This window comes from Somniosus microcephalus, chromosome 10 (genome assembly GCF_052327205.1).
Source record: "Somniosus microcephalus isolate GS21.2 chromosome 10, FLI_Smic_1.0, whole genome shotgun sequence".
NCBI classification, from domain to species: Eukaryota; Metazoa; Chordata; class Chondrichthyes; order Squaliformes; family Somniosidae; genus Somniosus; species Somniosus microcephalus.
This window is the reverse complement of record NC_140996.1, coordinates 215,067,733-215,211,911: the sequence shown is the minus strand read 5'-3', so window position 1 is coordinate 215,211,911 and position 144,179 is coordinate 215,067,733. Positions and strand designations below refer to the sequence as shown.

Here is a 144,179-nt window from a genome sequence, read left to right as displayed (position 1 = left end):
GCCGGGCCGCTTGCTCCATGTCACTGTTCGCCTGGGGGGCGTGCCGCTCCATCTAGTGAACGTGTACGCCCCTCAGACCAGTGCGCAGCAAGTGCGCTTCTTCGAAGAAGTGTCCGCTCTCTTGGGCTCCATCGACGTGGGCGAGTGCGTCATCCTCGGGGGGGATTTTAACTGCACCCTCGAGGCGAGGGACCGTTCGGGTCCCCCGCGAAGCCCGGCGGCGATGGAGAAGTTGAGGGACCTGGTTGGGTCCTTCGACTTGGTGGACGTCTGGCGAAATCTCCACCCCGACTCCAGCGCCTTCACTAGTGTGAGGTCTGGGGGAGGAAGGTCCAGAATCGACCGCCTCTACATTTCCCGGGCGTTCGTCTCCTGCGTTCCGGCAGCTTCCATGCGGCCGGTGCCGTGCACGGACCACCACCTGGTGTGGGCGGAGCTCGCTCCGCTGCGTGCGCGGGGGGGGGTCCGTGTACTGGCATTTTAACAACCTGCTGCTGGAGGACGCACGGTTCCGGGATTCGTTTCGTCGATTCTGGGCCGACTGGAGAAGGAAGCAGGGGGGCTTCCCCTCCTTGAGGCTATGGTGGGATGTGGGCAAGGCTCACATCCGTCTCTTCTGTCAGGAGTACGCGAAGGGGTCGACCAAGAGGCGGGAGGCCCGGGTCGGGCGGTTGGAGAAGGAGGTGCTCGACCTGGAGTCCCGTCTCGGTCAGGTCGTCGAGGACCCGGCCCTGCGGAAGGTGTACGAAGAGAAGAAGGGCGCGCTGAAGGACCTGCAGCTCGTCGGGTCCCGAGGCGCGTACGTGAGGTCGCGGATCCAGCTCCTGCGGGACCTGGACCGCGGCTCCCCCTTCTTCTACTCGCTGGAAAAAAGACGGGGGGTCCGTAAGCAGCTCTTGGGGCTGCTGGCCGACGACGGATCTCTGGTCTCGGATCCGGAGGGAATCAGCGTGGAGACCCGCGCCTATTACGGGGCTCTGTTCTCTCCGGATCCGTCCAGCGAGGATGCGCGCAGAGTTTTGTGGGAGGACCTGCCGAAGGTTGGCCCGGAGGGCGCCGAAAAATTGGACGCTCCGCTAAGTCTGGCGGAGCTGACCGGCGCCCTCCGCCAGCTCTCTAGGGGAAAGTCCCCGGGGCTGGACGGGCTGACCGTGGAGTTCCACAGGGCGTTCTGGGACGTCTTGGGGGGCGACTACGCGCGGGTCCTGGGGGAAAGTTTGGCGACCGGGGAGATGCCCCTCTCTTGGCGCAGGGCGGTCATTGTCCTGCTGCCTAAGAAGGGCGATCTCCGCCTCCTTAAGAACTGGCGCCCGGTCTCCCTCCTCAGCACGGACTATAAAATCTTTGCCAGGGCCATGTCTGCTCGCCTTGGCACCGTGCTGGCCCACATGATCCACCCCGACCAGTCCTACACGGTCCCGGGCCGGACCATCCACGATAACATCCATCTGGTCCGGGACCTGGTCCACCACTCCCAGAGGGCTGGTCTGTCGGTCGCCTTCCTTTCCCTGGATCAGGAGAAGGCGTTCGACAGGGTGGATCACGAGTATCTCTTCGGGACTCTGCGCGCAGTCGGGTTCGGGACGCATTTCGTCGCCCGGATCCGACTTCTGTACGCCGCCGCGGAGTGTCTGATTAAAGTTAACGGGTCCTTGACGGCGCCCCTTCGCTTCGGGAGGGGGGTGCGTCAGGGATGCCCCATGTCCGGCCAGTTATATGCCATTTGCGTGGAGCCTTTCCTGCGCCTCTTGCGGAAGAGGTTGACGGGACTGGCTCTGCAAGGGCCGGGCGTGGAGGTGGTCCTCTCGGCTTACGCCGATGACGTGCTCCTCACGGTCACGGATCCCGCTGACTTGCGGAGGATGCGGGAATGCCAGCAGATTTACTCGGACGCATCCTCCGCCAAGATCAACTGGGAGAAATGTTCCGGACTCCTGGTGGGTCAGTGGCGGGTGGACTCCCTGCCGGAGGAGTTCAGGCCTTTCGCCTGGAGCACCACGCACCTCCTCTATTTGGGAGTCTACCTTAGCCCTGCCGAGGACGCTTGGCCGGCGAACTGGCAAGAGCTGGAGGCCAAAGTCACCGCTCGCCTAGGACGCTGGACAGGACTGCTCCGAGTGTTGTCCTACAGGGGTCGAGCGCTGGTCATAAACCAGCTGGTGGCCGCCATGTTGTGGTACCGGTTGGTCACTTTGATCCCTCCCCCTGCGTTTGTCGCCAAGATTCAGAAGAAGCTCATCGACTTCTTCTGGGACAAAAGGAAGCACTGGGTCTCTGCCGCGGTTCTGTGTCTCCCGCTTAGGGAGGGCGGTCAGGCGCTGGTGTGCCTTCGCACCCAGGCTGCGACTTTCCGTCTTCAGACGCTGCAGAGATACCTGTACGTCGAGAATCCTCCGAGATGGTGTGCGCTGGCGACGTTTTTCTTCCGCCAGCTGCATGGCCTCAATTACGACACGCAGCTCCTGTTTGCGAAAGTGGGCAGCAGGCGTGCCGGCCTGCGGGAGCTGCCTGTCTTCTACCAGGAACTACTATGGGTTTGGAACTACGTCGCTTCCAGGCGGAGCTCTCCCCCGTCAGGAGCGGCGGCTCTCCTTCGGGAGCCGCTGCTCAGGAATCCGCACCTCCACGAACACGGGTTCGGGCGGCTGGCGGAGGGTAGGGCTGTGGCTGGCAAGGTGACCAGAGTCGGGGACCTGCTCGATGGCAGAGGAGCGGGCTGGATGGCGCCGGAGGAGCTGGCGCGGCGCCTGTCCTGGGCCAACGTCCGGCTCGCGGTCGAAACCATCGAATCGGTAAAAGCGGCACTGGGCCCCGACTCCACTAGGTGTATCGAGGCGGCTCAAGCACGTGGGGCGATCCCGTCCGAGCTTACCCCCGTTCGGACGGAATTCCTCATCGGCGCCCGGCCCCGAAACTCCCCTCGGGAACCGGCGCCTCACAACTTGAGCCGTCTCGAGGAAATACCCTCCGTGCCTTTTCATTCCGCGCGGAGGGGTTTCCTGTACGGGCTGCTCCTGCACACTCTCCACTTTGCCATCTTCGTCTACCGTCCGGACACGCCTTGGCGTGGCGTTTTGCCGACCGGCGGTAGCGGAGGTCCCCAATGGAGGGCTCTCTATGCGGGAGTCCTCCCTTGTTCCATCGGGGACTTGGCCTGGAGGGTGTTGCACGGAGCGGTCCCGTGCAATAAGGTTTTAAGTAGGTTCACGGACTCCCAGGCCGCCTGCATTTTTTGCGGCCTGGAGGAGTCCGTGTTTCACGTTTATATGGATTGTGAGAGGTTGCAGCCCCTCTTTCACTACTTGAAGGGGCTGCTCCTCGATTTTTGGTTGCACTTCAGTCCCACGCTCTTGATCTACGGTCACCCGGTGCGGAGGGGAGCGGACAGGTTGGAGGACCTCCTTGTGGGCCTGCTCCTGGGCCTGGCTAAAAGAGCCATCAATTGGTCCAGGCAGCGGGCGGTCGAGGGGGTCGTCCAGCCGGATTGCCTGCATCTCTTCCGCGGCCATGTTCGCGCCCGGGTGGCCCTGGAGATGGAGCACGCGGTGTCCGCCGGTGCGCTTGAGTATTTCCGCGACCAGTGGGCGCCGCGGGGACTGGAGTGCATCATCAACACGGATAACCAAATTTTAATTTGATTTGTTAAGCTTTAGTTGAACTTTTGTTTATTTACAGTCGAATTGGTTTTTTTTGGGTCCAAATAAAAGAGTACCCTCTGTTCAGTTTGCACAGCATTGTTGGCTGTGCAGCTGCAAGCACGAGCAGAGGGAGCAGCCAGACTTTGGAGAGTGGATTAAAGTGGTGATCTCCTGACCAGGAAGAGGAGGAGAACGTTGGACCACCACCACCACCAACTCCACCATCATTACATCAACTGAGGTGCCTGGAGAGAGAGGACAGAGGAGGAGAAGGAGAAAGGAGGCCTACATCAACATCAACCAGGGGAGAAGCCTTTTCTATCACTGCCTCCCCAAATTGGCCTCCACTTCAGGAAAGGGAGAGAGGGGAGAGAAACCAACTGCTTGAAAGGAGGGAAGAAAACTTCATCCGGAACATCTACAGGTGGGTGTTATTTGGGGCACTCTCCCAAGACTTTGTATTTTAGGTGGGGGGAGAAAAGAAGAAGCAAGGCCGGATCATCAAGGGGTGTAGTGTGTGTGTGTGTGGCTCTTGTTAAAAGCTAGGCCACACACACCACTAATTAGCATCCCTTCTATTGCCTGCCCTGGGAGAGCTTGGAGCTGCCCAAGGTGAAGTCCTTAATTTAATTTAATTACATCGTTAAGACCTGTTGCAGGACTGAGCCTGGGCTTCTCCAGCTTTTCCAGGTGAAGACGTCTTCTCCCCCTGCCAGAAGACCACCACCACCAAAGACTTTTTCCATCGGAGAGTGCAACCCTGCCAACACCCACCCACCATCCTGAGTGGCAACACTGCCCTTTGCGGCCTCCCTCCTTCCCACCACCCACCTCTCTCTCTCTCTTTGTCTCTCTCTGCCTGTCTTTCTAAGGCACCTTAGTTTCATCTATTTTATTAATTGCCAATTGAGCAGAGGGGAGAGGGCCCCTCTCCCAATTTAAATCAATAAGGAGAGAGGTGTGTCCTCATTTTAATCAGCTCCCTCTGCTCAATAGAGGACAAAAAATATATATATACACCGAGGCCATTAACACCTTCAGGCCTGTGACTTGGGGTGAGTGTAGCCCTTAAAAAAAGCACCCCAGAATGGCGACTGCGTCTTCGCCGGTGGCGGGGCCAGCCGGGACCTATGCGAGAGTGGTAGCCACAGCCACAGCTGCTCCCGCTGTTCCTGCTGCCCCGTCACCTTTTCGATTAATAACAAAAAAGCTTGGGGTGAAGAGCTACACTCACCCCACTATGACCATCGAGGCCTGCGTCAAGGCCATGGCTGGGGTTGTCGGCCCCTCAGCCATCGTCGCGGCCTCGAAAATGTATGGGAAGGCTGTGTTCTTCCTGGGGTCGGAGCGGGCGGTGTCCCTGGCTGTCGCCAAGGGGCTCACCGTGGGCGGGACCTTCCTGCCGGTGGATCCTCTCGAGGCCACCGCGCAGAGGATCATTATTTCCAACGTCCCGCCCTATGTTCCTGGTGAGCTCCTCCTTCCCCATTTGCGACAACTTGGGGAGGTGAGGTCGGGGATCACACCCATCCCGCTCGGCTTCCGGGAGGCCAGCCTTCGTCACGTCTTCTCCTTCCGGCGCCAGCTGTTTATCCAGCTGGCGCGGGAGGAGGACACTGACGGGGCATTCGTCGTCCTCCACGAGGGGACCGCCTACCGCGCCTTTTGGACGTCGGACGGTGTGAGGTGCCATGCCTGCAAGGAGGTGGGGCACATCAGAAGGAACTGCCCTGCCTCCAAGGCCGCCGGATCATCTCGTGCGGCCGAGGCTGGCGCCACCGCCGCCGCCCTTCCCCCCGGATCTGCCCGCGCGTCAAGTACGTCTGATGCGCAGTTGACGTCGGGGGCCGATGCCACCAAGGCCTCCGGCGGGGGGGAGGGAGCGTGTCCGGCCGGAAAGAAGGCGCGGGGAAAAAAGAAGCACCTTAGGGCGGGTCCCCCCGTGGATGGCGAGCCCTTGCCCCTTGAGCCCCTTACACCCGCGCTCCTCGCGGAGTTGATCAGGGCAGATGTGAGCGCGAGGGGCCTCGTGCCCGAGCCTGTGGCCGCAACCGCCGCAGCGGTAATGCCAATACGTGCGGCCGGGCTCGGGCCCGAGGAACCCGACTAACCTGCTCCGCCGGAGGGAGTCGAGGAAGAGGCCTTTGCAGACATGGAGGTCTCCCTCGCTCCCTCCGTGCTAAAAAGAAGGCGTGACCCCCTGGATGAGGAGGAGGACCGGGAGGAGGAAGGTCCCTCCGAGCAGGGGGAGTCGTCGCCCGCCGCGGGTACTGCGCCCCCCCCCCCCAGCGCTGTCGTCATCACCAGCGATCGGCAGGTGTCGCCTGTCCCTCGGGAGGCTGAGGCAGATGTGTCTGTCCAGCACGTGCCTCCTGGGGATGGGGATGAGACCCTGCCCGTGGGGGGGGTTGCGGAACAACCCGCGGCAGTAATTGAAATTGACCTTTTATCGGTGCCGTTACCCCTCGCCGGGTCGGGCAGCCTGGGGGCTGGGTCGGGCGAGCTCGAGGATAATGAGCTCACCCAATGCGACCCGGACGTCTCCCAGGGGATGCTCGTCCTGGTAGAGCTTTTTAATTCAAAACCCCCCGTCCGCTGGGTCGGAGGTTGGTGGCGGGGAGGAGGATGGCCCCCTGGCTGCGTCTCTGGTGCCGGACGTACTGGAGGAGCTGGAAATTGTTCTCTCCCCGGTTTCTCCGGTCGTTCCGGCGTCTGAGGCGGAGGGGAGCTCTGAACCGCCGCCGTCTTCTGGCCCGGCACCCCTAGAGGAGCCCAGGGAGAAATCCTCTGCCGCCGATCCTGGGGGTGGGATCTGGGCGGAGGCGGGGCTGACTGGCGCGGCCGAGTCATTCGCTTCGCACTGCGCGGCGGACGGGTCGGCCGCTGGTGACGACCCCCTGGAGGAGGATGGGGACTCGGTGATGGGCACGGAGGACGATTCGGACTCCAGCGCCGACGTGGCGATGGATGACCTCGTGCCCCTTGCCGAGTCTCCCCTCATTTCCGTAAGGGAACTCCGGGATTTTATGGCCACGTGCCTGGGTCAGCGCAATAAGGTCCGGCTGGCCCTCGACAGGTGGTCGGAGCTGGCGCTGCTCATCGATTCCGTCCGCGCCGCCGTTAAGATCATGGGCGCGGACGAGGGTGTGAACCCGCTCGAGCTGCGTCGGCTCACAACGTTTCTCACTGGGCTGCTGAGGAAGTGGCGGCTGACCAGCGGCTGCGCTTCCTCCCCCCGTTAGGTGTAGGTAGAGGTTGCACTATGCTTCTGACATGAAGATAACCATAGCCAGCCTCAACATCAACGGCAGCAGGGAGGCGCGCCGTAGATTCAATAACTTCTCGGTCCTTCGGGACGGGAAGTATGCGGTGTGCTTCCTGCAAGAAACCCACACCGTTCCGGGAGACGAAGCCACGTGGCTCCTGGAGTGGCAAGGAGGGGTCAGCATGAGTCACCTCTCCAACAATTCCAGCGGGGTGGCTATCTTGCTGGCCCCGCATTTTCAGCCGGAGATCTTGGGGGTCAAGGAGCACGTGCCGGGCCGCTTGCTCCAGGTCACTGTTCGCCTGGGGGGCGTGCCGCTCCATCTAGTGAATGTGTACGCCCCTCAGACCAGTGCGCAGCAAGTGCGCTTCTTCGAAGAAGTGTCCGCTCTCTTGGGCTCCATCGACGTGGGCGAGTGCGTCATCCTCGGGGGGGATTTTAACTGCACCCTCGAGGCGAGGGACCGTTCGGGTCCCCCGCGAAGCCCGGCGGTGATGGAGAAGTTGAGGGACCTGGTTGGGTCCTTCGACTTGGTGGACGTCTGGCGAAATCTCCACCCCGACTCCAGCGCCTTCACTAGCATGAGGTCTGGTGGAGGAAGGTCCAGAATCGACCGCCTCTACATTTCCCGGGCGTACGTCTCCTGCGTTCCGGCAGCTTCCATGCGGCCGGTGCCGTGCACGGACCACCACCTGGTGTGGGCGGAGCTCGCTCCGCTGCACGCGCGGGGGGGGTCCGTGTACTGGCATTTTAACAACCTGCTGCTGGAGGACGCACGGTTCCGGGATTCGTTTCGTCGATTCTGGGCCGACTGGAGAAGGAAGCAGGGGGGCTTCCCCTCCTTGAGGCTATGGTGGGATGTGGGCAAGGCTCACATCCATCTCTTCTGTCAGGAGTACGCGAAGGGGTCGACCAAGAGGCGGGAGGCCCGGGTCGGGCGGTTGGAGAAGGAGGTGCTCGACCTGGAGTCCCGTCTCGGTCAGGTCGTCGAGGACCCGGCCCTGCGGAAGGTGTACGAAGAGAAGAAGGGCGCGCTGAAGGACCTGCAGCTCATCGGGTCCCGAGGCGCATACGTGAGGTCGCGGATCCAGCTCCTGCGGGACCTGGACCACGGCTCCCCCTTCTTCTACTCGCTGGAAAAAAGACGGGGGGTCCGTAAGCAGCTCTTGGGGCTGCTGGCCGACGACGGATCTCTGGTCTCGGATCCGGAGGGAATCAGCGCGGAGACCCGTGCCTATTACGGGGCTCTGTTCTCTCCGGATCCGTCCAGCGAGGATGCGCGCAGAGTTTTGTGGGAGGACCTGACGAAGGTTGGCCCGGAGGGCGCCGAAAAATTGGACGCTCCGCTAAGTCTGGCGGAGCTGACCGGCGCCCTCCGCCAGCTCTCTAGGGGAAAGTCCCCGGGGCTGGACGGGCTGACCGTGGAGTTCCACAGGGCATTCTGGGACGTCTTGGGGGGCGACTACGCGCGGGTCCTGGGGGAAAGTTTGGCGACCGGGGAGATGCCCCTCTCTTGGCGCAGGGCGGTCATTGTCCTGCTGCCTAAGAGGGGCGATCTCCACCTCCTTAAGAACTGGTGCCCGGTCTCCCTCCTCAGCACGGACTATAAAATCTTTGCCAGGGCCATGTCTGCTCGCCTTGGCACCGTGCTGGCCCACATGATCCACCCCGACCAGTCCTACACGGTCCCGGGCCGGACCATCCACGATAACATCCATCTGGTCCGGGACCTGGTCCACCACTCCCAGAGGGCTGGTCTGTCGGTCACCTTCCTTTCCCTGGATCAGGAGAAGGCGTTCGACAGGGTGGATCACGAGTATCTCTTCGGGACTCTGCGCGCATTCGGGTTCGGGACGCATTTCGTCGCCCGGATCCGACTTCTGTACGCCGCCGCGGAGTGTCTGATTAAAGTTAACGGGTCCTTGACGGCGCCCCTTCGCTTCGGGAGGGGGGTGCATCAGGGATGCCCCATGTCCGGTCAGTTATATGCCATTTGCGTGGAGCCTTTCCTGCGCCTCTTGCGGAAGAGGTTGACGAGACTGGCTCTGCAAGGGCCGGGCGTGGAGGTGGTCCTCTCGGCTTACGCCGATGACGTGCTCCTCATGGTCACGGATCCTGCTGACTTGCGGAGGATGCGGGAATGCCAGCAGATTTACTCGGACGCATCCTCCGCCAAGATCAACTGGGAGAAATGTTCCGGACTCCTGGTGGGTCAGTGGCGGGTGGACTCCCTGCCGGAGGAGTTCAGGCCTTTCACCTGGAGCACCACGCACCTCCTCTATTTGGGAGTCTACCTTAGCCCTGCCGAGGACGCTTGGCCGGCGAACTGGCAAGAGCTGGAGGCCAAAGTCACCGCTCGCCTAGGACGCTGGACAGGACTGCTCCGAGTGTTGTCCTACAGGGGTCGAGCGCTGGTCATAAACCAGCTGGTGGCCGCCATGTTGTGGTACCGGTTGGTCACTTTGATCCCTCCCCCTGCGTTTGTCGCCAAGATTCAGAAGAAGCTCATCGACTTCTTCTGGGACAAAAGGAAGCACTGGGTCTCTGCCGCGGTTCTGTGTCTCCCGCTTAGGGAGGGCGGTCAGGCGCTGGTGTGCCTTCGCACCCAGGCTGCGACTTCCCGTCTTCAGACGCTGCAGAGATACCTGTACGTCAAGAATCCTCCGAGATGGTGTGCGCTGGCGACGTTTTTCTTCCGCCAGCTGCATGGCCTCAATTACGACACGCAGCTCCTGTTTGCGAAAGTGGGCAGCAGGCGTGCCGGCCTGCGGGAGCTGCCTGTCTTCTACCAGGAACTACTATGGGTTTGGAACTACGTCGCTTCCAGGCGGAGCTCTCCCCCGTCAGGAGCGGCGGCTCTCCTTCGGGAGCCGCTGCTCAGGAATCCGCACCTCCACGAACACGGGTTCGGGCGGCTGGCGGAGGGTAGGGCTGTGGCTGGCAAGGTGACCAGAGTCGGGGACCTGCTCGATGGCGGAGGAGCGGGCTGGATGGCGCCGGAGGAGCTGGCGCGGCGCCTGTCCTGGGCCAACGTCCGGCTCGCGGTCGAAACCATCGAATCGGTAAAAGCGGCACTGGGCCCCGACTCCACTAGGTGTATCGAGGCGGCTCAAGCACGTGGGGCGATCCCGTCCGAGCTTACCCCCGTTCGGATGGAATTCCTCATCGGCGCCCGGCCCCGAAACTCCCCTCGGGAACCGGCGCCTCACAACTTGAGCCGTCTTGAGGAAATACCCTCCGTGCCTTTTCATTCCGCGCGGAGGGGTTTCCTGTACGGGCTGCTCCTGCACACTCTCCACTTTGCCATCTTCGTCTACCGTCCGGACACGCCTTGGCGTGGCGTTTTGCCGACCGGCGGCAGCGGAGGTCCCCAATGGAGGGCTCTCTATGCGGGAGTCCTCCCTTGTTCCATCGGGGACTTGGCCTGGAGGGTGTTGCACGGAGCGGTCCCGTGCAATAAGGTTTTAAGTAGGTTCACGGACTCCCAGGCCGCCTGCATTTTTTGCGGCCTGGAGGAGTCCGTGTTTCACGTTTATATGGATTGTGAGAGGTTGCAGCCCCTCTTTCACTACTTGAAGGGGCTGCTCCTCGATTTTTGGTTGCACTTCAGTCCCACGCTCTTGATCTACGGTCACCCGGTGCGGAGGGGAGCGGACAGGTTGGAGGACCTCCTTGTGGGCCTGCTCCTGGGCCTGGCTAAAAGAGCCATCAATTGGTCCAGGCAGCGGGCGGTCGAGGGGGTCGTCCAGCCGGATTGCCTGCATCTCTTCCGCGGCCATGTTCGCGCCCGGGTGGCCCTGGAGATGGAGCACGCGGTGTCCGCCGGTGCGCTTGAGTATTTCCATGACCGATGGGCGCCGCGGGGACTGGAGTGCATCATCAACACAGAAAACCAAATTTTAATTTGATTTGTTAAGCTTTAGTTGAACTTTTGTTTATTTACAGTTGAATTGGGTTTTTTTTTGGGTCCAAATAAAAGAGTACCCTCTGTTCAGTAAATACCTGTTATTATTGTTCTCCTGCAGTCCGTGTATTATTGATACGCGGACACTACACTGGCGACGAGCAGGTTCGAACTCACCTGCAGTACTGCATCACCTCACGGGGATCTTTCCCTGAGAAGAAGCTTCTTGGAGGTCGAAGTCAGAGCAACGGGCATCGACCGCGGGCAACCGCCCAAGGATCCATCGGAGTTCGGAGAATTGCAGGGGAGGCTGTGGAGAGCTGGGCTTGGCTCCCCAGTCAAGGTGTTCCAGAAAATCGTGCTGGTAGCAGGAAGTGCGCTGACCCTTCCGGACTGCGGCGGGCTCGAGCTCGATCGAGCGGCTCTGCAAAAGGGGCCGTGCAGCGTCGTCGGGAGGAAAAGAGAGAGAGAGAGGGTGGAGCACACAGGGCGCGGTCGGTGCTCAAGAACCGGGCAACGTAGAGAAAATAAAATGAGGGGAAGGAAAAGTGAGACGCGCCGAAGCCGCGGATCACCGCTATTACCCTGTAGAAAGCTAGGAGCAGCATGGCAGCAAGGGGAAGAAGGAATAGCGCGGGAGGCGCCATTTTATTCCATTGGGGAAGAAGGAAAAGCGCAGGAGGCGCCATTTTAATCCATTGGGGAAGAAGAAAAAGCGCGGGAGGCGCCATTTTAAATCACCCAAGATGCCGAAGAGTGGCAGTATCACTGCTTTCGGCAACGAGGTAGAAGACTGGACCACGTATGTGAAAAGAATTGAAGTGTACTGCAAGGCAAATGAGGTGGTCGATGGAAAGAAGGCGTCGGTATTATTAAATTTGATGGGCGCGAGAACGTACGGCCTATTGCGGAATTTAATTACCCCAGCTAAACCAATAGAGAAAAGTTTTGAAGAGATTGTTAATATCTTACAGGAACACCTAAACCCTACACCGCTGCTGATAGCAGAAAGATTCAAGTTCCATAAAAGAAACCAGCACAAAGATGAGAGCAATGCTGACTATCTTATGGAACTACGCAAGTTATCGAAGCACTGCCAGTTCGGAGCAGGACTGGCAGACACCTTACAGGATAACTTTGTCTGCGGGCTCCAGAGTGAAGGAACCCAGAAACGATTACTTTCGGAAAAGGACCTGAAGCTAGAACAGGCTTTCAGCGTGGCAGTATCCTATGAAGCAGCAGCACGGGGAGCTGCGGAAATACAACAGAATCCACAAGGATACAGCGCTAACGAAATGGCGTATGGAGCAGAAAAGTGCTATCGCTGCGGCAGAACAACCCATGATCAGAAGGACTGCTGGTTTAAGGACAAAGTATGCAGGCAATGTGGGAAAATGGGACACATAGCAAGAGTCTGCAGGTCGGGAAAGAAAACCAACAATACAAGAACTACTAAGGAAAAGTACAAGAAAGTAAAAAAAATGACAGACAGTAGTTCGGAAGATCAGGAGAGTGATAATGACTCCGGGAGCAGGAGACTAAGTTGTCTAAAGTTACACAACGTGATCGCAAAGGAGGATCACTGAACCATTTGGGTCACCCTCATGATAGCAGGGTCCCAAGTAAAGATGGAATTGGACACAGGATCAGCCCTAACTGTCATGAATCGATGAGACTATGAGCGGCTATTCTCACACATACCCTTGAAGGACACGTCCATTGTATTAAAGACATACACGGGGCAAAAAGTCTACCCCAGAGGAAAAATAAGGGTGCCAGTTAAATACAACAGCAAGGAAACACAGAAACTGTATCTATATATACTACAAGATGGAGGACCACCATTATTGGGATGTGAATGGATCCGAAAAATACAATTGGATTGGCATTCCATTCAGGCGCTAACTGTGACTGACAAAAAGGATGATGACGTCACACCTGGACGACTGTCAAAAATTCTAACTGACGTGAAAGAGGTGTTCTAACAAGGACTTGGGACTCTAAAAGGAGTAGCGGCAATGATAAAAATCGAAGATAACACAAACCCAAAATTTTTTAAGGCCAGACCGGTACCGTACGCGATCCGCCCAGCCATTGAAGCAGAGCTGGAGAGTCTGGAGCATTCAGGTGTGCTGTCCAAGGTGGACTGGAGCGAGTGGGCCACACCCATCGTTCCTGTATGGAAGAAATCATTGAGCAGCACGCCTGGAGAGCCGAAGAAGGTTCGCATCTGTGGGGATTTCAAGGTAACTGTGAACCCAGTCCTGCACACAGTACAATATCCACTTCCACGGATAGAAGATATTTTCACCTCACTATCTGGAGGGAAACGCTTTACGAAGATTGATCTGGCCCAAGCGTATCTACAAATGGAGGTGGAAGAAGCATCTAGGAAATACCTCACGATAAACACTCACAAAGGCCTTTACCAGTACAATCGACTGGTATTTGGGGTAGCATCAGCCCCGGCTATTTGGCAGAGGGCGATGGAACAAGTCCTGCAAGGGATCCCGGGGACCCAGTGTTATTTGTACGACATCCAGGTTACGGGCGAAAATGACAGTGAACACCTTGCCAACCTGGAGCAGGTGCTCACTAGATTACAAGAATATGGGCTACGAGCCAACCGCCCCAAATGCGAGTGCTTCAGGAGACAAATCTCGTATTATGGCCACATGATTGATGAGGAAGGGTTGCATAAGTCGCCAGACAAGATTGAGGCTGTAGTCAAGGCTCCAGCACCGGAAAATGTGTCACAACTGAGGTCGTTTCTCGGGTTGGTGAACTACTACCATAAGTTCTTGCCGAATTTATCTACAATTCTGCACCCACTGAACGCCCTGCTGCAAACTGGAGTAACATGGAAATGGAGTGATGAGTGTAAGCGTGCCTTTCAGAAACGTAAATGCCTAATCGCTTCAAAAGAAGTATTGGCCCACTACAATCCAACACTACCGATTCGGTTGGCATGTGATGCGTCTCCCTACGGCATTGGAGCGGTGCTGTCACACAAATTCCTTGACGGTTCAGAGAGGCCAATAGCCTTTGCGTCGCGCTCGATAACCTCAGCCGAGCGTAACTACGCCCAGATTGACAGGGAGGCCCTCAGCCTGGTGTGGGGGGTGAAGAAGTTCAATCACTATCTGCACGGGCAGAAATTCACCCTACTGACTGATCATCAGCCCCTGGTCTCCATTTTTAACCCAAAGAAGGGCGTTCCGGTGATGACGGCGCAACGACTGCAAAGATGGTCACTTTTTCTAGGGGCACATCAGTACAACATAGAGTACAAGGGTACGAAACAGCATGGAAACGCTGATGGGCTGTCGCGCCTACCGTTGCCTACGGTAGAGGAAGAACCTGCAGTGGACCCTGTTGAGATATTCCATGCGACCATAGTCGAATGTCTACCTGTTACAAACTCAAGCAAAGAGAAGGAAACCCGAAATGACCCGACACTCTCTCGGGTCTATGATTTGACATTGAAGGGATGGCCAGCACAAGGCGACTCATTGTTGCCAGCATTCTCGCCAAGGAGAGAACAGCTGTCAGTGTGCCGGGGGACCTTGATGTGTGGATTCCGAGTGGTAATTCCACCCAAGTTGAGAGATAGAGTGCTCAATGAGCTTCATGAGGGTCATCTGGGAGGGGTAAAAATGAAGAGCCTAGCCAGGGCGTTTGTGTGGTGGCCGGGAATCAATAAAGAAATCGAGGATATGACCAAGAGATGCACAGGATGTCAGAAGGTCCAAAACGCTCCACCACAGGCCCCGCTACACTCATGGGAGTGGCCCTCATCTCCCTGGCAACGGGTACACATTGATTTTGCTGGTCCATTTATGGACTCAATGTTTCTAATTGCCGTGGATGCCCATTCGAAATGGCCAGAGGTAATCAAAATGTCCTCCACCACCACGGAGAAAACTATTGCAGTCCTACGGACCATCTTCGCCAGGAATGGCTTGCCAGAACAGATTTGCTCCGACAATGGGCCACAGTTTGTGTCCGAGGATTTCCGGAGGTTTCTGAGGAATAATGGGGTGAAACATTACACATCTGCCCCATATCATCCAGCAACAAATGGATTGGCTGAGAGGTTTGTTCAGACCTTTAAAAAGGCAATAAAGACAATGGCCTAGAAATTCAGTTGGCTGCGCCAGGCGTTAGCGCCTTAGGAGGAGCAGATCTCGAGCGCTAGGCGCTTAGCGCCCGGGCGCTGCGCGATCTGCGCCTCGCCCCAACTTCAGTAGACATTTAGCGCTGGCGCAAAGTCTTTGCACGCGCTCAGCTGCGCGCGCAGATCATGACGTCATTTCGTCGTGCAACGCCCTTTGTGCGCCCGGAACCGGAACTTCACTCGCGCCGCCCCATTGTGCGCCGGGCGGCCCTAACGACTGTGAAGTGGAACGGTACACAGCCAAGGCGGGCCGCGGGGAGCGCAAATTAAAGGGCACTTACCCTGCACTATAAATGGCAGCCATTTTGCAGCATTCACTCTTGTGCAACGGATTTTTGGAGAGAGACCAAGGAAGAGAGCTTACTGCTTTGGCCCAACACTAGGACAGGTCTTTTTGGCTTCAGGCCAGAGCTGTGCAATTCTCTTTGCCTTCATTGAGATCTCACTGTTTGCCAGCATATTATGGGGGCTGCATTGGGTGCCAACGCTGAGTTTCAGCCTTATGTCGGAAGGGCTTACAGACACCGTGAGAGAGTGGCAGCCCTGGCTAGACGCAGAGGGGGCAACAGGCGTCGCCAAGTGAGGCCTTACCCACCCAGGGTATACCGCCAGCAGTTCTCCTATCTCAACATGTCTGCCGCGCAGTGTGTTAGGAGGCTGCGATTCAGAAGGGAGGTGGTTGCAGACATCTGCCAGCTGCTTCACAGAGATCTGCATCCACAGCTGATGCGCAGGACGTCTCTGTCGGTGGCAGTGAAGGTGACGGTGGCTCTCAACTTCTATGCCACCGGCTCCTTCCAATCCGCTGCTGGGGACATCGCGAACATCTCCCAGTTCGCCGTGCATTGCTGCATCCGCCAGGTAACCAATGCCCTTTTCAGAAGGAGACGTCAATTCATCTCCTTCCCCATGACCCTGGACAAGCAGCAGCAGCGTGCAGTGGGATTTGCAAGAATAGCGGGCTTCCCCATGGTGCAGGGCGCCATTGACTGCACGCATGTGGCTTTGCGGGCACCTCTGGAGCATGCCGAGGATTACCGCAACCGGAAGGGCTACCATTCCCTCAACGTACAGCTGGTGTGTGACCACAGGCAGCGCATCCTAGCTGTCAATGCCCGCTTTCCAGGCAGCAGCCACGATGCCTTTATCCTACGACAGACAACTGTGGCTGACATGTTCCAGGCACAGCCTCACCCAACAGGATGGCTTATCGGGGACAAAGGCTATCCTTTGTGTACCTGGCTCATGACCCCGCTCCGCGCGCCCACGACCCCTGCTGAAGAGGCATACAACGAGAGCCATCAAGCGACCAGGAACCTCATCGAACAAACAATCGGTGTCCTGAAGCAACGGTTCCACTGTCTGGATCGCTCCGGGGGAGCCCTCCAGTATTCGCAGGAGCGAGTCTCCCAATTCGTCGTCGTTTGCTGCATGCTGTACAACCTGGCTATCCGCAGGACTCAGGCACTGCCACCTCACGTTGGACCACCACCTCAGGAGGAGGAGCAGGAGGAGCATGAGGAGGAGGACGAGAAGTACCAGCCCAGGAGGGAGGCAGAAGGTCCAAGGGCCGCCCGTCGGCGGCTTATTGAACGTCACTTCTAGGCCCCCTGTCAGGGAATGGCTTGTGCCAATGAAAAAACATGATTGCAGCCACTCCGCAAGCCCTCAGCCGGTTAAGGCAACAAACACTTCAAAGATCAAACATGGACAATGTGAATAAATAAAATGGTTTATTGTACAAACTCAGGGCCCTTCCCACATGAAAACCAAGAACACACGAAACCCCCAAAAAACACTCACACACATGAGTCACTCCCACAACCTGGGGAGGATTAACCAAAGATGTAAATAAAAATGGCCTCATCCTCGGCCTTCAAAAAACAACCATTCCACAAAACACAACATTTGGACACACCCTCGACTTTGTGTCCCGTGAGGGCGATGCCCTCTGCAAACTTTGCCGGCCCCTGGACGCCCTGCTGCTCCTCCTCAAAGTGAGGCCAGTGGCTGCTGCAAGGCTGGGGGAAGGCTCCTGAGGGGCACATGTCATGATGGCAGATGCCCTTGGGAGTCGGCCTAGACGAGGTCTGGCCCTCGAGGGGCCGGCTGGTGAATGCTGCAGCTGTGGCTGGCCAGCATCAGTCGCTGCAGCAGCTCGTGGCAGCTCCACTGGGGGAGTGGCAGTGGCGGCTGGAGCAATGGGGACAAGCTGGCGGATGGCAGGCGCTCGCTGGTCGCCTGAGACACTGGCACTCGGCCGGGCCAGCACTGCAGCATGCGCAGCAATCTGCCGAGGGACAGACCGCTGTGCTGCTGCAGCGCGCCGGGTGCCCTGGCGATGCCGGGCTGACACAGCGAGTGTGGCAGCAGTGAGTGCCCGTGTTGCCCTGTTCTGTGACCGCATCAGAGCAGCCAGTGACTGCACGGCACCACTGATCACCTGGCCAGTCGCTGCCACAGAGCACAGAGGCCCCGAATTCGGTGACACTCCGAGACAGGGACTGCATGGCCTCAGGCATCCATCCCACTACCCCCATGAGCTCCGTGTGCCGGCGCTCCGAGTCCGCGGACATGTCCTCGAGGCGGCGCATCTCCTCGGCGTTGACCGTCCCCGGACTGGAGGCCAGACTCTCCCTCTGGGGAGAAGGCCACCGAACTGGCCGACCCTTCCTGCGTTGCTGGACGCCGCTGGGCCCAGCAATTGGACTCCCCTCCAACCCTTCCCCCACGCTCACCTCCAGGGAAGACGTCTCCCCTACAGTGGCATGGCTTGCCGCGGCTGAGGGTTCCCCTGATGGGCCGCCTTCCTCTTGCTCCTCCTCCTCCTCCTCTTCTGAGGGGCTGTCACTGGCAACTTCAGGGACCTCCTCCTCACCATCTGAAAGCAGGAAGGCACAAGAGTAGCTTTAGAGTGAGGAGAGGGCATCAGCGAGGGATGCATGAGTGGTGGCATTCAGCGCATTGGTCGGACAGTGGCAAAGGATGTAGATCTGATGCGCAAGTGGGACGAGAGAGGTCCAAAAAATGATGTCCTTACCATTGGTGCCCAGAACAGGGTCGGCATCTCCAGATGCAACAGGGCCAATCACCCGGGCACCCATGATGCGCTCCACGCGCTGTTGCAGCTCGGTGAGCGGCTGGATCTGGGGTCCGCCTCCCCCAGTCACAGTCCGGCTCCTCTTATTATTGGCCAGCTTGGCCTGCAAGAGAAAGGACGGCCTCTAAGTACAGTGTGTAGCCCTGATCTTGTGTGCACTGCCTCCCATGGTCGAATAGCCTGGCCAGTCTGTAGCCCTGATCTTGTGTGCACTGCCTCCCATGGTCGAATAGCCTGGCCAGTGTGTTAAGTGTACAATGTGCAATTGATGTTCACGACTGACCCATAGCTGCTGCATGAGGGCTGGCCATTAGGGCTTTCAGGTCCCTTTGCCCATAATGTGAGGTGCACATGCAAGGATGAGGAGGACACTGGAAAGGGTACTCACCCTGACAAACCTGGCGAGGTCATTTAGTTTCTTGCGGCATTGTACCGCGCTCCTGGGGACCTCACTGTTCGATGTCACCCTGGTGGCAACATGCCTCCAGGCTCTCCGGTAGACACGGGTTGGCGGCTTCCTCCCATTGTCTGGGAACAAAATATGGCATCTCTTCTCCACAGCGCTAACCAGCACCCTCAGATCAAGCTCTGAGAAGCGCTGCGCTCATTCACGGGCCTTCTCCATACTTTGAGGCGCTATATGGGTCCAGCAGCAGTGTTCAGGCCTAGCTGGAGGGCTCCAGTGTGCAGGGCGTGGCAGCAGACCAAGTCGACCCTTCCCCCTTAAGAGCTGGCCGGCGCCAGGGTGTCTGCTGTCAATCAAGAAATGGCCGCACCTGCGCTGCGCCCGGCCTCGGCGGTATCGCTCAGCACCTCCGGCTTAGCGCCTAAAGAGAGCCGTGCAATGCCAGTTTTAGCGCTCGAGCAAACTCTTAAGGCGAAGCTAATGAATATCGACGAAGTGGCCTCGAATTTGCGCCGGGCGCAAACTTTAGCGGCCGCCCGACTTTACCGCCCCAAAAGTGGCTATAATGAATTTCTAGGCCAATGTATAACGACGACATACCTCTACAACACAAGGTGGATAATTTCTTGTTTGCTTACCGGAATGCGACACATGCAGTCACCAACCAAGCTCCAGCCATAATGTTCTTCAACCGAAGGCTAAGATGTCGCCTGGATTTGCTCAAACCAAACATAAGACGAGATGTTGAGGATAAGCAATTCCAGCACATCAATGAGAAGCCAACCAGGAGCTTCAAGATAGGGCAACCAGTCTTGGCCCGCGACTACCGAACAGAAAAATGGCAGCTAGGAACGATATGCACACAGCAGGGACCACTAATGTACACAGTGGACGTTGGAGAGAGCATCGTGAGACGCCATGCTGACCAGATTCTCGAGTCACAGGAACAAGCCAAACCCATACCACGAGCATGTGCACCTGGTAATGAACCCGAAGTACAGATTGCGTCTACCTCAGAAGCAGTGGTATTGGAAGCTGACGAACCAACCAATGACAATGAGCCAGAATCAACTCCGCCACAAGAACAGGATACTCGAGAAAGGCGCTATCCAATCAGGATCAGGAAGCCTCCTCAAAGACTGAACTTATAAATGATTATTTCAGTTGATGTATATAGTACAGAGAAAATTGTAATTGTAATTAGTTATTATTTAGTTGTTAAATGAATGTTATGTACTGTTTATCTAAAAGGGGAGGAATTGTTCTGTATGTACCTTTAAGAGAAGAACTGATTTTATACTGCAGTACCGGCAGTGGCCACACCTGTATATAAAGCCATAGCAGGCTTCTGTACTTCAGTCTTAAGTTACCCTCTGTTCAGTAAATACCTGTTATTATTGTTCTCCTGCAGTCCATGTATTATTGATACTCGGACACTACAAAAGGAGTGGAAAAATTACAAGAAAAAATGAAATAGGGGCCGAGGTTATGATCTGAAATTGTTGAACTCGATATTGAGTCCGGAAGGCTGCAGAGTGCCTAATCGGAAGATGAGGTGCTGTTCCTCGAGTTTACGTTGAGCTTCCGTGGAACAATACAAGAGGCCAAGGACGGTGAGGTCCGAGTGGGAATGGAGCGGTGAATTAAAATGACAGGCGACCGGAAGCTAGGGGTCATCCTTACGGACTGAACGGAGTCGGATGCTTAAGGAAGTTGGGTGCTGCTTACTTTAGAAAAAAGGAGATTTCGTGGAGAATAATTGAAGTTTTCTGAATTTGATGGAGAAAGCTGACCCAAGCAAATTATTCAGTATGTTGAAAGTCAGCAGAATGCTTTTTGACAGAGCATATAATAATAATAATCAACTTTATTGTCATTGTTGGTGCACAAGTGGGGGAGACCATTAAAGTGGACAATATAACTGGACTGAAGATGTAACTAGTCACACTTTGAGAGAGAAAGCAGATTGAAGAATCCTTCCATAGTCTCGCCTCTCCCTATCTCTGTAACCTCTTCCAGCCCTACAACCAAAGTTCCCTCTAATTTTTTTTTCGTGTGCTGTCCCTTTAACTGGCCCATTTAAATTTTCTCGCATGCGCAGTTTCTCCCATGTGAAAGCCGACAAACGGCCTGCGCAGAACCTCCAGGCCATTGTGGGCCGCGCGACTTAGCGGAAACGTTGCCTACAACCCGCCACGATCTCTGAGCTCCTCCAATTCTAACCTCTTGAGCATCCCCAATTTCCATCGCTCCACCGTTGGCGGCAATGCCTTCAGCTGTCTCGGCCCTTAGCTCTGCAATTCCCTCCTTAAGAAAAAAGAAAGACTTGCATTTATATAGCGCCTTTCACGACCACCGGACGTCTCAAAGCGCTTTTCGGCCAATGAAGTACTTTTGAAGTGGAGTCGCTGTTGTAATGTGGGAAACACGGCAGCCAATTTGGGCACAGCAAGGTCCCACAAACAGCAATGTGATAATGACCAGGTAATCTGTTTTTTTAGTGATGTTGGTTGAGGGATAAATATTGGCCAGGACACTGGGGATAACTCCCCTGCTCTTCTTCAAAATAGTGCCATGGGATCTTTTACATCCACCTGAGAGGGCAGACGGGGCCTCAGTTTAACGTCTCATCTGAAAGACGGCACCTCCAATAGGGCAGCACTCCACTGGGAGTGTCAGCTTAGCTTTTTCATGTGCTCAAGTCCCTGGAGTGGGACTGTGAACCCACAACCTTCTGACTCAGAGGCAAGTGTGCTACCAACTGAGCCACAGCTGACACTGAGACAGGTTTGTAGGGCTTAAAAGGCTTTTCCTTGTTCCTAAAATAAATCTACGGGTACATTTCTCAGATAGCAGAAAATCTACCCTTTTAGATTTGCTCAGATCTAAGGCATATTTTTGACAACTTAAAGAGCTGGGGGTTCAAATGTGAACCAAAATAACAAGCATGCTCTGTTCAGTCAAATATTCTCCCGACGACACTATAAGTGTATCAGTGATCTGTACACACATATCTAGGATGTACTCTCCGGCGGAGCTGACACATCAGCCCTGATTTCTCAAGGCTCAGTTGGAAGTTCTGGGCCTCGAGTTAGGCGAGCATAGATCATAAAATTGGGTGCACAGGCCTGCACGCTTGGCTTGCTGTACACCGCGGTGAAGAAAATGGCCAGATATAAGTAGGCAGTGCTGGAGTAAGTTGGTCCTGTGCCGAATTTGATGCTGTTCTGCCTGGTTCCAGTTCTGGCTTGTATTTTGTCCATATAAAATGGATATGTGACTACTCCGCTGGCCCGGTTGCTTTCTTAAAGATAATTATCACTTCCAAAAGTTGGTAGACAATTTGATCTGGTTTCTCATATCCATTTAGCTTTGGCTGCATTGTGTTCATTTATTTGTGTTCCTGTGGAAGGCTGGAATTTTGCATTGTAAGAGCTTTATTTTGCGGTAATTTTCCGACAATGTTCTTGCTTGCAATTGCTGTTTAACTCGTAGCAAAAATGCTTGACGCTGGAAACTCTGTGGCCCTTCCTATTGAGCTCCATGACTGAGATGGGCAAGTTGAGTTCCCTAGAATGATAGCAGGGGAGATTTTACTGGGTCTGAACCCAGGAGCCGTCCATTGAATTAGACAGGTTCCTTACAAGGCGTGCATTCTGGCCCATTCCATTTTCTGCTGATCGACGTACCCAGGCAAGCCGGATCCAGAAAAATCATCCCTGAAATTTGCAGCACGGACGAAAGCCATTTAGTCCACCGTGTCAGTGTTCTTCAACTGAGGCACAATACCTAACAATCATTTCTGCCATTTCCAAGTACAAGATGGCCTGCTTTTTCTCGAAATGGTCCCACCCCTTCTTTGACTTTCCTTTGAATTCTAAGGTGCTTATAAATACATTTGCTATTTCCTTTCATGTTGACTGCCAGTCCTCTTTCCTACACCCTCTTATCCTTTCTAATCTTTATTTCCTTCTTTCCTTTCTGTTTCTTTCGCAATTTTCTTCCATTTAATCCCACCTATATTTATGGTAGCCGCTTTCTTAAATCTGACGTTTGCTCTTTCCTTTCTGTTTATTCATGGAGCGTTTGCAGTTGATGCACCTCCTTTTACTCAGCAAGGGTGGCTGGCTGCGGGCTCGAGCTGCTGGCCAGCGTGGGCAGGCAGCCAGAAGAGATGTGCCTCAAGTGGCGCTTGCCTGTCCCATTCAAGTTAGGCGCCCACCCGCTGACCTCCTCAAACTCTGGCAGGGTCGACGCCAGAGGGCACTGGCGAGAGTGATCCTGGCGTAACTGCTGGGTTTGCATCCTGAAGTATCTTGGGCCTGCAGCCTTGGCACTTTCATACCCCTCAGTACCCCTTCCCCTTCTATTTTGTTTTACCATTCTTTCCTTCATCCCTTAACCACTCTGCTGTCGCTCCTAAGGTATATCTCTCCAGGCCACCCGCAGCTTAGTTTTTATAGATGGCTTTGCCCGTCACTACTCTTATTCTGACCCCTTCCCACATATGCTCAGATTTGCCATCCTCCTGCCTTACTTTTTTAAACTCCCTCCCACTGTTCTATTTACGATCTCAGCATGGACAGTTTGGTTTAGGTGGAGTGTATATGATACGTCGAACTTACATGGCCCCAGACCTCATCGCGATTCATTAGAAGTCATGAAGCCCCCGCCACCCCTCCCTTCCCACCCCACCCTTCTACACCATCTGTCAAGCCATGAGTTGACATTTCTGTCCAACTGGCTTAGTGTGCGGCACCAGGAGCAAACCTGAGACCTTTACCCTGGAGTTCCTGTTCTGTTTGCCCGGCCTTGATCCCATGTTCTTCCCTATGTCATTGGTTCATTGAAACTTATAAAATTCTAACAGGACTAGACAGATTAGATGCAGGAAGGCTCTTCCCGGTGGCGGGGGAGTCCAGGACCAGGGGTCACAGTCTAAGGACAAGGGGTAAGCCATTTAGGACTGAGATGAGGAGGAATTTCTTCACCCAGAGAGTGGTGAACCTGTGGAATTCTCTACCGCAGAAGGCAGTAGAGGCCAATTCATTAAATATATTCAAGAAGGAGTTAGATATATTTCTTAAGGCTAAAGGGATCAAGGGATATGGGGAGAAAGCAGGGACAGGGTACTGAATTTGGATGATCAGCCATGATCGCATTGAATGGCGGAGCAGGCTCGAGGGGCCAAATGGCCTACTCCTGCTCCTATCTTCTATGTTTCTATGTTCCAATGTGAACCATAACTGCAGGCAGCTCAGTTATCTTTTCTAGATTTTATTCCACTTACTCCATTATATCCGTTACTCTGGCATCTGCGAGACAACAGGCTGTTTGGGACTCAGCTGTAGCTGCAGAAAAGGCGATATAGATCCCCCTAGTGGTATAATTACCGATATATATCACTTACCTTTTCTCAATATTACCAGCTCTTCTATTTAGGTAGTCAGTTGTTCCATGGTGCGTGTGGTTTCCCTTCCCTGAATCACCATTTGCTATACCTATCAGACAACTTCAGATCCCCAGGAGGAAACAGCAAGGACCGTTATGACTACATCGGTGACATTATGACTCAGAGGAGGGAATGCTACCAACTGATATTTGAATCAGCATGCAGCAAGACAAAGAGGCCCATGGTGCACTATTAGCAGAGGGGGAACGGAAGAAAGAGAAGGAAGAAATGGAGGAGCAGTCAGGAAGATTGGTGCAACAAGCACTAATAGGTAGCTACTTCCAATGATTTTCCAGTCTGGCCTTTGCAAAAAATATTCTGGCTGCTTTGTCACCGTGCATTTTCCTCATAATTGCCATGTTATGATTTCCCATCAACAGTATTGCTACTTATTTTGGGTCTTTTTTAAGTCTCACGGGTGACTCCCAACTCCCCATACATTCGAAACTTTCTATGTATACGCAAAGCAGGTACCTACGGGTCCAATATGGCAGGAGGCGCATGCACCCGTCCCATGCCACCCATTGGACTGGGCTCCTCCAATTGTAATGGGAAATCAGGAAATAGCAGACTTACAAAATAGTTACTTTCTATCGGACTTCACCATAGAGGATGAGGATAAAATACCAGAGATACAAGGGAAACTACAAATAAATCATGAGGAGGAACTAACTAGATTCAATATAAGTAAAAACATGGTGATAGAGAAACTAAAGTCATTAAAGATAAACAAATCTCCGGGACCCAATGGTTTCCAGCCCAGGGTATTGAAAGAAGTAGGTGAGGAAATTCTTGATGTGTTAGTCATGATCTTCCAAAACTCGCTCAATTCAGGAATTGTCCCCTTGGATTAGAAAATTGCCAATGTCACTCCATTATTTAAGAAGGGTAGAGAGATAAACAAGGAAATTATAGGCCTATTAGTCTAACGTCAGTTGTGGGCACATTACTAGAATCTGTTATTAGGGACAGAGTGACTGAACATTTGGACAAATATAAACTGATCAGAGAGAGCCAGTATGGATTTGTAAAGGATAATCATGTCTAATGAAAATAATTGATTTTTTTGAGGAGGTAACTAACATGGTAGATAAGGGAGTGTCTATTGATGTTATTTATAAGGACTTCCAGAAGGCATTCGATAAGGTTCCACAAAAGAGACGGTTAACAAAAATGAGAGCACACGGAATTGGAGGCAACCTATTGGCTTGGATAGGGAATTGGTTAGGAGGTCGGAGACAGAGAGTAGGGATAATGGGTACGTAGTCAAATTGGCAGGATGTGACTGGTGGGGTCACCCAAGGATCTGTACTGGGGCCTCAGCTTTTCACCATATTTAGAAATGATTTGGATGACGGATTAGAGAGCCCTATATCTAGGTTTGCTGACAACACTATGTTAGGTGGCGCAGTAAATAGTGTAGATGGGAGCAGAAAGTTGCAAAGCGACATTGACTGATTAAGTGAGTGAAAGAATGAAAGAAAGACTTGCATTTCTATAGCGCCTTCCACGACCTCAGGACATTCCAAAGCACTTTACAGCCAATGAAGTACTTTTAAAGTGTAGTCACTGATGTAATGTAGGAAACGCGGCACCCAATTTGCGCAGAGCAAGCTCCCACAAACAGCAATGTGATAATTGTTGAGTCTGTGTGTCCCAGTTATGTTTAGGATCAATCACTGGACACAGACAACAAGAATAACTTTTAACAGGTCTTTACTATTCGGAGGTCAGGGCTAAACTGCCCAGCAAATCCTTACACAACACTTATATACCGGTGTGGTCACCACCGGTATTACAGTATACAGCAGCCAAGAGAAAGTAGTACATCTCTTAAAGTAGTTCTCTTAAGGTGGAACAGGTTACATACACCACAATCCTCCCTTTTTAGCTTAACAGTTATATCCCCATTTAACATAACATAATAACATATATACAACTTCATGCAAAACAGTTCAAAGATTCAGTCTCTGAGGAGGCCTCCTGATTCGAGTTGGATAACGCCTTTCAGGGGTCTCTGATTCTCGTTGTTGGGGTGACTCATCTAGTTGGTCTCTTATGGATTGGACATCATCATCAGGTACATTCACTTCTGAGGTAGATGCTTCAGGTTCACTAACTTCTTCCACGGTTGTCTCTGCCGTAACCATGGGTTCGACCCTTGTTCTCGATTCTACCAGTTGGTCAGCATGACGCCGTATTACATTTTCACCAACATCTACCATGTACATCAGGGGTCCTTGTCTGGCCCGAATTGTTCCAGATTGCCATTTCTTGTTTTTATAATCCCGGGCTAACACTGGTTGTCCTATTTCGAAACTCCGAGTGGTCTTGTTATTTATATGCTGGAACTGTTTGTTTTCAACTTCCCTCCGCACATTTGGTTTTAACAAGTCCAACCTGGACCGCAACCTCCTGTTATAGAACATCATGGCAGGACTTTGGTTTGTCACTGCATGGGTGGCGTTTCGATATGCCAGTAGGAATTTGTCCACCTTGTGTTGTAGTGGAATCTGATCTTCGCTCATGGCCTTTATCGCTTTTTTGAACGTTTGTACAAATCTCTCGGCCAACCCGTTTGTAGCCGGATGATATGGGGCAGAGGTATAATGTTTCACCCCATTCTTCTTCATGAATCTCTGGAATTCTTCTGACACGAGCTGCGGTCCGTTGTCTGAACATATTTGTTCTGGCAATCCATTTCATGCAAATATCGTTCTTAACACCGCGATCGTCTTTTCCGAGGTAGTGGTAGTCATCTTAATCACTTCTGGCCATTTAGAATGTGCGTCCACCGCAATTAAAAACATGGAGTCCATGAAAGGACCAGCAAAGTCAATATGTACACGTTGCCATGGGGTTGAAGGCCATTCCCATGGATGCAGCGGTGCAATCGGAGGTGCATTTTGCACTTTTTGGCACCCTGAGCAGCTTTTCGTCAGCTCCTCTATCTGTTGGTCGATACCCGGCCACCACACATAAGCCCTAGCAAGGCTTTTCATCTTGACTCCCCCCAGATGACCTTCATGCAGTTCCTTTAGAACTCTCTCTCTTAACTTAGGAGGAATAATCACCCTTGTTCCATACATCAATGTTCCTTGACAGACGGACAGCTGTTCTCGTCTTGCTGAGAATGCCGGTAACAGTGGATCACCATGTGCTGGCCATCCCTTCACTGTCACTTCGTAGACCCTGGACAGTGTCGGGTCATTCCTGGTTTCTCTTTCAATACTTGCATTGGTGACTGGTAAACATTCGATGATGGTCGAGTGAAATAACTCAACAGGGTCAACCGTCGGTGCCTCCTCCTCTGTAGGTAGTGGCAGGCGCGATAGCCCATCAGCATTATCATGCTGCTTTGTATCTTTAAATTCTATCTGATATTGATGTGCCCCTAGGAAAAGGGACCATCTCTGGAGTCTCTGTGCTGTCATCACCGAAACACCCTTCTTAGGGTTAAAAATGGACACCAACGGCTGGTGGTCTGTCAGAAGCGTAAACCTTTGGCCCTGCAGGTAATGATTAAACTTCTTTACTCCCCACACAAGGCTGAGAGCCTCCCTATCTATCTGAGCATAGTTGCGCTCAGCGGAGGTCAATGATCTGGATGCGAATGCAACTGGCCTCTCCTGGCCATTTGGCAACTTGTGTGAGCGTACTGCCCCAATACCATATGGAGAAGCATCACAAGCCAAACGAATAGGCAGCGTTGGGTTGAAGTGAGCCAACACTTCCTCTGAGGTGATCAATGCCTTGCTTTCGCGAAAGGCCCTCTTACAGTCCTCGCTCCACTTCCATGGTACTCCCTTCTGCAAAAGAGCATTCAGCGGGTGCAGCACCATGGATAAATTTGGCAGAAACTTATGGTAATAGTTAATCAACCCTAGAAACGACCTCAATTGGGATACATTATCCGGAGCGGGAGCCTTCACAACAGCTTCGATCTTGTCAGGAGACTTATGAAGCCCCTCCTGGTCAATGACATGACCACAGTACGAGATCCGCTTCTGAAAGAATTCACATTTCTGGCGATTAACTCGAAGACCATATTCTTTCAATCTGGTGAGCACCAGTTCCAAGTTTGCAAGGTATTCCTCGTCATCATCTCCTGTAATCAGAATATCGTCCACGTAACATTGTGTACCTGGAATTCCCTGTAATACCTGCTCCATGGCCCTCTGCCAAATTGCCGGAGCCGATGCCACTCCAAAAACCAATCTATTATACTGGTACAAGCCTCTATGCGTGTTGATCGTGAGATATTGGCGTGACTCTTCCTCAACTTCCATCTGTAAGTACGCCTGCGCCAGGTCTATCTTGGTGAAGTGTTTCCCACCAGACAACGAAGCGAAGATATCCTCAATCCGCGGAAGCGGATACTGCACCGTGTGAAGCACCGGATTAACAGTGATCTTGAAATCTCCACAGATGCGAACCTTCCCCGGTTCCCCCGGCTTGTTGCTCGATGAACGCTTCATGACGGGGACAATGGGCGTGGCCCACTCACTCCAGTCTACCTTAGACAGTACTCCTGAATGTTCTAGCCCTTCCAGATCAGCTTCCACAGCAGGTCATATTGCATAAGGTACCGGTCTGGCTTTGAAAAATTTCGGGTTTGCATGTTCTTCAACCTTGATGTTTGCCGTAATTCCTCTCAGTGTTCCCAGTCCCTGTTGGAACACCTCTTTAGCATCGTCCAATATTCTGGACAATCGTTTAGGTTTGACATCTTTTGTACCGGAATCTACCGTTAGTGCTTTTAAGGAATGCCAGTCCATATTCATTTTCCTAATCCACTCCCATCCCAGTAGTGGTGGACCTCCCTCAGGTAGCACATATAAGTCCATTCCTCGGCTTTCTTTGCCCTTGTGGACCACCTTTACCTCTATCTTCCTGATGGGGTATACTCTTTGCCCCGTGTATGTTTTCAATACAATCTCCGTATCCCGTAGGGGAATATGTGGGAATAACCTTTTGTAATCTTTCTTATTCATGACCATCAATGCCGATCCAGTGTCCAATTCCATCTTCACTTGGACTCCTGCTATCTGAAGTGTGACCCAAATTGTTTGGAGGTCTGCTTCCTTACCAACATTGTGTACTCTTAGACTACCCAGTTCATTACTGCTGGAGTCTGAATCTGACTTCTGTTCATTCGAACTGTTCTCTGCCACCTTGTGTACCTTTCTGTACTTTTCCTGCGGTGACTTTTTGTTGCCGGTCTTCTTTCCTGACCGGCATACTTTAGCTATGTGACCAAGCCTGCCACATTTTCTGCATTCCTGATTTTTGAACCAGCACTGGTTCTGATCATGCGTTGTCTTTCCACAACGATAACATTTTACTGTACTCAAGACCATTTGATTGGTGCTGAGTTCCGGTGACCGTAGCTGCATTTCCGCAGTGCCTCTCGCTGCGGCTTCGTGCGATGCTGCAATAGTGACAGCTTTATCAAGCGTAAGCTCATTCTCCTCAAGCAGTCACTTTTGTGTTCCTTCTTTTAACAATCCACACACAAATTTATCTCTCAGCGCATCTGCTAGTCCTGTTCCAAACTGACAGTACTTTGCTAGCTTACGCAGTTCAATTAAAAATTCAGTGTTGCTTTCGTCTTTCAGCTGCGTTCTTCTGTAAAATTTCAGCAGCGTGGGGTTTAAGTGATCTTTCAGGACAGTAACAATATTCGTGAAAGTCTGATCCGCCGGTTTATTTGGTGATAGAAGGTGCTTCAATAGCCCGTATGTTTTCGCACCCATTGAGCTTAATAAGGTTCGTGCTTTCTCATCATTTGGTACCTTATTTGCTTTACAATACACTTCCATGCATTCTACATACGTGGTCCAATCTTCGATATCGCTATCAAAGGTATTAATGCTCCCATGTTTAGGCATCCTTGCAATTTTTTTTTTTCTTTTTTTAATTTTTCTTTTTCTCAAAATGGCGGCTTCCCGCGCTTGTCTTCTTCCCCCACCTACTAAAATGGCGGCTTCCCGCACTTGGCGGTCTTTCCCGCGCTCGTCTTCTTCCCCTGCCGACTACAATGGCGGATTCCCGCGTTTGCCTTCTTCCCCCGCTGGCTGCAATGGCGATTGCCTTGCTGCTGCCGTTCTCGCCTCCCCAGCGGTTCTCACTCCCCGACGCTGCTTTGCCTCGCAGCCCTGCTTGCAGCCCGGTCCTTTACACCGGCTGCGTTTGAATTCTCTGCGGCTCTCGTGCCTTAAGCTTCTCAACTCCCCGACGCTGCTTTGCCTCGCAGCCCCGCTTGCAGCCCGGTCCTGTACACTGGCTGTGTTTGAGTTCTCCGCGGCTCTCGAGCCTTAAGCTGCCCCAGTCGCTGCGCCTCTCGGCCTCGATTGCAGCCCGGCCCTTTCTACCGGCCGTGGTCGAGCTCTCCGCCCTTATTCCTCCGTTTTCCCTCCCCTACTCCACAGCCAACGCGGCCGACTTTCTGCTCGTGTCGCTGATCGGCTTACCCACCACCGTGGTAGAAGGGATGATCACTGCCTGTCGCTGATGGAGGGCTTCGTGGTCAGAATTCTTTTTCTTTTTAACCCGGGTTCTCGATGCCTCCCATGCGATGGTGCTCAGCAGGATGATGAGGGCGAATGCCTCTTCTCGATGCCCGTTCTGAGGACGAAGCTGCCTTGGATGTAAAACTGCCGCAGGGTAAGATCGGACTCGTCGCCACTGTTGAGTCTGTGTGTCCCAGTTATGTTTAGGATCAATCACTGGACACAGACAACAAGAATAACTTTTAACAGGTCTTTACTAGTCGGAGGTCAGGGCTGAACTGCCTAGCAAATCCTTACACAACACTTATATACCGGTGTGGTCACCACCAGTATTACAGTATACAGCAGCCAAGAGAAAGTATTACATCTCTTAAAGTAGTTCTCTTAAGGTGGAACAGGTTACATACACCACAATAATGACCAGATAATCTGTTTTAGTGATGTTGTTTGAGGGATAAATATTGGCCAGGGCACCAAGGATAACTGCCCCTGCTCTTCTTCGAAATAGTAACATGAATCTTCTACATCCACCTGAGAGAAGAGACAGGGCCTCGGTTTAATGCCTCATCCAAAAGATGGCACCTCTGACAGTGCAGCGCTACCCTCAGTACTACACAGGAGTGTCGACCTAGATTTTTGTGCTCAAGTCTCTCGAGTGGGATTTGAACCCACAACCTTCATGATATCAGAGGTGAGGGTGCGACCCATTGAGTCACAGCTGACGCTTAACTATGACAGATGGAGTTCAATGTGGAAAAGTGTGAGTTCATCCACTTTGGACCCAAGAATTATAGACTAGCGTATTTTCTATATGGTGAGAAGGGAGGAACTGTGGATGAGCAGAAAGATTTAGGGGTTCAAGTACAGAAATCACTAAAAGACAGGTTAAAAAAATAATTCAAAAGGCTAATGGAATGTTGGCCTTTATCTCAAGAGGGCTGGAACACAAAGGGGTGGAAGTGATGTTCCAGCTGTACGGAGCTCTGGTTAGACCCCATCTGGAGCACTGCATTCAGTTCTGGGCACCTCCCAACTCAGGAAGGATATACTGGCCTTGGAGTGGGTGCAGCGCAGATTCACCAGAATGATACTGGGGCTAAAAGGGTTCAATTACAAGGCCAGGTTGCATAGACTAGGCTTGAATTCGCTTGAATATAGAAGATTAAGGGGTGATCTACTTGAAGTGGTTCAAGTGATTAAAGGATTTGATAGGGTAGCTATAGAGAAACTATTTCCTCTGGAGCAAGGGGGCATAACTTTAAAATTAGAGCTAGGCCATCCAGGGCTGATGTCTACAAGCATTTCTTCACACAAAGGGTAGTGGAAATCTGGAACTCTCTCCCCCAAAAAGCTGTTGAGGCTGGGGGTCAATTGAATATTTCAAAACTGAGATTGGTGGATTTTTGTTGGGTTCGGGTATTGCGGGTTACGGAACCAAGGCGGGGAGTTGGAGTTAAGATACAGATACATGATCTAATTGAATGGCAGAACAGGCTTGAGGGGCTGAATGGCCTGTCCCTGTTGCTGTGTTCCTAAGTAGGTATCCAGGGTGCACCTCTGACAGTCTCCATTATAATATCGATGAGAATGTGGAGACCTGTATTGATGGACCCAAATACCCGAGCACAAGGCAAAGAAGTTAATCTTTATCAAGATAAATCCTGTCGCCTTAGTTACCTGTGCAACATGAACAGAGAGTTGACTGTTCAGTTGCATAGCGAACATCTATTTAATGTACCATTAAACTAGGATTTAAATGGCTATATAAATACAAATTATAATACAAATATGTTAAATGATGCAAAATTGCGGTAATTCATCAAATGATTTACCTCCCGGGGCAAGTTAAATTAAAGCCATGATGGAATTATTTCCTTACATAGGCTTCGATATTGTGTTCCAGATGTTTGCTGTTACCATTAAAGCATTCAGTTGAATTCTCCAGTAATAGCTGCTGATGGTGGTTCCGTACTGACCAGTTACATGCCTGTTTGCTTCCAAGACATTGGTTTCATTTGTACGAAACATACAATAACAAATGCCCAGGAGAAATTTGCAATGCAAAGGCTGTAACACAACCAAAGTATTGAGATGATGTTCGAAGCTGACAAGAGTGAAGCTCTGGTGATTTATTGGCATTGTCTCAATCCTGAGATTCAACTGTGACCTTTAACTCACTCCTAAGGTAGTTGTTATTTTAGGAAATTATGAACACATTTTTTTGAATATTTTAAGTGCCAATGTTGTCTGAGGTCGAATGGTGTGTGAACATCGGGAGACGCAGAAGCTGGTTGAGCTTATTAATGTTAGAATGAATGAGTCGACGGGCTTTGCATTGGAATTAGAGGCAGAGAACTAAGTAAAGTTGGAGCTGAGTGCCTCCCCGCTCCCCCCTCCCTGCACCCCCACCCCATATTATAATTCTCCCCACTTTTCTTGAAGATGCTACTTCTTGCTGGGGCTACAGTTCCACAAGTGGCTGTACTTCATTGGCAAGCATATAGAAAGACATTTGTATTTATGAAGCACCTTTCATGACCTCTGGACGTCCCAAACCACTTTACAGCCAATAAAGTACTTTTGATCTGTGAACTTTTCCTCAGAACTGTGTAACTCCTGACTTCTCCTTATAAGCTTTTTTTTAAAAACTAAAGCTTGGCAACAGCAAATCACTACTTCAAATCTCATCGTCCCTCCTACTTTATTCAATCTTGGCAATGTCTGGTTCCTTCAAAATCCAAACACTCTAGTTTGTCAATTTATATTTAAAAATTCTCTAATTAGGACAAAGTAAGAAAAGACTTGTATTTATATAGCACCGTTCACGACCACCGGACATCCCAAAATGCTTTACAGCCAATTAAGTACTTTTGAAGTGTAGTCACTGTTGTAATGTAGGAAACATGAGAGCCAATCTGTGCACAGCAAGGTCCCACAAACAGTAATGTGATAACGACTAGTGGTTATTGTAGTGTATGTGCTTTAAGTCAGAACTACTTTTTACAGCTCCTGTATACTGTAGTACCGGCAGTGACCACACCGGTATATAAGCTGTGCGCATGCCTCTGTACCCCAGTCTAGAGATTACCCTCCTCCAGTAAAGACCTGTTATTTGTTTATGTACAGCATCCGTGTAATTATTTATCCACTGAACCACGGATCTAACAGTGGCGACGAGTGTTGATGCGAATCTACCTGCAACATATTAAAAAAAAAAAAAAATAGTCGAGTCCAGGAACACGGGCGTCGACCGCGAGCAACCGCCCAGCAGTCAGGCAGAGATCCAACTTCGCTGGGGAGGCTGTGGAGAGCCGGGCTTGGTTCCCCAGCCACAATGAGCAGTAAGAGACCGACGACAGGTCCAGAGCAGACCCTTCCCGAGCAGCGGCGGCTGGAGCCGACCGAAGGCAGAGAGAGAGAGCCGGGCAGTGTCGACGGGGTAAGAAAGAGGGTGAAGAGAGCAGGGCGCAGCAGCGTCGAGGAAAAATACTGCAAACCGGAGAGAGAGAGGGTAAGAAACAGCCGGGTTCTAGACTGAGCGGTGTTGACAAATATCAAGAGAAGAACGCACAGAGCACAGCCAGGGATCACGGGCTGATCAGGGTCCGCGGGGCGAAGCAAGGGGAGACGCCATTGAGCCGCGAAGAAGCAGGGAGAGCGCGGGAGGCGCCATTGAGCCGCGGAGAAGAAGGAAGAACGCGGGAGATGCCATTTTGTGAAGCCGCAGCGGAGAAGACGGGCGAGTGCGGGAAGGAAGGAAAGAGCGGGAGGCGCCATTTTGTGCCAGTGGATAAGAAGGGGAAGCGCGGGAGGCGCCATTGGTGATAGTTAACGCAAAACCAAGGATGCCGAAGAGTGGCAGTATCTCTACATTCGACAATGAAGTCGAAGATTGGGCGACATATGTGGAACATATTGAGGTGTACTGCAGGGTGAATGAAGTGCCAGATGCTAATAAAGCACTGGTTCTGTTAAATTCCATGGGTGCAAAAACTTATGGGTTACTGCGAAATCTAATAACCCCAGAGAAGCCGGTAAACAAGAATTTTGAAAGCATAGTAGAAATCCTACAGGACCACTTAAACCCCACACCGCTGCTGATAGGAGATCGATTTAAGTTCCATAAAAGGAACCAACACAAAGATGAAAGCAATGCTGAGTACCTAACGGAACTGCGCAAGCTATTGAAATACTGCCAGTTTGGAGCGGGACTAGCACACACGTTAAGGGACAAGTTTGTGTGTGGGCTACAAAGTGAAGGAACCCAGAAACGGCTTCTATCAGAAAAGGACCTTACGCTGGACAAAGCTTTCAGTATGGCAGTATCACACAAAGCATCCGCAAGGGGCGCTGCAGAGATACAACGGAGACCGCAAGAATATGGCACCAACGAAATGACCTTTGGAACAGGGAAGTGCTATCGCTTCGGCAGAACAACACATGACCAGAAAGATTGTTGGTTCAAGGACCAAGTGTGCAGACAGTGTGGGAAAGCAGGACACATAGCAAGAGACTGCAGGTCTGGGAAGAAAATCAACAGTAAGAAATCTCCACAGGAGAAGTACAAAAAGGTACACCAGGTGATGGACAGTGGTTCAGACGAACAGAAAAGTGACACAGACTCCGGAAGCAAGGAGCTGGGTTGTCTGAAACTACATAATGTAACCGAAATGGAGGATCACCAGACTATCTAGGTTACACTCAAGATAGACGGAGTCCAAGTGGAAATGGAATTGGACACAGGGTCAGCCCTAACAGTCATAAATCAAAGAGACTACAAGCGGCTATTTTCACACATACCCTTGAAAGCTACAGAGATTGTCTTGAAGACGTATACGGGGCAAAAATTCTACCCCAAAGGAAAAATAAGGGTGAAAGTGACATATAAAGGTCAGGAAATACCTAAAATGGATATATATGTATTGCCAAATGGAGGACCACCACTGCTAGGACATGAATGGACCCAGAAGATACATTTAGATTGGCATTCCATACAGGCACTGAAGGTGGAGGCCAAAAAGGATGACGATGTCACACCTGGATGACTGTCAAAAATGCTAACTGATGCAAAAGAAGTGTTCCAGGAGGGATTAGGAACACTAAAAGAAATAACAGCAACAATTAAAATAGAGGATAATGCAAGCCCAAAGTTTCTGAAGGCCAGACCAGTGCCTTATGCGATCAGACCAGCGGTTGAAGCAGAGCTGGAAGGGTTGGAACGTTCAGGAGTACTGTCCAAAGTGGACTGGAGCGAGTGGGCTACACCCATCGTTCCTGTAATGAAGAGGTCGTTGAGTAATACGTCTGGGGATCCAAAGAAGGTCCGCATCTGTGGGGATTTTAAGGTGACAGTGAACCCAATCCTTTACACGGTGCAATATCCGCTTCCACGAATTGAGGATATTTTCGCCTCGCTATCTGGTGGTAAACGCTTCACCAAAATTGATCTAGCCCAGGCATACTTGCAAATGGAGGTAGAAGAAGCTTCGAAACATTACCTTACGATCAGCACCCATAAAGGTCTCTATCAATACAACGGGCTGGTGTTTGGAGTACCCTCGGCTCCGGCTATCTGGCAAAGGGCGATGGATCAGGTCCTGCAAGGGATTCCAGGGACCCAGTGTTATTTGGATGACATCTTGGTCACGGGCGAAAATGACGGTGATCACCTCGCTAACTTGGAGAAGGTGCTCGCCAGATTAAAGGAATATGGGCAACGAGCTAATCGCCACAAGTGCGAATTTTTCCAGAAACAGATCTCGTATTGCGGCCATGTCATCGATGAAGAGGGGTTAGATAAGTCCCCTGACAAGATAGAGGCAGTAGTCAAGGCTCCAGCACCGGAAAGTGTGTCACAACTGAGGTCGTTCATCGGGCTGGTAAACTATTACCACAAGTTCTTACCAAATTTGTCTACGGTATTACACCCGCTGAACACCCTACTGCAAACAGGGGTACCATGGAAGTGGAATGACGAACATAGACGAGCTTTCCAGAAGTGTAAAGAATTGATCACATCAAAAGAGGTGTTGGCCCATTTCAACCCAGCACTATCAATTCGTTTGGCATGTGATGCATCACCCCACGGCATTGGAGCGGTGCTGTCGCACAAATTCCCAGACGGGTTGGAGAGGCCAGTAGCCTTTGCGTCTCGGTCACTAACCTCAGCCGAGCGCAACTACGTCCAGATTGACAGGGAGGCCCTCAGCCTAGTATGGGGAGTAAAAATATTCAACCACTATCTGCATGGACAGAAGTTCACCTTGCTGACTGACCACCAACCACTTGTCTCCATCTTTAATCCTAAGAAGGGCGTGCCAGCAATGACTGCACAGCAGTTACAAAGATGGTCCCTGTTTCTAGGGGCGAATCAATATGAAATAGAATATAAAGGCACGAGACAGCATGGGAACGCTGATGGGCTATCGCGCCTGCCACTGCCTACTGTGGAGGAAGCACCAGCAGTGGACCCTATCGAGATATTTTATTCGTCAATAATTGAACGATTGCCAGTAACAAACGCGGATATAAAGAAGGAGACCCGCAATGATCCGACACTGTCACGGGTATATGAATTGACGGTGAGGGGATGGCCAACACATGGCGACTCACTGTTGCCAGCATTCTCATCCAGAAGAGAACAGCTGTCAGTATGCCAGGGAACAGTGATGTGTGGATCCAGAGTGGTGATTCCACCCAAGTTAAGGGAGAGAGTGCTAAATGAGCTACATGAAGGTCATCTGGGGGGAGTGAAAATGAAAAGCCTAGCTAGGGCTTATGTGTGGTGGCCGGGAATCGATCAACAAATCGAAGACCTAACTAAGAGCTGCTTAGGATGCCAGAAGGTCCAAAATGCATCCCATGGGAGTGGCCCTCCTCTCCATGGCAAGGGGTGCATATTGATTTCGTTGGTCCATTCATGGACTCAATGTTCTTAATAGCAGTGGATGCTCATTCAAAGTGGCCTGAGGTGATAAAGATGTCTTCAACCACTACAGAGAAAACGATTGCAGTCCTACGGACCATATTTGCCAGAAACGGGTTGCCAGAGCAGATGTGCTCTGATAATGGACCACAGTTTGTGTCCGACGAGATCCAAAAATTCATGAAAAGGAATGGGTTAAGGCATTACACATCCGCCCCGTATCATCCAGCCACCAATGGATTGGCTGAGAGGTTCGTACAAACCTTTAAGAAGGCGATAAAGGCCATGTGCGACGAGGAAATTCCATTACAGCATAAGATGGACAATTTCTTATTAGCCTACCGAAACGCGACACATGCAGTTACCAACCAGACCCCGGCCATGATGTTCTTTAACCGAAGGTTGAGATCTCGTCTGGACTTGCGCAGACCAAATTTGCGAAGAAATGTTGAGGACAAACAATTCCAGCACATCAACGAGAAGCCGACAAGGAGCTTCAATGTAGGGCAACCAGTCTTGGCCCGGGACTATCGAACAGAGAAGTGGCAACCCGGAACGATATGTACAAGGCAGGGGCCATTAATGTACACAGTGGATGTCGGGGAGAACATTGTGAGATGCCACGTCGATCAGATCTTAGCATCACAGGAATGCGTCAACCCCATGTCTCGAGTACCTGGGGATGAACCCGACATACCGGTAGTATCTACTTCAGACCCAGTAGCAGTGGAACCCGATGAACTACCCGATGGAAAGGGGTCAGAATCGCCTCTGCACCAAGAACAAGAACCTCCGGAAAGGCACTATCCCGAAAGGGTCAGGAAGCCGCCCCAAAGACTGAATCTATAAATGGACTTTTGTTATTGAATGTACATGTAAAAATGTAATTGTTATTTGAATATTAAGGGGGTATTATTAATCTAAAAAGGGAGGAATTTAGTGTATGTGCTTTAATTCAGAACTACTTTTTACAGCTCCTGTATACTGTAGTACCGGCAGTGGCCACACCGGTATATAAGCTGTGCGCATGCCTCTGTACCCCAGTCTAGAGATTACCCTCCTCCAGTAAAGACCTGTTATTTGTTTATGTACAGCATCCGTGTAATTATTTATCCACTGAACCACGGATCAAACAGTTATGTTACTGGACTAGTAATCCAGAGACATGAGTTCAAATCCCATGATGGCAGCTGTGGAATTTAAATTCAGTTAATTAAATAAATCTGGAATAAAAAGCTACTATCAGTAATGGTGACCATGAAGCTACCAGATTGTTGTATAAAACCCATCTGGTTCATGAATGTCCTTTAGAGGAAGGATATCTTCTGGCCTATATGTGACTCCACACCCACAGCAATGTGGTTGACTCTTAACTGCCCTGTGTGGTTGAAGAAGGTGGCTCACCACCACCTTCTCAAGGGCAATTAGGGTTGGACAATAAATGCTGGCCTTGCCAGCAATGCCCACATCCCATGAAAAACTAAATGAGCAGATAATTGTTTTTTTTTTGGTGAGGTTGATTGAGTGATAAATATTGGTCAGGACACCAATAGGACCCCTGCTCTTCTTTGAAATAGCGCCATGGGTTTGTTTACATCTACCTGAGAGGGCAGACGGGGCCTCGGCTTAACATCTCAGCTGAAAGACGGCTCTGGCTGACAGTGCAGCACTCCCTCAGCACTGCACTGGAGTGTCAGCTTAGACTTTGTGCTCAAGTCTCAGGAGTGGGGGCTTGAACCTACAACTTTTGACTGAGAAGCGAGAGTGCTCCCACTAAGCCAAGGCTAACACCTAAATAATAACAAATAATAAGCATTGATAATGAACACCAATAGATTATTTATTTGTGGACGGTATCACAGCAGAACCCAATCCTGTTCTCACCCAATGTCCATCTGCATCAAGGATCACTAGATAGCAATCAGGTGTGAATAGTCTAATTGACCTTTCTCTACCTAGCCTAAGGGTGCTGTGGCCAATTGCAGCTACTGCAGTCCTTCCTGAGTTCAGGTAGTTCAACAGAGACCAAAGATTAAAGCCAAGACCTGATCAAGGGCTTTAAAGTAATGCTGGATACTGAGGGCTGGATTTTATGAATGGAGACGTGTTGGAGGTGGGACTGCTGCTTGCCTGGTTTCAGTCCCGCCTCCATCAGCCTCTGGCCAACCAGCGGGATCTTCCCCTGATTGACCGCCCGGCAGGCTCGGCAGGCTAATTAGGGGGAAGTCAGTGACCGAGCACGTTAACGTATGACGTGTTATCTGTCAAGAATTTTTGAAAGAAGAAATGTCTGTGAAGCTGTCAAACACTAACATTCTGTGTAGTTTGATGAGTTCTTGTGTTCAGGACTCATCAAACCTTTCTACTTTGTAGAAATCAGATGACTGTTGAATCGGAGGATCCAACAGCCAGTCTGTGATCTCTACAATGGAGATGTCGGGACAGCGGCTCCACAGCAGCTGAAGTCTGCAGGCAGAAACAAAGGTATGTTAACATTTTCTAACACTTTACACTCATCTCACGTACTTACCACTTCACACTTGCACCCATCACTCACCGCTACATTGCACTTTCAGACCCCTCCGACCCCCACAAACCTCCTACTCAGCTCCTACACCCTGGCAGGGTTCCCCCAGGGCGGGAAGCCCACACTTCGGAATGAAAAATTGGGATAATCCTAGTTCCTGCCTGTTAACTACCTGTTAACAGGCAGTTAATAGGCTTTAATCCCTTCCCGTTTCCAAGGAGACAGGACCCGGTGCAGGACGGCTTCCCATCTCCTGGCAAGAGGGCACGGAGGCAGGTTGGTTGCGGGTTTGCCACCCGCCCCCAAATTCTGCAACTTTACCGGCAGTCCCGTCTCCAGACCCGCCTCCTCGGGGCTGAGAAAATCCAGCCCTGAATGTTAAGATTATGCTAACCCCACCAATAATTTTAACGAACTCTCCCCGAATCCTTTTCACTGCTGAAGATGACTCACATGTAGATTGCAGTGGGTACTTCATTTGGATTGAAGTATTGCTATGAAAGCTGCCATGCTTACAATCGTTAGTCCTTTATAAACACTCCTATGGAAAACCAGGCAGTGGGAAGTGACTACAAAGCGTTTGCATTATCCTGTTGCCATTTTGCCCTTGATTACTTTGGGGTGAGAAGGACTTAATAACAGTGCTGCCTGCAATTGCGATATATGTATAGTGTGTTTTTTTTTTACATTGTCATCCTAAAAGACAGCACTACCAACAATGCAGTAGTGCATTGAAGTGTCGGCTTTACTTCTCCCAGTCATGGGAGCTTGCAAGATCACATTTCGTTGTTCATGTACTTGTGCAATGACAATAAAGTTGAATTATTATTATTATTATGATTATTATTATTATTAACAGGAGGGTGATAGGGTTTGGTAGGCTGGACAGATGAAGTCAAATGGGATGAAGGGTCTGCTTTATCCAAAGCTAATTTAGAGCCTGTGTTTCTTGAGAAATAGTCTACAGCAGTGAAACAGGGCAGAAACTATATCAACAACAACAATGTGCATTTATATAGCACCTTTAGCATAGTAAAATGTCCCATGGCGCTTCAGAGGAGCGTTATCAGACAAAATTTGACATCAAGCCAAAGAAGGAGGTATTAGGACCATTTTCTTAATATTATTGGGAAGCCTTGCTTATTTACATTTCAATGTATAGACCAGTCCTTTAATTACACTCGACAAATAATTTGCCTGAATCAACCTTTTCAAACATTGAAAACTTCAATTAAATCAAAAAAGAACTCAACCTTCTTGACGTTTTATCACTTAAATTCTTGAAACCAGAAGAATGATAATTGCCCAATCTTGTCCCCTCTCAAAAGTAATCATCTTCTTCTTAGGCAGTCCCTCGGAACCGAGGATGACTTGCTTCCACACTAAAAATGAGTTCTTAGGTGACTGACGAGTCCAATGCAGGACCTACAGTCTCTGTCACAGGTGGGGCAGACAGTGGTTGAAGGGACGGGTGGGTGGGGTGCTTGGGTTGACGTGCGCTCCTTCCGCTGTTTGCACTTGGCTTCCACCTGCTCCCGGTGAAGAGACTGGAGGTGTTTGGCGCCTTCCCAGATGCTTCTCCTCTACTTTCAGTGGTCTTGGGCCAGGAATTCCCAGGTGTCGGTGGGAGATGTTGCATTTTTTCAAGGAGGCTTTGAGGGTGTCCTTGAAGCATTTCCTCTGCCCACCTGGAGCTCTCTTGCCGTGTTGGAGCTCCGAGTAGAGCGCTTGTTTTGGGAGTCTCATATCGGGCATGCGGACGATGTGACCCATCCATCGAAGCTGATCGAGCGTGGTCAAATCTTCGATGCTGGGGATATTGGCCTGAGCGAGAACACTGACGTTGGTGCGCCTATCCTGCCAATGGTTTTGCAGGATCTTGCGGAGGCAGCATTGCTGGTACCTCTCCAGTGCTTTGAGGTGCCTGCTGTGCATGGTCCATGTCTCTGAAGCATACAGGAGGGCGGGTATCACTACTGCTCTGTAGAGCATGAGCTTGGTACTGGGTTTGAGGTCCTGGTCTTCAAACACTCTCTTCCTCAGGCGACCGAAGGCTGCACTGGCACACTGAAGGCAGTGTTGGACTTACTGTCAAAAGTAATAAAGCTCACCGTCCCTCACTGCTGGGTCATTCCTTACAGCCATTGACCCACAGTTCAGGATGAGTCTTTTTTCTATTTCATTTGGACCTTTTTGCTACAAATTTTGAGTTTGATATCCAAAAGTTAATTCACAGTGACCGTTCTGGATTAATTCTTCAGTCTAAAGGAGTAATAATGACTCTGAACAGTCAATTTGATTCTTAGGCCGCGATTTTATGCTTCGAGGAGGCTTGGGAGCTGGTCAGCTGTCTTCCGGGTTCCAGTCTCGCTCCCAACTAAATCCAGCCCACAGACGTAATTTTACGTCAATTGACCTTGTTAAGCCCGGCCAATTAAGAGAAAGCCGGTGTCAGATGACGTCATTTAATGACGCGTCATCTGACAGTTTTCTTAAAGGGACCATGCACTATTTTTTTTTGACAGTTGATTTTTCAGTGTTTGACAGCTTTGAGGTGCTGCAAACACTGACAATGACTGTTCACAGGTGTGCTCTTGCACCCAGGCTCTCCAGTGACTCCCTCCTTAGGCTAGAACAGATGGCAGCTGCAGGTGAGGTTACAGAAGTGATCTGTCACTGGTGAGAGAGGTTCTCCCAATGAGGTGGGAATAGACAGCCAATTCAAAACTTGTTACCTACAGAAAGGTCTAAATGCATTAAAAATGAATTTCCCAACAATTTCTTACCTCTGAAACTCACCAGTGCACCATTGGATCCTTCAGCTGTCATCAATGCAGAAACATTACAGCAGACTCACAACACGCCACACTTACCTGGCGTGGTGTCCAGACGTCGGGAAGCCCGCAGTAGAAGTGTCAAAATTGGAAAAAGCCCGTTAACTGCCTGGTAACAACCTTTAACAAGCAGTTTAGTGGCTATAATCCTCTTCACGCTGCTAGGTGTTGCAAATTGGGGACCAGGCACTTGGGAAGATTGATTGGAGGCGGGTTGACAGCGGGTTTCCGACCTGCTGTCAATCTTTGTGATTTTGCCGGATGTCCCGCCTCCAAACCCGCCCCCTGAGCGCCGGCAAAATTCCGGCCTTAGACCTAACTCAACCATATCTTAAATAAAACTTCGAGAAAGAGCTGACTAAGTTTATCTGAGTTTATTGATTTGGAGTTAAATTATCCCAGCTAGCTTCAGAAAATTACCCTACTCTGCTGGCATTTAACTGTACTCTCTCTGTTTATAATTGTCTCTTATACTTTTTCTACTTTATTGTGTACTGGCTCTCTCATGACTCTGGTAATATCAATTATCATAACATATATAAGAAGGAACACTAGCAGTGACAAATAACGGAATCTCCAAATGCATAATGACTGCTGTGTTTCCATCTAAAGTAACAATGAGTGTAAGTGATTCAAATGGTTTCACCATCAGGTTTGTGGTTTCCCCCCATTTCTGGGTTTCAACGATTGAGAGCTACTGTCATGGAAGACGGTGAGTGTTGGTGAACAAGGGAGAGTGTCAACAAACCTAAACAACTATCAACCTGCCACCCAATTTTCCTCTTTACTTCATTTATCCGTACTAGCTGGAAGCTGAATACCACTTCTTTTGGCCATCAATATGAGGAATCTCTCCCCAATTTCTGTCACCCTCCTGTCTAGATTTTCCTCTTTATATGGCCACAAGTCTACGGAAATTCAGTCCCGAGTTGTTCAAATACAAATCTCATGGCTGACTACACATTCTCCTTAGAGCAGAGGGGAAATTTAACAGAGGTGTTCAAAATTATGAAGGGTTTTTTGATAGAATAGATAGGGAGAAACTATAGAGGAGCCCAACAACAACAACTTGTATTTATATAGCACACCTTTAACATAATAAATCATCCCAAGGCACTTCACAGGAGCGATAGCAAACAAAATTTGACCCTGAGCGAGATAAGGAGATATTAGGGCAGGTGACCTAAAGCTTGGTCAAAAATGTAGGTTTAAAGGAGGGTCTTAAAGGAAGAGAGAAAAGTTGAGAGATGGAGAAGTTTAGGAAGGGAATTCCGGAGCTTAAAGCCCAGGCACGACTGCCAAAGGTGGAATGATTAAAATCAGGGATGCGCAAGAGGTCAGAATTGGAACAGCGTAGAAATCTCAGAGGGTTGTAGGGATGGAGGAGGTTACAGAGACCACGAGGAGCGAGACCATGGAGGGATTTGAAAGCAAGGATGCTCATTTTAAATTGGAGGTGTTGCTGGACTGGAGCCAATGCAGGTCAGCAAACACAGGGGTGATGGATGAACGGGACTTGGCGCAAGTTAGGATATGGGCAACCGAGTTTTGGATGAGCTCACATTTATGGAGTGGAGACGAGCAGGACCCCTCCCCTTTAAGGTGCAGCTTACATGACGAGGGGCACTTGGTCCCAATAGCACAGTGACAGACCCAGATTTTCGTGGGTTTACAACATCACTGCTTCTGCAGCTTGAGTCGATCACTGGAGGAGTAAAAGCACACTTCCAACCAGCAGCCTCACTCATTTAGTGTAGATGATTTCTAATGAAGTATTTATGGAGAACATAGTCCAGCACCAGGGGCCATTGTAAGGGTGGGCTCTTACCACTAAAAGTATGAGTCCCAGTTTATGAAGAGTTGATTCAAGTTGGTGTAATATTGATTTTGACCTTATGGAATCAGCACAAAGATAGTGGTTTGAAGCGTACTTTTTGACTTTGTCATTCATGCCATCTTTTATCTGACGCAGACCGCACCTGTCATATTGTCTCTTGATCAAATCTTGGATGATAAAAGTGATAAAGTTGTTGAGGACAGCTTAACTCAAATGGTTGCATTCTGAGTCACATATGGGCAGAATTTTAACGGCTGAACATGGGTGGGTTGGAGTCGGTGAATTGCTGTAGTGTATCCTGCAGTGTGTACCATTCACAAGGTGCACTGCAGCAACTCGTCAAGGCTTCTTTGACAACACCTCCCAAACCCACGACGTCTATCAGAGTCATAGGGGGAATTTTGCCGGTGCTCAGGGGGCGGGTTTTGAGGCGGGACTGCTGGCAAAATTGCAAAATTGCAAAATTGCAAAGATCCCGAACCCGCTGTCAACCCGCCTCCAATCAATCTTCCCAAGTGTCGGGTCTCCGATTTGTGCAGGGACGGGAAGAGGATTATAAGCACTTAATTGCTTGTTAGCAGGTAGTTAACAGGCAGTTAAGAGGCTTTTTTCAATTTTGACAGGTGGACTGTGGCCTCACTGATGTGCGGACACCACGCCAGGTAAGTGTGGCATGCTGTGGATCTACTGTAATGTTTGTGCATTGTGACAGCTGCAGAAGTGGTGTGAAGGATCCAATGGTAGACTGGTGAGTTTCAGAGGTAAGAAAATGTTGGGAAAATCATTTTTAATGTATTTAGACCTTTCTGTAGGTAACAAGGTTTGAAGTGTTTGTGCAGCACTGGCTTTCTCTTAATTGGCCAGCAAGCCCGCAGGGCAGGCCTAACGAGGCCAGTTGACGCAAAATAGCGTCGGACGTCGTTGGGGACGGGAACGGAACCCGGAAGGCAGCAGTCCTGCTCCCAACTCGCACCGAAAGGTAAGATCACGGCCATAGAATCATAACGGCACAGAAGGAGGCCATTCGGCTCATTGAGTCTGTGCCGGCTCTCTGTAGAGCAATCCAGTCAGTCCCATTCCCCCGCTCTATCCCCGTAGCCCTGCAAGTTTATTTCCCTCAAGTGCCTATCCAGTCTCCCCTTGAAAACATTGAGTGTTTCCGCTTCCACCACTTCCGTCGGCAGCGAGTTCCAGGTCATCACCACTCGCTGCGTAAAAAAGTTTTTCCACACATCGCCCCTGTATCTCTTGCCCAAAACTTTAAATCTGTGTCCCCTAGTCCTTGTACCATCAACTAGTGGGAACAGCCTTTCCCCGTCTAGCCTATCCAAACCCGTCAGAATCTTTTACACCTCTATCAAATCACCTCTCAACCTCCTTTGCTCTAATGAAAATAAATCTAGCTTCTCCAACCTGTCCTTGTAGCTAAGATTCCCCATCCCCGGAACCATTTTGGTAAATCTCCTCTGCACCCTCTCAAGTGCCTTCACATCCTTCCTAAAGTGTGGTGACCAGAACTGGATGCAATACTCCAGTTGTGGCCTAACCAGTGCTCTATAAAGGCTCAGCATAACTTCTCTACTTTTGTACTCAATACCTTTATTTATGAAGCCCAAGATCCCATATGCTTTGCTAACCACTCCCTCAATATGTCCCGCCATCTTCAGGGACCTATGCACATTAACTCCCAGGTCCCTCTGTCCCTGCACGCTCTTTAAAACTGTGCCATTAAGTGTATATTGCCTCTCCCTGTTCCTTCTGCCAAAGTGCATCACCTCACACTTCTCTGCAGGTGCATGGGAACATCACCACCTCCAAGTTCCCCTCCAAGTCACATACCATCCCGACTTGGATGTATATTGCTGTTCTTTCATCGTCGCTGGGTCAAAATCTTTATATAGTGGGCTTAACAAGGTCAATCAAGGGAAAATAGCATGGGTTGGCCAGATGTTGTTGGGGGCAGGACTGAAACCCGACAACCAGCAGTCCCACCCCCAACGTGTCCCATTGATAAAATTCCCCCCTGCATTTCAAAGGAGCTTACTTTGCAATATTTCTGAGAGGTGTGAGAAGATGTATAAATGCACATCTACCATTTTCATAGAATCATAGAATCATAGAATGGTTACAGCACGGAAGGAGGCCATTCGGCCTGTCGAGCCCGTGCCGGCTCTCTGCAAGAGCACTTCAGCTAGTTCCACTTCCCCGCCCTTTCCCCGTAGTCTTGCAATTTTTTTTCCTTCAGATATTTATCCAATTCCCTTTTGAAAGCCAGAATTAAGTCTGCCTCCACCACCCTTTCAGGCAGTGCATTCCAGATCATAACCACTCGCTGCATAAAAAGTTTTTCCTCATGTCGCCTTTAAATCTGTGTCCTCTGGGTCCCGACCCTTCTGCTAATGTGAACAGTTTCTCTCTATCTACTCTGTCCCCAGACCCCTCATGATTTTGAACACCTCTATCAAATCTCCTCTCAACCTTCTCTGCTCTAAGGAGAACAACCTCAGCTTCTCCAGTCTATCCACGTAACTGAAGTCCCTCATCCCTGGAACCATTCTCATAAATCTTTTCTGCACCCTATTTAAGGCCTTCACATCCTTCCTAAAATGTGGTGCCCAGAATTGGACACAATACTCCAGTTGAGGCCGAACCAATGTTTTATAAAGTTTCAGGATAACTTCTTTGCTTTTGTACTCTATGCCTCTATTTATGAAGCCCAGGATCCTGTATGTTTTTTTAACCAATTTCTCAACCTATCCTGCCACCTTCAACGATGTGTGCACATATACCCCCTTTCTGTTCTCAGTTTATCTGTTTCTACACTATGTGATTCTTGTATAGTGGTAGGTAATCTGAAATAAATCTGCAAAAATGTTCTAAATAGTCCTCTTTAAAAAAAAACAGTTGCTCAGGTGGCAAATTGTTGTTCAATTCTCTGCAAAACTTTGGAACCCAATTCCCAAATGACCATATTAGTGGCAGCAAGGTAACTGGGTAATGAACCGCTAACATTTTCGAGTGGGAGGGCACAGGTTTAATCCCCTGTATCACTCAGACCCTGAATTCAGTTGAAGTAGTTACTACTACCCAGGAAATTTCCTGGCTAATTAGTGGGGAACAGAAGGAAAATTGGACTAGATAATCTGACCTGAGAGGGTCTCTTTATTAGCCCCATCAGCCAGGTAGCTAACAGGTCTTGGTGGAGGTCTGGCAGCAGACCTTGAGAACGGAAGGCTTTAACTGAGCAGAGCCATTTGCCCAGAGACACTGAAATATGTGAAGAATTTATCTTGAAATAAAAATTTTTTAAAAACCAACTCTACAAAAACAGGCACCGTAGAATCCCTTCAACGAACTAACTTGATTTTGTACAAAACCTGTCCGAGACCTTTGAGGCTGAAGCCGCACATTGTGACGATAAGAATGAATGTGTCAGCACATTGCTATCAAATTCCTCTGCTATTTTAATAAAGCCATCAGCCTGTTTAAAATGAATGGGTTAATTAAAATAGCAGGTAAAGATATTTTGTACGACCATGCTAACGAGTTTGTTACTACCAATCCACAGAGTGATTTCAACCCATTTGTGGGGTTTTTTTTCCTTTCAATATTCGCTCTTTGGTTGATTGGGATTTTGATTTGGGAACATTGAGGCATATTGGCAACACTTAGGATATACAATGGTGAACATATATAATAATGAATAAGCTTGTTCTGCTGTATTTTCAGTAAGTATTATGTTACATTAAAGTATTTCAATAACATCACCCAAATTAAGTGGCTTGCAGATCCTATCATTCTATGTTAGTCATAATGACAGTTGTGCTCAGTATTATTTTGTACTGGCTGCACATTTTATTTCCTGATGGCTGCCGAACATATGCTTAATTTTTAAAATGCCTGTGCTTAGTGTCCACTTTGACTCAATGGCAGCCCTCTTAGCTTTGAGTTGGATATGCCAGGACTTAAGCACATCATTTAGGCTGATGCTTCAATTGAGAGAATACTGCATTGTTGGCGAAACTGCTTTTCAGATGAGAGGTTAACCTGAGGCTCTGTCTGCCTGCTCATTGGCGTTCTGTGGGATCTTGCTGTGTGAAAGTAAATCACCAGCGACTACACCTCAGAGGTAATCAAGTGGCTATAAAGTGCTTGGGACATCCTGACGCTGTGAAAGATGCTGGAGAAATGTAAGCTTCTCTGAATATGCCATCATTGCCTAGCTCTGCACATCTTCTTTCTTTTTTGATTGCGCTTAATCGAAACTTCAAAGGGCCGAATTTCAACTTGACACCCGGTGTAAAACTGTCGTCGCGGATCGGCCTCCCATTGTAGAAACCGCGTGATTTTAATTTCCATTTCAAACCAGGTTCTGGCCCCGTCCAGGGATCACCAACATCCCACCTTCCCAGTCCCAGTTCAGTAGCTAATTGTATGTCATCACCTAACAGGTTGTGGGCCTTGGTGTAATCAGATCTTTTTCATCATATTGGATTTATTCAATATTTGCTCAGTTGATTCCATTGTAAGATTTGCATTTATATAGCACGTTATCATGTTGAAACATCTCCCAATGAATTGCACTTGAAGTGCAGGGTCTCTTGTATTGTAAACAAATGTGACAGCCATTTTGCATCAGCAAATTCTCACAGTGAGGTAAATGACCAGTTAATCAGATTTTTTTGGTGGAATTGATTACGGGGAAATTGTCGACTGCAGGAAGATATCAATGAACTGGTCAGGTGGACAGAACAGTGGCAAATGAAATTCAATCCGGAGAAGTGTGAGGTAAAGCATTTGGGGAGGGCTAACAAGGCAAGGGAATACACAATTAAATGGTAGGACACTGAGAAGTGTAGAGGAACAAAGTGCCCTTTGAGTGCATGTCCACAGATCCCTGAAGGTAGCAAGACAGGACCTAGAAATTCGGTGGGCTGCGCCACCAGTTAGCGCCTAAAGAGGGCACTTAGTGGGTTTAGCGCCACTGGCCACGCCTCCTGTGAAATTTAGCGGGGCGCTAATGGCGGCGTTAGCCTGTAGCGCTGCGCTGCCAGCGATGACATCATCGGTGTGGGCAGTGCCCCGCTACTGCCCCGAATGCGATATTGGCTCACGCCCCCCCCGTAGCGCCGGTTGCAATTCGCGACCGGTTCAGGGGGGCCTACCTGTGGCGGTAGTGGCGCAAATTAAAGGGGAGGTGCGGGGCGGCCATTTTTTTCGCTGGCCGCCTGCCAGCACCTCCTCGCGCCGCCGTCCCCAGCCTCTGGATCCCGCCCCCCCCCCGGGCAGAGCCGGCTGTGTCCCAAGAGCCCGGCACTTCTCCTCGGTGCCGGGCTCTTTTGCCGGCACTCGCGATCAGGGATCGCGCTGGTGCAGGCCCCTCCCCTTTAAGAAGGGGATGAAGGCCTGCAGTACTGCAGCGCGCTGTGCCACTGCATGTGGCGCTGCGGCAAGTTGTGCTGCAATATTCAGTTTCAGCGCCCCAAGAGGGACGCGGGGCGCCTCGAGCAGCACCCCGCTTCCGTTTGGGGCGCTGAAACTGAATATCGCGCTGGCGCAAGCGGCTCCGACTGGAGCGGAAATTCCGGCGCCCAGGCGAGCTTACGGGGCGCCACTGAATTTCTAGGCCAAGGTGGTTAAGAAGGCATACGGGATATTCCGGAGGCATTCCGGAGTCAAGATGGCGGCCGTGACGGTCCGGTGCTGAGAGCGCTCTCCCTGCTTCGGGCGGCCAGCTCTTGCCGCTCGCTCCCGCAACCGGAGCGAGGTGCTCGGTGAGTCAGGCAGACACAGTGCAGCGCTGTGAGCAGCAGCAGCAGCCACGTCGACCCGCTGGAGCACGTCGGCCGGCAGCTCCTCGGCGGGAAGGAATTCCGACTGGGAGGAGGGAAGCCGAGCATGGCGGCCAGAGGCCGAACCGTGAGAGGGAGAAGCAGGCCCCGGGCCGTCGGACCGTGGAGCGTGGAGCCGGCGACGGTGAGGAGGAGGCCGCGACGACTGGAGCATTCACATCCCAACGATGTGTTCGGCGAGTCGGGCGGAGGCAGCACAGCGCAACGAGCAGCAGCAGCAGCCACGACGACCTGCTGCAGCACATCAGCCGGCAGCTCCATGGCGGGAAACTCGCAGTCCGACTGGGAGGAGGAGAGCCGGGCATGGCGGCCAGAGGTCGGATCGTGAGCGGGAGAAGCAGGCCACCACACGTGGAGCCGGCAACAGTGAGGAGGAGGCCGTGGTGACGAGGAGGAGTGGCTGAGGGACATCGTGCACCCACTGCCACGGGAAGCCATTGTATTGACTTTCTGAACGCGGCGCTGTATGTATAGCTGGCGCGTCCCTACGGGGAGTAAGCATTCCATTGTAATTGTACTTGTATTGGTTACATATGGCAAATAAAATTGAACTGAACTGATATTTGCCTTTATTAGCCATGGCATAGAATACAAGAGCAGGGGGGTTATGCTTAAACTGTATAAGACACTAGTTAGGCCGCAGCTAGAATACTGCGTGCAGTTCTGGTCACCACATTACAGGAAAGATGTGATTGCACTAGAGAGGTTGCAGAGGAGATTTACGAGGATGTTGCCTGGACTGTAGAATTTTAGCTATGAGGAAAGATTGGATAGGCTGGGGTTGTTTTCTTTGGAACAGAGGAGGCTGAGGGGAGACCTTATTGAGGTGTATAAAATTATGAGGGGCCTAGATAGAGTGGATAGGAAGGACTTATTTCTCTTAGCAGAGGGGTCAACAACCAGGGGGCATAGATTTAAAGTAATTGGTAGGAGGTTTAGAGGGGATTTGAGGGGAAATTTCTTCTCCCAGAGGGTGGTGGGGGTCTGGAACTCACTGCCTGAAAGGGTGGTAGAGGCAGAAACCCTCACCACATTTACAAAGTGTTTGGATGTGCACTTGAAGTGCCGTAACCTACGGGGCTATGGACCAAGAGTTGAAAAGTGGAATAGGGTTGGATAGGTCTTTGTCAGCCGGCGCGGACACGATGGCCTCCTTCTGTGCTGTAAATTTCTATGATTCTATGATCAGAGAATTTCTGTGTCCTTCTCTGAATTGTGCCTTAAGATCTTTAATGTTCATCGGAAAAGGTTGACGCAACCATATGGTTCAACTTATTCTCTGAAGGGTAGAACCTCTGACAGTACAATACTCCCTCAATACTGCACTGAATTCCAGGTGTGGGGCTCAATAATCTTTTAACACTGAGATGAGCCTGCTACTAACTGAGCCACATTGACATTGCCTTTTGAGACATTCCTTTTGACTGCAGGATTTTTGGTTTTATGAATTGGTAATGCCTCAACAAACTAGACTTTCTATCATACTGAGGCTTATTATCAGACACGGCGTCATCACTCATGTAATGTCAAGCAATCCGTGCTGTACACTGTGTTATGACAGATGTGATCCTTGTACCTCTCAATTTGGACACTTTGAAAGAATTTGAAGCAAAAATCTACTGTGAGTAGATAATCGTCAGTGTCTAACTCGAGAAAGATGCATTCAATCATCTCCTGTAGTCGCGTGCTTCGTGAGGTTTCATATGTTCATTTAACTTTAACATTCTATATTGCACATGTCATGTGCTTTATCTGGGCCGACAGCTGAAGTCAAAATAGGACTTCTCTGGCTCACTTCTTGCACGTTATCCATTCCCGGGTGATTCTAATACAATGATTTTGAGTATTTCCTTTCTCTTGGAAGTTTTTTTTATTCATTCATGGGATGTGGGCGTCGCTGGCAAGGCCAGCATTTATTGCCCATCCCTAATTGCCCTTGAGCAGCCACCTTCTTGAACCGCTGCAGTCCGTGTGGTGAAGGTGCTTCCACGGAGCTGTTGGGGAGGGAGTTCCAGGATTTTGACCCAGCGACGATGAAGGAATGGCGATATATTTCCAAGTCGGGATGGTGTGTGACTTGAAGGGAAACTTGGAGGTGGTGGTGTTCCCATGCGCCTGCTGCCCTTGTCCTTCTAGATGGTAGAGGTTGCGGGTTTGGGAGGTGTTGCCTTAAGAAGCCTTGGCGAGTTGAGTTGCTGCAATGCATCTTGTAGATGGCAATTCAATATCTACTGTGACCTGACTTGTGATCATCCTTTTTGTTGCTTGCAGCCCCTCCTTTGTTCCACTACATTGCATTGTCTGTGTAGCCCCTGTGGCTTGTCATCAGAAATCAGTGAGCAGAAAATGGTAAAATCTCAATTGATGTTATAGCCCCAATTTTAACCTGACCTGCTCCAGCGAGAGCAAAGTGGTTCCGAATCGGACATTTGTTTTACTATATACTGACTTCACTGGAGTGCGAGGTCGCATAGAGTGTAAAACGGTTATGCTAAAATTGGGACAATATATGCTTGAATCATTGATGTTTCTGTGGCTGACACTTTTTCTTGTTGAAGTACTGTTCCCAGTCCACTTGGCAACACATCCATTGGAAAATTGATAGGGTTTTCGGGATCAACAGATTAGCTTGTGGATGTTGATCAGTCTTTTCAACTCATGAAAGCCTTTCCCTTCTTCTTCATCCTAGTGTCACACAACATCCTTTTATATTATCCGTCTGAGTAATTCTGTGTATTTCAGACATTGAAGATTATTCCAGATAGCTATGGCAACATCTCAAAAAATCTTTGTACTTCCTTCTTTACTTTTGGACTTAATGTCAGCTTGGCTCAGTTGATAATGGGTAGCACTCACCTTTCTGGGCTCAAAGGGTTAAGTTACAGAGGAGAGATTACACAAATTAGGGTTGTATTCCCTAGAATTTAGAAGGTTAAGGGGTGATCTGATCGAAGTTTTCAGGATATTAAGGGGAAGAGGTAGGGTAGATAGAGAGAAACTATTCCCGCTGGTTGGGGAGTCTAGGACTGGGGGGCATAGTCTAATAATTATTGGAGTGAAATTAGGAAACACCTTTACACACAAAGGGTGATAGAAGTTTGGAACTCTCTTCCGCAAATGGCAATTGATGCTAGATCAATTGTTAATTTTAAATCTGAGATTGATAGCTTTTTGTTAACCAAAAGTATTAAGGGATATGGGCCAAAGGCGGGTGTATGGAGTTAGATCACAGAGCAGCCACAATCTCATTGATTGGTGGAACAGGCTCAAGAGGCTGAATGGTCTACTCCTGTTCCTATGTTCCTATGTTGCCAGAAGGTTGTGGGTTCAAATCCCACTCCAGAGACTTGAGCACAAAGATTTAGCCTCACACTCCAATGCAGTACTGAGGGAGCGCTGCACTATTGGAGGTACTGTAGGTACTCGAGTTCACCTAAGTAGGTATTGGATGAATATCTACTAAATAATCGAGTTCAACTTCAGGAGAACAATCAAGAAGTTCTTTAATTCAAGAATAACCGAATTCCAACAGGTAGGTACAGGAAACAGATGAAATACAGCAGGTAAGAGAGATGGATGCAGGAGAGCCTTGGAGTAGGTCTTTCCCCAGTGGGGACGCCACGAGGACTGAGTCCGCAGTCCTGTGGATTGCGTGATGACATCATCACGCTCGGCCACGTTTTCCCGCGCTTGTGTGGTCACGTGACCGCGTCATGACGTCAGCACGTTTGCCCGCGCTTGGGCGGTCACGTGAACCGCGTTTTGACATCGGCACGTCTACCTGGCACTGTAGCTGGCCGTTGTGGCCGAAGTTGCGGGAGCGGGAGGCCGAACCGGGCCGGCGGCCATCGCGGGCGCAGGAGGCCGAACTGGGCCAGCGACCACCGCAGGAGCGGGAGGCCAAGCTGTGCCGGCGGCTGTTGCGGGAGTGGAAGGCCGAGCTGGGCCGGCTCGCAGCTAGGTGAGCCACGTGACACGCGACGTGACGTCAGTGCGTTAGTATGCATTCTTAAAGGGGTAACGGCCCGAACAGGTAAGCAATATATATATACATAGTTAAGTTAAAGGGAATTATGTATTATAAGTAAGGGACATCCGGTGGTACCACCATATACGTCCCCCCAGAATTCGCTTTAATGAACGACAAAGGTGAGGTAGTCCGACGAGCTAGTCCGAACGACTCCTGCAGTCTCGAGACGGAGACTGTTGGGTGGCCGGTGGTCAGGCGGACGATCATAACTGATGTGCTGCAACGATGATGGGTGGTTGGTGGTCTCGGCGGTCGTGCTGTCTGGACTTGGCGGGCGAGGTCGAAAGGTGCTGGTCGTGAGCGGATCCTTGTGTGCGTCGTGGCGCATAATACGTATCCAGCCGTGCGAAGGATTGTGGTGTCATGGCGAACAAAACGCATTCAGCCATGCGAAAGACTGTAGCGACGTGTGACCTCTACAGCCCGTGGTTTGAAGTGGGTGCCGGGGCGAAACAGCAGACTGGCAGGCTGGGCATATGCGGACCATGGCTCTGTTGATGTTGGAAAAGTCCCCAGTCTGACGAAATCTGTAGGAACGCCGAACAGGCGATCCAGGAGGACTTGGCGGGCGAGGTCAGTGAACTCGCCGACAGGTGAGCGAACTCTTTGGCCAACTGGAACACACGGAACGGTGCGTGCCGTAGTGCTACGACGGTAACACAACAGAGAGTGAACCGTTGCTGCGTTGACCAGTGATCGGTGATGACAGCAACTTTCGCGTGGCCGATCGCGGCCGCGGGATGCCCGATGGACCAGTCGTCGATGTTTGCAGCGTCAGTAGATGTTAGCATTTGTTGAGGGGAACACTGTAGCGAGGGCGGTAACGCTTCGAATTGTTGTTGCTTTAGGGGGAACACTGCCGGGAGGGCGGCAACGCTTCGAGTTGTTGTTGATTTAAGTAGAAAACTGCTGGGAGGGCGGCGATGCTTCTCTGTCTCGCCGAAAAGCATGGTAGGTAACACAACCAGCAGGCTGATGGGCTGGTGCGTCGTCGGCGTGGAATGAGTCTTCGTGTTTCACGAGGGATGGGTCCTCGTGGTTTGTGAGGGATGGGTCCTCGTGGTTTGCGAGAGATGGGTCCTCGTGGTTCGCGAGGGATGGTTCCTCGTGGTTCGCGAGGGATGGGTCCTCATGGGTCTCGAGGAGTGCGTCCTTGTGGTTCGTGAGGAGTGAGTCCTCGTGGTTCGTGAGGAGCGAGTCCTCGTGGCATCTCCGCGGGGGCGCGCTCCGATCTTGAGGGCCCGAAAACCTGCGGAACCCGCGTTTGGAGGGATGTATACTTGCTGTTGCGTTGGGAGATGTCGTGGAGGCAGACGATCCGTGTGGCGGTAGAAATGTCGAATATGGAGACCGTAAGCAGTTGTGTGGTCTGCGCCGCAACGATGTTCTTGGCGAACGGGGCTTCTACCTGAAGAAAGCACGAGGGCATTGCTGTATTGCGGTAGCGACAGCGAAACGGCTGATGCTTCCATGGCGTGCTTCTTTTGTGAAAATCGTTCACAAAAATTGGGGTCCGGCTGCGTTACGTTCGTGAAAAACGGGCTCACCTCCAGACTGTGCTTCCTTTGCAAATACGTTCGCAAAGGCGGGGTTGCCAATGTAGGAATTGGTGTTCGTCGGTTGTTGCTTGTCGGATGTTGTTCGTCCTGCTGTTCTTCTGTGAAAGCGTTCACAGAGATGGAGTCACCAATGTAGGTGTTGTTGGCTGCGCTTCCGTGAAAAACGTTCACGGATACGGGGTCACCAATGTAGGAATAGGTGAACTCCCGTACTCACGTCGTTGGGTCACCAATTGTAGGTATTCGGGTTCACCTAAGTAGGTATTGGACGAATTCCTACTAAATAATCGAGTTCAACTTCAGGAGAACAATCAAGAAGTTCTTTAATTCAAGAATAACCGAATTCCAACAGGTAGGTACAGGAAACAAATGAAATACAGCAGGTAAGAGAGATGGATGCAGGAGAGCCTTGGAGTAGGTCTTTCCCCAGCGGGTACGCCACGAGGACTGAGTCCGCAGTCCTGTGGATTGCGTGATGACATCATCACGCTCGGCCGCATTTTCCCTCGCTTGTGTGGTCACGTGACCCACGTCGTGACATTGGCACGTCGTGACATTGGCACGTCTACCCGGCACTGTAGCTGGCTGTTACGGCCGAAGTCGTGGGAGCGGGAGGCCGAACCGGGCCGGCGGCCATCGCGGGAGTGGAAGGCCGAGCTGGGCCGGCTCGCATCTAGGCGAGTCACGTGACACGCGACGTGACGTCAGTGCGTTAGTACGCGTTCTTAAAGGGGCAACGGCCCGAACAGGTAAGCAATATATATATACATAGTTAAGTTAAAGGGAATTATGTATTATAAGTAAGGGACACCCTGTGGTACCGCCACAGTACCATCTTTCGGATGAGATGTGAAACTGAGGCCCTGTCTGCCCTATCAGGTAGATTTCAAAGATGAGCAGAAGAGTTACCCCTGGAGTCCTGGCCAATATTTATCCCTCAACCAACATCACTAATGTGATAATCTGGTCACTATCACATTGCTGTCCGTGGGAGCTTGCTGTGTGCAAAATGGGCTCCTGCGTTTCCCACATTATAACAGTGACTACACTCCAAACATAATTAATTGGCTGTGAAGCCCTTTGGGACGTCCTGAGGCCATTCAATGAGATTGTGGCTGCTCTGTGATCTAACTCCATACACCTGCCTTTGGCCCATATCCCTTAATACCTTTGGTTAACAAAAAGCTATCAATCTCAGATTTAAAATTAACAATTGATCTAGCATCAATTGCCATTTGCGGAAGAGAGTTCCAAACTTCTACCACCCTTTGTGTGTTGAGGTTTTTCCTAATTTCACTCCTGAAAGGTCTGGCTCTAATTTTTAGACTATATAAATGCAAGTCTTTTTTCTTTGTATTCTCTACTAGACTACCTTTATTCTAATACCTGATCTGTTCTTATGTCCTCAGTTATCTGCTCCTCTGCTGGGAATTTTTCATTCCATGCTGAGCTCGCTTGGATCTGCCCCTGCTGCTTGCCATCCTGCTTTGGATTCTGTTCCATTGCTGCAGAACGTCCTTTGCTTTGCTTCTTTCCAGTTGCTTCCTATGGTCACTGACCCCACTCATTCTTTAGGACTCCTCCAACACTCTTTGCTGGACTAGACACTACTTCCCCTAATATTGTGAGTTCCTCGGCTCGATACAGCAGTGCCTCAGACCAGCTCCGTCATCTGCACTGCTCTTGCTACAATTGTACAGGGCCTTGGTAAGACCACACCTGCAGTGCTGTGCACAGTTCTGGTCTCCTTATCTAAGAAAGGATATACTTGCCTTAGAGGTGGTGCAACAAAGGTTCACTCGATTGATTCCTGGGATGAGAGGGTTGTCCTATTAGGAGAGATTGAGTAGATTGGGCCTATACTCTCTGGAGTTTAGAAGAATGAGAGGTGATCTCATTGAAACGTATAAGATTCTGAGGGGGATTGACAGGGTAGATGCTGAGAGGTTGTTTCCCCTGGCTGGAGAGGCTAGAAATAAGACTGAGATGAGGAGGAATTTCTTCACTCAGAGGTTTGTGAATCTTTGGAATTCTCTGCCCCAGAGGGCTGTGGATGCTGAGTCATTGAGTATATTCAAGGCTGAGATCGATAGACTTGGACTCTAGGAGAATCAAGGGATATGGAGATCGGGCGGGAAAGTGGAGTTGAGGGCGAAGATCAGCCATGATCTTATTGAACGGCGGAGCAGGCTTGAGGGGCCGGATGGCCGACTCCTGCTCCTAATTCTTATGTTCTTATGATCCGGCGGGCTGAGCAGTCACTGTGGCTCCCTGGGCTATACTGCTCTTAGTTCTTGAGTTTCACTTCAATTGCTACTCGTTCTTCTATTGGTGTACTGGATCTGTTGGTGTGCATTTCCAACTCTGAGGCCATTACTCAGCATCACTGGTTCCCTATATCATGTGAAGCCCCTGTTGGTCGCAGTTGATTATTGCTGGTGTGGTTTCCACTGTTACTTATTTGGCTTCTAGTTTCTAAATGTGTCATTGCTCAAAAATCTTCAGTCATTTCACACAAACAGTTTCCAGGCTCCTCCATCCATTAAGATTGATGGCGCAGCAGGGCAGATTCTGCTTTAAGATGTCTTTATAGACATCCCGGGTTCTGATTGCTATCCTTCAGCCCATTATAACGGGACTACTGCCTGCTCATGGCTTCTGAGCAGGGGAAAAGCAGTGCTCAAGCAATGCGTACTCAGCTGTATTCACGGAGCTCTGACTCCCATTGCTACTTCTTTTTGTCATTAAAGGTTGCACAGCAGACCTGCTGAGTTCTTTTTGAACTTACAGTTTTTAAAATTTAAGCAACTGACTTGCTTGGACCTGGGATTACATCGCGTTAGATCTCGTCTACAGCACAGAATGAGGCGATTCAGCCTAACTGGTCTATACCGGTGTTTATGCACCACACGAGTCTTCTCTCACCCCTCTTCATCTAAACACATCAACTTATTCTTCGATTCCTTTCTCCCTCATATACTTATCTAGCTTCCCCTTAAATGTCTCTATGCTATTTGCCTCAAGTACTCCTTGTGGTAGCGCTTTCCACATTCTCACCACTCTTTGGGTAAAGAGGTTTCTCCTGAATTTCCTATTGGATTTATTAGTGACTACGGTAGGAACGGTAGTTCCTATCTGAATAATTGCAGTTCGACTCAGTAAATCAAAACAACAAAGTTTAATAACAACGAGGTTAACTAGTAAGCTACAGGAGAAGATGTATACAGGTCTGTTCAGGCTGCAAGGCACTCGAAGACTACTGGAAGGTTCTGGAAACTGACATCATGACGTCATCACGTTCCTTGCGCCACTGGCGGTCACGTGATCGGCGTCATGACATCATCACGCAGAGTATAGGAAGGTACATACAGTATAGTTAACAAACAGTTTAAAGGTGCAGTACGTGGCTGCACTACAATGCAGTTAAAGAGATTATTCTCAAATGTTCTGAGTCTCTTAGTGGCTCCGCCACAGGCGCCCCCCCAGAATGCTCTTTAACAGACAGTGTCAAACGAACAGGAGGCTTGATAAGCCTGGTCAAGCGACGGCGAAACTCAGGCAGCAGGAATGGAGTGTTGAAGGACGAGTCGGTTCTTGGCTGCGTCTGGAGCGGCACGACAGGCGTGGAGGAAACAAGAGGTGCTAGTGTAGGCGACGTGGAAACCGATGCAGGCGGTTCACTGGCGGGCTGGTGCCGAGCTGGTCCGACGGTCAACAGAGGTCGACCACGGCGAGGCGGTTGAGCAGCAACGACTGGTTCACTCCGATCAAGATGGGCCGGTTTAAGTCGGTTGATAGAGATGGTATCTGGTTTGCCACCGACGTCCACCGTGAAAAATTTTTCACCCGATGAGATGACACGAAACGGTCCAGCATAAGGTGGTTTTAACAGGCCTCTGTGAGCGTCCTGCCGAATAAAAACATACTCAGAGCTGATGAGCTCTGCCGGGACGTGATGCCTCTGTAGGTTGTGATTCGAGGTTGGAATAGCCAGGAAATTCTTGGCCACCTCCTGATGCTGGAGGAGCTGCTGAGCCGCAGACCACGATTCCGTGTGTGAAGGGATAAAGTCACCTGGTACCCGAAGTGGCTGGCCGTAGACTAACTCGGCCGATGAAGACTGGAGATCATCCTTGGGGGCTGTTCGAAGGCCTAATAACACCCAGGGAAGCCTGTCCACCCAGTTGGAACCACGCAAGCTGGCCCGGAGTGACGCCTTGAGCGACCGATGGAACCGCTCGCACAGGCTATTCGCTTGCGGATGGTATGCGGTGGTGCGGTGCAGCTTGGCACCCAACCCTTGCGCGACTGCTGTCCACAACTCTGACGTAAATTGTGGGCCTCTGTCAGAGGAGATGTCGGATGGTACCCCGAACCGAGCTACCCACGATGAAATGAACACCCTGGAGACATCTGATGCAGTAGTAGCACTCAATGGGATCGCCTCTGGCCACCTGGTGATACGATCCACTACCGTCAGGAGATGTGTGAAACCTCGCGAAACGGGAAGAGGACCCACTAAGTCCACGTGTACGTGGTCGAAACGGCATTCTGGCACCGGAAATTCGGTCAGTGGAGCTTTGACATGGCGATTAACTTTTGCTTTTTGACAATCCACGCAATGGTTTGTCCAGTCCCGGACGTCCAAATGCATTCCTTTCCAGACAAATTTACGGGACATTAGCCGTTGTGAAGCACGCATCCCTGGGTGCGATAAACCATGTATGGCCTGGAAAATTTTCTTACACCATTCCAACGGCACGATGGGCCTGGGCACTCCCATGGATGTGTCACACAAAAGCGTGGTTCCCACCGCCTGGAACTTAACATTGGCCACCTGCCAACTGGAAGGCGTGGTCCTTTGGGATCTGCCAGTTGCTCTTTTGCCAACCCAACGAAATCGATACCCAGGTTGACTGCCTGGACTGGAGAACGGGAGAGACAATCGGCCACGAGATTATCTTTGCCGGACACGTGCCTTAGATCCGTCGTAAACTCGGATATAAAGGTGAGGTGGCGCTGCTGGCGGGCTGACCAAGGATCTGTCATTTTTGCCATTGCGAACGTAAGTGGCTTGTGGTCCACGAATGCAGTAAATGGACGCCCTTCTAGGAGAAAACGGAAGTGTCGGACGGCTAAAAACAGGGCCAACAACTCCCTGTCGAAAGTGTTATATTTTTGCTCGTTCTTGCGAAGCTGGCGGCTGAAGAATGCTAACGGCTGCCACGCACCATCGACCCATTGCTCTTGAACTGCCCCGATAGCATAATCGGAGGCATCTGTAGTGAGGGCGATGGTCGCGCCCGGTAACGGGTGAGCAAGCATGGTTGCGTCTGCCAACGCCGCCTTGGTGTTAAGGAACGCCTGGTCCATCGGCGGCGTCCAAGTGATAGCGTCCTTTCCCGACTTCCCTTTCAGCGCTTCGTACAGCGGCTGCATCAACTGGGCTGCCTTGGGGACGAACCGGTGATAGAAATTCACCATCCCCAGAAACTCTTGCAGGGATTTGACTGTGAGGACGTGGGAATGCTGTAACTGCCTCTAACTTGGTAGCTAGTGGGACGGCGCTGTCCGAAGTGATCTTGTGTCCCAGGAAATCGATGCTGGATAATCCAAACTGGCATTTGGCGGGGTTGATGATGAGGCCGTGCTGGCTGAGATGGGCAAAAAGTGTGCGCAAATGCTGTAGGTGTTCCTGCGAATCTCTACTGGCGATGAGAATGTCATCCAAGTAAACAAAAAGAAAGGGCAAATCTCGTAACACAGAGTCCATGAGCCGTTGGAAGGCCTGTGCAATGTCCGTGTGTAATTGAGACACGGACTGCAGAAGTTGGTTATAACAGGTGTTCACTGAATGGAGGCAAAACTGGAACTACTATACAAAGTTACTACACAGGCTTATATACAGGGGTGGTCACTACTAGTACTGCAGTATACAGGGGCTGCAGAATATAGTTCCTTCTTCAAGGTACATACACTACAATGCCTCCCCTTTTAGCTAAACAGTACATAACATTCGATTAATAATTAAATAACATATTTACAATTAGAGTTGCTATATACAATAACTGAAGTTAATCAATTATAAATTCAGTCTTTGAGGAGGCTTCCTGATTCTGTCCGGATAACGCCTCTTTGGGGTATCAGGTTCTTCTGGCAAAGTTGATTCGGGATCAACGTCGTTGTTTGGTTCGTCTGCTTCCAATATCACCGATTCTGAGGTAGATGCAATTGGTACTTCGGTTTCATCACCAGGTGTATAGGATCGTGGTGTAGATTTGACGTTTTCCAGTGACTCTAGAATCTGGTCAGCATGGCGTCTTACAATGCTCTCTCCAACGTCCACGGTATACATTAGAGGTCCTTGCCGTGTGCAGATCGTTCCTGGCTGCCATTTCTCCGTGCGGTAGTCCCGGGCCAAAACTGGTTGACCTATCTTGAAACTCCTGGTTGGCCTTTCATTCATATTCTGAAACTGCCTGTTCTCCACATCTCTTCTGATGTTTGGCTTAACCAAATCCAAGCGGCATCTTAGTCTTCGACTGAAGAACATCATGGCTGGAGTTTGGTTGGTAACCGCATGTGTCGCATTCTGGTAGACAAACAAGAATTTATCCACCTTGTGTTGTAGGGGTATGTCTTCATTACACATTGCCTTGATAGCCTTCTTGAATGTTTGAACGAACCTCTCAGCCAATCCATTGGTGGCTGGATGATATGGGGCAGATGTGTAATGCTTAACACCATTGTTCTTTAAGAACCTCCGGAACTCTTCAGACACAAACTGTGGTCCATTGTCAGAGCAAATCTGTTCAGGCAGCCCATTTCTGGTGAATATGGTTCGTAAGACTGTGATCGTTTTTTCTGTGGTGGTTGAGGACATTTTTATTACCTCTGGCCACTTTGAATGTGCATCCACTGCAATTAAAAACATCGAGTCCATAAATGGACCAGCAAAATCAATGTGTACCCTTTACCATGGGGATGAGGGCCACTCCCATGGATGTAGAGGGGCTTGTGGTGGGGCGTTTTGGACCTTCTGGCATCCTGTACAGCTCTTGGTCATCTCTTCAATTTCTCTATCAATTCCCGGCCACCACACAAACGCTCTGGCTAAGTTCTTCATTTTTACCCCTCCCAGATGACCCTCATGAAGCTCATTGAGCACTCTATCCTTCAATTTGGGTGGAATTACTACTCTGGATCCACACATCAAGGTTCCTCGGCACACTGACAGCTGTTCTCTTCTCGGCGAGAATGCTGGCAACAGTGGTTCACCATGTGCTGGCCATCCCTTCACTGTTAAATCATAGACCCTGGAGAGTGTCGGGTCATTTCGTGTTTCCTTTTCTATGTTTGCATTCGTCACAGGTAGACATTCGACTATGGTCGAGTGGAATATCTCCACAGGATCCACTGCAGGTGCTTCTTCCACCGTCGTCAACGGTAGGCGCGACAATCCATCAGCATTCCCATGCTGTTTAGTTCCTTTGTACTCGATGTCATATTGGTGTGCCCCTAGGAAAAGGGACCACCTCTGTAGCCGTTGTGCTGTCATTATCGGGACGCCCTTCTTAGGGTTGAAAATGGAGACAAGAGGTTGATGATCAGTTAGTACCGTAAATTTCTGTCCATGCAGGTAGTGATTGAACTTCTTCACCCCCCACACCAGGCTGAGGGCCTCTCTGTCAATCTGGGCGTAGTTATGCTCGGCTGCAGTTAATGAGCATGACGCAAAAGCTATCGGCCTCTCTGAACCATCAAGGGATTTATGTGACAGTACCGCTCCAACGCCGTAGGGAGACGCATCGCACGCCAGTCTTATCGGTAGTGATGGGTTGTAGTGAGCCAATACTTCTCTTGAAGTGATCAGGCCTTTACACTTCTGAAAGGCCTGCTTACATTCATCGCTCCATCTCCATGCTACTTCAGTTTGTAGCAGGGCGTTCAGTGGGTGCAGAATTGTGGACAAATTCGGCAAAAACTTATGGTAGTAATTCACCAATCTGAGGAATGACCTCAGTTGCGACACATTTTCAGGCGCTGGAGCCTTAACTACCACTTCAATTTTGTCAGGGGACTTATGTAACCCCTCTTCATCAATCACGTGGCCACAATACGATATTTGTTTCTTAAAAACTCGCACTTGGGGCGATTGGCTCGTAGCCCATGTTCTCTTAGTCTAGTGAGCACCTGCTCTAGGTTGGCAAGATGTTCACTGTCATTTTCACCTGTCACTAGGATGTCGTCCAAGTAACACTGAGTCCCCGGAATCCCTTGCAGGACTTGTTCCATCGCTCTTTGCCATATAGCCGGAGCTGATGCTACTCCGAATACCAGTCGATTATACTGGTAAAGACCTTTGTGAGTGTTTATCGTGAGATATTTCCTAGAGGATTCTTCAACCTCCATCTGCAAATATGCTTGCGCTAGGTCAGTTTTTGTAAAACGTTTCCCTCCAGATAGTGAGGTGAAAATATCTTCTATCCTCGGAAGAGGATACTGTACTGTGTGAAGGACTGGGTTCACAGTCACCTTGAAGTCCCCACAGATGCGAACCTTCCTTGGCTCCTCAGACTTATTGTTTAACGTTTTCTTCATGACAGGAACGATGGGTGTCACCCACTCACTCCAGTCTACCATAGATAACATGCCTGCATTCTCCAGATTCTCCAGCTCTGCCTCGACGGCTGGGCGAATTGCATACGGTACCGGTCTTGATTTGAAAAACTTGGGAATTGCATTCTCTTCTATTTTTATCGAGGCGGTTACCCCTTTAAGAGTTCCCAGTCCTTATTGAAATACCTCTTTGGCGTTAGCTAAGATTGTTGACAATCGACCAGGTGTGACGTCGTCATCCTTTTTACCAGCCACAGTCAGTGCCTGAATGGAGTGCCAGTCTAAACTTATCTTTCTGATCCATTCATGTCCCAATAACGGTGGTCCACCATCTTGCAGTATGTACAGATACAATTTCTGTATTTCCTTGCCGTTGTATTCGACAGGCACCCTTATTTTCCCTCTGGGGTATACTTTCTGCCCCGTATACGTCTTCAAGACAATGGATGTGTCTTTCACGGGTATGTGTGAGAATAGCCGCTCATAGTCTCGTCGATTCATGATGGTCAGGGCTGATCCTGTATCCAATTCCATTTTGACTTGGGACCCTGCTATCGTGAGGGTGACCCAAATGGTTCGGTGATCCTCTTTCGCGATTACGTTGTGTAGTTTGAGACAGCTTGGTCTCTTGTTCCCGGATTCACTATCGCTCTTCTGGTCTTCTGAACTACTGTCCGTCATCTTTTGTACTTTCCTGTACTGTTCCTTAGTAGTCTTTTTGTTGTCGTTAGTCTTCTTCCCGGACCTGCAAACTCATGCAATGTGTCCCATCTTTCCGCATTGCCTGCATGTTTTGTCCTTGGACCAGCAGTCCTTCTGGTCATGGGTTGCTCTGCCGCAGCGATAATATTTTTCAAATCCCTGTGTCATTTCATGGGTGCCGTATTCCTGTGGCTTTTGCTGTATTTCTGCAGCTCCCCTTGCTGCTGCTTCGTACGATACTGCCACGCTGAAAGCCTTATCTAGCATCAGCTCTTTCTCTGAGAGTAACCTCTTCTGGGTTCCTTCACTCAGGAGTCCACAGACAAATTTGTGCCGTAGGGTATCTGCCAGTCCTGCTCCAAACTGGCAGTGCTGTGATAGCTTGCCTAGTTCCATAAGGTAATCAGCATTGCTCTCATCTTTATGCTGATATCTCTTGTGGAATTTTATTCTTTCTACTATCAGCAGCGGTGTAGGATTTAGGTGTTCCTGCAGGATATCAACAATTTTGTTAAAACTCTTCGCCATCGGTTTGACTGGAGTGATCAGGTTCCGCAATAGGCCGTACATTCTTGCGCCCATTAAGTTTAGTAGTACCGATGCCTTTTTCTCATCGGCTACTTCATTTGCCTTGCAATATACTTCGACTCTTTCCACATACGTGGTCCAGTCTTCTATTGCATTATCGAAGGCAGTGATATTGCCAGTCTTCGGCATCTTGGAGATCTAAGATGGCACCTCCCGCGCTTTGCCTTCTTCCCCGATTGAACAAAATGGCACCTCCCGCGCTTTGCCTTCTTCCCCGCTGGATTAAGATGGCGCCTCCCGCACTTTCCGCCTTTTCCGCTGCTGCTAGCGCTGTTGCTGGCGTTTTTATGCCTTGATGGCGATGCCCTATGGTCTTCGCGCGCTTCCCCCCCGCGCTGCTGCCAATGCCGCTCTCCGCGGTCCCCGTGGCAAACTGCAGCTCCTCGCGGCTTTCTGCACTTCTAATTTCTTTTTCTTTTATTTTAATTACTGTTCCCATCGTCAGAGCAGACCCTATGGGACAGTTCCCTCCCTCTTCTCGGGTCTGTACGCTGCCCGGCTTCGTAGCACCGGCCGCGCCCTGTGTGCTCCACCCTCTCTCTCTCTCTCCTCTTCCTGACAACGCTGCTCGGCCCCGTTGAAAAGCCACCCGATCGAGCTCTAGCCCGCCGCAGCCCAGGAAGGATCAGTGTACTACCTGCCACCAGCCCGATTAGCTGGAACATCATAGACTGGATAACCAAGCCCAGCTCTCGACAGCCTCTCCTGCAAATCTTCGAATTCGATGAATCAGAGGACGGTTGCCCACGGTCGATGCCCGTTTCTCCTGTTTGTTTTTTTTTCTTTTTGGATTTCTTCCTTCTGGCTTCGACCTCTAATAACTTCGCTTCAGGGATGGATCCCCGTGAGGTGGTGCAGAACAGTAGGTAAGTTCGGATCTGTTCGTCGCCAATGCAATGTCCGTGTGTAATTGAGACACGGACTGCAGAAGTTGGTTATAACAGGTGTTTACTGAATGGAGGCAAAACTGGAACGACTATACAAAGTTACTATACAGGCTTGTATACAGGGGTGGTCACTACTGGTACTGCAGTATACAGGGGCTGCAGAATATAGTTCCTTCTTCAAGGTACATACACTACAGCCTGCACTGCGTTTTTCAACCCGAAAGGCATTCGGAGGAATTTGAAAAGTCCGAACGGTGCGATGACCGCTGTTTTGGGGACATCTTGCGGGTGTACAGGGACTTGGTGCTAACCGCGGATGAGATCCACCTTGGAGAAAACAGAGTTGCCAGCCAGATGGATCGAAAAGTCCTGAATATGAGGTATTGGATACCTGTCCGATGTAATGGCTTCATTTAGACGTCGGTAATCCCCGCAAGGTCGCCAGCCACCACCTGGTTTGGGGACGATATGCAGTGGGGAGGACCAAGGGCTATTGGAGCATTGGACAATCCCGAGGCATTCCATGGTGTGAAACTCGGCTTTTGCCGCTGCGAGCTTGCCTGGTTCCAACCGACGTGCCCGGGCATAAACCGGTGGTCCTTTCGTCGTGATGTGATGCACCACTCCGTGCCTCGTGACTGCTGCCAAAAAAGTAGGCCTGGTGAGCTCTGGAAACTCCCCGAGCAGGCGCGTAAACCCGTCCTGTGCTGCAAGCGTACAGGCAATCGACCAGGACATGGTGGTGCTGCGATGGCACGGCAGTGCGTGGAAGGTGGACGCATTTATGAGTCAGCAGTGTTGGACGTCGACCAGAAAGCCGTTGGAGCAGAAAAAATCGGCCCCCAGGATAGCCTGCGAAACTTTAGCAACAATAAAGTCAAAAACAAATCTCTGACTGCTGAAGGTTAAATTGACTGTCCGTTTTCCGAATGTGCGGATATCCGCGCCATTAGCTGCCTCGAGGGGTGGACCACGCCCGCCGGATTGCAAATCTAGCCTTGAAGCTGGCAGAATACTGCACTGGGATCCAGTGTTGCACAAAAATCGTCACCCTGTCATGGAATCCGTGATGTACAGCAGCTTTCCCGCCGAACCAACCGCCATGCAGAAGGGGACGTTTTTTTTAGACCCAGTCAGTTTTGCCGAAGGGCGCGGGCTTGGTGAAGCTTTTTTTTTGGTGACAAACTGCAGGGCGGGTGGCAGCATCGAGCTTTGGCGCCAAAATGGGCGTGGTATACACACCAGCCTGCAGAAGGAGGGCTGGGCTGCGCCCGCATGGGGGAAGGGCACCTCGTGGCTGCACAATACTGCTGCGCAACAGTAAAAAACTTGTCTGCCTCAGCCACAAGTTCTATACAGTCCGTGATCGGAGAATTGGCCAGGGCCGTCTGAACCAGTTCTGGTAGCTGGTTAAGGAAAAGTTCGCGGAACAAAAAACATTGGGGCTCCGAACCCAAAAGAGTGAGCATCTGGCTTATCAGTTCAGAAGGTTTTGAGTCCCCGAGGCCGGGCATAGCAATAAGCCTGCGTGCGCGCTCCGACTTATTGAGACCAAACACCTGTAGCAAACGAGTTTTAAGAGACTCATACTTGCCCTCTTCTGGTGGATTGCCCAGGAGGCTGACGACCCGCGAGGCCGTGGTGCTGTCGAAAGCGGAGACCACGTGAAAATAACGGGTCGAATCCGCTGTAATCTCTCGGAGTGAGAACTGGGCTTCTGCCTGGAAGAACCATGCTGATGGCTGTTGTTCCCAGAACTGTGGAAGTTTGAGGGCGACGGCATTCGTGTTCATTCTTGAATCTCAACGAAAGTTGTTCGATGAGATCGGGGTCACCAATGTAGGAACAGTAGTTCCTATCTGAATAATTGCAGTTCGACTCAGTAAATCAAAACAACAAAGTTTAATAACAACGAGGTTAACTAGTAAACTACAGGAGTGTTTTGATTTCTTTTTGGGTTCAATAAAGACTCATTTCTGAAAGAGAATGTTGTTTAATCTAAAGTCTTGTTCAAGACTTTCTACAGCTTTTTACAGAACACACTATGCTGTGATGCAGCTAGAATGAAACTGAAAGTAAAACTCCTCTGGACTGCTTGTCTCTCACATGACCTCTGCTGGCCAGGCACAAGTAATCAAAAACACAGACAAATATGCTGTAAGGTATAAGTAATCAAACACAGACAAATATCATCACTATTTGCTGATATCATTACACAGGAGAAGATGTATACAGGTCTGTTCAGGCTGCAAGGCACTCAAAGACTACTGGAAGGTTCTGGAAACTGACGTCATGACGTCATCGCGTTCTTCGCACCACTGGCGGTCACGTGATCGGCGTCATGACGTCATCACGCAGAGTATAGGAAGGTACATACAGTATAGTTAACAAACAGTTTAAAGGTGCAGTACGTGGCTGCACTACAATGCAGTTAAAGAGATTATTCTCAAATGTTCTGAGTCTCTTAGTGGCTCTGCCACACTACCTTATTTAATGGCCCAGAAATTCGGGTCGGGGGCTTCCCGCGGGTGCAAGTCCCTGATCTACACTTACATATCGCGCTGACATTTGAAGACTGGGCCTGCGTGGATTTCCGATCTGTGGTCCGGTTCAGCTTCCGGCGCACTGTGCATGCGTGATCCAGCGGCGTACTTAGTGCGATGAGCCGGCTGGGATCACGTGAGCACTGGGCAACCAATGGGAGTTTGCAAAAGTCCATTCATGAGTTAGACATAAGACCTGTCAAACTCATGAAAACTCCGGGCGCCCAAAACAGTACTTAAACTTCAAATAAAAGTTTTTAAAAGTCCCACCAATTAAATGAACTATTAATAACTGTAAAAACTATTTTAAACAATTATTCAAATTTCTGCAAAAAATATTTTTTCAAGAAATCGGGTCCAAAAATACTTACCTTACTGTAAATTCTTTAAAAATAATAAACCTGTGGAAAAAAATTTCTAACTTTAATTATTAGACCACTTACCTTTTAAAACTAAGCCCTTACGTCTGCTTTTTTCATTCGTAAAAAGTGGAGGCCTTCACGCACGGACAAACCTGTCAAAAAAAACGAAGTTCAACGCGTACGCGCTCTCTGAAACGTCGCACGGGAACCGCCTCTTAACCCCTTGGTTCAGAGGAGAGGAAATGCCGGTTTTCCGCACATGCGCTGTGCATGCTGGAATCCGGCACTTCCAACGAGCCCACGCGTGAGTACCCCGTCCGTACTCACGCGTTGGGACCCGAATTTCTGGGCCATGGTCCCTAGTTCTGGTCTCCCCCACAAGTGGAAACATTTTCTCTACGTCTACCCTATCAAAACCTTTCATTGTCTTAAGGTCACCCCTCGGCCTTCTCTTTTCTAGAGTAAAGAGCCCCAGCCTGTTCAATCTTTCCTGATAGTTATAACTTCTCAGTTCTGGTATCATCCTTGTGAATCTTTTTTGCATCTTCACTATATCCTTTTTATAATATGATGAAGACCAGAACTGTGCACAGTACTCGAAGTGTGGTCTAATCAATGTTCTATACAATTTTAACATGACTTCCCTGATTTTTCAATTTTATCCCTCTAGAAATGAACCCCAGTGCTTGGTTTGCCTTTTTTATGACCTTGTTAACCTGCGTTGTTACCTTTAACGATTTGTGTATCTGTACCCCTAAATCCCTTTGCATCTCTACTCCATTTAGACCAAGCAGAATATGGCCTCCTTAATCTTCCTACCAAAATAAAAACCACCTCACACTTATCTATATTGAGATTCATTTTCCAATTGAACGGCTGTTCTGCAAGTTTATAATTTTTTTCTTGTATTTTGTCGCGTTCTTCCTGTGTATTAACTACAGCCCCCCCAACCCCCGCCCTGATTTGATGTCATCTGCAAATTTAGTAATCGTACTTCCGATTCCCGAGTCCAAATCGTTAATGTAACTTGTGAACAACAGCACCAGACGTGTAAGACCACCTTTATTGCAGGTGGCCTCACTGCTGCCACCGATCTGCTGACTGCTCTCTGTGACATCAATACAGAATGCTGCAACCCAGCACCGCACGTGCAGCATAATAGGGGCATTAGTGTCATGCTATGCTGAATTACTTTGACAGAACACTCCCATCTTCTGCTATTCTTAGGTAGTCCCTCGGAACCGAGGATGATTTGCTTCCACATTAAAAATCAGTTAGCAGGTGACTGATGAGTCCAATGCAGGACCTACAGTCTCTGTCACAGGTGGGGCAGACGGTGGTTGAAGAGACGGGTGGGTGGGGTGCTTGGGTTGACGTGTGCTCCTTGCGCTGTTTGCGCTTGGCTTCCGCCTGCTCCCGGCAAAGAGACTCGAGGTGTTCGGCGCCTTCGCGGATGCTTCTCCTCCACTTTGTGCAGTCTTGGGCCAGGGATTCCCAGGCGTCAGTGGGGATGTTGCACTTTTTCAAGGAGGCTTTGAGGGTGTCCTTGAAGTGTTTCCTCTGCCCATCTGGGGCTCTCTTGCCGTGCTGGAGCTCCGAGTAGAGCGCTTGTTTTGGGATTCTTGTATCGGGCATGCGGACAATGTGACCCATCCATCGGAGCTGATCGAGCGTGGTCAGAGCTTCGATGCTGGGGATGTTGGCCTGAGCGAGAACACTGACGTTGGTGCGCCTATCCTGCCAATGGATTTGTCGGATCTTGCAAAGGCAGCGTTGATGGTATCTCTCCAGTGCTTTGAGGTGCCTGCTGTACATAGTCCATGTCTCTGAGGCATACAGGAGGGCAGGTATCACTCCTGCTCTGTAAACCATGAGCTTAGTGCTGGGTTTGAGGTCCTGGTCTTCAAACACTCTCTTCAGGCGACCGAAGGCTGCAGTGGCACACTGAAGGCGGTGTTGGACTTCGTCATCGACGTCTGCCCTTGTTAACAGTAGGCTCCCGAGGTATGGAAAGTGGTCCACGTTGTCCGAGGCTTTGTCGTGGATTTTGATAATCGGGGGGCAGTACTGTGTGGTGGGGGCAGGTTGGTAGAGGACCTTTGTCTTACGGATGTTTAATGTAAGGCCCATGCTCTCGTACGCTTTGGTGAAGGTGTTGACGATGGTTTGGAGTTCGACCTCAGAGTGTGCGCAGATGCAAGCGTCGTCTGCATACTGTAATTCGACGACAGAGGATGGGACGACCTTGGATCTGGACTGAAGGTGACGGAGGTTGAACAGTTTCCCGTTTGTTCTGTAAATTAGCTCCACTCCAGCGGGGAGCTTACTGAGGGTGAGATGGAGCATTGCAACAAGGAAGATTGAGAAGAGCGTTGGTGCGATGACACAGCCTTGCTTGAACCCGGTTCGTACATGAATTGGGTCTGTGGTGGAACCGTTGGTCAGGATCACAGCTTGCATGTCGTCGTGAAGCAGGCAGAGGATGGTGACAAGCCTTTGAGGGCAGCCGAATTTGAGGAGGACACTCCATAATCCCTCACGGTTGACAGTGTTGACGGCCTTTGTGAGATCAAAGAAGGCCATGTACAGCAGTTAGTGCTGTTACCTGCATTTCTCTTGTAATTGACGTGCGGTGAAGATCAGGTCCATTGTGCCCCTTAGTGGGCGGAATCCGCATTGCGACTCTGGGTGGAGCTGTTTGACCACTGGGAGAAGGCGATTGAGGAGGATTCTTGCGATGACTTTCCCTGTGGCAGACAGCAGGGAAACTCCTCTGTAATTACCGCAATCGGACTTGTCACTTTTCTTGAAGATGGTCACAATTATGGCATCTTTGAGATCCCCTGGCATGCTCTCCTCCTTCCAGATAAGAGAAATGAGTTCATGAATTCATGCCAATAGTGCTTCTCTGCCATGCTTTAGTGCCTCACATTCTTCCTGTGTATTAACTACAGCCCCCCCCCACCCACCGCCCCGATTTGATGTCATCTGCAAATTTAGTAATCGTACTTCTGATTCCCGAGTCCAAATCGTTAAAGTAAATTGTGAACAACAGCACCAGACGTGTAAGACCACCTTTATTGCAGGTGGTCTCACTGCTGCCACTGATCTGCTGACTGCTCTCTGTGACATCAATACAGAATGCTGCAACCCAGCACCGCACGTGCAGCATAATAGGGGCATTAGTGTCATGCTATGCTGAATTACTTTGACAGAACACTGGGAGGCTAGTGTAATATCATTATTGCAGAATAATATTATGACTATTTATAGCGCAGTGAATAAGGAAATTATTTAGAATTTCTACAACTGGAATATAAGGGAGTCTGAGAAAACGCGATGCATACTATGGATGTGTCATGGCTGGACATTTGACTGGAATTTCCAGCATAGACACGGTGGGCCGAATGGCCTCCTTTCACGGCATAAATTTCTATGATTCTACGATTCTATGATTTAACAATTTTTAACATTTTCTGTTTTCATTTCAATAAAAACCTGTTCCATCTCGAACTTCTTCCAGTTCCGACGAAGGGTCACCGACCTGAAACGTTAACTCCTGTTTCTCTGTCCACAGATGCTGCCTGACCTGCCGAATGTTTCCAGCATTCTCCACTTTTATTTCAGATTTCCAGCATCCGCAGCATTTTGCTTTTGTAATGTTGATGCAAACTTGCTAACTCCAGTGCAAGTCTAATTTTACCGCTACTAACCCTAACCTAACAACTCTGCTAACTCTAACTGTACCATCTTAACAAGTAACCTTGCTAACAGTAACCCTGCTAGCTCCAATCTTAACTCTGCTGACTTGAACCATATTCCAACTAACATTAATCCTTCTAACCGTAACTCTAACCCTTGCCTAGAGTTTGCGTTAGTTCTATCAGCGCAATCCAGGTGAAATCGACTGAACCGACGCAAAAGGTCGCGGAAACTCAAGTGGAAGTTACGTCAAGCGTAAATTGAGTTTCCGCAATCTTTAACGCTGGTTTAAAAATCATTTCGCCCAAAGCCGGCCCCGTCCACAAAACTGGCCACGCCCTCCGATTAAAAGAATCGGGATGACGCGTTTCCGCCAATTGTGCCTGTTTGAGTAGGATCTTCAAATTGCGCTTATTTTCTGAGGCGCGCAGACACTACTGGGCATGTTTTAAAAAGTTTTTACAAGTTAAAAATCATTTAATTTGCGAAGGAACTGATTAGTGTGCACCAATGGAGCTGGTAAACGGTTCGGTATACTCATTTTCAGTGATTTAAAATCAGGTTACTCACAGGTGGTGGGCTAGACACTCCTTTTAGAATCTTAGAATAAGGGGCTGCTCTTTCAAAACTGAGATGAGGAGAAACTTCTTCACTCAGAGGGTAGTAGGTCTGTGGAATTTGCTGCCCCAGAAAGCTGTGGAAGCTACATCATTAAATTCATTTAAAACAGAAATAGACAGTTTCTTAGAAGTAAAGGGAATTAGGGGTTACGGGGAGCGGGCAGGAAATTGGACATGAGTCTAGGTTCGGAACGGTCATGGCCCTGTGGGTAACGGAACGGGCCCAGGGGCTGTGTAGCCTGGTTTTGCTCCTACTTCTTGTGTTCTAATTATGTGCTAGATTTCAGGAGATGGTTCTATTCCTGTTCCTGGCTGGGGTGGAGATCACCTTTTACAGAAGGTAAGTACTGTAGAAAATATAGGGACAGTGATCTCCTGGACGAGTTTCGATCGCCTTGATGGGTCGGAGAGGAATTTCCCAGATTTTTTTTCTCCCAAATTGGCCATTGGGTTTTTTATCTGGTTTTTTGCCTCTCCCAGGAGATCACATGGGTTCGGGAGGGATGTAGAGTGATAGTAGATTTGAGGTTAGGATCAGATCAGCCATGATCTTATTGAATGGTGGAGCAGGCTCGAGGGGCCAATTGGCCTACTCCTGCTCCTATTTCTTATGTTCTTATGTTCTTAAAACACTTACGTTTGCTGATAAACCCATTTTCAGCTGTATTAATCAAACTCATAGGTTACCACTCTGAAATACATCAATGAATATTTTTTAATACGAAGAAAAGAAACGGTCACATTCTATTGCGCTGCCTGATTGCGCTGGTTCATGGAAGATTTTACGTTTGTGATTAGCGGAAAATTGAACTTTAACCGAACCGGCGCAATTTCAGGAACAATTTCCGCCCAATTTCCCGATTTCGCCCAAAGCGGAAACTCCACCCCAGATACCTATTAATTCTGATGTGTACCTAACTCTGTTCACTCTAACCCTGCTCGCTTTAACCCTAATTTAAAAAAAAGTCTCACACATACAGCAGCCAGATAAGGTTCTTTTTTAAGATACGTATTTCGTTGTGGAACTTACCAATGGTGGAAGCACTCCAGCAGTAAATGTGCTAAGTAGCTTTTGCACAACAGAAACCACAGTTAAAATCCAGAGTCAGATGCTTAGATGATTAAGGCGACTCGTTCTTAGAACAGGAAATGAGTTCAGGAAGTATGACTTGAGCCAGGGTTTACAACCCAAGGGCACATTGATAAAAGACAACCGGCGTGCCAAACCACCAGAAGATCAATGAGCAGCACTGAGAGAGATAGGAGCAGCACCGAGAGCTGGGCTCATTCCAGTTTGTAGAAATGGCCCTAATACTTCCTCTCTGCCTGGCCTTCCTTGTCAGTCTGCAGCAGGTGGGTGGCCATTCCACCCGGAAAGGTGAGTAAAGGAGGGATTTTAATATCAGGATGAAAGTAAGACGATTGGCAATAGTCCAATTGGTATTCCCAGCATAGAGTGGGGGCTTTTACGTGACATTGCTTTGAAACCGCGGAATGTCAATTGGAGGAAAACATGTCAATTACTCCAAATCTAAAACATTATCGGCACACCGACTTTACAATTTTCATGGGGGAAGGAGCAGACGGAATCATTGACCCCCCCAAAATACCCATTAGAAATCATGGCAATCTACCCAGAATAGGATATGACTTATTCAGTCAAGATAAATCAGCGGTGCTGATTCTTGGCTAATCAAATGTCGTTTGAGGAGAAATTTCACACAGATATATTTGAGCTCAATGGGCTTTAACCAAGTAACTGAGAGCTGTGGATAGATGGTTACTCAGAGGGTTGAGAATCTTTGGAATTCTCTACCCCAGAGGGCTGTGGATGCTCAGTCGTTGAGTATATTCAAGGCTGAGACCGATAGGTTTTTGGACTCATGGGGAATCAAGGGGTATGGGGATGGGGCGGGAAAGTGGAGTTGAGGTTAAAGGTCAACCATGATCTTATTGAATGGTGGAGCAGGCCTCAAGGGGTCGTATGGCCTACTCCTGCTCCTAATTCTTATCTTCTTATGTTCTTATGTTAATGCAATACGCCACTGTTTTATACTCATATAGTTAGTGCTATTATTATTTATAATTAATGTCGATTTAGTACAGGCAAATGGTATAAATTTAGGTTAGTATTGCCATTAGCATTTATCTTTTTATTATCAATAATATCCAAATGTATCATTAAACATATGGCTCCAGAACTAACTTTGAATGGCGATGTTAACCAAGAAAAAGCAAAGCTGCATAAGGAACCTTTGCAGTTGCAATACCAGTCATTATATTGAATATATTCTTCTCCATTGCCATAGGATAGATTTTCGACTTGCCACCCAGGTCCAAAACTGGCATTGCACTTATTCCAATTCAAGGGAAAATCAGACGGTTTCTATGACTGGTGGGCAATTCGCAACCCCAGCTTTGATGCCCCGAGCATGTTTCATTCAACTTGCGGTCTAAGAGCTTCTCGTTTCTTGATGCAAAGTTATGTGTTAAGGTAGAAATAAAAGGAAAGAGGAAACCTGCAAATGCCAGAAACCTGAAACAAACATGCAAAATGCTGGAAGTTCCCAGTCGCTTTATCAGCTTCTAAAGAAAAAAAACCAGACAGGTTAGCTTTTAGGTGAAAAAGAAAGGAACGTAAGACTTGCATTTATATCGTGCCTTTCATGACATCAGGACGTCCCAAAGCGCTTTACAGTCAACAAAGTACTTTTCTTTTTGAATTGTAGTCACTGTTGTAATGTAGGAAACACGGCAGCAGATTTGCGCAGAGCAAGCTCCCAACAAATAGCAATGACCAGATAATCTGTTTTAGTGATGTTGATTGAAGGATAAATATTGGCCAGGACACCGGGGACAATTCTCCTTCTCTACTTCAAAATAGTGCCGTCAGATCTTTTATACCCACAAGAGGGTGCAGACGGGAGCCTCGGTTTCAGGTTACATCTGACAGATGGCACCTCCGACAGTGCACTCCCTCAGTACTGCACTGCAGTGTGAAGGGTCGACATCTGAAACTTTAATCCGTCTTTACTCTTTAAGATGTTGATTGAATTAAGATGAAGGGCAGGATTTTCATTGGGCCGTGGAGGCGGGATTGGAGGCGTGTGGGGGTTAAAATCCCAAAATCGGGGGGCACGAACCCATCCCGCCCCAACCCGCCTCCATGCCAGTTTCAAAGGAGGTGGGTACCTGCCCCACACTGGGACCCGCCTCCCCGAGGCGGGAAGGGGATTAGTGCCAATTAACTGCCTGTTAACAGGTAGTTAACAGGCAGTTTTTAGCCTAATTCCTATTTTCATTCTTGAAGTGTGGGATTCCCGATGGCTCCAAACCACGCCAAGTTAGCAAGGTGGGCCGTCAGGATGAAGGGCTTGGAGGGGTCGAGATGTCCGGTGTTCAGGTGAGTAATGGGTGCATGAGTGAAGAGGTAAGTGTGTTTGTTGTGTGTAAAGTGTTTAAAGAAGTTTTACTTACATTTACTTACCTTTACAGCCTTCCTTCCTTCAGGTCTCGGGAGTCCCTCATTTCACCAGCACAGAAAGCAGAGTGGCCGCGAGCTGTCAAAAATTGCAGCATTCAGCTTTCTGTTTCGGGGAAATCTCTAAATCATCCTGAGAGGAAGGAATTAACCTGGAGTACAGATTGTCAGTGTTTGAAACAGTTGTCAAATGCTGATATTTCATCTATCAAAAGGTCTTGACAGATGAAATATCAATCTGTGACATCACCTGTTGCCGGGTGGCCCTTAATTGGCCTGCTGAGCCCACTGTGCGGGCTCAACAAGGTCAATCAAGTCAAAATCGCATGGGTTGGCTAGAACTTGATGGAGGCGGGACTACAACCGCCTCCTCAATGCAAATCCAGCCCGAAGTGTCTTTCTGGTTTAATGGCGTTTTAAGATAAGATCAGCATTTTTAAATTAGCCCATGGAGAAGTGGGACGAGCGAATCACTTTCTAGATAATCTGATAACATTCTGCATAATTAATTAATACATGTTGTTCAGTAATTTCCCTCATTGACTAATACCTGTCATGGTTTGAATCTGAGGTTTCTTGCTAATCCTCCCATTGGTTCGAGATTAAAATCAGTGATTATTTTTTAAATAGCAACAATCTTTGCGTTGGAAACAATTGGATGTAGTTAGATGGGTTGTGGTGTTTGAAGACATTTCAAAGCGCTATCAGCCATGGCTCAGTGGGCAGCACTCTCACCTCTGAGTCAGAAGGTTGTAGGTTCACAGTCCCACTCCAGAGATTTGAGCACAGAAATCTAGGTTGACGCTCCAGTGCAGGACTGAGGAAGTGTTGGACGTGCGACCTTTTGAATGAGAAGTGAAACTGAGACCATGGCCCGTATTTTCCGATCAGAGGCTTCCCGCGTGCGGAGGCCTCCGATCTGGAAAAAATCTACGGACTTACCTGAGGGCTCCCGAGGTGCATATACTTCCGCTCCTGGGCCTCCCCAAACTCGAAATGTGCAGGGCCCACGTTTCCCAGGGGCGCAGGCGGTTCGCAAGCGTCCCTGGGATCATGTGGGCCATGGGGAGCCAATAGGAGAAGAGAATCTCCCTTCATACGCTTGACAGATAGACCTGTCAAATATATGAATGGAGATCACCCCAAAAACACAGTAAAACATTCAATAAATTTAAAAAAAAATCATACTTTTAAAATGAGTTGAAATTACAATAAATTAAATATTTTAAGCAAAAATTAAATTTTTTGAAAAAAGTAATTGAAGTTTTTTACGGGGCTAAAAATAAACTTAGCTTTTTTAAAAGTATTTTTAAATGATAAATGAGTGAATTAAAAAAAAAAACTTTTTAAACTCTTATGCTGGTAAAAGCAGGCCTTACGCTTTTACCAGGCGTAAGATTTCTAAGGGTTTTCTGTGGGCGGAGGTTCTCCAGAAAGCGTAACTCTCCGCTCGCAGAGGCCCTTCTCCAGGGCAGGCGTCCGATCTGTCAAGAGGATTCTTGACAGATTGGAAAGGCCGTTTTTCAGCGCATGCGCTTTGCTTGTCTGAAACCAGCGTTTCCGATGTCCCTGCGGGTGTGTACACAGCCCGTACACACCCGTAGGCATCGGAATATACGGCCCTCTGTTTTCCCGCTCAGCTGGACATAAAGGATCCCATGGCACTATTTTGAAGATGAGCAGGAGAGTTCTCCTGGTGTCCTTGGGATACTTTCTACGTTAAAGGCACTATATTAAATGCAAGTTGTTGTTGTCCTGCTTAATATTTATCCCTCAACAAACATCACTGGTCATTATCACATTGCTGTTTGTGGGAGCTTGCTGTGCACAAATTGGTTGCCATGTTTCCTACATTACAACAGTGACAACACTTCAGTCATCCATGTGGGGTAAAAACTGAATTGGCTGTAAAGCGCTTTGGGACATCCTGAGGCCCAGAAAGGCACTATATAAATGCAAGTTCTTTCTTTCTTTAGTATGTCTATGTTAATGTGTCTTTCCATATCTGTGTGTCTGATTGTTCATGAGTGCAATTGCGTCCATCTTTATCTGTTTGTCACTGTAAAATTGTGTACGTCTATACGTGCCGGTGTGTCTAATGATCCTTGTGTTTATCTCTATCTGTATTTTATAATTCAGTCATTCATGTGGGGTAAAAATTGAATTATCCAAGAATCTAAGCAATATAAATAACGCGGCAAAATAAAAGTTTAGTCCAAAAACTTAAGATTATTAGATCGTTTGAATTAATTAAAAGAGGTAGAAAATATCCATTTACTAGTCTGCGACTGTGTGAACATGTCTGGCTGTGTGTATCGGTGTTTCTCTGTATTAGTGAGCTTGCGTTAGTGCCTGTATATGTCAATGTATCAATGTTACTGCCTCTGACGGAGTCATTCTGAGTGCACGCACAAGTGAGAAGGATCAGAAACTCATTACTTTGATAGCAAGATGATGTATTTAAGTGAAATACCTTTCCCTTTAAGTGCACTCATGGGGAAAATGATTATATGAATTCAAGAAAATTACCCGAAATATTTGAGTTTCCTCTCAGCCGGGGAGATAACCATTAAACAAATGTATGAGTAGAATCCACAACAGAGCTATTGCACATGGTCTGTGGAGGTAAAAGGGTTGAAGGGCCAGATTGTCGTTTTGTGTTCCATGCTTAGATATTTAGGAAGGAACATAGCAACACAGGAACAGGAGTAGGCCATTTAGCCACTCAATGAGATTTTGGCTGATCTGTTTCTTAACTCCATCTACCTGCCTTGGTTCCGTAACCCTTAATACCCTTCCTAACAAAAACCTATCAATCTCGGGCAGAATTTTCTGAGGGGTCAGCGGACACAATCGATGGTGGGTCAGGTGGGAAATCCCGCCGCCACGCGCCTTTCCCAAATGTTGGGTCTGTCAGCGCTGAGCAGACCTGACACGCAGCGGCGGGGGGGTGGCAATTGAAATCGTTAGTGGCTTGTTTACCAGCTTTTTGAATTTGACAGGTCACCCACCAGTTTCCCACTGTGCTTAGCCCTCGTCTGTGAAGCCGAGGCGGGTGGTCAGTGAACATTGAATCAGCTGATGAGTTGGCAGCTTCAAATGTCAAGTCAAAGCTCCCAGCTGATTGAGAAATGTTCCCTTAGCCATTAGCTTCTCTAAACTGCATTTCCACAACAAATTCAGAATGCTGCACGTCTTTACACACGTCTCCATCCAGTCTGACCTCATTACCTCTCCCAACATTGACAGATCGCTTCTGTCATCTCTACTTCACCTGCCATCTAGTCCATCAGCATGGGTGCCCTTCATACTCTCTCACCTTGGCCCTCAGAATCCCACCACGATCACCCACAACACCAGGCACACCAGCAGCACCGACAACAACACCACCAACCTTCTCCGCAATCACCTGACGCTGCACAGGACAGAGGGCATCAGCACCCGACCACATTGCTGCCCGGGATGCCAGGGATGGCCTCCCCATGGCCAGATTTACTTCACTTGACGCTGTACACCATGGCAGCCACATGATGCACCAGGATGGCACTACCCCACACCACAACCATAAAGCATCCCTACAATGCCCAAGCCATTCCTTTCACACTCATTACCATTACGGGCATAACGTTATGTCTCACCATTCACTGTAACTCACTAAGCCACTTCCAAAGGTGCACACGAATCTGTCCAAGAACGGAAAGTGTTGAAAATAAAGGTTTCAATGTTTGACACCACATTAACAGAAACTTTACATGAACATTGCATAAAACACCCAAGTGCCTCCCCTTGTGTGTTGTCAGTTGGTATGATTGCACTTGGATGAGGGTGAGTGTGAGCGGTGGCTAGTGAGATGGGGAAGTGATAATGTAGATAGAGAGGGATGGGTGGAGGTGCAAGGTAAGTTGGTGTGAGTAAGGATGTGCAGGAGTATGGTAGGGAAGGGAGAGTGATGGGGATATGATGAGAGGCACAGCAGGATGCGGCTGAGTGTGGCTTTGCAGTAACATTTTGTGATCTACTGAAATCATTGAAAGGTTTGCTCCACTGCAGCCTGGTCCTCCTGACGACATCCCTGCTTGCGTCCTCCTGTGCAATGTGCAACCAGGCTGCGTTGGTCTCCTGGGGAGGTCACTTCCGCCCATGGGAAGGGAAGAGGACCTCCCTACATGCTGTGACTCCCTCCATAAGCATATGGAGGGAGTCATGGGAGAGCCTGGGTGCAGCCGTACACCTCTGTGCAGTGCTTGTCAGTGTTTGCAGCACCTCAATGCTGTAGAACACCGACAGCACAAATGTTAAAGTAAATTTGCGCATGGTCCCTTTAAGGAAACCAGCTGATGATGCAAAATCAAATGACATCATCAAACCCGCTTCCCTCAATTAGCCGGCAAATGCACTGGGCAGGCTTAACAAGCCCAATCAGGGGGAATCATTTTAGACAGCGAGCTAGAGCCGGCAGCGAGGCCGGGACCCGCCACCGATGTCACCCACCGCGGATCGGCCGAGGTTGATAAAATCCAGCCCCTCAGCGTTGAAATTTTCAATTGGCCCCCACCCTCAACTGTATTGATTTCTTTGTGGGTTCAATGATGAGACTTTTATGAAAGAGGATGTGTTTTAATCCAAAGTCTGTTCAACTCTTTATACAGCATTTCAGGAGACACCATGCTAGTGATGCATCTAGAACCAAACTGAAACTAAACTAAACTGCCTTGCTTGTCTTGGTCACATGCCCTCTGCTGGTCAGGCACAAGCAATCAATACATGCAATTATGCTGGTAAGGCATGATAATCAAACAGGCAAATAACATCACTATTTGCTGATATAATTACATCTCCCTTTCTTAAAACAAAAGTATTTTACTTTTAACTAACAACATGTTTTCTTTGTATTAATCTGCATTTTAACTGTAACACTTAATGAACTTACATTAACATTATCATTATCAAGGTTTTTTACCCTTGCTTTGTGTGTTCACATGAAATATGTAAATACACTAGAACTTGAAGAAAGAATAAGATAACATTACTTCCTTCTATAACAATAGTCCTTAAATTTGCTCAATGAGTCTCTCAGGAGGCTTCACGTGTCTTGAGGATTTTCTGATTGATTGTCCTTGAATCTGAGTTGTTGCCTCAGATGATTGGTTCTCAGCTGTGTGATCAGGTTGTTCAACAGTATCAGTCTATTGACCTGCTATGGCTGGTCCCATGAGAAGATCTCGACGATTTCTTCTCAGAACAGCACCCTCATCTGTCTGAATGGTGTATGATCTTGGTTGAACTTCACTCAGGACAGTTCCCTTTTGAGTCCATGTGTTTGTTTTGTCTTTCAACCTTACTTGGTCACCAGTGTGGAGTTCAGGTAGGTTTTGTGTTCCTCTGTCATAGTAGTACTTTTGCTTTTCTTTCTGTTGTTCTTTGAACTTCCTCACTTTCTCCCCCTCTTTTGTTTTCAGGAGGTTCTCCGGGATGGGTAGGTTTGACCTTAGCCGACATCCCATCAGGAGTTGGGCTGGTGACTTACCACACTTGAGCGGCATTGTGCGGTATACAAGCATGCTTTGGTAGAAGTCAGTTCCACTGTCTTTTGCCTTGTACATCAGTCTTTTCACTGTCTGGACCGATTTTTCCACTAGACCATTGGACTGTGGAAAGTGAGGACTTGACGTTGTGTGGACAAAGTCCCACTCTTTGGCAAAGTGTCGGAAACTTGCATTGTAAAACTGAGGTCCGTTGTCTGTGAAGACCTCGCTTGCCACGCCATGTCTGGAGAATATGGCTTTCATACATGTTATCACAGCATCTGCAGTGGTGGTGTGCAGTCTACAAACCTCTGGATACAGGGAGTAATAGTCTGTGACTACAAGATAGTCCTTCCCTTGACATACGAATAGGTCAGCACCTACCTTCTGGTAAGGTCTGTCTGGTGCTGGGTGTGGCTTTAGCGGTTCTACCGATTGCTCGCTCGCTATTTCAGGCATATTGTGCAGTTTGACACCTCATTTGTCACATCTTGGTTGATTCGTGGCCAGTACATCACCTCTCGTGCTCTTTTCTTACACTTTTCGATTCCCAGATGTCCTCCATGGATCCTTTTTAGCATCTCTTTTCTCAGACTTTTTGGGATAACTATTTTACTTCCTTTGTAGATGATGTCTTCGACCACTGATAGTTCCGCCCTGCAGTTCCAGTACTCTGCTATGTCAGGTGAGCAGTCTTGCTTCATGTTGGGCCATCCATCCAAGATGCTTTTCTTCAGTCGTCTCATTGTTTCATCTTTGTTTGTCTCAGTCTTTATGAGCTCCATTTTTGCATCTGCTATGGGCAGTGCACTTGTGATCATGTCCACGTAGGCGTTCACTTTTTCATCCATTGTGGTGTTTGCGGGCTCACTTGGGTCTACAGATCTGGACAACGTGTCTGCTGTATACATCAGCTTACCCAGTGTGTACGCAACATTCAGTGTATAGCGTTGCAGCCTGATCATCATTCTTTGTATTCTAAGCGGACAGCTATTTAGTGGCTTTTGGAACAATGCAATCAAGGGCTTATGGTCAGTCTCTACACTGATTGCTTGTCCTGCCACAAACTGGTGAAATCTTTCACAGGTGTATGTGATGCTGAGCAGCTCCTTTTCTATTTGAGCATATCGCGTCTCCGCGTCTGTCATTGAGCGCGATGCATATGCAATAGGTTGCCAGTAGTCATATTTTTGCAGAAGAACGGCACCGAGCCCACTCTGTGATGCATCTGATGATATCTTGATGGGTCTCGCTGGGTCATAAAACCTCAGAACTGGTTCCTCTGTGAGCAGTTTCTTTAGATCGCTCCATGACTTCTCATGCTCATGATTCCATTCCCATTCTATGTTCTTTTCAGTTAGTCTTCTCAGTGGCGCCATCTTTTCTGAGAGGTTGGATATGAATTTACCCATGTAGTTGATCATTCCATTAAACCTCTGCACGTCCTTTTTGCATTGTGGCTTTGGCATATTCTCAATGGTGGACACCTTTCTGGGATTTGGTCTGACACCCTCACCGCTAAGGATATCTCCCACGAATGTCAGTTCTGTCACCCCGAGCTGGCATTTCTCTCTACTCAGCTTCAGGTTTGTTTTCCTTGTTGCTTCCAGCACTTTTTTCAGTCTCTCGTCATGCTCAGTTCTCGTGGTTCCCCATACTATGATGTCATCCATTGATGTATCAACTCCCTCCAGGTGCTCATAGATCATATGAATTGTTTTGTGATACACTTCAGGAGCTGAGGCAATGCCAAATGGTAACCTTAGGAATCTGTATCTGCCAAATGGACTGTTGAACGTGCACAGTCTTGAACTTGCCTCGTCCAGCTTCATCTGCCAAAATCCTGATGATGCATCTAACTTGCTGAAATATTTTGCATTTGCAAACTGTGCCATGATTTCCTCACGTGTAGGAAGCTTGAAGTGCTCTCTCTTCATTGCTCTGTTTAGATCTCTTGGATCCAGGCAAATTCTGAGCTTTCCATTCTTTTTGTCCACTACGACGAGGGAAATCACCCACTCAGTTGGCTCATCTATCTTCTGAATCACGTTCAGGCTTTCCATCCTGTCCAACTCTGCCTTCAGTTGCTTTTGAAGAGCAAATGGAACTTTTCTGCATGGATGTATGACCGGTGTCATACTTTTATCTACTCTGATCGTGTGTTCTCCTGGAATGCAGCCTAGACCCTTAAATAGGTCTTTGTACTCTTTCATGAGTTCATCATAGACTGTGTCTCCTTTGCTTTCCACAACGAGGACTCTCTTTACCAGGTTCAGTCTCTCACAGGCTTTTAAACCTAGAATGGCTTGCACCTCCTTTGGCACCACGATTAATGCTAATGTGTGCTCTCTGTCCTTGTGTGTCACTTTGACAATGCATCTTCCTTTCACTGGTATTTCAGTACCTGAGTATCCTGTCACTTTCACTTTGATTCCATGTATCTTTGGTCTGGGTCTAATTTTCTTAAAATCAGTCTCTGATATCACATTAACTTGAGCTCCAGTATCCAATTTAAATGGAATGTGTATGTCATTCACGTTTAGTGTCAACATCCAGTCTCTTTCTTCTTTTTTGTTTTCAGACACAACATCTACATAGAACTCCTCTGTGTCGCTTTCATCTACTGCATGGACCTTGCTTTGTTGCACTTGGTTCTTGCAGCAACGGGCATAATGATTGTTTTTGTTGCAACTATTGCATTTTTTACCATATGCTGGACACTTTTTTGGTGGATGCTGTGTACCGCATCGACTACATGACTTTCGATTGTCCCTTTCATTTTTGTTCACTGGCCACGCCTCTTTTTTCACATTGGCGCTCGTTTTGTTAAACGGTTTGTATCCGTTCTTTCTCACTGCATCCACGTTGCAGCTATTGTCATTGAACAGCTCCTTTGCCTGCAACTTCACAGTCTCTGTAGCCCTACGCAGTGCTATGGCTTTTCCCAGGTCTAGATCTTGCTCTCTTAGCAGTCTTTCCCTTAGACCATTATCTGGAATACCACACACCAGTCTGTCTTTTATCAGCGAGTCTGTCAGTCCCCCAAATTCACACGATTTGCTTCTGTTTCTCAGTTCAGTCACATACTGATCAATAGTCTCACCCGTTTTCTGTACACATGTGAAAAATCTGTGCCTCTCAAACGTCACGTTACGTTTAGGTATGCAGTAGGCCTCAAACTGTTCCATTATTTTATCTAGCTTCATTTTGTCTCCATTAGCAGCGAATGTGAAGTTATTATACACCTCCAGCGCTTCATCACCCACGACATGTAAGAGCAGTGACGATTTCCTTTTATTACTTTTCTCGTCAGCTCCGATTGCTGATAAATACAACCCCACACGTTGTTTGAATCTCCTACAATTTTCAGCCACATTACCTGTCAACTGAAGCTTCGCCGGTGGGGGTAAACCTTCCATTTTTCACTTCGTTAGCTATTCTCTAATGGTAAGTAACGATGTTCTCTTTTGGCTTGCTAATCTGTGGAGAGCTGATTTAACTTCAGAGTTTTTCTCTTTATCTCTTTCAGCCACTTCTGACACCATGTATTGATTTCTTTGTGGGTTCAATGATGAGACTTTTATGAAAGAGATGTGTTTTAATCCAAAGTCTGTTCAACTCTTTATACAGCATTTCAGGAGACACCATGCTAGCGATGCATCTAGAACCAAACTGAAACTAAACTAAACTGCCTTGCTTGTCTCGGTCACATGCCCTCTGCTGGTCAGGCACAAGCAATCAATATGCTGGTAAGGCATGATAATCAAACAGGCAAATAACATCACTATTTGCTGATATCATTACATCAACAGCTTTTTGGAGGGCGAGTGTTCCAGATTTCCACTACCCTTTGTGTGAAGCAGTATCTTGGGGTACATTGAAACTGTAGTTTACTGATATCAGATTGGTAGCTACACTGACTATTCACAATCCGTAGCAATCCCTTCAGTTTGCCTGTCAGTAAATGGAACTGCCAGATGCAGGTGAAGCTCATCCCATCATGTTTCTAGGGATGTGCATTGGCTCCGCTCCCAGCTATCAACCTTTAAATACCTTGAGGGTACGGGCGGGAACATCTTAGCTCTTGGTAAGCTTGTAGAGCACTTATAAGATCCAACTGATGTCTTTATAAAGCTGGTTTGACACCACACCCGGTGCGGTCTCAAACTGAAATGGTGTGTGACCGCCTTGCTTCCTTCTGGAGTCATGGCAGATGCAACTCCACAGTGACACTATAACTTAAACCGTCATGTTAAGGTTGCGGTATCAACACAGCATAGCACGCACCTTAAATTTTCACATGTAAGTAATGACACGTCCGTTGTAAGCTTCTCGGAGTTTTGGATTAAAGGTGACGATTCGTGCGGCACCCCCTCCTACTCTCTCCACTTGTTCCACAGCATCAAGCGATGTCCATCGACAAACATGACTGCACTGCAACTATACCACACCTAGTGTGAAACAAATACAGTGTGAGATAATCTTGTAGAGGTGGTTTCACACCTCTTGCTGCAAACGAAATCCCGAGTTGTACCTCCAGTTTTGCATTGACGCACATTCAGTGCCTTTTCACATCAAGCTAAGACTGGTCGCATAACTAAGCTGTAAGAGATATTGCAAGAAAAACCCCTTTACACCAATGGTCCTGAATGAATTGTAAGAATGGAACTGCTATTTTGAGTTTTATTTCAGTTAAACTATGCATTATATACCTGTAAGCTCTAACACAGTGTTGCATGTGTGACTTAAACACTGGTAGGCGAAAGTAACACTGCTGATGATATGAAGTGTATCTATTACAATAAGGAGTACGTAAACTGTACATGGAAGCGGAGTGAAGAGGCGGCTCAGGGAGTTAATGACACATTTTATTACTGGTAAGTAGTAGCCTTGAATATGTGTCCAAAACTTTAATGCTGCTCCTACCACTTTTTTCTTAAATCTTTTAGCACACCTCTCTTGCAATCCTCGATAGGATAGAAAAGAAGCTTCTCTTCTGAATGGCAATTCTTCTGTAATGTTCAATCTCTCTTTGTTACAAAAATTGTCTCTCTTTTACCGATTCTATTATTTTCCTCTTTTGCTCATCCTAAGCTCAAAATCTGCCTACACGCCCTTTCTCCTCGCTACGTCCTCGCTGTGCTGAAATCGAGACTCATTGCGTTGTCCCTTACTCTGACTCGCTCTATCCAAAAAGCCTCAGGACTGTTAAGTTGCTGACCTTGACCGCGTAGAAGTTCTATAATTCCATTTTAATCGAGCCCTTCCGAGGAAGCTGGAATAGGAGTCCTGTGCCTTAGTTTAATGGAGAGCAAGAAATGGAGCAGGAACAGCGAATGGAAGTCCAAAAGCACTTGGATCCACAAGTGTGCCAGTTGACAAATGGCATCACATGAACGCTATACAAACAGAATTAGACAGCACAGAAGGAGACCAGTCAGCCTCTCATGCCTGTGCTGGCTCTCTGAAAGAGCTATCCAATTAGTCCCACTCCCCTGCTCTTTCCCCATAGTCTTGCAAATTCTTCCTTTTTAAGTAGCGATCCAATTTTGAGCATTATAATTGAATCTGTTTCCGCCAGCCTTTCAGGCAATGCATTCTATATCGCTGAGTAAAAGATTTCGCCTCCTCTCCCCGCTGGCTTTTTTTGTCAATTATTTTAAATCTGTGTCCTTTGGCTACTGACCCTCCTGCCAGTGGAAACAGTTTCTCCCTATCTACTCTATCAAAACCCCTCACAATTTTGAACACCTCTATTAAATTTCTCCTTATTCCTTCCTAAGGAGAACAATCTCAGCTTCTCCAGTCTCTCCAGATAACTGAAACCCCGCTTTCCTGGTCCCATTCTAGTAAATCTTCTCTGCACCTTCTCCGAGGTCTTGACATCCTTTTTGGATAATACTGAATATTTCTTATTCTTTGTACAACTAAAAATGTACATGCATGAAATAGCAGGTCAATAAAATTCCTTGCACGTGTAAATATTCTCACAGGTTTTCGAAAACTGCCTTACGCAAAAAGTCATGCAGCCCGGTGAACCAAAGTGAACACATCAGTTGTGGATTGGTAAAAAAAAAGAAACCAAATGCGTTGTTGTGTTTAATTATAAAGACTTCGAACAATTTCACAGTGCTTCCACTGAATTGCTTCCAACGTCAGGATTATGGTATGAAGAATATGTGTGTGCAACTTCACCATTTATATTAAATGACTCTCATGTGTTCAGTTTTGCTCTCCTAACATTGTGGGTGATATTGAGGCTTTGGAAAGGGTGCAGGGGAGGCCCACTAGATTAATTCCCAGTTTGAAGCCTCTTAATTATCAAGCTAGGCTCAAAGAGCTGGGACTCTACACTTTCGAGAAGCGTAGACTTGGGGGTGATTTGGTCGAGGTTTATAAGATGATTAAGGGAATAGATTGGACAGGATTTTCATTGGGCCGTGGAGGCGGGATTGGAGGCGTGTGGGGGGTTAAAATCTCGAAATCAGGGGGCACGAACCCATCCCGCCCCCAACCCGCCTCCATGCCAGTTTCAAAGGAGGCAGATACCCGACCTGTGCTGGGACCTGCCTCCCTGAGGCGGGAAGGGGATTAGTGCCAATTAACTGCCTCATATCTTTAATATTAATGCTAAGTTTAAAAAAATATATTATTTCCACTTACGGGGGAGTCCAAAACTCGGGACCATAAATATAAGATAGTCACTGATAAATCCAATAGGGAATTCAGGAGAAACTTCTTTACTCAGAGAGCGGTTAGAATGTGGAACTCGCTACCACAGGGAGTGGTTGAGGCGAATAGCGTAGATGTCTTTAAGGGGAAACTAGATAAGCACATGAGGGAGAAAGGAAGAGAAGGATATGCTGATAGGGTGAGATGTAGACAGGTGAGAGGAGGCTCATGTGGAGCATAAACACCAGCACAGGCCTGTTGGGCCGAATGGCCTGCTTCTGTGCTCTAATTTCTATGTAACTCTATGTAGATCGGCAGGAACTCTTGCAGAAACTCTGTCCTTGATTTACACTGCACGAGTTTGGTGCTGGTGTGAAATGGTGTGGGCTCCATACTGATGCTAAACTGGTAGTTACAAATGCACCCGTAAACAGATCTGAAAATGCTTCACAGGAAAAGGCAGTTTTTTTTTACGGGGGTGGGAAATGGTGCAAAAGATGCTTATCCCTTACAGGAGTAATAGAAGAACTTCCGTGATCTCTCCACATCTAAGCATTAGCAAGTCAGCAGCTAAATGTGTGTTGCTAATAGTTACTGATTACACATGCCAAAATTTGGATGGCAGATTCAGTGTGCTGAGGGTTGGGTTTGCATCAAGCTGATTTGAAATGCGTTTGTGACCACATTTCTTTGAGGCCTTCAGATTATGCGACAGGATAATTCCATACAAACCTTTATTGCATTCATCTGAAATCGCCTTGACTATTCTTTATTAGAAAAGGCAACAGAACTGTTTAAAATATGCAAGTCAAAGCCTGCATTGAAATAATGAGGAAAGAAATTTCAGATAAATGCATTAGGCATCAGTATATTACCCCACTATATCACTTCAAGGCTCATGTTCATGGAATCATACAGCACAAAGGAAGGCCATTCGGCCCATCGTGCCTGTGCTGGCTCTTTGAAAGAGCTCTCCAATTACTCCCACTCCCCCACTCTTTCCCCAGAGCCCTGCATTTGGTTTTCCTTTTCAAGTATATATCCAATTCCCTTTTGAAAGTTACTATTGAACCTGCTTCCACCACCCTTTCAGGCAGTGTATTTCAGATCACAACAACTTGCTGCGTAAAGAAATTCTCCTCATCTCTCCCGTGGTTCTTTAGTAATTATCTTGAATCTGTGTCCACTGGTTACCGACCTTCCTGCCACTGGAAACAGTTTCTCCTTATTTACTCTATCAAAACCCTTCATGATTTTGAACACCTCTGTTAAATCTCCCCTTAACCTTCTCTGCTCTAAGGAGAACAACCCCGGTTTCTCTAGTCTCTCCACAAAACTGAAGCCCCTCATCCCTGGTATCATTCGAGTAAATCTCCTCTGCAGCCTCTCCAAGGCCTTAACATCCTTCCTAAAGTATGCATGCCGGAATTGGAGACAGCTGAGGCCTAACCAGTGAGTTATAAAGGTTAAGCATAACTTTCACAGAATTTCACAGAAACCCCATAGTGCAGATAGAGGCCATTTCGGCCCATCGAGCCTGCACCGACACATATCCCACCCGATCCCCGTAACCCCTACACCAACACATATCCCACCCTATCCCCGTAACCCCACATATTTAATCCCCCTAACACTAAGGGTCAATTTATCATAGCCAAACAACCTAACCCGCACATCTTTGGATTGTGGGAGGAAACCGGAGCACCCGGAGGAAACCCAGGCAAACACGGGGAAAATGTGCAAACTCCACACAGACAGTTACCCGAGGCCGGATTCGAACCCGGGTCCCTGGCGCTGTGAGACAACAGTGCTAACCACTATGCCACCGTGCTGCCTCCTTCCTTGCTTTAATGCTCTAACTTGGGTTCCCAGTTCGCATCACTGTCCACTGAGAGGCATTGACACCAGACCCAGGTACTTTCCCCAAAGGGTGGGGGAAGAGGGTGAAAATGTGAAAGCAAATGGTCCAAAGTTGCTTTCATGAAGCAATACTGTCAGTTGCTTCAAGGCTGGTATGTGACCACATTTCTTTGAAGCCTTGTGATTATGAAAGGACAGGAAATACAAAACAAGATTGAATTACATAGAATGTACAGCAGAGAACCAGGCCACTTGGTCCAACAGATCCATGTTGGTGATTATGCTCCACACAAGCCTCCTCCCACCTCTCTTCATCTAACTCTGGCAGCATATCCTTCTATTCCTTTCTCCCCCATGTGCTTATCTAGCTTCCCATTAAATGCATCTATACTATTCACCTCAACTACTCCTTGTAGCAGTGAGTTCCACATTCAAACCACTCTCTGGATAAAGAAGTTTATCCTGAATTCCCAATTGGATTTTTGGTTGACCACCTAAGAATGCTACTGCACTTTTGGGAATTCCCAGCTCTGTTTGTTGTATGCTTCATTATATTGATATACCTGGCTAATGCAATGTTCTTTCCTTTCACACTACTGTACAGCACCTCATAGATTGACGCCTCAAAAAGAACACACTTCTGATTTGAACTGTACCTATTCTGATGATGGATATTTAAACTGTACATGGGAGCAAGGCAAAGATGCAGTGCATAATATAAGTTATGAAGTTTATTACTGGTAAGTTGTATTCAGGGGTCCATGTTTTACAGATGTCAAAGGGAATTGGTAAAGTGGATGGAGAGAGTTATTTATTACAGCACCAGGGAATGGGAATGGATCTTTCAAAGAGCCGGCACAGATGCAATGCGCCAAATGGCCTTCTTCCGTGATTGTAAAATTCCATGATTCTAAGAGAACATGACTATCGGCTGAAGAAGACTAGGGTTAATCTTACTTTTGCATTCGATTAAACAATAGGAGCTGCTGACTAGGCACAAGGGCAACTAAAAGTTAAAGAATACTAGGGGTGGCGTGCCCTAAGTCTGGAGCCTTGATAAACAGGAGCACATGTCACATGAATTGACCCCATTGTGTTACAGTCTCACCTCTGACCCTTGCTCCCATCTAGTGAAGTTCCACGCCAAAATAGAGCCTTGCAGATTCACCCTTCATATCTTTAGAACCTGTGTAACAATGAATGATGAAGATTTATGATGCAACTATGCATAGCGATCAAAGCAATGCTTACCCTATTATGTTAGGCATGGCTCAGTGATACACACTCGCCTCTGAGTCAGAAGGTTGTGGGTTCAAGTACCACTCCAGATATTTGAGCACAGAATCTAGGCTGATGCACAAGTGCTGAGGGAGTGCCGCACTGCCGGAGGTGCCATTTTTCAGATGAGACGTTAAACCGAGGCCCTGTCTGCCCTCTTAGGTGGATGTAAAAGATCCCATGGCACTTTTTGAAGAGAAGCAGGGGCGTTCTCTCCGGTGTCCTTGTCAATATTTATCCTTCAATCAACATCACTAAAACAGATTATTTGGTCATTATCACATTGCTGTTTGTGGGAGCTTGTTGTGTGCAAATTGGCTGCCACATTTCCTACATTACAACAGTGACGACACTTCAAAAGTATTTCATCGGCTGTAAGACACTTTGGGATGTCCTGAGGTTGTGGAAGGCACTATTTAAATTGCAAGCCTTCCTTTTTTAATTAAAAATTAATTTGGGAACTCCAAGCTAAGCATAATGGCTGAGTTTCTGCTGGGTGCCACTTTTAGTGCATTGATTAACATGTTCATGTAAAATTCTTACGCATTTTTATCAAAGTTATAAACCCATTGATAAGGTGTGGGAAAAGACCATCAAGCTTATGCCCTGTGAATGTTTAACTTTGTTTCTAGTTTAACTAGACCATTAAATCCTCACTGTCTTCCAGGTTCTCTAAAAAGGCCCTGAAAATGGAGCAATGCCGCCGATATTTACAGAACCAAAGTCTCAATGTTGGCTGCCACTTGACCAAGAATGAAATCAATGGCAATTTGAATTGGTTCTACGCACATGTCATTGATTCCAACAATTTCACAATAGTAAAACCGCATAAATTTCTGCTTGCAGAACATGGTATGGCCAATATTTCAACAGAATATATTTAATTACTCCCATAGTATGGTAACTCCATTCACTGAGAGTACAACAGTTTGCTGGTCCTGTTTTTTTTTCCTGGTTTATTGCCTCTCCCAGGAGATTATATGGCTGCAGGAAAGGGTGGTCGGAGGGGTATGAAGTGTCCAGTCATGATACTCCAGCCATCATGAGTACGGGGCAGGCTTGATGGACCAGCTGGTCTTTTCCTGCCCATTATGTTCGTATGTTCGTAACTAATACGTGCTTATTAATAAGCATCATAGGCCATGTGAAGGCTGAGTGTTTATGGATCATCGGTTACCACTTCATACAACTTCGTTAAAGGGGTAATAAAGTCTAAGAGGAATGCTTGTTGTTGAAAGTGCCTATGTTTAAAACATATATACATCATGAAATGAATGTACTTTTTCTTACTTCATGGTGGTCAGTCTTTTCAAAACATCATTCCTCCAAGAATGTTGATTTCACTTTCCTTTCCCCTTTAAGTCAGTGGCCTAGAAATTAGGTTTGCCTCCGCCAGGGCTTTTGCGCCCGAAATTTTGCGCCCGCGATAATTGCCGCTGCGCCCGCCAAACATTCAGCTGCCCCGCGCCCAGACGGCTGCGGGCGCTAATGGAGGGTTTCAGCGCCTCGCTATGGGCGCTGAATGCAGGTTTGCGGCGCTAATCCCCCGCTGCGGCACCCGATGCGGTGCGGCAGGCTGGGGTACTGCAGGCCTCCTCCTTCTGTTAAGGAGGAGCTGCCTGCAGCCGACCGCTGACCGGTCGATTCGCCCGACAAATGAGCCCGGCACCTCGGAGAAGTGCCGGGCTCGCGGGCCACACACATCAGTGCCGCAGGGGGGTGGTGGAGGAGTCCGGGGAGGGAGGTGCGGGCAGGCGGCCGCCGGGAAAGCGGCCGGCCGCCGCTCCACCTTAATGCACCGGCGCTACATGCTGCAACATCCCGTTGAACAATCGTTGGTTGCGGCTGCCACGGGCGAGGCGGCCGCAACTGAATTTGGGCGTCCGGCCGCGTTACCATGGCAACCGGGACGCTGCGCACACCGATGACGTCATCGGTGCCAGCGCAGCGCTACCGGCTAACGCCGATGGTAGGGCCCAACGCAATTTCGATCGCGGCTATAATTCCGGCGCAAGGCCCTCTAACGCCTCTAATTGGGCCCTTAACCCAACCGAATTTCTAGGCCAGTGTGTTGACAGAGCTGATACTGGATAGCCCCGACATCCTGGTTCTGCTCCTTTCCTGATTCCTTGACTAGGGCTTCATTAAATCCTCTGTTTCAACTCTTCTATACCCAACCTTCTCCTTCTGTACTAAGGAATCTTGCCTTGGGCTGCTTAAGCCCCATCTATCTTCCTTTGTATTGTGATAGCTTTTTCTCACCTGACACTTTGGCCTAGAAATTCAGTGGATAGCGCCAGCCGTTAACGCCATAAGAGGGGTCTACTTCCAGCGCTAGGCACTTTGCGCCCGGGCGCAGCGCGATCCGCGCCGACGCCCAAATTCAGTTGACATTTAGCGCCGGCGCAAAGTGTTTGCGCCCGCTCAGGTGCGCGTGCAGCTTATGACGTCATATCGTCGCGCAACGCTGTTTGTGCGCCCCAAACCGGAAATTCAGTGGCGCCCGCCCAATGTGGGCGTGGCGCTGCTAAGAACTGTGAAGTGGAACGCAACAGAGGCCCTGTGGGCCTTGGGGAGCGCTAATTAAAGGGCACTTACACTGACCTATAAAGCCCAGCCATTTTGCTGCAATGACTTTACTGCTTTGGATTTCTGGACAGAGACCAAGGGACAGAGCTAACTGATTTGGGACAACATAGGAGAGGTATTTTTGGCTTCTGGCCAGTGCTTTGACATTTGACTCATTGTGATTTCACTGTTTTCAACTTCATTATGGGGGCTGTATGGGGGTGCAACCCTGAGTTGCAGCATTATGTGCGAAGGGCTCGCAGACGCTGTGAGAGAGGGCCAGCCATGCCTAGACGCAGAGGGGCCATCAGGCGTCGGCAACGTAGGCCTTACACACTCAGGCAATACCGGCAGCAGGTGTCCTATCTCACCATGACTGCGGCGCATTGTGTTAAGAGGCTGCGCTTCAGAAGGGAGGTGGTTGCAGAGATCTGCCAGCTGCTTCACAGAGATCTGCGTCCACAGCTGATGTGCAGGACGTCTCTCTCGGTGGAAGTGAAGGTCACGGTGGCTCTGAGCTTTTATGCAAGCGGCTCCTTCCAAGCTGCTGCTGGGGACATAGCGAACATCTCCCAGTTTGCCGCGCATCGCTGCATCCGGCAGGTCACCGATGCACTTTTCGCGAGGAGACACCAATTCATCTCCTTCCCCATGACCCGACAGAGGCAGGAGCAGCGTGCAGTCGGATTTGGCAGGTTTGCGGGCTTCCCCATGGTGCAGGGCGCCATTGACTGCACGCATTTGGCTATGCGGGCACCTATCCACAATGCCGAGGATTACCGCAACCGGAAGGGCTACCTAGCTGTCAATGCCCGCTTCCCAGGAAGCAGCCACGATGCATTCATCCTGCGCCAGACTACTGTGGCTGACATGTTCGAGGCACAGCCTCCACCAAGGGGATGGCTTATTGGGGACAAGGGCTACCCTTTGTGTACATGGCTCATGACCCCGCTCCGCGCGCCCAGGACCCCAGCGGAGGAGGCATACAACGAAAGCCATCAAGCCACAAGGAACATCATAGAGCAAACGATAGGCGTCCTCAAGCAACGGTTCCGCTGCCTGGATCGTTCCGGCGGCTCTCTGCAGTGCTCGCCGGATAGAGTCTCCCAGTTCGTCATCGTGTGCTGCATGCTGCACAACCTGGCTATCCGCAGGACTCAGGCACTGCCACCTGACATTGCACCACCACCTCAGGAGCACGAGCAGGAGGACCATGAGGAGGAGGAGGAGGAGGAGGAGGAGTACCAGCCCAGGAGGGAGCCACAAGGTCCAAGGGCCGTCCGCCGGGGGCTTATTGCTCGACACTTCTAGGCCCCCTGTCAGGGAATGGGCTGTGGAAATGTACGCACCTGAAGGCAGCCGCTCCGCAAGCCCTCAGCCGGTTAACGCAACAACCACTTGAAACATGACACCTGGACATGCTGAATAAATAAAACGCTTTATTTCACAAACTCAGGGCCCTTCCCACATGAAACAGAAAAACACACAAGAGCCCCAAAAAACAGTCAAAAACATCTGTTGCTCCCAAAACCTGGGGAGGACTTTCAAAACTTGGCCATCCAAATGGCCTTACAAAAATAAGGGCCCCCCTCCACAACACAAACACCCCCATAAAAACAAACAAGGCCTTGATCTTCGGCCTTCCCAAAATAATCCCCCCCAAAACACAAGCCCCCCCATATATAAAAAACCGCTCTCACCACACTCTAGTGGGTGTGCCGAGAGGGCGAGTCCTTAGACAGCCTTCCCTGGCCCCTGCCCGACCTGCTGCTCCGCCTCAACCTGGGCCCTGTGGCTGGGACAAGGCTGGGGGAAGGCTCATGAGGACCCCGAGGCGTGTCGGCAGATGCCCTTGGGGGTCGGCCTAGACGACGCACGTCCCGGGAGGGGCCGGCTGCTGACTGCTGCAGCTGTCGCTGGCCAGCATCAGTGCCAGCAGCAGCTCGTCGCACCTTGGCTGGGGGAGTGGCAGTGTCGGCTGCACCAAGGGGGGCAAGCTGGCTGATGGCAGGCGCGCGATGTTCGCCAGAGACACTGGCACTCGGCCGGCCTGGCAGTGCAGCAGGCGCAGCTATCTGGTGGAGGCCAGACCGCTGTGCTGCAGCAGGGCGGCGGGTGCCGTGGCGAAGCCTCTGCGCCACAGCGAGTGTGGCAGAAGTGAGTGCCCGAACTGCCCTGGTATGTGGCCGCATCAGCTGTGCCAGTATCTGGACGGCACCACTCATCTCGCGAGTCGCGTCCTGCACTGCCACGAGATGCTGGACACCCCTGTCATGGGCTGCTGCGAGTTGTTCCACCCCCCTGGCCTGTGATTCCCCGAATGCGACCACACTCTGAGCCAGGGACTGAATGGCCTGAGGCATCTGGTCCACAACCCCCATGAACTCCTGGTGGCGCCGCTCAGAGGCCGCCGAGATCTCTTCGAGGAGGCGCACCTCCTGGGCGAGGACCCTCTCCGGACTGGAGGGAGGACTCTCCCTCTGGGGAGAAGGCGGCCGAGCTGGCCGAACCCTCCCGCGTGCCTCAACCCCACTGGGCCCAGGATCTGCCCTCCCCTGCAACACCTCCCCCCTCTGGGGAGCAGGCCAGCATGCTGCCGGACCCTTCCCGCGTGCCTCAACCCCACTGCGCCCAGGATCTGCCCTCCCCTGCAACACCTCCCCCCTCTGGGGAGCAGGCCGGCGTGCTGCCGGACCCTTCCCGCGTGCCTCAATCCCACTGGCCACAGGATCTGCCCTCCCCTGCAACACTTCCCCCTGACTCTCCTGCAGGTCAGACGTCCCCCCTCCATTGCCATCCCCTGGCGCGGCTGAGGGTTCCCCCGATGTGCCGCCTTCCTCCTGGTCCTCATCGTCCTCCTCCTCCAAGGGCCTGGCACTCGGAGCTTCAGGGACCACCTCCTCCTCAGCAGCTGAAAGCAGGAAGGCATAAGAGTAGCTTTAGAGTGAGGACACGGCGTCAGCGAGGGAGGCCTGAGTGGTGGCATTATGCGCATTTGTCGGTCAGTGGGAAAGGATCTAGATCTGAAGCGCTAGGGCAACGAGAGAGGTGCAACCGGTCATGTCCTTACCAGTGGGTTCCAGTACAGGGTCCGCATCTCCGATCGCAACAGGGCCAGTCACCCGGGAACGCATGAGTCCAGCCACGCTCTCCTCCAGATCAGTGAGCACCTGGTACTGGGGACGGCCTCCACCGGTGACAGTCTGGCTCCTCAAATTCCTTGCCAGCTTGGCCTGCAAGAGAAAGGACGGACTCTAAGTACAGTGTGGTGCCCTGTTGCTGTGTGCACTGCCTCCCATGGTGGAATAGCTTGGCCAGTGTGGTGCCCTGTTGCTGTGTGCACTGCCTCCCATGGTGGAATAGCTTGGCCAGTGTGGTAAGTGCAGAAAGTGCTATTGATGATCATGCCAGTGCCATTGCTGCGGGAGGAGGGCTGCCCATTAGGCCTTTGAGGTCCCTTTGCCCATAATGTGAGGTTCACATGCAAGGATGAGGAGGACACTGGAAAGGGTACTCACCTTCACCAACCGAGTGAGGTCGTTGAACTTCTTGCGGCATTGGTCCGCACTCCTGGGGACATCGCAGGTGGATGACACCCTGCGGGCGATTCTCCTCCAGGCTTTCCTGTACTCGCTCCTGGGAGCCTTGTTGCCACTGTCCGGGCACAAGATCTGTCTTTTGTCCTCCACACCATTAATGAGCACCCTCAGAGCATGCTCGGAGAAGCGCTGCGCTCGTTCACGGGCCCTCTCCATGTCTCCTGGCACTATTTTGGCCCACCAGCAGTGTTGAGGCCTAGCTGCAGGGCTCCAGTATGCAGGGCGTGGCAGCAGTCAAAGTCGACCCTTCCCCCTTTAAGAGCAGGCCGGCGTCAGGGTGTCTGCTGTCAATCAAAACATGACCGCACCTGCGCTGCGCCCGGCCTCGGCGTTATCAGGCCGCATCGCCGGATTAGCGCCTGAACAGAGCATTGCAACGCCAGTTTCAGCGCTCGGCCAAACTCTTGGCCAACTCTACTGAATTTCGGCGAGGTGGCCTGCACTTTCCGGCGGGCGCTAACTTTAGCGAGCGCCCGACTTTAGCGCCCCAAAAGTGTCCAGACTGAATTTCTAGGCCTTTGTCTGGCACCCTTCCCTTGTTGTCTGGTATTTTCTACCTTGGACTCCTAGAACATGCAGCATGGTGTTCACCTGGCATCATCCTAAGGACCCAAATTGTTTCTGTTGCTCGCCTAAGCGTTATGCTTTCCTCATTTGTCACCCTGTGCCTCTGCAGAACAGCGCCTGTTGGTTGCCTAGTATTACGTCTGGTACTTGCCCAGGCTGCTAGGATTTTTTTCCAATGCTTTCTTGACTCAGTTAGATAAAATCAATGATACTGCAACCCCAGCAGGTAGCCACGCTCAATGGATGTGTGGGTCAGAGACCAAGGCTAGGGCCTTCAAATGCAGCATTCTGCTGGGACCGCAGGACCGGTGAACATACTCTAGTGTTCCAGATTGGCCAATGTTCCTACAATGGACCATTGCTCTGGCAAAGAGCCAGCGCAGACTAGATGGGTTGAATGGCCTCTCTCTGTGCTGTGAACGTCTATGCTTCTAACTTTCTTTTATTCAGAGGCTCTCTTCTTTTCCCTCTTTGTTTTCTCATCTTTCTCAATCCCTACTTCTTAGCATGGAAGAGAAGGAGGGGGTCACAAACTGCTGCCACTCACCTCTGGCTGCATGAGATCATATCATCGCGCTTTCAGTACAGAAGAAGGCTGTTCGGCCTGTGCTGATGCAAGCTTCCTTGACTGCTCAAATCTCATTCCCCATATTCCGTGATTTCTTCCTACTTCAAGGGTTTATTTAATTTCCCCTTAAGTATCATGATTGTCTTAGCTTCCATATCCTCATATGTGAAAAAAATCCTTCTAACTAACTAGCTTTAATGGGTGGAGGGGATAAGTACTATTAGGTGCCCTGATAACTCAGAATGGGCTGGTAGCAACTTGCAACTTTATTAATACAAAAAGAATGTGCAAGAAAATCATGCTAAATGAAGGCCGAAAGATACATTGCAAATGCAATTATAAACCAGCTAAGGCACTGTATCAGAAGTAAATACATAACATACAGAAGAGAAGGGGTTATATGCTGAAAGAGACACAAGTTGACTACAGCTCACATTTGGTCAGGAAAGCTCTTTGACAAATGATTAACCACTATAAGACCCTACACACAGGTAACCCTTCTCTAGGTGTTCATAATGGGAATTATTGAACACAAAATTTTTAGTGCATCTGCCACTTGCTGTGCTTACGCTAAAAAATCCTGGTTAAAAACTGCTTTTCTCAAAGAGGATATGAAATCCATCTACTAATTTGATCGTCTCTTGCCAGTCTCTCCTCTAGGCAGTCTTTGTAGCACTCTGACTGAGACTTTGGCTTGGTTTTGAACATGATAAACTTACCCTCCTCATCCTTCTCGACCTATCTGCAGCAGCCTTCGACACAGCTGACCACACCATCCTCCTCCAGCGCCACTCCTTCGCCATCCAGCTGGGTGGGACTGCCCTCGCTTGGTTCCATTCTTATTTTTCAAATCGCAGCCAGAGAATCACCTGCAGTGGCTTCCCTTCCCACTCTCACACCATTACTTCTGGTGTCCCCCAAGGGTCTATCCTTGGCCCCCTTTTATTTCTCATCTACTGACTTGGATAGAGAACTGGTTGGCAGACAGGAAGCAAAGAGTTGGAATAAACGGGTCTTTTTCCGAGTGGCAGGCAGTGACTAGTGGGGTACCGCAGGGATCGCTGCTAGGACCCCAGCTATTCACAATATATATTAATGATCTAGACGAGGGAACTAGATGTAATATCTCCAAGTTTGCAGACGACACAAAGCTGGGTGGGCGTGTGTGCTGTGAGGAGGATGCCGAGAAACTCCAGTATGATTTGGACAGGTTGGGTGATTGGGCAGATGCATGGCAGATGCAGTATAATGTGGACAAATGCAAGGTTATCCACTTTGGTGGCAAAAACAGGAAGACAGGTTATTGTCTGAACGGCAATAGATTGGGAAAAGGGGAAGTGCAACGAGACCTGGGTGTCCTTGTGCACCAGTCGCTGAAGGTAAGCATGCAGGTGCAGCAGGCGGCTAAGAAGGCAAATGGTATGTTGGCCTTCATAGCGAGCGGATTCGAGTACAGGAGCAAGGATGGCTTGCTGCAGTTGTACAGGGCCTTGGTGAGACCACACCTTGGCCTAGAAATTGAGTGGGGTTAGCGCCCAATTAGAGGCGCTAGAGGGCCTTGCGCCGGAATTATAGCCGCTTCGGAAATTGATTTGGGCCCTACCATCGGCGTTAGCCGGTAGCGCTGCGCCGGCACCGATGACGTCATCGGTGTGCGCAGCGTCCCGGTTGCCGTGGTAACGCGGCCGGACGCCGAAATTCAGTTGCGGCCGCCTCGCCCGTGGCAGCCGCAACCAACGATTTTTCAAAAGTTTCTTGCTGGACTTAGCGCCGGCGCATTAAGGTGGCGCGGCGGCCGGCCGCTTTCCCGGCGGCCGCCTGCCCGCACCTCCCTCCCCGGACTCCTCCACCACCCCCCCGCGGCACAGATGTGTGTGGGCCTCGAGCCCGGCACTTCTCCGAGGTGCCGGGCTCATTTTTTGTGCGATTCCACCGGCCAGTGGTCGGCTGCAGGCAGCTCCTCCTTAACAGAAGGAGGAGGCCTGCAGTACCCCAGCCTGCCGCACCGCATCGGGTGCCGCAGCGGGGGATTAGCGCCGCAATCCTGCATTCAGCACCCATTGCGAGGCGCTGACACCCTCCATTAGCGCCCGCAGCCGTCTGGGCGTGGCGCAGCTGAATTTTTGGCGGGCGCAGCGGCAATTAACGCTGGCGCTAAATTTCGGGCGCTACAGCCCTGGCGGAGGCAAACTCAATTTCTAGGCCCTTGAGTATTGTGTGCAGTTTTGGTCGCCTTATCTGAGGAAGGATGTTCTTGCCATGGAGGGAGTGCAGCGAAGATTCACCAGACTGATACCTGGGATGGTAGGAATGACGTACGAGGAGAGATTGAGTTGATTAGGCTTATATTCGCTAGAGTTCAGAAGAATGAGAGGGGATCTCATTGAAATTATAAAATTCTAACAGGACTAGACAGACTAGATGCAGGAAGGATGTTCCCGATGGCGGGGGGAGTCCAGAACCAGGGGTCACAGTCTAAGGATAAGGGGTAAGCCATTTAGGACTGAGATGAGGAGAAATTTCTTCACCCAGAGAGTGGTGAACCTGTGGAATTCTCTACCACAGAAGGCAGTAGAGGCCAACTTATTAAATATATTAAAGAGGGAGTTAGATATATTTCTTAAGGCTAAAGGAATCAAGGGATATGGGGAGAAAGCAGGGACAGGGTACTGAATTTGGATGATCAGCCATGATCTCATTGAATGGTGGAACAGGCTTGAGGGGCTGAATGGCCTACTCCTGCTCCTATCTTCTATGTTTCTATGTTTCTATGTATCTACATGCTGTCCCTCGGCGATATCATCTGAAAACACAACATCATGTTTCACATGTACACCGACGACACTCAGCTCTATCTCACCAGCACCTCTCTCGACCCGCCCACTGTCTCTGATTTGTCACACTGCCTGTCCGACATCCAGTACTGGATGAGCAGAAATTTCCTCCTTCCAAATAGTGGGAAGACCGAAGCCATTGTCTTTGCTCCTCACCACAAACTCCATTCCTTGACCACCGTTTCCATCCTAATCCTTGGCAACTGTCTGAAGCTGAGCCAGACCATTCGCAACCTTGGTGTTGTGTTTGCCCCCGAGATAAGCTTCCGACCACAGAGCCACTCCATCACCAAGACTGCCTACTTCCACCTCCGTGATATTGCCCAACTCCAACCCTGCCTCAGCATGTCTGCTGCTGAAACCCTCATTCATGCCTTTGTTACCTCTAGACGTTACTATTTCAATGCTCTCCTGGCCGGCCTCCCCTCTTCCACCCTACATAAACTTGAGCTCATCCAAAACTCTGCTGCCCGTATCTTAACTCACTCCAAGTCTCGTTCACCCATCACCCCTGTGCTCACTGACCTACATTGGATCCTGGTCTGACAACGCCTCAATTTTAAAAGCCTCATCCTTGTTTTCAAATCCCTCCATGGCCTCACCTCTCCCTAGCTCCGTGCCCTACAAATCTCCGAGATCTCTGCGCTCTTCCAATTCTGGCCTCTTGCGCATGCCCGATTTTAAGCGCTCCACCATTGGCGGCCGTGCCTTCAGCTGCTGAGGCCCTAAGCTCTGGAATACCCTTCCTAAACCTCTCCGCCTCTCTACCTCTCTCTCCTCCTTTAAGATGCTCCTCAAAACCTAGCTCTTTGGCCAAGCTTATGGTCATCTGGCCTGATATCTCCTTCTGTGGCTCGGTGTCAAAAATATTCATATTGCTATTGCTCTTGTTAGGCGCCTTGGGACGTTTTGCTATGTGAAATGCGCTATATAAATATAACTTGTTATTGTTGTTGTTCAGATCGCTGCCAGTGTGACTCTTCAGCTGTTATGGTCACCAGAGCAGCCCAGTAAAGATTTCCCCTTCCCTCATGTGGGAGGTGCCAAGTGTCAGCCAGCTGCGTCCCCAGTGCGACACAGCTGAGATAGGGAGCTTAGTGAAGTAGGGGAATCAGAACTTGCGGGGAGGTTTGCTAGCACTGCTGGGGGGGGTTTAAACTAACTTGGCAGGGGGATGGGGTACAGAGTGGAGCTATAGTAGGGGGTGATTTACAGCCAAATACAGAGGGAAAAACAAGTCAGCTGGGAAGGCAAAGCAAATATGTGAAGGCAAAAGAGAATATGGCAGGGCTGGAAGGCATTTATTTTAATGCAAGGAGTCTTGCAAATAAGGTGGATGAACTGAAGTTGTTGTTGAACACATGGGAGTACGATATTGTTGCTATCACGGAGACATGGTTGAGGGAGGGTCAGGACTGGCAGCTCAATATTCCGGGGTATAGAATCTTCAGGCGAGACAGAGGGGGGTGTAAAAGGGGAGGGGGTGTTGCAATATTAATTAAGGAGTCAATTACTGCTGTAAGGAGGGATGATATATTAGCGGGTTCCTCTAATGAGGCCATATGGGTAGAACTTAAAAACAAAAAGGGGGCAAGCACTTTGCTGGGAGTGTACTATAGGCCCCCAAACAGTCAGGGGGAGATAGAGGAACAGATATGTAGGCAAATCTCAGAAAAGTGCGAAAATAATAGGGTAATAATAGTGGGGGATTTCAACTTCCCCAATATAAATTGGGATAGTCAGAGTGTGAAAGGCTTAGAGGGTGCAGAATTCTTAAAGTGCATCCAGGAGAGCTTTTTGAGCCAACATGTAGAAAGTCCTACAAGAGAGGGGGCGATACTGGACCTAATTCTGGGGAATGTAGCCGGGCAAGTGGTGGAAGTGTCAGTAGGAGAGCATTTTGGCGACAGTGACCACAATTCGGTGAGATTTAAGGTGGTCATGGAAAAAGACAAAGACGGCCCGGAAATAAGGGTTCTAAATTGGGGGAAGGCCGATTTTAATATGATAAGGCAGGATCTGGCCAAATTGGACTGGGAGCAGCTACTTATAGGAAAATCCGCATCAAAACAGTGGGAGACTTTCAGAAGGGAAATAGAGAGAGTACAACGCCAACATGTTCCTGTAAAGGTCAAGGGTGGGACCAACAAGCAAAGGGAACCTTGGATGACAAGGGATATACAAAAATGCATTAGAAATAAAAGGGGGGCTTTTGGCAGTTACAAAAGACTAAAGACGGAAGAAGCCCTAGAGGAGTATAAAAAATGCAGGGGCATACTTAAAAAAGAAATTAGGAGGGCGAGGAGGGGCCATGAAATAACACTGGCGAGCAAAATAAAGGAAAATCCTAAGATGTTTTATAAGTATATTAAGGGCAAGAGGATAACCAGGGAAAGGGTAGGGCCCATTAGGGACCAAAGTGGCAATCTGTGTGTAGAGCCAGATGATGTAGGCGGGGTTTTAAATGAATTTTTTGCATCTGTGTTCACTATGGAGAAAGACGATGCAGACATAGAAATCGGGCAAGGGGGCTGTGACATACTTGAACATATTAGCATCGAGAGGGAGGAGGTGCTAGCGGTTTTAGCAGGCCAAAAAGTGGATAAATCCCCAGGCCCAGACGAGATGTATCCCAGGCTGCTGTGGGAGGCAAAGGAGGAGATTGCAGGGGCTCTGACACAAATTTTCAGAACCTCTCTGGCCACAGGGGATGTACCAGAGGACTGGAGAACAGCTAACGTAGTACCATTATTCAAGAAGGGTAGCAGGGATAAACCAGGGAATTACAGGCCAGTGAGCCTAACATCTGTGGTAGGGAAATTATTGGAAAAAATTCTGAGGGACAAAATTAGTCTCCACTTGGAGAGGCAAGGATTAATCGGGGATAGTCAGCATGGCTTTGTCAAGGGTAAATCATGTCTGACAAATCTGATTGAATTTTTCGAGGGGGTGACTAGGGGGGTGGATGAGGGAAATGCTGTGGATGTGGTTTACATGGACTTCAGTAAAGCTTTTGACAAAGTCCCGCATAGGAGACTGGTCAAGAAGGTAAGAGCCCATGGGATCCAGGGTGCCTTGGCGCGTTGGATCCTAAACTGGCTGAGTGGCAGGAGGCAGAGGGTGATGGTCGAAGGTTGCTTTTGTGACTGGAAGCCTGTGTCCAGTGGGGTACCTCAGGGATCGGTGCTGGGTCCCTTGTTGTTTGTGATCTACATAAATGATTTGGATGAGAATGTAAAAGGTATGATCAGTAAGTTCGCAGATGACACGAAAATTGGTGGGGTGGTAAATTGTGAGGAGGAAAGCCTCAGGCTACAGGACGATATAAACGGGTTGGTCAGATGGGCGGAAAAGTGGCAAATGGAATTTAACCCTGAAAAGTGCGAGGTGATGCATTTTGGACGGACAAATAAGGCAAGGGAATACACAATGAGTGGTAGGACCCTAGGAAGTACAGAGGGTCAGAGGGACCTTGGTGTACATGTACATAGATCCCTGAAGGCAGCGGAACAGGTAGATAAGGTGGTTAAAAAGGCATATGGGATACTTGCCTTCATTAGCCGAGGCATAGAATATAAGAGCAGGGAGGTTATGATGGAACTGTACAAAACGCTGGTGAGGCCACAGCTGGAGTACTGTGTGCAGTTCTGGTCGCCTCACTATAGGAAGGATGTGATTGCTTTGGAGAGGGTGCAGAGAAGATTCACCAGGATGTTACCTGGGATGGAGCGCCTCAGCTATGAAGAGAGGCTGGACAGGCTGGGGTTGTTTTCCTTGGAGCAAAGAAGGCTGAGGGGGGACCTGATTGAGGTGTACAAAATGATGAGGGGCATAGATAGGGTAGACAAAGAGGAACTTTTCCCCTTAGTAGGGGGGTCAATAACAAGGGGGCATAGATTCAGGGTAAGGGGCAGGAGATTTAGAGGGGATTTGAGGAGGAACTTTTTCACCCAGAGGGTGGTTGGAATGTGGAACTCAATGCCTGAAAGGGTGGTAGAGGCAGGAACCCTCACAACATTCAAGAAGCATTTGGATGAGCACTTGAAATGCCATTGCATACAAGGCTATGGACCAAATGCTGGAAAATGGGATTAGACTGGACAGGGATGGATGGGCGGCGCAGACACGATGGGCCGAAGGGCCTCTTTCTGTGCTGTAAAACTCTATGACTCTATGACTCTATGACTCTATGAGAACTGTGACCTTCAGCTCCATCTCTCGAGTTCAGATTTCCCCTTTCTGTGTTCAGTCAGTTAATTCCACATGATCACTACGGTCGTTGTTAATTTGGAAATGAGGTGGAGCCAGTCACTTCCTTTCTGTGTAACATTGGCTCACTGAAGTCTTGTTGATGTATTTGATGACCTTAAGTTGTTGGTCAGCCAAATAGGCATATGGCCATGCTTGCGGGTGTTTCCAGTCTAATGTCAGGTGGTTGAGTAACAAATACCTGGTTAACCAGTGTGTTAAGGTTGTTGATCACCATGACCTGTGTAGCATGACACCATCCAGGATAAAACAGTCCACTTGATCGGCAGCCCATTTACCATCTTAAACATCCATTTTCTCCACTACCAGCACACCGTGGCTACAGTGTATATTAGCCACAGGCTGCACTGCAGCAACTCGCCAAGGTTTCTTCAACAGCACCTCTCAAACCCACGACCTCTACCACCTAGAAGGACAAGGGCAGCAGGTGCTTGATACCACCATCACCTCCAAGTTCCCTTCCAAGTCACACACCATCCCGACTTGGACATATATCGCTGTACCTTCATTGTTGCCGGGTAAAAGTCCTGGAACTCTCTCCCTAACAGCACTGTCAGAGCGCAGGGACTGCAGCAGTTCAAGAAGGTGACTTACCACCTTCTCAAGGGAAACTAGGGGGTGGACAATTAATGCTGACCTTGCTAGTAATGCGCCATGTGCCAAGAATTAATTTTAAAAAAATCAAATAGCCTGCACTGCAAGCCTGCTGGTTAATTAAGACTTTAACCTTTAGGCAGAAAACTAAATATGGAGGATTAGTCTATGACAAGTTAACTTTCTCCCCTTTGCAGGGAGTGTTGTGTGTTCCATAGTGCAATCAATGTGCAGGTTACATTTTGTGGATATTCTAATTTAGTACTGAATCTAATTATTTCAGTTAAACTGTATCCGCCACAAAACCTGAGTGTTCATTTTGCCGGGAAGGAAGAGCTTTCAGTGATCTGGGATATACCAAAGAATCAGAATCCAAAGTGGCTTCAGTATGAGATGGAATACAAAAGCAACATGGACTCAGACTGGCAGGTTGGTACATTACACACTGTGCTGTGAGCTCATCTCTACCTCAATTTTAAAATTCTCATCCGTGTGCTCATACCCCTCCATGGCCTCACCCCTCCCTCTCTCAGTGACCTCCTCCGGTCCTACGACCCTCAAAGTCCTCTGCACTCCTCCAATTCTGGCCTCTTGCCCATCCCCGATTTTCATCGCTCCACCATCGGCGGCCGTGCCTTCAGCTGTCTCGGCCCTAAAGCTCCGGAATTTCCTCCCTAAGCCTTTCCGCCTCTCGACCTCTCTCTCTCTCCTCCTTTAAGACGCTCCTTAAAACCTACCTCTTTGACAAGCTTTTGGTCACCTGTCCTAATATCCCTTTATGTGGCTCGGTGTCAAACATTGTCTGATTACGCTCCTGTGAAGCGCCTTGGGACATTTTAGTATGTTAATGGCGCTATATAAATGCAGGTTGTTGTTGCTGTTGGGCAGGGCAAAGGTTGCCAAGTTGGGATCACGTGTGAAACAGCTGTCAAAAAAGGAGCCTTTAGGAGAAATAATTATGATGAAAATAAGTGACAAAAAAATCACCTGAACAACTGGAGCTGGATTTATAAAATGGAGTGGTGCGAAATACATTAAAATCAGATACGTTTTAATTCAAAATGAGCAAGTTTTACTCCAAATAAGTGAGATTCAATAGTTCTGCTTATGATTCATAAAAGCCCTGACTGAACAGGAAATAGGCTTTAATTTCCCCTGGTTATGCATTTGCATAAAACTCCTTTGTGGACTATTTAAAGATTTAAAATAAAAAGAATCCCCCCCTCCCATATTGTTTAAGAAATGGCAGGCCCTGAATGTCCTTTTAATTCTGCTTCGGTACTGCAAAATAATTCTTACTATAGTCACTGGATGATTGCTTAAAGCAGAATACAAAAGAGTATGAGGAGAAAGTCCAAAAAATTCAATTAGCTGGGAGAGAGAGAAGTAAAAAAAACAATGTCTGTGTAAATTCAGTCCCCGAGAGGAGCCTAAGTTCATTGCAGACAAGAAGAGCCGAATGGCCTCTTCCTGTGCTAAAACCTCGGGGCTTGAAAATCCACTGAGACCCTTATACCTCTAGACTCAACAGGGTGAATTTTGACTGGCGATATCGATTCAGCCGCCCGTTATGCATCTCTCCCGAGTTTCATCTCCCATTGACTTGAATGGAAGCAAAATTCAGGAGAGATGTATGCCGGGCGGCTGAAGTGATATTGCTCATTTTACAGTACCACTGGTTCTGCAGGGAGTAAAAACAATGGTTGATATCTGGGCTTAGTGGTCTCATGTTATACAATAGAATATCTTCAGATTCACTGTGCGAAACACCATGGGAGATGAGAAAGATTGCAGGAACTAAAAGCCATTATCAGGTTGCAATTTAATCACGAGCTTTTGCAGATCACCCATCGACATCTCCGCTTCACTTCCGCCGTTTATATTATAACATTGGCTGAAACTCTTGATTATTTTATGGCTTCATTGCTCTCTTTTCTGATATTCCATAATTTTATATATCTCTTCAGAGAATTCTGGAGTAAATGTTGGTGAGGAGCAGGTATCACAGGATTTGCACATTTCCAGCCAATGATTTGCCTGTTCATTGAGGTGTGGGAAATCTTGGGCTGAGAGTGTGCAATTTTGCACTATTTGCTCCGGGCATGCGTCAAGAAGTGGTGCATCGGAATTTGTAGCCCTTGCTTCCTGGTCTGTGCTGTGCTCGTCGAGGTGATGGTAAAGGAGCTACAATTGGCCCCAGTGCTAAGGAGGGCAAAGGTCAGCCAGGGTTCCCACTCATAATCCCGATTGCATCTGGTAACCCCTGCTTAAAAGTGCACCTGTACGGCTGCCAAATGAAAACTTGATAGAGCTCAGCTACGATGTACCTCCGAGCGTGGTCAAATAGCTTACCAATACTTATTACAAGAGGAGTTGATTATAAGAGTAAAGGGGCTAAAAATTAAGTAGCGCCCCAAAGACTTCGCCGGTTTTAGCACCCCAGAAAAATTAGCGCCCCCGTGATGGAAATTGAGTGTTATCGTCCCAAGAGGGAAGCAGGGCGCTACTGGAAGCGCCCCGTATCTCTCTTGGGGCACTGTGAGGGAACATCACGGCGTTGTGTGCTGCAGTGCCACGCGCTGTGCCACGTTGTGCCGCGGTATTACAGGCCTTCCTCCCCTTCTTAAAGGGGAGGGGCCTTGCGCAGCGCAACCCGGGGCCCAGCTGGGCCCCCCGGGGATCGGGAGTGCCGGCAAAAGAGCCCAGCACTCAAGAGAAGTGCCGGGCTCTTGGAGCGCAGCTGGCACTCCGCGGGGGTGGGGGGTTGCATTTCAGGAGGCCGGGGATGGAGGCGCAGGCAGGTGCTGGCACGTGGCCGGCAACAAAAATGGCCACCCCGCACATCGCTTTTAAATAGTGCCTCCCTGGTCGCAGGTAGTCCCCCCTGACCCCGTTGGACATAGCGTCTGGCGGTAAGTCAGGGGGCGCTCCCAAAAATCGCGGCCGGAGCGTGAGCGGGGTGCTGCGCACAGTGATGACGTCATCGCCGGCGGCACAGCTCCACGGGGCGCTACCGGTTACCACCGCTGCTAACCTCCTGCAGAATTTCGCGAGAGGCGTGGGCGGCGACGCACCTGGGCGCTGGTTGCTTTGCGCCCCGTTAGCACCCTCTTAGGGCGCTAACGGGAGGCGCAAAGCAACCAACTTTTTTCCCCCAAGAAGTCTTACTGCAATTATACTGGGCCCTGGTGAGACCACACCTGGAGTACTGTGGACAGCTTGGGGCCTAAAAATTCGGATGCTTTGCGCCTCCCGTTAGTGCCCCGGCGAAGTTAACGCCCCAAAGGGGGCGCGATTCAATATTTCCCCCTTGGCCTCCTTACCTAAGGGAAGATATATTTGCTATAGAGGGAGTGCAATGAAGGTTCACCAGGCTGGTTCCTGGGATGGGGGGATTATCCTATGAGGACAGATTGAGTAGACTCGGCCGATATTCTCGAGAGTTTAGAAGAATGAGAGGTGATCTCATTGAAACATACAAAATTCTTACAGGGCTTGACAGGGTAGATGCAGGGTGGATGTTTCCCCTGGCTGGAGAGTCTAGAACCAGGGGTCAAAGTCTCAGAATAAGGGGTCAGCCATTTAGGACTGAGATGAGGAGAAATTTCTTCACTCAGAGGGTGGTGAATCTATGGAATTCTCTACCCCAGAGGGCTGTGGAGGCTCAGTCGTTGTGTATATTCAAGGCTGAGATCGATAGATTTTTGGATGTTAAGCAAATCAATGAAAATATGTGGATAGTGCAGGAAAGTGGAGATGAGGTCGAAAATCAGCCATGATCTTATTGAATGGTGGAGCAGGCTCCAGGGGCCAAATGGCCTACTTAAACATAGAAACATAGAAGATAGGAGCAGGAGTAGGTCATTCAGCCCCTCAAGCCTGCTCCGCCATTCAATGAGATCATGGCTGATCATCCAAATTCAGTACCCTGTCCCTGCCTTCTCCCCATATCCCATGACCCTTTAGCCTTAAGAAATATATCCAACTCCTTCTTGAATATATTTAATGAATTGGCCTCAACTGCCTTCTGTGGTAGAGAATTCCACAGGTTCACCACTCACTGGGTGAAGAAATTCCTCCTCATCGCTGTCCTAAATGGCTTACCCCTTATCCTTAGACTGTGACCCCTGGTTCTGGATTTCCCGTCCATCGGGAACATCCTTCCTGCATCCAGTCTGTCCAGTCCTGTTAGAATTTTATAAGTTTCAATGAGATCCCCTCTCATTCTTCTAAACTCCAGCGAGTATAAGCCCAATCAACCCAATCTCTCCTCATACGTCATTCCTGCCATCCCAGGCATCAGTCTGGTGAATCTTCGCTGCACTCCTTCCATGGCAAGAATATCCTTCCTCAGATAAGGCAACCAAAACTGCACACAATACTCAAGGTGTGGTCTCACCAAGGCCCTGTACAACTGCAGCAAGACATCCTTGTTCTTGTACTCAAACCCTCTCGCTACGAAGGCCAACATATCATTTGCCTTCTTAACCACCTGCTGCACCTGCATGCTTACCTTCAGCGACTGGTGCACAAGGACACCCAGGTCTCGTTGCACTTCCCCTTCTCCCAATCTATTGCCGTTCAGATAATAATCTGCCTTCCTGTTTTTGCCACCAAAGTGGATAGCCTTGTATTTATCCACATTATACTGCATCTGCCATGCTTTTGCCCAATCACCCAACCTGTCCAAATCATACTGGAGTTTCTCGGCATCCTCCTCACAGCACACACGCCCACTCAGCTTTGTGTCATCTGCAAACTTGGAGGTATTACATCTAGTTCCCTCGCCTAGATCATTTATATATATTGTGAATAGCTGGGGTCCTAGGACTGATCCCTGCGATACCCCACTAGTCACTGCCTGCCATTCGGAAAAAGACCCGTTTATTCCAACTCTTTGCTTCCTGTCTGCCAACCAGTTCTTTATCCAAGTCAGTACATTGCCCCCAATCCCATGTGCCTTAACTTTACACGCTAACCTCTTATGCGGGACCTTATCGAAAGCCTTCTGAAAGTCCAAATACACCACATCCACTGGTTCTCCCTTAATCTATTCTACCAGTTACATCCTCAAAAAATTCCAGTAGATTAGTCAAGCACGATTTACCTTTTGTAAATCCATGTTGACTTTGTCCGATCCTGTCACTGTTTTCCAAGTGCTCTGCTATTACATCTTTTATAATGGACTCTAGCATTTTCCCCACTACCGATGTCAGGCTTACCGGTCTGTAATTCCCCGTTTTCTCTCTACCACATTTTTTGAATAGTGGGGTAACATTAGCTACCCTCCAATCCATGGGAACTGTTCCAGAGTCTATCGAATTTTGGAAGATGACCAGCAATGCATCTACTATTTCTAGGGCCACTTCCTTAAGTACCCTAGGATGTAGATTATCAGGCCCTGGGGATTTATCGGCCTTCAATCCCATCAATTTCCCTAACACCATTTCCCTACAAATACTGATTTCTTTCAGTTCCTCCCACTCATTAGACCCTATGTTCCCCGACATCTCTGGGAGGTTATTCGTGTCCTCCTTTGTGAAGACAGAACCAAAGTATGTATTTAATTGGCCTGCCATTTCTTTGCTCCTCATTATAAATTCCCCTGATTCTGAATGCAAGGGACCTATGCTTGACTTCACCAATCTTTTTCTCTTCACATATCTATAAAAGCTTTTACAGTCAGTTTTTATGTTCCCTGAAAGCTTACTCTCATACTCTATTTCCCCCTCTTAATTAATCCCATTGTCCTCCTTTGCTGAATCCCAAACTGCTCCCAATCCTCAGGTTTACTGCTTTTTCTGGCCAATTTCTATGTCTTCTCCTTGGATCTTATGCTATCCCTAATTTCCCTTGTTAGCCACGGTTGAGTCACCTTTTTTGTTTTATTTTTATGCCAAACAGGGATGAACAAATTCTGTAGTTCATCCATGCGATCTTCGAATGTTTGCCATTGCCTATCCACCGTCAACCCTTTGAGTGCCATTCCCCAATCAATCCTACCCAACTCGCGCCTCATAGCATCGTAGTTTCCTTTATGTAAATTCAGGACCCTGGTCTCTGAGTCAACTACTTCACTCTCCATCTTAATGAAGAATTCTATCATATTATGATCGCTCCGACCCAAGGGGCCTCGCACAACAACATTGCTAATTAATCCTTTCTCATTACACAATACCCAGTCTAAGATGGCCTGATCTCTAGTTGGTTCCTCAGACATATTGGTCCAGGAATCCATATCGTACCCACTCCAGGAATTCCTCCTCCACAGTATTGTTACTAATTTGGTTAGCCCAATCTTTATGTAGATTAAAGTCACCCATGATAACTACAGTGCCCTTATTGCACGTGTCTTTAATTTCCTGTTTAATGCCATCCCCAACCTCAGCATTACTGTTTGGAGGTCTGTATACCACTCCCACTAACTTTTTCTGCCCCTTGATATTTCTCAGTTCTACCCATACAGATTCCACATCATCAGAGCTGATATCCTTCTTTTCAATTGTGTTAATCCCCTCTTTAACCAGCAATGCTACCCCACCTCCTTTTCCTTTTTGCCTATCTTTCCTGAATATTGAATACCCCTGGATGTTGAGTTCCCAGCCTTGGTCACCCTGGAGCCATGTTTCCATAATCCCAATCATATCATATCCGTTTACCTCTATTTGCGCAGCTAATTCATCCACCTTATTACGAATGCTCCTCGCATTAAGACACAAGGGCCTAGAAATTCAGTTGGGCGCGCCAGCCGTTAGCGCCTTAGGAGGAGTAGATCTCGAGCGCTAGGCGCTTAGCGCCCGGGCGCAGCGCGATCTGCGCCTCGCCCCAACTTCAGTACACATTTAGCGCCGGCGCAAAGTCTTAGCGCGCGCCCTGCTGCGCGCGCAGATCATGACGTCATTTACTAGTGCAACGCCCTTTGTGCGCCCCGAACCGGAACTTCACTCGCGCCGCCCCATTGTGCGCTGGGCGGCCCGAACAACTGTGAAGTGGAACGGTACACAGCCAAGGCGGGCCGCGGGGAGTGCTAATTAAAGGGCACTTACCCTGCACTATAAAGGGCAGCCATTTTGCAGCATTCACTCTTGTGCAACGGTTTTTTGGAGAGAGACCAAGGAGGAGAGCTTACTGGTTTGGACCAACACTAGGACAGGTATTTTTGGCTCAGGCCAGAGCTTAGCAATTATCTTTGCCTTCATTGAGAGCTCATTGTTTCCCAGCATATAATGGGGGCTGCATTGGGTGCCAACGCTGAGTTTCAGCCTTATGCCAGAAGGGCTTACAGACGCCGTGAGAGAGTGGCAGCCCTGGCTAGACGCAGAGGGGGCAACAGGCGTCGCCAACTGAGGCCTTACCCACCCAGGGTATACCGCCAGCAGTCCTCCTATCTGACCATGTCTGCCGCGATGTGTGTAAGGAGGCTGCGATTCAGAAGGGAGGTGGTTGCAGACATCTGCCAGCTGCTTCAGAGAGATCTGCAGCCACAGCTGATGCGCAGGACGTCTCTGTCGGTGGCAGTGAAGGTGACGGTGGCTCTCAACTTCTATGCCACCGGCTCCTTCCAATCCGCTGCTGGGGACATCGCTAACATCTCCCAGTTCGCCGTGCATTGCTGCATCCGCCAGGTGACCGAAGCCCTTTTCACAAGGAGACATCAATTCATCTCCTTCCCCATGACCCTGGACAAGCAGCAGCAGCGTGCAGTGGGATTTGCAAGAATAGTGGGCTTCCCCATGGTGCAGGGCGCCATTGACTGCACGCATGTGGCTTTGCGGGCACCTCTGGAGCATGCCGAGGATTACCGCAACCGGAAGGGCTACCATTCCCTCAACGTACAGCTGGTGTGTGACCACAGGCAGAGCATCCTAGCTGTCAATGCCCGCTTTCCAGGCAGCAGCCACGATGCCTTTATCCTGCGACAGACAACTGTGGCTGACATGTTCCAGGCACAGCCTCACCCAACAGGATGGCTTATCGGGGACAAAGGCTATCCTTTGTGTACCTGGCTCATGACCCCGCTCCGCACGCCCACGACCCCTGCTGAAGAGGCATACAACGAGAGCCATCAAGCGACTAGGAACATCATAGAACAAACAATCGGCGTCCTCAAGCAATGGTTCCGCTGTCTCGATCGCTCCGGGGGAGCCCTCCAGTATTCGCAGGACCGAGTCTCCCAATTCGTCGTCGTTTGCTGCATGCTGCACAACCTGGCTATCCGCAGGACTCAGGCACTGCTACCTCACGTTGGACCCCCACCTCAGGAGGAGGAGCAGGAGGAGCATGAGGAGGAGGAGGACGAGGAGTACCAGCCCAGGAGGGAGGCACAAGGTCCAAGGGCCGCCCGTCGGCGGCTTATTGAACGTCACTTCTAGGCCCCCTGTCAGGGAATGGCTTGTGCCAATGAAAGAACATGATTGCAGCCGTTCCGCAAGCCCTCAGCCGGTTAAGGCAACAAACACTTCAAAGATCAAACATGGACAATGTTAATAAATAAAATGCTTTATTGAACAAACTCAGGGCCCTTCCCACATGAAAACCAAAAACAGACGAAACCCCCAAAAAACACTCAAACACATTACTCGCTCCCACAACCTGGAGAGGATTAACAAAACAGTGCAACTAAAATGGCCGTCATCCTCGGACTTCAAAAAATACAAACATCACATCCTCGGCCTTCAAAAAACAAACATCCAATTCTCGGCCTCAAAAAACAAACATCCAAATCTCGGCCTCAAAAAACAAACACAATTGGCCACACATTCGACTTTTTGGCCCGCTAGGTCGATGCCTTGGCCATCTTTGTGTGGCCCCTGCCCACCCTGCTGCTCCTCCTCAAAGTAAGGCCATTGGCTGCTGCAAGGCTGGGGGCAGGCTCCAGAGGGGCACATGTCGTGATGGCAGATGCCCTTGGGGGTCGGCCTATTCGAGGTCTGGCCGTCGAGCGGGCGGCTGTTGAATGCTGCAGCTGTGGCTGGCCAGCATCAGTCGCTGCAGCAGCTCCTGGCAGCTCCACTGGGGGAGTGGCAGTGGCGGCTGGAGGAATGGGGGCAAGCTGGCGGATGGCAGGCGCTCGCTGGTCGCCTGAGACACTGGCACTCGCCCGGGCCAGCACTGCAGCATGCGCACCAATCTGCCGAGGGACAGACCGCTGTGCTGCTGCAGCGCGCCGGGTGCCCTGGCGATGCCTGGCTGACACAGCGAGTGTGGCAGCAGTGAGTGCCCGTGTTGACCTGTTCAGTGACCTCATCAGAGCACCCAGTGACTGCACGGCACCACTGATCAGCTGCCCACTCGCTGCCTGAGCTGCCCCGAATGCCGCACGACTCGCTGCCTGATCTGCCCCAAATACCGCCCGACTCGCTGCCTGCTCTGCCCCGAATTCTGCCAAACTGATGGCCTGTGAGGCCCCGACATCGGTGACACTCCGAGAGAGGGACTCGATGGCCTCAGGCAACCACGCCACTACCCCCATGAGCTCCGTGTGCCGGCGCTCCGAGTCCGCGGACAAGTGCTCGAGGCGTTCCATCTCCTCGGCGAAGACCATCTCCGGACTGGAGGCCGGACTCTCCCTCTGGGGAGAAGGCCGCCGAGCTGTCCGACCCTTCCTGCGTTGCTGGAGGCCGCTGGGCCCAGCAATTGGACTCCCCTCTGACCCTTCCCCCCTCTGAGGAGAAGGCCGCCGAGCTGGCACCCCCCTCCCGCGTTTCTGCAGGCCGCAGGTCCCATGAGCTCCCCTCCCCTCCGACACTTCCGCGACGCTCCCCTCCAGGGAAGACGTGTCCCCTGCATTGGCATGGGTTGCCACGGCTGAGGGTTCCCCTGATGGGCCGCCTTCCTCTTGCTCCTCCTCCTCCTCCTCCTCTGAGGGGCTGTCACTGGCAAGTTCAGGGACCTCCTCCTCACCATCTGAAACCAGGAAGGCACAAGAGTAGCTTTAGAGTGAGGAGAGGGCGTCAGCGAGGGATGCATGAGTGGTGGCATTCAGCGCATTGGTCGGACAGTGGCAAAGGATGTAGATCTGATGCGCAAGTGGGACGAGAGAGGTCCAAACATGGATGTCCTTACCATTGGTGCCCAGAACAGGGTCGGCATCTCCACATGCAACGGGGCCAATCACCCGGGCACCCATGATGCGCTCCACGCGATGTTGAAGCTCGGTGAGCGGCTGGATCTGGGGTCGGCCTCCCCCGGTCGCAGTCCGGCTCTTCCGATTATTAGCCAGCTTGGCCTGCAAGAAAAAGGACGGCCTCTAAGCACAGTGTGTCGCCCTGATCTTGTGTGCACTGCCTCCCATGGTGGAAGAGCCTGGCCAGTGTGTCGCCCTGATCTTGTGTGCACTGCCTCCCATGGTGGAATAGCTTGGCCAGTGTGTTAAGTGCAGAATGTGCAATTGATGTTCATGCCTGTTCCATAGCTGCTGGATGAGGGCTGGCCATTAGGGCTTTCAGGTCCCTTTGCCCATAATGTGAGGTGCACATGCAAGGATGAGGAGGTCACTGGAAAGGGTACTCACCCTGACAATCCGCGTGAGGTCATTAAACTTTTTGCGGCATTGGACACCGGTCCTGGGGACCTCGCTGTTGGCTGACACCTTGCTGGCGACATGCCTCCAGGCTCTCCGGTAGGCGCGGAGCGGCGCCTTCCTGCCATTGTCCGGGTACAAAATATGGCGCCTCTTCTCCACACCACCAACCAGCACACTCAGATCATGCTCTGAGAAGCGCTGCGCTCGTTCACGGGCCCTCTGCATGGCTTCAGGCGCTATTTGGGTCCAGCAGCAGTGTTCAGGCCTAGCTGGAGGGCTCCACTATCCAGGGCGTGGCAGCAGACAAAGTCGACCCTTCCCCCTTAAGAGCTGGCCGGCGCCAGGGTGTCTGCTGTCAATCACGAGATGGCCGCATCTGCGCTGCGCCCGGCCTGGGCACTATCGCTCAGCACCTCCGGCTTAGCGCCTAAAGAGAGGCATCCAGGACCAGTTTTAGCGCTCGAGCAAACTCTTAGGGCGAAGCTAATGAATATCGCAGAAGTGGCCTCGATTTGGCGGCGGGCGCAAACTTTAGCGGCCGCCCGACTTTAACGCCCCAAAAGTGGCTACAATGAATTTCTAGGCCAAGGCCTTCAGGCTTTTTTTTTAACACGCTCACACCTTTTAGGATTATTATTTACTGTGGCCATGTTTGATTTAAACCCTTGGGCCTAGAAATTGAGGTTGCGCTGTGCCGGGGCTTAACGCCGGAAATTTAGCGCCGGTGCTAAGTCACGCTGTGCGCGCCAAAAATTCAGTAGCGCCGCGCCCAAACGGCTGCCGGCGCTACTGAAGGCTGTTTGCGCCTGAAAACTGGCGCTACGCGCCGCATTGCGGCGCTATTCCGGCGCTGCGGCGTCCGATGCGGTGCGGCAGGCTCGGGAAGTGCAGGCCTCCTCCTTCAGTTAAGGAGGAGCTGCCTGCACCCGCCTGCTGGCCGGTAAAATCTTCACAAAAATGAGCCCGGCACCTCGGGGAAGTGCCGGGCTCGCAGCCGAGAAGCATCTGTTCCGCGGGGGGGGGGTGGGGGAGTCCGGGAAGGGAGGTGCGGGCAGGCAGCCAGCGGGAAAGCGGCCGGCCGCCGCTCCACCTTTATGCGCCGGCGCAAAGTCGTGCAAGACTCTGTTGCCAGAGTCTTAGTTGCGGCTGCCACGGGCGAGGCGGCCGCAACTGAATTTCGGCGCTGGGGCCCGTCACCATGGCAACCGGGACGCTGCGCACACCGATGACGTCATCGGTGCCGGCGCAGCGCTACCGGTGTAACGCCGATGTTGGGCACTAGTCAATTTCAAAACCGGCTGTAAGTCCAGCGCAATGCCCTCTAGCGCCGCAAAATGGGCGCTAAGCCCACTCAATTTCTAGGCCTTGATTTCTCTGACTGCCACCTTTGTTTTTCTCCTTCCTTTCTTTTGCTTCTATCCTTGTTTCCCTTTCCTCTGTCTCCCTGCTCAGGTTCCCAACCCCCTGCCATTTTAGTTTAAACCCTCCCCCAGAGCACTAGCAAACACTCCCCCTAGGACATCGGTCCCGGTCCTGCCCAGGTGCAAACCGTCCGTTTTGTACTGGTCCCACCTCCCCCAGAACCGGTTCCAATGTCCCAGGAATTTGAATCCCTCCCCCTTGCACCATTCCTCTAGCCACATATTCATCTGAAATATCCTTCTATTTCTACTCTGCCTAGCACGTGGCACTGGTAGCAATCCTGAGATGACTACCTTTGAGGTCCTATTTTTTAATTTACCTCCTAACTCCCTATATTCAGCTTTTAGGACCTCATCCCGTTTTTTACCTATATCATTGGTACCTATATGCACCATGACAACTGGCTGTTCACCCTCCCCTTCCAAAATGTTTTGCAGCCATTCTGAGACATCCTTGACCGTTACACCAGGGAGGCAACATACCATCCTGGAGTCTCATTTGCGGCCACAGAAACGCCTATCTATTCCCCTTACAATAGAATCCCCTATTACTATAACTCTCCCAATCTTTTTCCTCCCGTGCTGTGAAGCAGAACCACTGACAGTGCCAGGAAGTTGGCTGCTGCTGCCTTCCTCTGATAAGCCATCTCCCTCACCAATATCCAAAGCAGTATATCTGTTTGAGAGGGGGATAGCCACAGGGTACCCCTGCACTTCCTGCCTGTGTCTACTACTCTGCCTGGTGGTCACCCATTCTCTTCCTGCCTGTGCAGCCTTTACCTGCGATGTGACCAACTCCCTAAACGTGTTATCCACGATGTCCTCAGCATCGCGAATGCTCCAGTATGTATCCACTCGCAGCTCCAGCGCCGCAATGCAGTCTGTCAGTAGCTGCAGCTGGATACACTTCCCGTAAACATGGTCGTCAGGGACACAGGAAGTGTCCCTGATTTCCCACATAGCGCAAGAGGAGCATACTACGGGGCCGAGCTCTCCTGCCATGACTTACCCTTTAATTAATTCAAATTAAATTAAATCAAATCAATCCCACCAATTACACTACAATTAAATAATATACTTAAGGGCCCTGGTTTACTACAGACCCGCTACACCACAGACACCCTATAAACTATAAACCACAAAATTTAAGTTTGGAAAAAAGGAGAAAGAGAGAAATACTCACCAACCAATCACTTACCTGCTTTCTGGTGATGTCACACTTCGATTACTTTTTACTTCTCTCTCTCCCACCCTCGGAGCTCGGAGATTGATAAGCCTACCTGCTCCACGCCTCTTTATATCACCGCTGCTGCCTCGCTCCACACAGGTCCGCTGCCGCTGTGGGGCCTACCTGCTCCTCCGTCTCTATCACCGCCGCTGCCTCGCTCCACACAGGTCTGCCACCGCCGCCGCAGTGAGGCCTACCTGCTCTTCCTCGCTCTTAAATCACCGCCGCTGCCTCGCTCCACACAGCTCCACCGCCGCCGCCACCGCGCCTATTTCTTATGTTCTTATGTTCTTACTCAGTGTCAAAAGCTCGTGCATAAATTATGACCATGCTAGAGAGGTAGCAGAGGGTGACTGTTATGTTCTTACTCAGTGTCAAAAGCTCGTGCATAAATTATGACCATGCTAGAGAGGTAGCAGAGGGTGACTGGCACCTGTGGAACCCCAGTACTTAATATCTTCCATTGGGGAGGTGAGGGGGAGAAAGATTGGCAGAAATAATTTGGTGTGAAACAAAAATTAAAAGGTGCTTCTGTTAATACAATCATCCAGTCACTCTTCAATATTTGTCTCCCTTGCAGGTGAAAGAATTTGAAACAAAGTCATTTACTTTGCTAAGTGTTGATCCTGCAAAGTGCTATTTCTTTCATTTAAGATCCAAAATGAATGACCTGTACGCACAGGAAAGTTACTGGAGTGAATGGGGACCCATGCTTATTTTGAAAAACAAGACAGTAGTAGGTAAGTACAGAATCGTGAATTTCCTTGTCTGATTTTGTAAATGTTGGCCTAGAAATTCAGCCATGCAGCGCCCTTTTCCGGGCACTAAACAGTCCCCAAAGCCTCCAACATGGCAGGTAGGAAGCGCTCGCTCATTACAGGCCAGGGGTGCGCCTCCCACCATATTGGTAAAGGTCAAAAACTCAGCGTGCAGTCTCCACACCTGAAACAGGCGCTAGCACTTTGCATATGCCTGTTTGAGGCCCCCACTGCAGGATGGGCCTGCCCGAATTTCTAGGCCGTTATGCTCCTAAATAAAGGGCTGGAAATTCAGTATCGCCCTGGTTGGGGGCGCTAACTTTTGAGAAGTTGGAAGTTTAGCGCCAGGTGCTAATCAATCTCACTGCCCGCTAAATTCAGTCTCAGCGCTCAAAGAATGCAGAGTGTAATGATATCAGCAAATAGAGATGGTATTTGCCTGTTCGATTATGATGCCTTAATAGCATGATTGCATGTATTGATTGCTTGTGCCTGACCAGCAGAGGGCATGTGACCGAGAGAAGCAAGGCAGTGAGGTTTTGGTTTCGGTTTCGTTCTAGATGCATCACAGCAACGTGTCTCCTGTAAAAGCTATATAAAAGAGTTGAACAGACTTTAGATTAAAACTCATTCTCTTTCATAAATGTCTCATCATTGAACTCACAAAGAAATCAATACATGGTGTCAGAAGTGGCTGAAAGAGAGAAAGAGAAAAACTCTGAAGTTAAATCAGCTCTCCACAGATTAGCAAGCCAAAAGAGAACATCGTTACTTACCATTAGAGAATAGCTAACGAAGTGAAAGAATGGAAGGTTTACACCCACCGGCGACGCTGCAATTGACAAGTAATGTGGCTGAAAATTGGAGGAGATTCAAACAACATGTGGGGTTGTATTTATCAGCAATTGGAGCTGACGAGAAAAGTAATGACAGGAAATCGTCACTGTTCTTACATGTCGTGGGTGATGAAGCGCTGGAGGTGTATAATAACTTCACATTCGCTACTAATGGAGACAAAATGAAGCTAGATAAAATAATGGAACAGTTTGAGGCCTACTGCATACCTAAACGTAACGTGACATTTGAGAGGCACAGATTTTTCACATGTGTTCAGAAAACGGGTGAGACTATTGATCAGTATGTGACTGGACTGAGAAACAGAAGCAAATCGTGTGAATTTGGGGGACTGACAGACTCGCTGATAAAAGACAGACTGGTGTGTGGTATTCCAGATAATGGTCTAAGAGAAAGACTGCTAAGAGAGCAAGATCTAGACCTGGGAAAAGCCATAGCACTGTGTAGGGCTACAGAGACTGTGAAGTTGCAGGCAAAGGAGCTGTTCAGTGACAATAGCTGCAACGTGGATGCAGTGAGAAAGAACGGATACAAACCGTTTAACAAAACGAGCGCCAATGTGAAAAAAGAGGCGTGGCCAGCGAACGAAAATGAAAGGGACAATCAAAAGCCATGTAGTCGATGCGGTACACAGCATCCACCAAAAATGTGTCCAGCATATGGTAAAAAATGCAATAGTTGCAACAAGAACAACCATTATGCCCGTTGCTGCAAGAACCAAGTGCAACAAAGCAAGGTCCATGCAGTAGATGAAAGCGACATAGAGGAGTTCTATGTAGATGTTGTGTCTGAAAACAAAAAAGAAGAAAGAGACTGGATGTTGACACTAAAAGTGAATGACATACACATTCCATTTAAATTGGATACTGGAGCACAAGTTAATGTGATATCAGAGACTGATTTTAAGAAAATTAGGCCCAGACCAAAGATACATGGAATCAAAGTGAAAGTGACAGGATACTCAGGTACTGATATACCAGTGAAAGGAAGGTGCATTGTCAAAGTAACACACAAGGACAGAGAACACACGTTAGCATTAATCGTGGTGCCAAAGGAGGTGCAAGCCATACTAGGTTTAAAAGCCTGTGAGAGACTGAACCTGGTAAAGAGAGTCCTCGTTGTGGAAAGCGAAGGAGAGACAGTCTATGATGAACTGAATGTTGCGTACACACCGGGTAAGCTGATGTATACAGCAGACATGTTGCCCAGAGCTGTTGACCCAGGAGAGCCCGCAAACAATGTGAAAAGACTGAAGTACAAGGCAAAAGACAGTGGAACTGACTTCTACCAAAGCATGCTTGTATACCGCACAATGCCGCTCGAGTGTGGTATGTCACCAGCCCAACTCCTTATGGGACGTATGCTAAGGTCAAACCTACCCATCCCGGAGAACCTCCTGAAAACAAAAGAGGGGGAGAAAGTGAGGAAGTTCAAAGAGCAACAGAAAGAAAAGCAAAAGTACTACTATGACAGAGGAACACAAAACCTACCTGAACTCCACACTGGTGACCAAGTAAGGTTCAAAGACAAAACAAACACATGGACTCAGAAGGGAACTGTCCTGAGTGAAGTTCAACCAAGATCATACACCATTCAGACAGATGAGGGTGCTGTTCTGAGAAGAAATCGTCGAGATCTTCTCATGGGACCAGCCACAGCAGGTCAAGAGACTGATACTGTTGAACAACCTGATCACACAGCTGAGAAACCATCATCTGAGGCAACAACTCAGATTCAAGGACAATCAATCAGAAAATCCTCAAGACATGTGAAGCCTCCTGAGAGACTCATTGAGCAAATTTAAGGACTATTGTTATAGAAAGAAGTAATGTTATCTTATTCTTTCTTCAAGTTCTAGTGTATTGACATATTTCATGTGAACACACAAAGCAAGGTTAAAAAACCTTGATCATGATAATGATAATGTAAGTTCATTAAGTGTTACAGTTAAAATGCAGATTAATACAAAGAAAACATGTTGTTAGTTAAAAGTACAATACTTCTGTTTTAAGAAAAGGAGATGTAATGATATCAGCAAATAGAGATGGTATTTGCCTGTTCGATTATGATGCCTTAATAGCATGATTGCATGTATTGATTGCTTGTGCCTGACCAGCAGAGGGCATGTGACCGAAAGAAGCAAGGCAGTGAGGTTTAGTTTCAGTTTCGTTCTAGATGCATCACTAGCATAATGGTGTCTCCTGAATGCTGTATAAAGAGTTGAACAGACTTTAGATTAAAACTCATTCTGTTTCATAAATGTCTCATCATTGAACCCACAAAGAAATCAATACACAGAGGAGCACTGAATCAGACGCTAATGGCATAGGTGAGTGGCGTTCGGCTCCAAGCGATAACGGGTACGAGGTGTTGTGTAATCGGGAGTGAGCATTGGCGCAGGCGCCTTCCAGCCATTAAAGGGGAGGGTCACTGGAGTCTGCACACCAGCCCCCAGTGATTTGGAGAGTGCAGAACGGCGATATGCTGTGGGATGAAATGCAAAGTCCTTTGGCGACCCGCAACACTCCGGAGACTAAGCCACCTTTATTTGGCTGCAGGTACATCCTGCGCTCTCGGCCACTCATAACTGACATTTGGAACAGAGGTTCCTTGACAGCTGGGGCACATCCTTTTAAATAGTGCCCTGCCAGCCAGCTGATTCACGCCTCCGCCCCCTGGCGCTGTCGATGCGAGGTGGGAAGGCAGGGGTCGCTACTGAAGTTTGCAGATCGGGCTGCACGCTCACCGATGTCATGATCTGCATGGCGAAAGGTGCTGAGGTGCTAACTGTTATCACCGGCGCCACGGGACCAGCAAATTTGCCGTGCAACGTGGCATTCACCCCACCACGGCGCTATTGCCTGAGCGCCCCGTTAGCGCCCCCAACAGGTGGTAACTGGGGGGGCGCTAACATGCCAAATTTCTCCCCTTTGTTGTTTAATGTGATTTTTTTTCTTCTTCTTCTCCCTCAAGATTCTTGCCCCTCACGTGGGATAAATGCACTTTATCTGGTTTTACTGCCGGTGGCAGTTCTGACTTTTGTTGTACTTGTGTGCGTGCTTTTTAAAGTTAAAAGGTGAGTGAAGCTTTATCCCTGGAGGGTGCTTCGAGATAGACTTTCTCATTATGTTACTCAAAAAGGGCAGTGAGGTCGCTTTAGCGCAGACAACAATGGATTGTCAGGTTCATTGAAAGGGTCAGAACATCTAAGGGGAGTACTTTCAGTTGTTTCTGGAACAAAAGCATAAAAATACAGAGCCTGGAAAAAGTTTGAAGGGTGGTGAAATACAGCTGTACTATGCTTAATGCATTTGTTTGGGTACTATTTTAACAGAGGTATGAACCTGTTTATTTTTAAAGAATTATCGTTCCCATTAGCTAGGTCAATAGAATTTCATAAGGACATGTTAAGCTTTCATATGCTAATCTCACAGTGTAATTTCACCTCAACAGCCTCTCTTGCCCCATATTGTTAAGGCTACTCCTGCACAGTGTCAGCCAAGGCTTAGTGAGAGCACTCTCGCCTTGGAGTAAGAAGGTTGTGGGTTTCAAGTCCCACTCTCAGCCCAAAATCTAAGCTGATTCCAAGTCAGCACAGTGCAGTAGTGAGAGTAGGCTCCATCTGTCCTCTCAAGTGAATGTAAGCAATCCCATTCGAAGAAGAGCAGGGGAGATCTCCATAGTGACCTGGCCAATAATGATCCCTCGACCAACATCACTAAAACAGATTATGTGGTCATTATCACACTGCTGTTTGTCGGACCTTGCTGTGCATTTCCCCCATTATAACAGTGACTATGGCCTAGAAATTCAGTATAGCCACTTTTGGGGCGGTAAAGTCGGGCGGCCGCTAAAGTTTGCGCCCGGCGCAAAGTCGAGTCCCCTTCGCCGATATTCAGTCGCATCGCCCTAAGAGGTTGCTGCTGCACTAAAACAGGCGATGCACGACTATCATTAGGCGCTAAGCCGGCGGCCCGGGCGCTAACACCGGAAGGTGGGCGCAGGGCAGGTGCGGCGAGCTGCTGATTGACGGCAGACACTCTGGCTCCGGTGAGCTCTTAAAGGGGGAGGGTGGATTGTTTTTTTGAAAGGCCGAGACTGCTGTATTTGTGTTGTTGGGGAGGGCTTCTCTCCATCAGTTTGTTATGTGGTACCGGCACACCAATCTCCTCCTCCTCCTCCTCCTCCTCCATCATCATCATCTTTGTCTCTCACAAAGTGTTGCAAAACGGCTGCCTTTTCTACTGCAGGAGTGCCCTTTAATTTGCGCTCCCCGCGGCCCGCCTCGGCTGTGTACCGTTCCACTTCACAGTCGTTCGGGCCGCCAGGCGCACAATGGGGTGGCGCAAGTGAAGTTCCGGTTCCGGGCGCACAAAGGGCGTTGCACGACGAAATGACGTCATGATCTGCGCGCGCAGCTGAGCGCGTGCAAAGACTTTGCGCCGGTGCTAAATGTCTACTGAAGTTGGGGCGAGGCGCAGATCGCACTGCGCCCGGGCGCTAAGCGCCTAGCGCTCGAGATCTACTCCTCCTAAGGCGCTAACGGCTGGCGCAGCCAACTGAATTTCTAGGCCTATATTTCAGAAGTACTTCATTGACTGTTAAGTGGCTTTGGGATGTCCTGAGGTTGTGAAAGGTGCTATATAAATCCAAGTTCTTTCTTCGTTACTACTCCGACTAAATTCCCGTCCATCAGCTCAGCAGCGACGATGGAGCTGAACAAATTTACTCCATCACTTTCAGTTCTGAACTTGCCTGACCGCTTCAGTCATCTGTATCGCTTTCTGCGCCAAGTCACTCTTGGGATTGTCCATCCAGCTCTTCCTCGGCTTCTAGTTCCATGTACCTCTGCGCAGGGCCGTGCAAAGGTTCTTCTAGCCCTCTCCATTCTTGAAACGCACCCAGACCATCGCAGTGGTCTTTCCTGGATCCTCTGTGGGAGCAGTTGTTTCTTGACCGAGCCGTGTTCTGATGATATTCTTGATTCTTTGCATCCTAGATTGTTGAGCCTAGAAAGATGCATTTGGTATTGGCACATGGGCCTGATAAACCATGAATCCTCAAATTGTGGGCTTGACCAGATGCCAATGCTTCCTGTTTTGTTGACGTTAAATTGCAGGGGAGCATCATTTGTAATTCTCTAGTTAAGACAAATGTCCCCAAAGGTTTAAATATCAGCTGCACTAAATTATCTTGTGCAACGCACAAAGTAGATACAGATCCTCACTTACTCATCTCATTGAAACGTATAAATTTCTGACAGGGCTAGACAGACTGGATGCAGGGAGGATGTTTCCCCTGGCTGGGGGGGTCTAGAACGAGGGGTCACAATCTCAGAATACGGGGAAGGACATTTAGGACTGAGATGAGGAGAAATTTCTTCACTGAGGGTGGTGAACCTGTGGAATTCTCTACCACAGAAGGCTGTGGAGGCCAAGTCACTGAATATATTTAAGAAGGAGATAGATAGATTTCTAGACACAAAAGGCATCAAGGGATATGAGGAGAGAGTGGGAATATGGTATTGAGATAGAGGATCAGCCATGATCATATAGAATGGCGGAGCAGGCTCGAAAGGCCGAATGGCCTACTCCTGCTCCTATTTTTCTATGTTTCTCTAGTTTCTACTTCCTATCACCCGCTAGGTGAAACTGACTAGGTTTTTATCTGATACTGACCAGGACTGTCGAGGGCTGAGCAATGAACCTAGGATACAGGGGGTAAGAATAGAAAGGACTCTGTTAAACTTCAAAATAAACACCTCTCGCAGACCCTTGCCATCCCTGATGATCCATGGAAAATGCGAATGGTATATGGAGAAACAGCTGAGGAAACGCACACGATCTTGCAGGGCTATGGGGAAAGAGTTGAGGGGAAGGGACTAATGGGGCAGCTCTTTCAAAGAGCCGGCACAGGCACAGTGGGCCGAATGGCCTCCTTCTGTGCTGTATGATTCTATAGTTTCCAAAGCCAGGGAGCCCTGATTACAATCTTCTGATCACGGGGACAATAAAATGCCGAATTGCTTTCTAATAAATAATAAATGTCATGTTCACTCCACATGAAATCAATTCTCAGGCACTTGAGGGGCAAAATTCAATTGCTTTGCACCTCCCGTTGCCGCCCCAAGAGGGTGCAAACGGGGCGCAAAACAACTAGCGTCCGGGCGCAGCGCCGCTAATGCCTCCCACGAAATTCAGCGGGAGGTTAGCGGCAGTGGTAGCCAGAAGCGCCCCACGGCGCTGCTCCTCCACTGTTGACGTCATCGCCGTGCACAGCACGCCGGCCGCAAACTTGGCTCACGCCCCCTGACCTACCGCCGGACGCTATGTCCAGCAGGGACAGGGGGGCGTATATGCGGCCGGGGCGGCGATAATTAAAGGGGAGGTGCCGGGCGGCCTTTTTTTTTGCTGGCCGCCTGCCAGCACCTGCTCCCTCTGCCGTCCCTCTGCGGGGTGCTGGCCGTGTTCCGTAAGCCCGGCTCTCCTCTTGAGTGCCGGGCTCTTTTGCCGGTATCCAGGCCCTGGGTCGCGCTGCTTTAATAAGGGGAGGAAGGCCTGCAGTGGCGCGTGGCGCTGCAGCACGTAGCACCGTGATATTCAATGGGAGCGCCCCAAGAGGAAGGGGGAGCACTTCCAGTATTCTCAAACTTTTCTAAAAGATAGCTCCCATTCTTGGGCTATAATGAATTTCTAACACACAGGAAAGCATTATTATTTCAGGAAGAAGCTAGTGATGTCAGTAGATATAAAGCCGTGCTCCTGTGGCCCTGATGTACTTCTCAGTACCTTTTCCTGCTCCTCCTTCAATGGGGCAGTTTGTTTATTTCTCAATTTTGCATGTCGATAGAAGCACATGTCCTACATAGTTTCACACATTCAACCACGCGTGTCCGCAGTATTCAGATGTGAGCACCTGCAAAGAACCTTGAAGGAAAGGGACAGGTAAATTGAAACAGCTTCCAAAACAAGTGTGGAACAATAAAAGAGAAGGAGCTTGCATTCATAAAATGTCTTCCACGATGTCCCAAAGCATCTTACAGACAACATAGTACTTTTTTGAAGTGTAGTCACTGTTGTAATGTGGGAAACGCAGCAGCCAATTTGCGCACAGCAAGCTCCCACAAACAGCAATGTGATAATGACCAGATAATCTGTTTTAGCGATATTGGTTGAGGGATAATTAATGGCCAGATCACCGGGGATAACTCCACTGCTCTTTTTCGAAATAGTGCCACAGAATCTTTTGCATCCACCTGAGAGCACAAAGAAGACCCCCTTTTAATGGCTCATCCGAAAGATGGCACCTCCGCCAGGGCAGCACTCCCTCAGTGTTGCACGGAAGTGTCAGCCTAGATTTTGTGCTTAAGAGTGGGACTTGAACCCATCACCTTCTGGCTCAGAGGCAAGAGTGCTACCACTGAGCCACAGCAGACACATAGATATATAGCATGAATATATTTGAAAGCCACATCTTGTTATTTCTCTCATTTATTTATTTCAGTTCAAGATGTTCTGTATATTTCAGTCCAATGTTAAGTATCTGCCTCTGAATATGCACTCAGTACAGTGTGTTTATCTCTTTAGAGTAAAGGCCCTACTTGTCCCAGGAATACCAGACCCGAAACATTTATTTGTCGATCTCTTTGAGAAGCACAATGGAAACTTTCAGGTAAAATGTGAACAACAGCAATTGTTTTAAATTGTACTTTTATCCTCGAGTCTTCTCTCCTTACTTGACCCAGGTTGGGTTATGATACCATAGGAGCCGACAGCTCCCTGTCACCTCACCAAACTGATACTTATATGTAAGCCTCAACAGTGAGTGTTGGTGGCTTATAAAATATGACCACTTTACAACAAAGGTCGTTGGACAATAATCAGTTGTGCAAGCGCTGGCTGGTTTTTGCTCTTCCGAGCCAATTGCAGCACCTTTACCACTGCCCTGTTTGAGATTACATTACATAGAATCTACAGCACAGAAACAAGCCATTTGGCCCAACCAGTCTGTGCTAGTGTTCATACTCCACACGAGTCTCCTCCCATTCCATCTACCTCATCTCAGCCTTTCAGCAGATCTTTCTATTCCCTTTTCTCTCATGTACTCGTCTAGTTTCCTTTTGAAAGCATCTAAGCTATTTGCCTCAACCACTTCCTGCAGTAGCAAGTGCCACATTCAAACCACTCTCTGAGTAAACAAATTTCTCCTTATTTCCCTATTGGGTTTATTAGTAACTATCTTGTATTTATGGCCCCTGTTTTGGATTCTCCCACAAGTGGAAACATTCTCTCCACATCTACCCTGTCCAACCCATTCATAATTTTAAAGACCTCTACACGGTCACCTCTAAAGTAAAAAGCTCCATCCTGTTCTACTTTTCCCGATAGCTGTAATCTCTGTTCTGGTACAATTCTTGTCAATCTTTTTTGCACTTTTTCCAGTGTTTCAATGTCGTTTTTATAGTATGGAGACCAGAACTGTGCACAGTCCTCGAAGTGTGGCCTGACCAGGGTCCTATACAACAGGGGATCTCAACCTTTTTGCTTCTGAGGTCCCCTCCTGTGTTACAAAAATTCCACGGACCAGCTTTATGCCATGGTTTGACACCTGCTCCTCTTTACAGAAGTGTGGGCCAAAGGTGCTGAGTTATAAGGACCATGTGGAATCTTTTTGAAGCTTACCTTGCACTACCTACAGTTAACTGCATGAATACGAGGCAGAGTGAGGCTGTCTCCTTGAGGTTCTTGTGTCTATTAATAACCCCTTGTGCCATTGGTTAAGTGTCTTCACACCACAGTTAGGCTGTATTTATTCTTGAACCGACACAAAATCTACTGCACAGCTAGACCATTAAATGATGTCCTTTCCAAAATTCCAGTTAAGATTAGTGACTGCTCTACTATCTTAGACCAATTGATCTCTCCAACTATTATCAAATGATATTTTGAGTGCGATGGGGACGTAACGGATATGATTTTTTTTTTGTTTTTATGGGATGTGGGCGTCACTGGCAAGACCAGCATTTATTGCCCATCCCTAATTGCCCTTGAGAAGGTGGTGGTGAGCCACCTTCTTGAACCGCTGCAGTCTGTGTGGTGAAGGTACATCCCACAGTGCTGTTAGGGAGGGAGTTCCAGGATTTTGACCCAGCAACGATGAAGGATCAGCAATATACTTCTAAGTCAGGATGGTGTGTGACTTGGAGGGGAACTTGGAGGTGGTGGTGTTTCCATGCGTCTGCTGCCCTTGTCCTTCTAGGTGGAAGAGGTCGCGGGTTCATGACCTTTTCTAGTTCCTTACCTTAAAGTGCCTAAACTGTCGCGAGTATGACTTAATAAATAATATGTCAAAATCCTTCTTCTTACAAAGGAGTGGATCAGTGTGGCTAAAGATCTAAACGTGGATTTCCAATTGAATTGTATTCCAATTGAATGCCGAATTGAGGAGGAACCAGTGAGACAGAAGATAGAGCAAGAGGATCCTCAGCTGCCTCTGGCAGGCAAGATTGGAAGCATTGAATCACTCCTGGGGAGCCTTAACGAGGAGAAGGAAAAGCCCGCAGAGGATGTGCCAAATTCCCAATTCCTGGTTTGTAAGACTGCCACTATTGACATGTCCAAGGCCATCATGAATGAAAACATGTACATAAGACTATGAACAACAAGCTCAAGAATGCAGTTCTTAACATGATAAGATTCACAATGGATGTCAAGGGTGAAATTAAAAAACTCTGGAGTCAGTACTGATGGTAACTTTTGTAAAAATAATGCTTGAGAAAATATGTGTAGCCTAGTGGGCTCAACCTTCAAGACAGCAGCCTGCTTGCCATGGCACATCTCTTGGGTGTCTACTGTTGATTGTTCTTGTTCACGCACTGGTTAAACTCCATGTCAGTAATTGAGAGACTGTGGCTGGGAAATCCCGCAGAGCCCGCTCCCGCTCCAACGACAATAGTTAGCCAAAAGTGCGGGGGGAAACCTTGCTTACTGCTAGCAGAACGGGAGCATCTCCGAGGAATTTCAGTTATCAGCCAGATCCGACTACCCAAACAACAACTTGCATTTATAGAGCGCCTTTAACGTAGTAAAACATCCCACGGCGGTTTTATAGGATCAAACAACATTTTACACTGAGCCACACAAGGAGATATTAGGACAGGTGAGCAGAAGCTTAGTCAAAAAGGTGGGCTTTAAGGAGCATCTTCAAGGAGGAGAGAGAGGTAGAGAGGCGGAGAGGTTTAGGGCAGGAATTCCAGAGCTTAGGGCCTCGGCAGCTGAAGGCAAGGCCGCCAATGGTGGAGCGATTAAAATTAGGGATGCGCAAGAGGCCAGAATTGGAGGCGCGCAGAGATCCCGGGGGGGTGGGCTGTCGGGCTGGAGGAGGTTACAGAGATAGGGAGGGGCGAGGCCATGGAGGGATTTGAAAACAAGGATGAAAATTTTAAAATAAAACTTCAAATGATAGGAGTCTGTTTAAAAAAGATCTTTTTAATCATCTTACATGTGGTGTATGTAACCGTTCCACCTTTAAGAGAACTATTTTAAGAGATGCACTACTTTATCTTGGCTGCTGTATACTGTAATACCGGTGGTGACCACACCGGTATATAAGTGCTGTGTAATGATTTATTGGGCAGTTCAGCCTGACCTCCGACTAGTAAAGACCTGTTGAATTTACTCTTGTGGTCTGTGTGCAGTGATTCTTATTAACAATAACTAGAACACACAGACTTAACATTACATGAAAGTAGATTTGATAAAGGAGGGAAAGGAAAACTCTTATGTACTGTACAGGACTATCTGTTGACTCAGACATCGGTCATTCTATTAAATGTATAGCAATGTATATAAGCACAGTCACTTAACACATGAAACCTCAGTTAACTATAATGAAACAGTACAGTAACAAGCTGTGGGTCTAACAATTGTGGTGAGCCAAGCAATTCAAGACAGCGTTGATGTTCCGCAAGCTGTTTAACATGGTATTATTGTACAACAGATTGTTAAGAGCCACAAAAAATCAACCAATGTCTTACCCAAAGATCGTTACTCCCCAGAGCACTACAGCATTCTTAAATCAGAGAGTGCTGAGATGTGGGTCTGTATCTGGGACTTTTGCTTAATAAATAATAATAATCTGTGGCAAAATTCTTCTTCTTCTTCTCCTGTGATGAATGCGCCTGAGAACACTTAGGAGGAACTAAGGATGCAGTGGGGCAATTCTTTTCACTAAAAAAGAAAGACTTCACCTTTCACGACCTCAGGACGACCCAAAGGGCTTTACAGCCAATGACGTGCTTTTGAATTGTAGTCACTGTTGTGGTGTAGGAAACGCGGCAGCCAATTTGCGCACAAGCAAGCTCCCACAAACAGCAATGAGGGAAATGTCTGTTGTGTATGTAACCTGTTCCACCTTAAGAGAGCTTAAGCCTGTTCCACCTTAAGAGATGTACTACTTTCTCAGGCTGCTGTAGACGTAATACCGCGGGTGAACACACCGGTATATAAGCACTGTGCAGTAATCTTGTATTCAGTATAGTCCCTACCTCCAACCAGTAAAGACCTGTTTTTATTGTTACTCATTAGTCTGTTTTAATTAACTAAATAATTCACAGACTTAACACTGGCGACGAGTCAGGTTCTTACCCTGCGGCAGTTATTCCACGGCGGTTGAAGAGAGGTTTCAAACCTCACCACTCACCACCCCACTGGAAGTGACAGGCATTAGGACCCTGAAGCCTCCATCAGCTTGTGAACCGGAGTAGAAGACAGGACTGGGGGAAGAGAGAGGTACAGGGCGATAGCGATCGGCAGATAAGGGCCGGGCCGCTTTGAAGTGAGGGGCGCAGCCGGGCCATCGATCGCATCCGCTGATAAGGGCCGCACTCGGGGGCTGAAGGGAGACGGCGTCGGGGGACGGGTGAAGACCGCCAAGCGCGGGAAAACCGCCATTTTGTGGGCGGAGGACGACGGCAAGAGCGGGAAGCCGCCATCCTTGATAACAAGTAAAGAAAATAAAATCTGAGAAATTGCAAATCTACAATGCCTAAACACGGGAATATTAGCACCTTTGATAGTGACCTCGAAGATTGGGCCATATATGTTGAAAGTAAAAAATTATTGTAAGGCCAATAAAATTCGTGACCAAGATAAAGCTCTAACATTATTAAATTTAATGGGTGCGAAGACATACGGGCAATTGAAACACCTGTTATCACCAGATGAACCGGCGGATAAGACGTTCGATGAGATTGTTACTGTCCTGAAAGATCATCTAAACCCCACGCCGCTGATGCTAGCGGAACGATTTAAATTTTACGACAGAAGGCAGCTACAGCATGAAAGCAATGTTGAATATTTGCTGGAATTGCGTAAATTAGCGAAATATTGCCAGTTTGGAACGGGACTGACAGAGGCACTTCGAGACAAATTTGTGTGTGGTTTATTTAAACAGGATACACAAAAGCGACTGCTCGAGGAGAATGAGCTGACGCTTGAGAAGGCGGTCACTATGGCAGCAGCACACGAAGCCGCAGCGAGAGGCACGGCAGTAATGCAGCTACGGTCACCGGAGCTCAGTGCACACAAATTGGGTGTGAGTTCTGGCAAATGTTATCGTTGTGGAAAGACAACGCATGATCAGAACCAGTGTTGGTTTAAAAACCAAGAATGTAGAACTTGTGGTAGGCTTGGACATATAGCTAGAGTATGCAGGTCAGCGAAGAAGACCAGCAACAAGAAGTCACCGCAAGGGAAATACGCAAAGGTACACAAGGTGGCCGAACAGGAGTCCGATTCAGACGCAAGCAGTATTGAACTGGCTAGCTTAAGGGTACTCAACGTTGGTAGGGGTGCAGACCTCCAGACAATTTGGGTTACTCTTCAGATAGAAGGAGTCCAAGTAAAAATGGAATTGGACACTGGATCGGCATTGTCGGTCATGAATAAGAAAGATTACAGAAGGTTATTCCAACATATTCCCCTACAGGATACGGAGATTATATTGACAACCTACACGGGGCAGAGAGTGTACCCCATCGGGACAATAAAGGTTGCAGTGGCCAACAAGGGCGAAGGAAGTCAAATAATGGACTTATATGTGCTACCGGAGGGAGGTCCACCACTACTAGGCCGGGAGTGGTTTAGAAACATAAATATGGACTGGCATTCGCTAAAAGCCATAAAGAGTGAGAACTCGGTGCAGATAATCAGCCCAGACTCTAGAACTGATGATGGTAAGACCAACCCATGTGCAAAAGACAAAGTTTCAGCACAGAATTCCACTGAGCAACAACAACATAGTTTAACAGAGAATTCTGAGTCTGTCAAGTCTACTGATATGCACATTTTTGAGGGACACTGGGCTCGAACTCAACTCCATTTCAAACTACAACAGCAATTAGAACAAATGATTCGCCGTTTTGAGCAAGAGATGAATGAAATAAAAAAGTTCTTTGTTACAGAGTGGGAGAATCTGGAAAGTCAACAGAAGCAACTGATGGAGAAAATGGAGCAGGAGCACACCAACCATCTGCGCGAGGAGGCCGAACGAATCAAAGCTGATTCAGGTTCTGAAGGTGCGTGCCATAATCTGGTGTCAGAAGAGTTAACGGTCAGCCAACTCCTTCATATGCTGAGGGACAAGACTCTGAAATGGGAAAAACTTGAACACGAGCTGCGATCTTCAAAGGAAAAGGGTTCGGAGCTCTCAAAAGTCATTGAGATGGCTGATGTGACGACACAGACTGAAATGACTGCAACAGAGCAGCCATTGGATGCCAAAAGTACGCTGACTCACGTCAATGTAGAACAACAGACCGCTGAAACAGCTGCTCCGGTAGAGGGATTGCATAGTCCGATCAATCAATCTCCAAAGGAAGTTGAAGTATTAAAATCACAAATGAGGTCACTAGTAAACGACTTGCTGAAAGCCCAGAAAAAGCTGGATGCAGAGGTACACATGAAGAAGTCTCTTCAGGAAAGATGTCTGGATTTGGAACAAGAGCTGGCTAACGTCCAGCTGGGTATGGAGGAAATAGACGACTCTCTCACTGGTCTAGCTCAGGACGACACCGAATATTACCATGACCTGGTGGACGACACCGAATATTACGATGTCCTGTCCTGCCCAGCTTGTAACTTCGACTCCCAAAGTGCAGAAATCATGGAGGAGCACCAAAAGTCTACGGAACATCGGGAGAAGCTGGCTCTACGGCGGAAACAGGAGGAAGAGAAGGAGGAACTGCGCATGCAGCTGGCAGCTGTGGCAGCTGACAATGGAGCCCAGAGAGTCTCCAAGAAGCAGAAAAGGAAAAGTAAAAACAGAAGATGACCCATCTGAACCATTATCACCTCTACCAGATCACACACGTGGTCCCTCCGAACGGAGCCAAATCAGTTCGGAAGTTCAAGCTGTTAAATCCATGAAAGGACTATTGAATGAGTAACGTGAACCGACTACACCACAGAGATTGAATCTGTGAACTGTTTTCCGCAGAGACTGAATCTGTGATATGTTACGTTAAACATGAAGTTATATATGAATATATGTTATTACGTTATGTTAAATGGGGGGGATGACTATAAAGCTAAGAAGGGAGGAGTGTTGTGTATGTAACCTGTTCCACCTTAAGAGAGCTTAAGCCTGTTCCACCTTAAGAGATGTATTACTTTCTCAGGCTGCTGTAGACGTAATACCGGGGGTGAACACACCGGTATATAAGCACTGCGCAGTAATCTTGTATTCAGTATAGTCCCTACCTCCAACCAGTAAAGACCTGTTTTTATTGTTACTCATTAGTCTGTTTTAATTAACTAAATAATTCACAGACTTAACAATGTCCAGATCATCTGGTGTTTTTTAGGTGTTGGTTGAGGGATAAATGTTGGTCAGGACGCTGGTGACAGCCTCCCTGTTCTTCTTCGTAGAATGCCATGGGATCTTTTACCCCCACTCTGCTTATCAGGGATCAGATGACATAAGAATTTGTAATAACAGGGAAAGGGCAGCAGGCCCAACAAATTTGTCCTCTTTTCATAGATCAATATCACCTGCCCACCATATGCCTCAATCACACCCCCACCCCAACCCCTGTCTCCAGAAATTTGCCTCTTAAGCCCATTTCTACTGCCCATTTCAATATACTTCTCTGCTAAATTATTTCACAAATCTGTTATGCGTTAGGGAAAATTTGTGTCCCTGATATTTGGGGCTGGATTTTGTCAATGGGGAGCTTTTGGAGGCGGGACTCCCACTTGTTGGGTTTTAGTCCCGCCTCCATCGACTTGTGGCCAACCCACGCTATTTTCCCTTGATTGACCTTGTTAAGCCCGCCCAGCGGGCTTAGCAGGCCAATTAAGGGAAAGCCAGTTACAGGTGTCATCAGCGAGTGCCGTTTCATCTGTCAAGAGCTTTTGACAGATGAAATGTCATCGTTTGACAGCTCTGTGAAGCTGTCAAACTCCGACAATCTGTCTTCTAAGTTGTGTCTTTACTCAAGACACAATTGGAAAGCCTTCCTGACCCGAAAGCAGAAGGCTGCAGCTTTTGACAGTTCAGCGGCCATCCTGCTTTCTGTGCCGGTGAGCTGAGGGAGTCCCGAGACCTGAAGGGAGGAAGCCTGCAGGAAGAAGTAAAGGTAAGTAAAACTTATTAAAACACTTTACTACACACACCTCACACACTTGCCTCTGCACACATGCACCCATTACTCACCTGCACATCGAACATCTCGGCCCCTCCGACCCCCGCAGACCGACGGCCCGCCTCGCTGACTGTGGCGAGGTTCAGAGCCGTTGGGAAGCCCACACTTCAGGGCTCAAAATAGGGATTAGCCAAAAAACTGCCTGTTAACTACCTATTAACGGGCAGTTAATTGGCATTAATCCCCTTCATGCCTCGAGGAGGCAGGACCCGGCACGGGTCAGCTACCCACCTCCTGGCAAGATGGGTTGGGGGCGGGTTGGGCAATTTGCCCAGACCAATTTTGTCAAACACTCAAGATGCACTGCAGCACCGCGCCAAGGCTTCTTCGGCAGCACCTCCCAAACCTGAGGCCTCTTCCACCTAGAAGGACAAGGGCAGCAGGCGCATGGGAACACCACCACCTCCAAGTTCCCCTCCATGTCACACACCATCCTGACTTAGAAGTATATCGCCGTTCCTTCATCGTCGCTGGGTCAAAATCCTGGAACTCCCTCCCTAACAGCACTGTGGGATGTACCTTCACCACACGGACTGCAGCGGTTCAAGAAGGCAGCTCACCACCACCTTCTCAAGGGGAATTAGGGATGGGCAATAAATGCTGGCCTCGCCAGTGACGCCCACATCCCATAAAAAGGAATATAAAAAAAAAACACTCATACGCACAGCGGCTGAGATCTGACATGAATCTCAGAGAGCGTAATGAGGCCGATAGAGCATTTCACCAGGGGAGTACTGGCAATGGTAATAAATATATGACAGGAATTGCAGCGTGTTCGTTTTCTACATCCCCAACAGTCACTAAAACACCACACTGTGGTGTGAAGCAGTAGAAGGTTTGCCCATAATAGAAAGTGGTTGTTGACCACAACTTGCACTTCAAGTCAGTAGTGTGTTTTAGCTAAGTATTGAGACTCATGCACATGTGAAGGTTGAATCATCATTAAGAATAATCGATTTTGTTTGATAAAACAGGATGTGATATTTTCAGTAGGTTAAAACCCCATTCATCTTTGTCACTATCAGGTGCTGTAGAAAGAGATCAATTATATGAAATTCTAATGTTTGTGTTAAATTTGCCAACCAACTTTGTAGATGCTGATGAGTAAGTCTGAGCAGAAAATAAACTCATAAATTGGCAGAGATTGGCAGATAAAGGCTCTGAAATTATGCCGTTGGGATAATGACATACAAATACTTGACATCTGATGTAACAACAGAAAATGCTGGAAAAACTCAGCAGGTCAGGCAACATCCGTGGAGAGAAATTTGAGTTGACATTTCGGGTCGAAACCCTTCTTCAAAACTGGAAAGAAAAGAAAATAGATCGAAGGCAAGGCTGCGATCGAACAAAAGAGACAATAAAAGGTATTCGAAGCCAGACGAGATGGTAATAGGCCCGTGGAGACAAAAGGCAGCTGAGATTAGGTGTGAAGTGTACTGGCAGGTAAGAGACAGCTGCCAGGTGGGAGAGAGAAACAAAAGGAGAGGGGGAGGCGGGGGGGGGGGGGAAGGAGGACCCAAAACAAAGGGGTGGAAAAAATTATAAGTAAAAAAGTAATAGGGGCCGAGGTTATGATCTGAAATTGTTGAACTCGATATTGAGTCCGGAAGACTGCAAAGTGCCTAGTCGGAAGATGAGGTGCTGTTCCTCGAGTTTATGTTGAGCTTCCGTGGAACAATACAAGAGGCCAAGGACGGTGAGGTCCGAGTGGGAATGGAGTGGTGAATTAAAATGACAGGCGACCAGAAGCTCAGGGTCCCTTTAAGGGTCTGCGTGGCCCATTCACAGTTTGGCAAAACTTAACATTGGAAAAGCTGGTCCCGGGCCACGTAGGACCGGCAGAGAGCTGCGCAACTTAGAGGGAACGTTGCTGATATTCCTCTTTCCCATATTTTAGTTGAGGTCTTGAACTAAGGGTCACAGTCTCAGAATAAGGACTGAGATGAGCAGAGATTTCTCCACTCAGAGGGTGGTGAATCTTTGGAATTCTCTACACCAGAGGGCTGTGGATGATCAGTCATTGAGTATCTTCAAGACTGAAATCGATAGATTTTTGGATACTAAGTCTGTGATTTCGCCAACCGAGGTGGGTCCGGGGCGGCCGGGGTTGGTGTCGCGGTCCCAGCCCGCTGCCTACTGCAGCCCGCACTCTCCAAGAGATTTTTCATTGATTGGGCTTGTTAAGCCCGCCCTATGAGGTTCCCGGCCAATTAATAGGAAGCGGGTCTGATGACATCATTTGATGACGCATCATCAGCTGGTTTCCTTAAAGGGACCATGTCCAAATTGATCTTGACAGTTGTGCTGTCAGTGTTCTGCAGTACTGTGGTCCTGCAAACACTGACAAGCACTGCACAGAGATGCACAACTGCACCCAGACTCTCGCATGATTCCCTATGGAGGGAGTCAAGCACACAGGGAGATTCTCTTCCCTTCCCATGGGCGAAAGAGACCTCCTCAGGAGATCAATGCAACCTGGTTGCCCATTGCACAGGAGGACACAAGCAGGGATGTCGTCAGGAGGACCAGGCTACAGTGCTGCAAGACTTTCAATAATCTCAGTAGATCACGAAACATTACTGCAAAGCCACACTCAACCTCATCCTGCTGTGCCACTCATCACGTCCCCATCACTCTGCCTTCCCTATCCTAATCCTGCACATCTTTACTCACACCAACTTACCGTGCACCTCCACCCATCCCTCTCTATCTACATTATCACTTCCCCTTCTCACTAGCCACCCCTCACGCTCACCCTCCTCCTAGTCCAATCAATGGGTGATTTAGCCAATGTTCATGTAAAGTTTCTGGTAATGTGTTGTCAAACATTGAAATCTATATTTTCAACACTTTACCTTATTGGACAGATCTGTGCTCACCTTTAGAAGTGTCTTAGTGAGTTCCAGTGAATGTTGAGGCATAACGTCTCCCCCCCCAACACCCCCCCACCAACCGCCCCCCCCCACCAATTGTGAAGAGTGTGAAAGGAATGGCTTGGACATTGTAGGGACGCTTTAGGTGTTGATGTTCAACCTGGTGCATCATGTGGCAGCCAGGGTGTACAGCGTCAAGTGAAGTAAATCTGACCATGGTGATGCCATCGCTGGCCTCCCGGGCAGCAATGTTGTCGGGTGCTGATGCTCGGTGTCCTGTGCAGCATCAGGTGATTGCGGAGAAGGTTGGTATTGTTGTTGGTGATGTTAGTGTGCCTGGTGATGTTGGTGTTGGGGCTGATCATGGAGGGGTTCAGAGGAACAAGGTGATATTTTTTTCAAGGGCACCGAAGTTGCTGGAATAGATGGCAGCTGAAGTTGAGATGACAGAAGCGATCTGTCAATGGTGAGAGAGTTTGCTCCAAGGAGGTGACAGTGGATAAAGAGTTTACTCCAAACACTTCCAAACTGCATAAAGCTCATGACATAAGAAAACTACTAGGCACTTAGTCTAAGCGTTAAACAAAGCTTTAATCAACTGTTTTACAACATGGAGGTCCAGTTGTGTCCTTCACTAGTTCCTGTTAAGAATGTCCTGCGCAAGCTGGGCCCGTGCCCGACATCGCCACCTGCAGGCTGCTCAGTATTATTTCATAAGTCTTTATTTCATGAATGACTGACTCATGTCAGCTCAAAAGCGTCTTCCAAGTCCTGAAGGCTCAAAGTTCTGACATTGGAAAGTGAACAGCTGTGAAATGGTAGCTTTTATACCACTTTTGCAGCTGTCACCTATTCACAGCAATGGGGAGACATAGAGAACCCGACCTACTTACCTGACGCGATCTCCGAACAACGTGAACCTCGTTAAAAATGTGGGAAAATAGAAATAGACTGGCAAAATAGTAGTTACCAAGTGTTTATCAAACATTTAACTATCTTAAATGCCTCCCCTACCGCTTGGTGTTGGGTCTGTTCTGAAATCGCAGACCCGACACTTTGGAAACTTACATGGAGGCGGGTTCGGAGCTGGTTCCCAACCCACTGTCAATCATTTTGATTTTGACAGTGAACCAGCCTCCAAACCCACACTCTGAGCACCGTCAGAATCACGGCCTAAGGCAATCAAAGGATATGGGGATAGTGCGGGATGGTAGAGTTGAGCTAGAAGATCAACCATGATTTTATTGAATGGCGGAGCAGGCTCAAAGGAACGAATGGCCGACTCCTGCTCCTATTTCTTATGTTCCTATGTTAACCCACTTAAAATTAATGGGTTTGTGCCTCCACTGAAAGGACAGAAAGGGCAATTCAGATGAATGGGTTAAGCGTTTATACACTAATATCCCACAACATAATTTCAAAACCAAAGAATTATTTTGGCACTCACTGTCTAGGTGCACACGTAAAGACTGGCTTACATAAAAACAGAAAATGCTGGAAATGCTCAGCGGGTCAGGCAGCATCTGTGGAGAGAGAAACAGAGTCAACGTTTCAGGGCGATGACCTTTCGTCAGAACTGGAAAACGTTCGAGATGTGACAGGTTTTTAAGCAAGTGCAGGGGCAGGGAAAGGGGGGAGGGGAGGAAAGAACAAAAGGGAAGGTCTGTGATAGGGTGGAAGGCAGGAGAGATTAAATGACAAAGGGGGTGATGGTGCGAGGCAAAAGTGGATGGTAATGGAACGAGTAAAGAAACAAAAGATGGGTCTAGAGGAGGTGTAAATGGGAATAGCAGAATCATTACCAATAGCTACTGGGAAAAAATGGGGGCAGAGGTTATGATCTGAAATTGTTGAATTCAATTTTGAATCCGGAAGGCCAATTACATAGGTATGAGGGGCGAGTTGGCTAAGGTAGATTGCAAGTATAGATTACAAGGTGTGGCGGTAGATAAGCAGTGGCTAGCATTTAAAGAAATATTTCATAATTCTCAACAAAAATACATTCCATTGAGAAACAAAAATTGCACGGGAAAACTGATCCATCGGTGGCTAACTAAAGAAGTTAAGGATAGCACTAGTTTGAAAGAAGAAGCTTATAATGTTGCAAAGAATAGTAGTAAGCCTAAGGATTGGGAGAGTTTCTGAAACCAGCAAAGGATGAAAAAACATTGACAAAAAGGGAAAAAATAGAATATGAGAGAAAACTAACAAGAAATATAAAAGCAGATTGTAAGAGCTTCTACAAGTATGTAAAAAGGAAGAGAGTAGCAAAAATAAACTTAGAGGCTGAGACAGGAGAAATTATTATGGGAATAAGGAAATGGCAGAAACGTTAAACAAATATTAAGTATCTGTCTACACAGTAGAAGACACAAAAAGCATACCAAATATGGTGGGGAACCAAGGGTCTAATGAGGGTGAGGAACTTAATGTAATTAATATCAGTTGAGAAAAAGTACTAGAGAAACAAATGGGACTAAAAGCCGACAAATCCCGTGGATCTGACGGCCTACATCCTAGGGTTCTAAAAGAGGTGGCTGCAGAGATAATGGATGCATTGGTTTTGATCTTCTAAAATTCCCTAGATTTTAGAATGGTCCCAGTGGGTTGGAAGGTCACAAATGTAACACTGCTATTCAAGAAAGGAGGGAGAGAGAAAAACAGGGACCTACAGGCCAGTTAGCCTGACATCAGTCGTCAGGAAAATGCTGGAATCCATTGTTAAGGAAGTGGTGGCAGGGCACTTAGAAAATCATAACATGATTCGGCAGAGTTAACATGGTTTTATGAAAGGGAAATCGTGTTTGAGAAATTTATTAGAGTTTTTTGGGAATGCAACTCGCAGGGTAGATAAAGGGGAACCAGTGGATGCAATATATTTGGATTTTCAAAAGACATTCAATAAGGTGCCACATAAGAGGTTATCACTCAAGATAAGGGCTCATGGGATGGGGTTA

At 48.9% G+C, this 144,179-nt stretch overlaps 1 protein-coding gene across 1 annotated transcript; it reads left to right on the top strand.

The window, feature by feature from the left end:
• The first annotated feature begins 75,343 nt into the window (after positions 1–75,343).
• On the top strand, positions 75,344–132,507 carry crlf2 (cytokine receptor like factor 2). Its single transcript, XM_085999940.1, has 10 exons — positions 75,344–75,419; positions 87,807–87,924; positions 89,041–89,213; positions 92,184–92,319; positions 93,525–93,709; positions 108,140–108,285; positions 121,611–121,780; positions 125,627–125,719; positions 130,230–130,314; positions 132,013–132,507. The coding sequence occupies exons 1-10, from the start codon at positions 75,344–75,346 to the stop codon at positions 132,298–132,300; spliced, it is 1,470 nt and encodes a 489-aa protein (XP_085856066.1). The 3' UTR covers positions 132,301–132,507.
• The last annotated feature ends 11,672 nt before the right edge of the window (positions 132,508–144,179 follow it).

What these genes read in the sequence shown, in the direction of transcription:
- crlf2 (XM_085999940.1), top strand. Translation starts at nt 75,344, where the DNA reads ATGGCCCTAATACTTCCTCTCTGCCTGGCCTTCCTTGTCAGTCTGCAG. An exon ending in AGTTATGAAGTTTATTACTG is followed by an intron (nt 92,320 to 93,524) that starts GTAAGTTGTATT and finishes ACTGTCTTCCAG; the next exon opens with GTTCTCTAAAAAGGCCCTGA. An exon ending in AGCACAATGGAAACTTTCAG is followed by an intron (nt 130,315 to 132,012) that starts GTAAAATGTGAA and finishes CTTCTTACAAAG; the next exon opens with GAGTGGATCAGTGTGGCTAA.